Below are 144179 nucleotides of genomic sequence, written 5' to 3' on the forward strand. Positions count from 1 at the left end.
TGTAAACGAAAAATTCCATAAAAGCGGCGTCTCTGATAAGCATGTGCAGAATACACAGGCTAACCTGTAACCACACTCTACGAGAATGCATTAAACCCAGTTTTCCCAGAGCGTAGCGTAAAGTTTTCACGAGGTTCTTGACTTTGACCAAGTGTTGACTAAATTATACGCAGTTTTGGATGTTACATCGTGTTACAACATTTGTCGTTCAGGGATATTCTCACAGACCATAGCTTTGCCTTCTTATAAGATATTATCCAAATATTCTTGTCATATTCTTGCAAAATGTATATCATGAAGCCGCCGTTCAAATAAAAATTAAAATACAATTCGCTTCAAAATTGACTAAGGTGGTTTCCGGAGAAAACAAACAGTAATATGTTTAGAGAAGTCTGCGCTATTAAACACGTGAAACGATGAAAGAAGATTGCTAAGAACTATATGGACATGCTTAGTACGTATTTATTTAAACATCGGTCTGTGACAACTGAGCTAAATGCTTGTTCGTGTGCACAGGCAAATCAGATAAACTTTAAGTAGAGAATTCCTTTCAACGAAAATTACTATTTAAGCGGAAAGTGTCTTTCCTGAATAGCAATGTGCACACTTAACAGGCATATATGAGACGGCACTTTATGCACATGCATTAAACCTAGTTGTCAAAGAAAAAGGCTTATTTGAGGTGTGTAGATTGAGACATAATACAAACAGAATTGTTGCAACATGAGTATTAACTACCGGTAATTAATTCAGGGGTATAGATTTTAAGAAATAATCGACGTGTAAGCGTTGGTTAGTGTGGTTATTACCAACGGTTTGGAGTTCCGATGCGTAGTAATTAAACCAAGAGGGCGTAGCCCGAGTTGTTTGGAAACAAGCATCGGAACGACGAACCGTTGGTTATTACCGCAATAACCAACGCTTACACGTCGATTATTTTGATTCTAACACAATTTCATTAATAAGTTATACGCGATTTAAAGGTTATAAATGGTTATAAATGCGGATTATATTAACCGAACGTCCTCCACTTTTCCGCGAAAACGTGACGTCACCACAACGATGAAATCAAATGACGTCGTCTTCATTCATAAACAGTGCGCGGATAATCAAAGTGACGTCATACTAACAATCGTTGGTATATCGGGGTAATAGCCCACGGTAAGCTCCCTTCACATTCTTATATGCACGCGTGTTCGACTGTGGTAGAATATGCATTTAATGTACCGGTATATAAATAAATAAATTATTACAATCAGTTAACTTGTTCATTAATAACATCGACACTAACCAAACTCATAAGGTAAAGGGATTAGTATTCCTATGTTATGAATAATAAGCACTCCGCAATCGAAGGGTTTTAGATCTCGTATGAAAAGCAAATGTATACCCTGAATGTTAATCCTAATATACCCACAGAGATGAATTAATGTATGTTTTTGATCTCAGTGCATGTTTATCTTAGCTCGAAGAGAATACACGTTTATCTTTATTTAAATGAAGTCACATGCTGACCGTGTATAATTTGTCACACGGTTTCTTATTTACTCCGTATGTTTTGATATAAATCGATTGGTCATTGTAGGCTCAGGTATTACTTAAAAGTACCCCGGGTATAATCTTTAGTATACTACAAAGTACGGGGTACGGGAGATGTATACTAAAATACCCTGGGGTATAGTCAAATGGCTTTAAGCGTATTTCCGTACCCAGGGTTCATTTAGTAAACTACTTTTAAGGAGTAGCTTAGTCGATAACGACCAATTGAGCTTTAATATTGGTTAGTGATTAATATACGTGTGCTGTCCTGTATCACATCGTGCGGGCCAGTAAGAAGACGTATAACAAATTTATCTTACCGAGCACCATTCATTTTCAAGCAAACCGTAAAGACAGAGCAGATTATAATGTATCTAATGACGTCATTTTGACGTTTTCATTACTTCCAGGAGGTCATTTAATGATACTGACTGCATATAAAAAGCAACTTGCCTAATATAGATAAAAACATGTACATGTGACCTAGCTTTGCCAACCAAAACAACGAGTATACTGAAAGTTAGGATAATTGTCCATGTTAAATCATGTTGCTTTTGATATTCAATCAGAAACGTTAAATGACGCAACGGAAGTAAACACAATTACGTAATAAAACAGGGTATAGCTAACGTTTGTCATAATATTACGTCGATGGTTGGGAAAGCATGGTACTCTATAACATCTATTAATGTTACGGCTGATTACTTGCCTCGCACGATGTATGCGCAGCCTTAAATGTATATTGAGCTAAGTAAAAAGTCGTTGTTCTTACAATTCATCTGACAAAACCTGATACATGGCTTGCATTGACTATAACAGTATATATGTGCAGAATAAGAAAGGTATAGAAAAAGAGAACACCCCTCTATATAAACCGTCGAATAATGAAAGAATGCATACTTGTTTCAAAATGCTGTTTTGAAAGAAGTAATTGCAAACATTTTCACTTGTTGTTTACTGCATTAGTTTCAATGTAATCGTGCATTCTTCTCGTTAGTGTCTTTTAGTTTTAAGATTCAACAACTGCGGCGTGTTGTCCGTAACACAATATTCAACTCTCTTCTATCTGAAAGCCCCAATCCCACTTATGAACCTGGTTCTGGGACAACTGAGCTTAGGCCATGTGCGTTAAGTGTCGTCTTGGATTAGAGTGTGCAGTCCGCAGAGGCTAATCAGGGACGACAGTGTGTCCGCTTTTATGGAATAGTTTGTTTAAATGAAGTACATGTATCTTTAACGAAAACCCATTTTGGGCGGACATTTTTCTAGAACGCGGCTCCTTGGTATACGTGTATGTTATTCAAATACTTTTTTCATATACCGGCATCTAAGATTACTTTATTAAACCTTAATATAGTGTTCATGATGTTTTTAAAGTTTTTTTTTTCAGGAACACCTATCTTCAAATGTTAATTTCTAATATTCAATATTAAGGTAATGGTTTGCAAGATCATTGAACTTATTGCTTATGTTGGTCAGCACACAACTCATAATTCTGAACGAATAGGAGTTACGCAAGAAAGATTGCTCGCTCATAAGACGTATATTGAAGCGGCGTAACATTTTCCCTTATCGTCTGTGTTCTTCGAAAACTGCGTAAGCCATATTGGTTTTATTTTCGAAGACGGAAATATTTAAGATCATTAAACACTTTCCAATAGATTATGCTAAATAAAAACTCCCCACAACAAAAAGTGCCATACGAAGGTTTATGTAAAGGGCTTAGTAACTGCTATGAGCTTTATATCTCGTACGAACAGCTTATGTACACCATGAATGTAAATAATATACCCACAGATATGAATTAATGTTTATTTTATTTTCGTTGGCATTTTTATCGTATCGTGAAAACAGAATATACGTTTTCATTGGTTAAATGAGGTCACATGCGGTCTGTGAGTTCAGGACCGTTTGTCATATCCGGGAGATAGTGCCGTCAGATGCGAGACAGGACGCGATATCCGTTCGGAGTGCATACGAAAAGGACGACGGAACCATCTTGCTCGTCCGGGTACCCCAAAAGCGCCACCGGTAACAGAAGCACCGCACTTCCGTGTGCATTTGTCATACACAATCACCTTCTAAAAGTAATGGTCTTGACTGACAACGCATGTACATGTACCAACAGTTTAACAAGTACTAAATATAAGACTTAATACTTGGTTTTCCTCTTAATTGGCTTTAATCACAGATCGTTCAGACGGCAAAAAAAAACAATGTAGATTTAATTGAGAAAGCAGACATTATATTTAAACAAACAGATAAAGCTCTTAAACAAACAAAAATAGCACTTTTTATGATAATCAATCAATCAAGATAAATCTTTGAATCGTTTGTAGTTTTGCTGACAGCTTGGGAAAAGGCATTTATTACATGTATAACGACACCGGAACATTATCCAGTGGTAACCATGACGATTTGTTCATCCACATGACGCGGGTCCGAAATCAGGTGAAAGGAATATCTATATACTGCAATACATTGTAGTTATATGACGGAATTCCAAAAAATATAGCATTGTTTCTAAATAAAGTGAAATTTTGTTGTTTTGTTTTGTAAATAAAAACGAACATCTGTTAACTTGTCAATTGAAAAATAAACTGAATACAGATGCGAATTCTGTTCAAGTACGAAGATATTCAAACCTTTAACTTGTTATTTTGGATTTTAATTTTAAAGAAAAATATAACGATAAACATTGAGTGAATTTTTGTAGGAGCGGAGCAGTTATGAACCTCGTTCTGGGAAAACGGGGTTTAATGCATTTGTGTAAAGTGTCGTCACAGGTTAGCCTGAACAGGCTTATATGGGACGACGCTTTACGCACAAGCATTAATGCTTAAAGAAAATTGCAGTTTTAGAATAGTAAGTATTCGCTACTTAGTGAAATATTTTTTCTCTCGCTAATTTGCATTCGGTCTAAAAAAAGATCGAAATCCACGGGGTTATATATCGTCATGAAAACTGAGGTAAAGAACTAAAACAACTTTTTGTCGACTTGTGAATATTCATGAGACACAAGTGCATATAACAGTAAAAAGTAGTTTGTACCTAGAGATAGTTAAGTGCCTCCTCGTTTAGAAAGCAGAAAAGTAGCGAAAAAATAAGACCCTACAATATAACAAAGCCGCTTTTAGTTATCGGGGGGGGGGGGGGGGGGGGTCGGGTGGACTGAATAGATCCTGGAGGTGGTAAGAAAATAATGTTCTAAGGGTATCAATACGATAGACCAGCATATTTATCAAAATCCTCTCAAGGGTGACATATCATGTCTACCCAATGCCCCCTAAAAGGGGTGGGGCGTATATAGACGTCATAATGCTTGGTAACGAGCTATTTGTTGATTGATAACGCATATCTTCCGTTGTTCATATGCAATAAAGAGTTGCAAGCGTTTTTTTCTTCGATAAATCAATCTCTGACACATATATTGATATGGCAAAGCCGTCACTATTGACCTACTAAACACAAATCAACACATAAATACCGACCACCATATGTAATATGAAAGCTCTGTAATAAATGATTCTCATGATTTTTAACGGAATAAAAGTGTGACCGCGGACTGATATACTAACAGAATTCGTTTGTATCCCAGTTGAGTGTGCATTTTTAGGCGTTCAAGATATAAAATAACATGACTTCTATGGAAAGAAATAATTGACAACCTATCGTTAAATTGCACTGTGAGAACAAATACCGAAATAGAATAGTATCATGAGATAAGGAAAATTGTGTAATTATCTAATCACACGTGTGAGCTGTTCATATCTGATTAAACGAGTGCTTGATAAATATTTTATTTATTCAGTAAATAGACACAGTGACACTACTCTTAAATTATATAATCCAATATATATGTGAACACATCGCGATATATACCATAATAAATCGTATAAACTTTATAAACAGTGTATGCAATAAAAAAATACAGTTAACTAAATAATAGATTTACGACGGATACAAGATAAACATGTGGTGCACGTTGAGCATTATTTAGTTTTTAATTTAACTACGTCTAATTATATAAAATTGTCTGTTTTGAAATCGTATGTTTGCAATTAACGTCTTTTTATAGATATTCCTTGTACTTTATATCTGGAGCGCTCATGTCGTGTGGTTGACCAGGCGATTTATAAGTAGAGTGACACACCACATCTTTATCTCCAAGCTTGTTTTCACAAGTATCGGAGTAGGGTCTCTGATATTATTATATGTATGTTCGTCCTCATTTAAACTTATATGCATATCATCCGACTGAGAATTGTTCAGAAAAAAACATCCCTGACATGAGTCATAACTTGATCTTATTTTCATGACGATCCTTTAAAACCAACAAAAACAATTAACATCAACGTCGTATATCTTTGAAAAAGATATTTCTTGTTTAAAATAATGAAGTTATATAGAAGTCGGAAAACGAATTTGATTTTTTTTTAATTGTGATAGCAACACAGAGTCAAGGTACAATAATATGACAACTTCAGGGATAGATATATACCTTAGCAACATTGGAACAACAAACTTGGTTTATCAAGTACACAAATATACAAACACATGATTATATCCCTCTACAAATAAACCACTGATTATAGTAGTGGTTGACCCTAAACCATGATTCATATAATGTGATTTGGCTCAACAAAACACTATGGTAATTGAATGAACTACTATAGAAAATATTCAATTTAATTACAAAGACAGTTAAACATGTTTAAATAATTTTATCAAATATTCGGTTACACTTAACAGAAATACTTCAACATGTACTAGTAAAATACTCTTAACAATAAGGTCACAATTTAGAAAATATCAACGAAGGTCAAACTGGTGTGTAAAAAATCATGTAGTCAATTAAGAAATCCCTGATAAGTATGTGGTACACAAGCAATCAAAAAATGCCTTGGGGCTTTTTCGATAAAGTTCATTTTATGCAATAGAGCCTTTCCACTGCAAAAGGTCACTTTTGAGTAAGACGAACAAATGAAGACATGATTTTAAAATGGCATTTACTTTTACTTAACATACACACAAATTAATCAAAAAGGTTTATTTTGTTTTCTATGTTACAATCAATATGATATGATTGAAATATGACATGTAGTTTAAATATTAAAACCTATTTGAATTAATTAACAACAGAACAAAAACAGCCATTCAAACAACTTGAATAAAAAAAGCACATTTTTTGGAAAGTCTGACATTTGTTGCAGTTTTAAATCGAGAGATTTATTGAAACTTGCTTTTGTGATTGCACTCTTGGTTAATGTGGAGAGGTCAACGTGAAGAATACTGTAACTCAACTGGTAAACTATCACAATTAAATATCAGCCATATATCAAGCATAGAATAATAAGCAAGTATTATATCATAGTTATAGTATAAAATATATCTCAAAGTGACATTTTTTTCAGAACATGTGATAATAAAAGTAAGAATTACAAAAAAATCAACACTGTATTGTCATTAAATTTTATATTTTTTTAAAATAAATTTGATTACATATAAATTCTGTTACAACACATAAACAAGTGTTTGTGGTGCAATGAGAATTCAATTGTATCTAAAGTAATAATAAAACATTTATTAACAATTGCAGTAATTGAAAATTTAAACCACATCACATTGCTCTCCCTTGTATGTAATTGATTTCAAATTTTCCAGTATTAATATTTTTAATTAAATATTTTTTCAAGCATTTGCTTAAATTATTATTGGACAGATAAAAAGTATGGTATACAAGTGTTTTTATTTGTCATTTAGGTTCTTTCTATTGCCTTGCATCTAAAAGATGTACATCAAAATTATAACATAAAACAGTTAATTGATCAAATTGATTTTTTTTTTACAATTGACACCAGCAAATGATTTGTTTTGCTTAATATCCACAATGGCACAATGTAAATATATATTGACTTGGTCAAATTATTCACTCATTTACTCACTTGAAAATTTAATTTTTTATACGAGTATGCACAGTTTATACAAAGCATCATGAAGTATTGTGTCCCAATACAAAGATCAAAACTAACAATGAACATTAAACACTAACAAGTTACGTCATCTTGATGCATGCTTACTAAAAGAAAAATTAAAATCTTAAGTTTAAAAAAATTAAAAGCATTCCACTTAATTATAGATATTTTCTAATCATTAAACAAACCATTACAATTCAAATTAAGATAATCTTCCAAATTTCATTTAATTCAAATAATCTTCCATCAAATGATGATAATTTAGGTTTTGCGTCTATTATCAGCTTTTTGAAAATGCATACAGCTTTTATACAATTATTAAAAATTGTAACTAATTACCGGTTTTCAATACAAAAATTGACAATTTACGGAAGATAAAATAATTTTGTCCTTAATTTATTAATATTTTTCTTTTACAATTTTCTGACACTACATGTACTCAAGATTCTTGTTTAAAAAGTGACTATAATGCGCAAACTGATTGTATTGTATACAGACACAAAGACAGGCAAATCAAAATAGAAGCGTCCATGAATCTTTCTTAACCATTTCTTTTAACTGGCACGTCTTACTATATTACTGGAAAAAACAATACTGTAGTTTGTCTTATTTCATGAAAAAAGCCGATAAATGTTTGAAAATTTATTCAAGTTAACAATATTAGTTAAACAACTTTGCTTAAGTTTTAAATCAATGTAATAAAAAATATGTTTATGTTCTATGTTTTACCAACATCTGGATCAAACTTTCGAATACAGACAAAGTAGCAACACAGGCTTGCACTCTTTTGAACTTAAAATAATACTTTACATAATCACTTTAAACAAGTAATCTTCACTTGATTATAATTAACTATATATATCACAAAAACATATAATAGCAAATCACTTAAAGCGTCATAAATCCCACAAGACATGAACTATAGTTTTCTCTTTACACACAGCTTGGCTGGTCACATGACACAACATAGCTGGCCACATTAGTTTATTGCTGGTCACAGGCTTGTACTTCTTTGTCATTCTGCGATGTTAGTCTGCACCATGCCACTGGGTTTCGACCTATCCCAAAATTCTAAGGTGAGAGCTTCCATTTAAGTGTTCAGAATGGACAGCAAGGCTTTAAAACAGCCAATGCAGGCACTTAGGGACTAGCATGTGTTTATTTATGTTTATCACTAAGCATCCTAGGTTTGAATAACTGCTGCAACAGACTGTCTTTCTGATTGGACGGTTTGGATATTTTTCAATTGGCGTCTGAAAGAAAGGAAGACACGTTATTGCAAATTTCAGTTTATCTTTTTGTTTTGTTACCAATAAAAGCAGGAGATTATGAAAAGTTCTGCCATAGCGTGGTATCCCTTGTTATAAGGCTATAACTGGTAATAAATAACAAGAGCACCGCATAAAGGGTGCCACGCTCGGCTGCGGGTGCAGTTTTGAATAAATGAAAGCTTGTCAGATTATTTTTTTTAGGTCACAGTGACCTTGACCTTTGACGTAGTGACCCAAAAATGGGTGTGGCATGTAGAACTCCAGCGATTTTCCTCCTTCTTTATAAAGTACCGGTAAACGGTACTTTCCCAATCAAGCAAAAATTTCCAAATTCCCAATCGGCATCTGAAAAAATCCCAATCGGCGTCCGAATTTTTTCTCAAAATGATCGAAAGTTTCGTAACAAAACCCAACTTTCGGCGAGCGAACAAAGGAAATCGTATAGTTGTGTGTAACCACGCGCTCGATTAATATCTGGTTTTATTATTCAGCGCGTTCAATCAATAGAGTCGTTACTGTTTGCGGTTCTTTTGTCAGGCAGCCAGCGTACTGTTTGACGGCGGTTTGAAACCTTATCGTAGTTTGATATGCCCTCCAGCACTGCCTCTGTGGAAAGGTTGTTCAGTCTAATGAACAATCTTTGCACGACCAATCGGAACCATCTATCACAGGACACATTGACAGCTCTAATGATGCTGTGCAGAGAGGGATGCCAGCAACTGAGTGATGATCAAACATCAAAGATTGTTGAAATTTTCAAAACAAGATGTGTTTGTGAAACACAATGTCCCCCTATATGACGTTGGACCTTGTAGGATGACCTTGACCTTGTGAAGGATGACCTTGACCTTTCACCACTCAAAATGTGCAGCTCCATGAGATACACATGCATGCCAAATATCAAGTTGCTATATTCAATATTGCAAAAGTATTCATAAAATAAGCGATTTCGGCCACATTTATTTGACCTCTGACCTTGAAGGATGACCTTGACCTTTCACCACTCAAAATGTGCAGCTCCATGAGATGCACATGCATGCCAAATATCAAGTTGCTATCTTTAATATTGCAAAAGTATTCCTAAAATAAGCTATTTTGGCCACATATATTTGACCTCTGACCTTGAAGGATGACCTTGACCTTTCACCACTCAAAATGTGCAGCTTCATGAGATACACATGCATGCCAAATATCAAGTTGCTATCTTCAATATTGCAAAAGTATTCATAAAATGAGCGATTTTGGCCACATATATTTGACCTCTGACCTTGAAGGATGACCTTGACCTTTCACCACTCAAAATGTGCAGCTTCATGAGATACACATGCATGCCAAATATGAAGTTGCTATCTTCAATGTAGCAAAAGTTATTGCAAAATGTTAAAGTTGGCGCAAACAGACAGACAGACCAACGGACCAACAGACCAACAGGGCAAAAACAATATGTCCCCCACTACTATAGTGGGGGACATAAATATGAAAGCGAGAGACATTGCTTTATAAGCGATTAAAACAACTAGTAATTGATTTTGTGTCTTCTATATAATATTTTGTTATTTATATCAACTTTATTACTTTAAGAAATGGTCATTAAGGCATGCCTGCAAATGATTATTTTAATGGGTATGTTCAATTTAGTTTGAACTTTATGATGTATTCAATAAGACCCAAATTTCACGACGCGATTTTCCCAATTTAAGGATTTCACGACTCGATTTTTCCCAATTTTGAGGTTTTCACGACTCAATTTTTCCCAATTGGACCGGTACAGGTACTTTTCCCAATTGGACAAGGAAAATCGCTGAACTCATCAAGGTGCATCTACATATGAAGTTTCAAAGTTGTAGATTGAAGACTTTGATTTTAGAGCCAATGTTCAAAGATTGACAAAATGTCAAGGTTTTAGCACGACCTGAACGGCAGACGACACGACGGCGGACACAACGAGCTGGCTATGACAATACCTCGGATTCTCCGAAAACAGCCGAGCTAATAATACATAGTTTAGGAGAATAATAAGATTAAATTATAGATATTTAAATGTTTGTGTCTTTGTTTACCTCTTTATTCTAAATACATTAAAGTCAAACCATCAATTTGGCAATTTTGGATGGATTTTCGGAAAAAGATAATTTTTGCTGTAAGAAACAATATTACATATTATCAAAAGAATTTCTGAGAAAACTCTTACGTCCTAAATGAAGTAGGAACAAGGTTTTAAACCATGGTCACGAATGACCCAACATTCCACTTTTGTCTTGAAACTCCATTAACCTCAAAAGAAACAAAACACAAAGATCAAAGAGCGCAAGTTCAACAGCTGGTTTATATGTTTGGAGAGTTTTATCAACTGCAGAATTAGTATCCTTTTTTAAGTTAAGCTCGAGACAAAAATTAAGACAACAAGAATGACATATGGCGAAACAAAGGGAAATCTATATGACTCCACCCTCCTCTGTATGTTGGGCCATAACAATAGCCTGCGTTTGTCTTGCAAACTCACACAACGTTCATAGACTGTGGGTCCTGCACCATGGAGATACTGGATTCCTGTGAGAATGACCTTTGCTGGCTCGAGTTCTGCGATAGTAACTGCTTCCAAACCAAACTCAATGCCATGCAATCCATGTTTACTGGAAAAAAGTCAGTTGAGAAAAGGAACAAATAGTTTAAGAGAAAATACAATCATTTTTTGGACAAATGTACAGGGCCGATGTTATGGTTCCACCCAGTAAACAGACTCGAGTGTCTCAGAGATTCATAGGCTTTCACATACATGTAAGCGAGCTTAAATAAACAGATATCATCAAAACCAATCTTCTAGCAATTAAATTTGGAGTTGGAAAATTACTAGAAATTGTGTAGTCATTCCATGCAACCAAGCTTAAATAAACAATATTTGATGATTTTGGTGATAGAAAAAAACAAGTTCACGAGTTTCTAAAACTATGATTAACAACAAGTATTTAATCAATCATCAAAAGCAACAAACTTTCTTTTTATTTGAATACGCAAGCAAAGCTTAAACTTCTTAAACATGTGTATTGTGACATCATTAAAGTGTGTGTTCAAATGTCAAACATTTTTTTTCTCCATAAGTATGATTGGAATAAAGCGTCATCCAGCTTCATAATTTGTGCATCTTCATCACTAATTGAGTTTTGTTGATATTTTATGATGGCGCATGTGTAGATATTCTACACACATTTTCATTTGTCAAGGAAAGTAACTGACACTGTTTGGCTGACGATGTTGAACGAAAACCATTGCTTTTATTAATATATTTTTACTGCATTAAACATGCAAAGTCTCATATCTTTCACAGATATTGAGGTTTCTCTCAACAAAAACATTCTTCATTCAACTGAAAACTTTGTTAATAAGGTTTGAACTAAAAACACATATATACCAATTTTAAGTAAAGCTGTTAAAAATTTCTTTGTATTTCTTTGTCTCCTCCCTTTTCACTTCCTCATTGTAGTCATAGATGCAATGTTCAGATGTTACCTCGTTTACTATTAATGACAGAATAATATTTAAAGGTATATGTTCATTAATATTTTCGTGTTCCATAGGCAATTCAGTTACAGTGAACATATAAACAATATTTAAAAGGACATGTAAATTTTTTTCCTGATGTGATGTTGTGCAGTCATTTTGTAAGCTTCAAAAGATGAAACTGTAATTAAAAAGGAACTTGTTCATAATTGTTTAAATCAATTCTTTGAATATGTTATTGAAAAGCAAAACATTCAGTGTATGGAATAATAAAAACAAGAGCTGTCTCCATAGGATGACATATGCCCAGATAAACGCTTTGATAGAAGTTATGAGCATTTCTTCGAAACCTAAACGCATTTTTTGAAACCTAAATACGGATCCTAAGTACAAGGTCAACGTCAAAGGGGTAAACATGTGTGTGCCTATGGAAAGGCCTTGTTCATATACACATGCATACCAAATATGAATGTTACATAACAAGCAATATAGAAGTTATGAGCATTTTTCGAAACCTAAACGAAAATTGTGACGGACAGACAGACGGATGGACAGTGTGATCACTATATGCACTCCTTCGGGGGCATAGAAAAGTATTAAACAAGAGCACTGCATAACAGGTGCCAATGCTTGGCTGTGGGTGCAGTTTTGAATAAATGAAAGCTTGTCAGAATTTGTTTTTTAGAGGTCACATTAACTTTGACCTGGTGACCTCAAAATAAAGCCTGTAGAACTCATCAAAGAGCATCTACATATGAAGTTTCAAAGTTGTAGGTGGAAGCACTTTGATTTTAGAGCAAAATGTCAAGGTTTTAGCACGATGCCGGCGAACGGAAGACAATAAGCTGGCTATGACAATACCTCGGGTTTTCTCCGAAAACAGCTGAGCTAAAAAAGAACAAAAAAGAAAATCACAAAGCCTTCAAAGCTATTCAAAACTGGGATCTTAGAGATAAACAATCCCATGCATTAACATATCGGCTATTCAAACCTGTACAGTAGTTAACACATTGTTAATGTTAAACGTTAATTTAACAATTGTTAAAGTTTGGCCTTTTCTTTATTGTCATAACATTTCTTTCTCCTATGGAGGCTAGCATATGACTGCAAATGCAAGTAAGGTAATCTAAAATAAACATGTGTTTGGTGGTAAGGTAGAATGGACATGGTGCCTGCCTTGCAAGCAAGGTGTCCCTAGTTTGATCCCATGCTTTCAACATTTTATTTATAAATTTACTTTCAATCATTGGGCAACCTAAGCTAGATTTGCATACAAGCTACCAACACAAAATTTAAGCGCAACATCTCCTTCCAAACTGAGGAAGCTTAGCGCAAAATTTTTCTAGTTTCAGTAACAGTGACCTTGAAATTGACCCGACTAGCCCCAAATACAATATCACGCTAGGTCTCCATGCACGACTGCTAAGTCCTGCCTGTAATATCCCAATCTAGTAACCAGGATTTTTCAACTTCATTGAAAACATGCTTAACAAGACAACTGCCAAGCAATATATGTCCCCTACCGGCTCCACCATTGTCAGAATATTTTTTTGTGTTGTTGCCATAGCAACCAGAATTTTTGACGTAGGAACAAAATGACGTACATAGTGTCCATATTGCCATCTATCCATGTTTCAAGTTTCATAAAAAAAATATTAAGAACTTTAAACGTTATCGCAGGATCCAGAAAAGTGTGACAGACTCACGGACTGACGGACACACAGAGCGCTATCCATAAGTCCCCTCCGGTGAAACCGGTAGGAGACAATAAATGGGGTTAAACTACACTAAATATTGACTTTACAACAACTTACTTCTTTCATAAAGATCTTCTGAATTTCTAAAGTGACATCTAAATGGTCCATGGACGTAAGATCTTGTTGCTTCTGCTGTTGCTGATGAAGCTAAGCCATCATCTGTTACTGCTATTGTTGGTGCTGTGGCCATTGCTGCTGTGTCTGTCTATTATGCTGTTGCTATTTTCTTAACTGTTGTTGTTGCTGCAATGCGCAATCTTGCAAAAACAGCATTTAAAAAAATAAATAACTTTATCTCTATATCTCACAACAACAAAATTAGTGGTTAAACAAATGCATAACATAATGCGCCTTCCATTTTATATCCAGGTGTACATGATATTATACACATTGTTCCTATACGTTTTCACAGAGCTTTTATGATTGAATGTTTTCACCATTAACATACAAACAACTCGGATTTGTTGTTTGTTGAATTATGGGGACACAAAATACAATGGAATAACTAATTTTGTTTTTCATTACATTATATGCATATTGCAATACCATACAATATATATGTACTACAATATATTAGTATAATATTGAGTTATATAATTCTTTATTTGCATTTGCCGCTGTTTTAAACAGTATTTCAGTCATATAAATGCCATCAGTTAACATACTCACCCCCTTTTTTTTTGGGGGGGGGGGTATTCTGGTTATATTCTGGTTGACCTTAATAACTGATAACTGCCTTTCGCAAATCAGAGGTACGAGATGAATGACCGTGGCAATAATTTCATGACTAATCACAGCCGATGTTATATGGCTTGGCTAAAGGTCAAACCTGTCATTTTCAGTTGTTTAGTCCAGCACTTTACAAACTGAATTAGCTAGGCTGGTAACGTCCATCATTGCATAATGCAATCATAAAAGTTGTGCTACATTTATGCATTTTGCGATACAATATGATTTGCCATAAGTGAGGGTAAAAGCATAAAGCAACACAATATAACTAAAGCTCAGCATAACATAAGTAAAAAAGCATAAATACGCATTTGATTTAACAAAAAAAAAAACACAAAACATTTTGATTTCAAAATTCTTGAATAAAAACACGCATAAAAAGTAATCCAACTTTGATAATTTTGTCCCTTTACAAAAAGTACATGTAAAATACATCAATATTGGATAGTCTTCATCCAACACTTGTCCAACATGTCAGGTTTTGAAGTGGCCAGTCAATGGCTTTTTAAAGAATATAATATTTCGATGAACTTTTGACCTACGTCATTTTGACCTTTACTAAACCAATGTTTAAAAAAACTGTCAAAGTAATTTCGAATGAGGGAAACAGACTTTTGTGACCGTCAAATAATTGTTTAATCATACAAAAGTGTACTTTAATAATATGTTTCTCATTATATTGTAATAATTTCTAATAAAAATAAAGTATTACAATAACGAATTCCCAAAACCATAAACAATATTCTACAGAGGACAAAGGTTTGTTCTTGATAACGTATAACACAATATTCACGTTTTCAATAAGGGATTAAATTCAAAATAGAAAGTGCCTTAGTGACTCCATTTTTTCCCTATGTGTCTTGATGAGTAAGTAATCAGGTACAAGGACACTACAACATGTTAATGACTAAGACCTTCAAACATTGGTGTAAAATGTGCAATTGTAAAAACATGAATTGATGATTTTTTTTTAAGAACAGAAATTTAAATCAGGGAGTAAAATATGAATTGCCATTAAAATTATCTGATATAATGCCTTTTTTCCAATATATTTACGTAAGTGAAATATGAAAATATGAAACTTTAGGTTGATAATTAGCTGTGGAGGCCAAAACTTGTGCAAGTGAATTTATATCTGAGATCAATATCTATTTAGATCTATATCTCTGTTACTGCAATGGATTATAATAATTTTAATTTGATATTATGCTGCAATGGCTTACATTTTTGCAAGATTTGTTTTATGGGCGTTTATGTTTGTGTCTAGAGAAATAAATATAAATTAAATCAAATGTATAAAAAAAGTTTAGTATAAAAAAAGTTTATCTACTATTTGTATTGTGATATTTTACAATGTCATGCAACAACAAGTTATACAGGTCAACATCGTGTTTAATGGACCAAGGCAAACAGTTAATTTAATAATCATTGTGTTATTTAAATATTGAAGACAAAAAGTTTGCACCAAGATCTTAATTTAAACGGACCATGTGCCATCTTACCTGTCTAACATTCCCATCTTGCCCAGACCACCAAAGCCCATGAGGCCTTGAACCTGACCCTGACGCAAAAGCAAGTACTGGGCGAGTTGTAGGACTTCATCGTCATAGAAACGGCTCTGTACAGAGAACAGACCTGCTGTTGCGCCAGCAGTGGAATGGATCCAGATGAGATATTGTGCTGCGACATAAGTAGTGGATTGGCTAAGCAACACAGCAAGCCGACTGGCTCTGAGAGGAAACCTAGACAGAAGAGTGGGAGCTTTTTAGTTCCAATGTGTACATGTATTAATTTGAAGCATTTATTGACAAACTTCAATACATGCCAAAATCTGTGAAAAGGTCCCTTTAATGATTTTTTTCTGATTAAATTAAAGTTTTAAAGAATTCATATTTTTGTTGTTGCACTACTAATTTATTAGTTTTCAAGCATATGCATTAGTGTTTTCGATGCATTATGCAATACAATATATATATGATATATACTGCTTTATAAAATTTGCAATTATATGTTTTGTATATATTGTTTTCTTAGTAACTTTATCAATATATCGTTGTTTCTTAAATGAATGAAGAGAGGGATTACATTAGGCAGATACAACATTCAAAACAAGATGAGTTTGTGAAACACAATGTCCCCCTATATGACGTTTGACCTTGAAGGATGACCTTGACCTTGACATTTCACCACTCAAAATTTGCAGCTCCATGAGATACACATGCATGCCAAATATCAAGTTGCTATCTTCAATATTGCAAAAGTATTCATAAAATAAGCGATTTGGGCCACATATATTTGACCTTGAAGGATGACCTTGACCTTTCACCACTCAAAATGTGCAGCTCCATGAGATACACATGCATGCAAAATATCAAGTTGCTATCTTCAATATTGCAAAAGTATTAATAAAATGAGCGATTTTGGCCAAATATATTTGACCTCTGACCTTGAAGGATGACCTTGACCTTTCACCTCTCAAAATGTGCAGCTCCATGAGATACACATGCATGCCAAATATCAAGTTGCTATATTCAATATAGCAAAAGTTATTGCAAAATGTTAAAGTTGGCGCAAACAGACCAACCAACCAACAGACCAACCAACCAACAGACAGGGCAAAAACAATATGTCCCCCACTACTATAGTGGGGGACATAATTACAAGTAACGTTCTAAACTCCACTACACAATATTAAAACAAACCATACTGAGCAGACGTTGAAACGGCTAACTCCATCCCTGCTGCTGATTTATCTGTTGCTGAGTGATCAAGGTTTGGTTGCATGGATACTGCTGGTAGCTAAATATGAAGCGCTGGTTTGGGGCATCATGCTGTGAAAGAAAATAATCTACGTTTACATGGCTTCTTATGTATCACGTACGGTCAAAGAGTGTAGCGTAAACCAAATATATACTAGTATTCACTACTCTGTATCACATCGTTCAGATTCAGTATGAAGCCCTGAAACAAATTTATGTTACCCAGTACATGTTTCATTTAACAGTATCAAACTTATAGCAAGGCAAAATTAGCTACACTGCATGACGTCATCATGTTTATTTCCATGACGCCATTTAGTTTAAACCTATTTACTTTAGCTCGATTGCATCGAAAGCCTTAGGCTTATATAAACGCTCTCGAGTCCGTTTCCTGGGCCTAGAACCAGTACTTGGTGTCTTTTGGGGAGATCTAAAGAACACTTCCACAGTGGGGATCGAACCCGTGACCTCCCAGTTGCTAGGCGGACACCATATCTATTACACCACGGCGACCTTATGACGCCATTTAACAACTCTAGAAGATGTAAAACTTGAGTATTAGTACTATAAATTTAAAAAATGTTGTCATTAGCTACCGGTACTTTACAATAATCACATGCAAAGACAAAAAGCATCATATTAATTATTTGAATCATGTGCTTTAGTTCAAGGGCACATTACCTTGCAACAAGTAGTGTGACATAGACAAAATGTAAGTCTTGCACTTCCAGGTAGAATGAACAACATACAAAGAAAGTTTCATGTTGATATGAAAAAAACTAAATGATCAGTTCAGGACACGAGTACACATAAATTTACAAAGATGTTTCTGAACCAAGGTTTGTCTAAATTTAAGGGCACAAAACTAATAGAATATTACAACATATGAAAACAATGCCTTGAACTTTTACATGGTATAAACAACGTATAAATAAATATTCATGTTAAAAGGCGGAAAACTACGCGACACAAAGTACACATGTACAATGTGGCAGGCATACATACCGACCGACAGATTGATTCAAATATACCCTTGCAAACCAACCCACGCAAACTTACTTTGAGGAGTATATTGGTTTCAGAATATTAGTTATGCAGTTTCAAACTGCCACTCTTCGATATGATACAGGGTATGTTACTTTATATTGGGCACAAAGCATAGCTTGGCCAATCAAAACCTTTATCTGTGAGAACACCATCTACACTTTATGGTGATGAGACAAACTATTATAAATTTTAAAAAAATCCCCTGACCTACCAACCAACTGACAGAGTGACTCCAATATACCAAGGGTTGTCATTAGTAATTGGTTGCAAATCGAATTCTTTGTTTCAAATCATTATGGAACCTGACCTTACTTTCTTTATCTCTCATACCAATCACTATTACTAGTATTACTATGAACAGCAATGGGTTGTTTCACATACAAGCCTGCTAGACCCTAACCAAATTGCTAAGTTTTATATGATAATCGCTTGTTTCAAACGCTAATGACAATCTTGGATTGTGAGGGGTTAATAATTGTAAATTGACGTTCCCACCTGATATGCCATGTTGATCTACTGCTATTGGGAAGAGCCCAACAAGAGCTGTTGTCCAGGGGCATCATGACAACACCTTGGGGCTAACGAGGCTTGTGCTAGGGGGCGGCCGGTGGACATCTTCGCGAGATTGGAACCAGGTTGATATTGGGCCTAGGTTCCTATTCCTCTTAAAAATCATGTTCTACGCACTGGCTCTGTTCATTAGCTCTGCGAGGTATTCCTGGAATGGAACCATGTTGATTGCCGCGTTGTCAAATAATTGAAGAGCTACAAAGGAATACATTTGAGCATAGAGGTGAGATTTAAGACCAACCTCATAGGAAGAGTGCTTTAAATACTTTACCCAACTTACCATATTGAAAAAACTGAAATTTGCAAAAATGTAAATGTTCATAAATAGTTGTATCTTTGCATTACAAATTAAATACTTGCACATATTTGAAATAGGTAAAGTTTAATTTGAGGGTGGTACACAACATTTAAATTAAAATCAGAGGTAGATTTTCCCGTCCGTTTATCAAGTATATATGGTATAACATCATTATAAAGCATGTGAAAAGTTGTAATTAACCAGTCAATAAACAAATAATTCACCAAAGGTGTGTGTATCAATATAAGTATTAACAATTACTACACATTTCATTTAATCCAATTTATTAAGCACGATTCTAAAACAACCAAAGGTTTATGGAGACACTTTTGAGCCTGTTTTCTGGCTAGAAGGATTACTTTATGTCTTTGGAGGACTCCTTATAAGAATGCTTCAAGAGTGAGGATCCAAGCCTGACCTCCCAGTCGCTAGGAAGACAACATGTCTACTATGTCACAACAATATTACATTTGAAAGCCTTGTAATGGATAGGCTATTGATGCTGAAGCAGCTATTTGTTCTTATTGGGTCTTATCCTGTGGCTTTCTTTCTTCCTTGATCATGATCAAATTTTGGGCACTCTTGTTGTAAGCAAGACAACTAGACCTTTAAACATTGAAGCAAAAGTTTAGTATTTTTGTTAGTCAAATTCATTGCTTTACAAGTATTTAAAAAAAACTGTTTAATTATATATTCATTAAAAATGCAACAATGTTAAATATCAAAAAACAAAGTACATGTTTATGACATGATATTTTATGGATTTGTTAAATCAGAAATATTTGGTACATCCTAAATTACTGGATTAAATAATAATTAATATGATCCAGAATTCACTGTCCAGGAATTTCTGTTACATCTCAAAGAATCACATTTTACCTTAACTTCCTGCTGTTTGTGCATGTAGTTTCTTATTTCATGGATAAGTGCATTAAACTGGCGAATATCATCACTGGTAAATGTAATTACAGCTTTCCACGATCAGGGGAAAATCCACATAATGTGGTGAAAATGTGGACATTTTTTTAGATTTTTTTTGATAGTGCATAAATCGCGTCTAATGTTGCATCTTTATGCCGAGTTACGTCTTGAACAAAGTAAATAATCAATAAACAGATGGAACCCCTAAAGCATGCTTACAAAATAGAAGAGCCTCTGTAAACCATTTAAAAGAAAAATAGATTTTTAAATTGGTCCTTCGAGACGTAATTTTCGAGTCCAATTTGTTACGTCTTTAGAGATATAAGTTTTACACTTAAGTCTGTGTCTAATCAGTGCTTACAATGGTACGGTGTTGCCTTCAAAATACCTACAATCATCATCAGAATAAATCAATTTGGGGGGTAACGTTACATTTCCGCTATTTCTAAAAATAAAATCGGGCGACCTTTTGTGTCCAAAATGTTACGTCTCGAAAAATCATTTTTTTTACGATAACGCTGTTTACTTTCACATATCGGTTGCGCAAAGGCGCCGGAAAATAACTGCACACATAATTTGATGACGTAGAACGCATTCAACGAATTTGTGTACACAAAAGCTGACAACATGGCCGAATCTTCGACACGAGTTCGGTAAGTGAAGAGAGTTACGTCTGAAATAACCTAACCTAGCCTTAAACATCCGAGTTTTTTTGTGAAACGACATGCCTTAGGTATCGTTTTATTGTTTTAAAGTAATTCGAATAGAATTATGATTTGACTTTGGTACGAAAATAAAATGCAAATGAATAAAGGACGACAGAACTGCAAGATTCAATGGCGATGTTCAAAATAGACGTCGTGTCCAAGTTACATCTTAGGAATGAAAATGCATTTAGTCGTCTTTGTTGTCTGCTACGACTTATATTTTCCCACATACTTGTGCCTGGATGGAAACAAATTAGAGATTACCCTGTTCCATGTTTTAAATTGTTATGTTTAACCAAATACAGTGTTTGAACAAAAGATGTAACGTGGACTACATTTTCGACATAAAGGATGTAACTTGGACTACAATTAATTGGGAAACCCGTCGTGTCCTAGTTACATGCCATGTCTTATCAGAAGGCAATTTCTGATCATTTAATTGTTGGGAAGAAAATCATCATGACATTTTTAATCCATTCCATCCTGAGTTGTTTCCCTATTTATTTCATACAATAAATTAACTATACACTGTTCTAATTGAGTTTGCTTTCTAAGATGTAACATTGATGCAATGAGTTGTGTCTTTGTTACAGGGACTTTTTTGTTTTGGTGTCAAAATTACATCTTCAATGTGCACAAGTAATAGTTGTATGTGCATCAAAGTGTTATAAGTACTTTAAATGGTTGCAGTGCAGGTAAGTTCATACATTGATCAGCAATGCTTTTTCTTTTATCTGAATTTAACAAACACATGTTTTTCCTGATGTCTGTGCCAAGAGATGTAACTGGACACTAGTACCTGATGTACGTTTGTGGTCCTACCATACATACACATTGGTTCAAAACAAATAAACATAGACATATTCAGTGTTCATAAGTTTTATGTATGTATAAGTATGTGTTTTACGACAGGGAGCTCGAACAGTCTCTGTGTAAGCAGACCAAGAAGTCGGCCATTGACCAAACCGAGCAGCCATCCAGTGACCAGACAGCCAATGACCCGACCAAGCAGCCAGCCAGTGACCAGACAGAGCACATAGCCAGTGACCAGATGACTTCATTCAGGTACATCATTTTAATACTATTCTAATTAAGAAAATAGAATAGTGTTGTGACGAGTGATGGGGTTTACGTCGCTTTTTAACAGCTTCGGTCATATCATGGCGGTCAGTGCATCTACCATGCTTTCCTGGCTTTCTCACACCAGTACTTACACCACTTCTTTCCATATCGCTGACTTCATACTCACATAATCTAAGAATTGTAGGTGAGTGACATATTTTCATTGCCGGAAAGAAGTTCGACCCGACCGGATCTCGAACCGGATACTCAATAGTTAGTTTCACCAAAGCTACAATATTTAAGTTATGTTATTTAGGTTATGGTAGATATCATCTCGGGCTCTGACAGTGTGGGTTAGAGTCCAAGTCGGGGTAAGAACTTCTGTGTGGGATGCTTTCCACTTACCTGTGTTTGTGGTTCTACCATACATACACATTGGTTTAAAACATAAACATTCAAAAAGTTATTAGGTATGTATTTATAAGTATGTGTTATACCATAGGGAGCTTGAGCAGTCTCTGTGGAATTGGACTGAGCAGTCATCCAGCAACCAGTCAGAGCAGTCAGTCAGAAACCAGACAGAGCATTCTGATAGTGACCAACTCGAGCAGTTGGCGAGCAAGCAGACCAAGCAGTCAGCCAGTAACTATGTCGAGATGTTACCCAGTGATGAAACTGTAAAGAAGTTCAATGATGTGACCAGACAACCACCAAGCTCCAATACTGAACAGATAATCAGGTACATTTATATACTAGATTTATTATGCTTTAAGAAGTTTATTTTAATCTGATATATTTTTTCCCAGTTTTTAAATTCAAGACAACTTGCAGGTCTCTCTCTCTCTCTTCCCCTAATTTAAGCATTGTAGTAAGCAGTTACTATACACTCAATATTGGAATACCCTTACCCAGGAAATGTATGTTCATGTATAAATGATCACTGTGATACATGTAGAAACTAATGAGTGTTTGAAAAGGTACTTGTCTTAATAAAAAATAATAGACTAAGGTGATAGATATAAATATTGTATTAAATCATTACCATAGGATTTGTGCTGGAGATTACATATTGATCAAACATGGTAGAAGTTTTCTTCCTGGTGTAGTGAGTAATCATTTTGTTGGGGTTAATCGTTAGTCCAGTTTATTGTTTCTGTTCCATTGTTTTCAAGTACTTCAACCCTTTGCAGTATAAAATGAAATTGAAAATGCCATGTGTGGATAGCATGAATCAGCCGGCTGATCTTGTTTCATGCTATTCACTACTAATCTTTATACTGGTATAATCTATATAGTGGTATGCAAAACAAAATTTGTTATGTCTATGAAATGTGTACCATTGGAACTGTTTTTTTTAAATTGAGTAGTAACATAAAAGATGGGTATATGCTGCAAAGGGTTAATGTCATTCACAGTTATTTTTAAGAATTCATTTTCTTTCTAGTTTGAAACTATATTGAACTGTCTTTGAAATTTGAAATCAATGTCTGGCAAACTTTTAATATGTTTGTATACATGTATATATTTAATAAATTTATAATTTGATTTTTGGAGATAATTCAGAATTTCAAATAAAGGTGTTTTTTTAATGAGACAATTTCTTGTTCCAAACCATAAACGACACTTAAGTACTGAAGTGAGCATTTAATAGGAAGCAGCTAAACATGCCATTGAATCAAGCAAGCATTTGTTTTAAAGCTAGAAACACCTTACTTGTTATAAGTAACAATAGTATAGAAGCTTTTGTTTTACTATATAAGCAGCAACTTTAACTCAATAGTTAACAACTAAACATGTATTACATTTTAGGTGGATGAATGGCCGTGGGTCATATTCTTCAAGAAATATAAAGATAATGCATGGGTTATGAATGAAATAAGGCATACCATCCTTGAATCAGATATCCAGAGAAAGTTGGAACCACCTAAAGTGTCCAAGCTAGGTCGTCGGCTACTTTACAGATTTGAAAGTAAGTTGAAGTATTTAATGTTACATTAAGTATGCATCAACTGTGACATGTACATTGTAAATGTACTGTGGCCTAATGGTTAAGGTGTCCGCCTTGGGACCGGGAGGTTGAAGGTTCGAGCCCAAGAGGGAGCGTTTGTCCAGGAAATGTTTCTTTTGGGACTTATTATAAAATGGCCAGTTCCTGAGCCGCGAGCTAGTTAAATTAATGGTTAGTGACTGAAATCCGTCTGGCATCTTGCCTAGTGATAGAAGTTGGGAGGTACTTGGTATAATCAGTTGGAAGTGTCTCATAAGCCAGACTGACTTACCCTTTTAATAGGGGTGACACTATAATAAACAAAACCTTTACCTACATACATTTGTTTTCTCAGATTTTGAAGCATTTCCCCCGTCTTTGACTTTATTTTGACTTCTTGTTTTGAATTTTAAAAATATGTAACTCATCCTATATTTCCAGGTTACAAGGAAGACAAGTGAAGCAGAGAGAGAGGGAGAAATACCATGTTTGCAGTTTAGAGTTTGCTGTTGTTTTAGTCTGTGAAAATCTCAGAATAAATAATATGTTAATTACTATCTGTCTCCTTAAAAGCTATTATTTTTTTATTACCCTGCAAGTTAAAATCCGTTTATCTGATTAGTCAATATGCACTGAATATAGTTTAATATTCCTTGTCATTCATATATTGATATAAAATCAGATTTGTGGTTTAATTTTTGAAGGTGTTTAGCCCCTTTTAAGTTCTGTAATGTGCTTAGTTTTTTATTTTGAAAAGTGAACCAATTAACTAACCAATTAGCTAACCAATTAGTTAACATTGTTTAATGCAGGTTGGAATTAATGCTGAAATATAGGAGCTTTCAGCATTTCTTTCAATCAGCATTAAACTACATACATGAAAAGGTGAAAATAGGATAAACTTCGGTTATCTCTTCGCAATTTGTCTGATTTCTTTGACATCGAGATAACGAGAGTCATTTTGTCGTCCAATGTTAGTCTCTGATTTCTAAAAACATGTCAGAATTGTCATTTATAATCAAGAATTATGAACTGCTATCGTTTTAAATGTTTCTAAGTAACTAGTCTTTCATTTGGAATCAAAGAAAGGAAAAACTTTTGATTATTTTAATGTTTTTTATTGAATAAATGTTCAATTTTTGTGTCCAGTTACATCTTCGATTAAAATTGCACATATTTTAATGTCATGGCACTTTGGAGTGGAAAATCTATGCTAGGAACATGAAGTTGTTGGTAATTCAAGAAAGGAATGAATCTCATTAGAACTGTTCATCTATTTCCAAAATTAAAGGCATAAAATTCCATCGAGTCCATGTTACATCTCCAAATTCAGGGAAAACAAAACATCATAATATAAGGGTACACATCTTAAATATGAATTTGACAATTTCACAGTACAACCGTCTTATTTCAATACAAATATTCACATCATTTTATTTTAAGTATCATGTTGTGAAAATCCTGGACACCAAACATTTTGAGATGTAACAGAAATTCCTGGACAACGAATTCTGGATCATATAGGTTTTAGACATAATGTTTTTTGATAATTTTATTTCATTTTTGAGCAGATCTACAAATATCCACAAATATTACAGATCAAGAATCAATAATGGCTGTACAGTATCAATTTAAATACTCCCAGGGGGGTGATCGTATCCAGAACCTAATTGCTAAGTATACACCACATTATGCATGAGAAAAGACTCACCTGTTGAGATATAGGGCCACATTGGATTTGGGGAACATGGTCCTCTAAGCTTGAACTGGCAACGGTATGACCCCTAGAAACAAAACAAGACATCTATTTCAAAACATGTATTCCAAAACATGATACCAGTATATATCACCTTAACAAGAGCCGTCTCAAAGGCAGCAAAAGCTTCACTACATGTATTCTCCAGCTTTGATAGAATAATGTATGTTTTCTGTCAGTCAACTTATATAAAATTACAACAAGGGCTGTTTGTAAAACATGCATGCCCCCATATGGGATGTCAGTTGTAGTGGCAGCCATTGTGTGAATACGTTTTTTGTCACTGTGATCTTGACCTTTGACCTAGTGACCTGAAAATCAATAGGGGTCATTTGCCAGCCATGATCAATGTACCTATGAAGTTTCATGATCCTAGGCCTAATAATTCTTAAGTTATCATCAGGAAACCATTTTACTGTTTTGAGTCACTGTGACCTTGACCTTTGACCTAGTGACCTGAAAATTTATAGGGGTCATCTGCCAGTCATGATCAATGTACCTATGAAGTTTCATGATCCTAGGCGTTAGAAGTCTTGAGTTATCATCCGGAAACCATTTTACTATTTCGAGTCACTGTGACCTTAACCTTTGACCTAGTGACCTGAAAATCAATAGGGGTCATCTGCCAGTCATGAGCAATTGTAACGGTCAGGGTTACAGAAGCTGTGATAACCCAGCGCAATAACCCCTCCAGAACCAGATACAAATAAACGTGATCAATAAATCAATTTATTTACAACATTAAAATAAACTATTTACAGTATGATATGACTATGAAAAGAAATAAACAACAAAGTATGAACGTTAATGGCCAGTTAACGTAGTCACACTGTAGATGGTAGATGTAGTGGTGGAGCACTATTGAGTGTCATAACCTGAACCTATGTCCAGCCGTCAAATAAGTTTTATAAAAATGACATTGAATAAAAAAATGTGGCTGTTTGTTCCTTCTATTCAAGGGATATTTTTGTCATATATAAGGAATAAACAAAACAAACGTATGGCTTAAAGGCTTATTTTCAGCCAAAAAACCAGACACAACTTAATAATGATTTATGTCAACTGTTACCTATGGTATTTACCCAGTTTGACCAATTTCAAACAAGCAATTCCCAATGGATGCCTTTCCCCAAAAGGTCAGAAGAATTATTGAAAAACTGACGTTCATGCAGCCCGCAGAGGTTAATCACTGAAAACACTTCCCTCTTTTATGGATTTTTTTGCAAAAGTGATGTTTCTTCTCAACAAAAAAGAAATTTAAGCATATCTGGGAAGAAACTTAACGAACATGCATTAAACACCATTTTCCAAGACCATGAATCAATAATACCCAATAAGCGAGTATTTGTTTGAGAAAGTTGAGATTGTCATTAACATTCACTTAGACGATGTTTGTCTTGTTGGCTAATAATGTTTACTAAAACGGCAATGGAAAGTAAACTAAAACTAGAGTTATATTAGTGACAAGTGAATATGCCTTAAAGGTCATGTTGCTGTACTGTTGCTGTTGGGAAAGAGATGTTCAGAGAGCAATGAGACCACGGTTGCATCATGAACCTGCCCCCCACGGCTACGGCTGCTTTTTGGGCACAGATTGGTACTAGTTTGACATTTGGCCTGGAATCCCAAACGGTCATGTTTAACGCAGTCAAACTGTTTATTAGTTTGGTGAGGTTTTCAAGGAAGGGTGCCTTGTTCATTGACATGTTGTCCAATGAAATAGTCACCAATGACATACAATTAGACAAAGGAACAAAACACAACAAAGCACTACAAAGTTTATCCACGTGAGCAGTACACTCAAATGCATATGCACAGTCGAGAAAATTAAGCCTACTTGCAGAAATTCTGATTGCTTTTAAGCATAGAAAAGACCCAACTTTTCAGACAGTTTATACACCAATGAAACGAAGGACAAGAATGCCGACAAACTTCAACTGTTTAAAGGCTGTGTTACATTTAAGTGCAAAGGCAGACACGGTTGATTTGCCAATTTTACCTTCATTCCAGGACCATATTTTTGAGCTGCTACAGACAATCTGGCTGGTGACTATAAAACTTGTCATGATATGAGCCGCGTTATGGGAAAACTGGGCTTAATGCATGTGCTTAAAGTGTCATCCAAGATTAGCCTGTGGTTTCCACAAAAACATTTACATAAGGTCATCACAAAAGATGTTTGTTGGCAAAATATAAGGCTCATTCTGGGAAAAATGGGCTTAATGCATCTGAATAAAGTGTCATCCCAGATTAGCCTGTGCAGTCAACACAGGCTAATCAAGGACGACATATTCTGCATTTTTTGTATTTTAAGTTTAAAAGAAGGTTTTTCTTAGCAAAAATCCAGTCTATGCAGAAAGTTTCATCCATACATACCACCCATTCACAGGAAGTGACCCCATGCGTTCAGGCCTGGCTTAGGAGAGAGAGCCTGTTGTTCAGCTGTGCACCAATCTGTAATTGTACGGGGTCCTGTAGGAAACAGCTAAAAAGTACTGGAATTTTATCTTTTTTTTTAATTGATCCTACACACACAAAAATGCATTTTAGTCGTAGTAGTGTGGTCATTAAGTTAACCTTTTCCTGGCCTTACTGAGTACATATACTTATGCCAGTAACAGACAATTGCCGTACTAGAATCAGAGAGAGAATGGCCATAGAAATTATTTCATGACCATTAAATTATTAAATTAACAAGTTATGAGGCTGACTCAATCCGAAAGCAAAATATGGCTCTTTTTTTTAAAATACTTAGAAGAAAACAACATCTAGTCAAACAATAATTTGTAACCATTGTTACATAGAATATCCCCCAATGCCACAAGTCTATGAAGCATGAGGTTATATAATGTCTAAGTTTTGTAATTTTTAGAGTATTATGATACAAAATGTACATGCACAACCACGTATGAGATTAAACAATACCTGAAAGTTTGAATGCTTAACGTTGAATTGTAAGTGAACGCCCACAGACATATGAAAAGAGAGACAGACGTCTGTCCAAGGTGATTCCTATATACCCCAATTAGCCGGGGGCAATAATTAATTAATATCTTCACTTCATATTCTCACTCCAGGGGCATATTTGTAAACTGAAAACCTGGACAGGTGATTAATTTCAATTTATGTAAAAATATATTAAATTTTGTTACCTAATAATAAATGAAATGCAGATAATTTTTTTAAAATGTTGACTGCATTTCAATAATTGTTTTATTTAAATAAAACATCAGTATTTTGTATAATTTATGTAAGGGGTTTATATACAAGTGAAAACAAACAAAAAGGTATGAAAATATGCCCTTACCCCCATGGTTAAAACTGATATCAAATCAACTCTAATATGCATTTTATTAACTCAGTTTGAACAGTCAAAAACCGCAAAATTCCTGATTGGTAATAAGAACTTTTCTCCAAAAAGGTCAGTAAAGCTGATGTAATGTGAACTAAATGTGCAACTCTAAACTCTTTAAAAACTGGGCTAAATGCATAAGTGTAAAGAGTTGTTCCAGATTTGCATGTACAGTCTGCACAAGCTAATCAGCCACGACACTTTCAGCTTTTATGGAATTCTTTGTTTTAAGATACATTCGGAAAGTGTGGTCACAAATTAGCTTGGGCAGACTTAACACGCTTTCGTGGGTAAAACACTTTAGGCACATGCATTAAGCCCTGTTTTCCCAGAGTGCAGCTGAAATACTTCCTGTTTTTGTTGCTGCTGCGACAGGGCCATAGACAGAGGTTGTGTGAGTCTTGAAAATCATCAGCCATGACACTTTCCGCTTTTATGGAATTTTTCATTTAAAGGCTTATTCGGAAAGTGCGGTCACTGATAACAGCCGGCAGACTTAACACCTTTATCTGGGACAACACTTTAAACACATGCATTAAGCCCTGTTTTCCCAGAGTGCAGCTGAAATACTTCCTGTTTTTTTTGCTGCTGCTGCTGCGATAGGGCCATAGACAGAGATTGTGTGAGTCTTGACGCCAAAGTCACCGCCCTGAACAGGGAATGTAGGCCAACACTGCTCCTCAGGCACAATATTAGAGAGCAACATATGAAGGTCAGTCACGTTAACAGACGAGTCACTCAGCGTCTGCTCTATCTGTGGATCAGATTGTTTCACCTCGAGCGACTCATCGGGACAGGAGTGGAACTCACCAAGGCTCAGCTATTGGAAGTGCTGATGTAGCCGCCTTGCGAGAAGATGTTCATAAGTGACGTGCTGAATTTCTTAAGCGAGTTTTAGTATATGTGCGAAATGATTCAACGATGTTCGTCTTGTTGGCTTATAATTTTATCTGAAAAGGAAATGGAACGTTAACCATAAAAAGTGTTTTTAGTGACAAATGAATAAGCCTTGAATATGAATACTGCAACACCTTTCTTAACATCTACAATGTGTTTTTTCCGCAAATTAGCACTCACAATAGCATTGTAATAATGAATAACATGCACACACTTATTAAATTGAAATGTTTGGGGCTTAAAACAGCAAGGAATACAATACATGGAAAAGTACAGTATGTAGCAAGGTGTCATAATTATATATATATATTTTTTGAAACCGGCATAACTTCAGAAATTTAAATGTGAGACTATGCCACTTTAAATGTCACTGTGACACAATACAACTGTTTCTTAACAAATACTTAAAAAAATTATAATTAGTGCTATAAATATTAATTTCACTTATGACAATGTTAAACTTAAACGTGTTGGAACCTATTAAATATAAATAATTTTTTTCAAGCAAATCTTTAATTGGGAACTTAAGACAGTAATTATGGGAAAAATATGGAATAGACTTTTTGATATTAGGAATGGTGCTGAATTTTTGCCCCAACTTTTACAAAGTAAATAACACTGTAAGGTCTCACCTGAAGCTTAAGAAGCAGAGATGACCTTCGGGCCTCGCTGATAACGCTAAATGCTGAGTTTGCGTTCTAACTAACGTTGGGTTGAGAGTCGAAGAGCAAACTGGATGACACATCAAAACTGCTGTCATTTTTCAACGCCTTCTTTATCTTCGAATCAATGTGAGGCTGTTTGGTCTTGAAGTGGTTAGTAACACACTCTGATGGGTTCACCTTTAGCATCTTGTTGCAGATGGAATTCCCACCTGAGGCATGCCCCAGGGATGTACCATGCTTGACTCTTCACAACGAAGTTGGTACTGCCTTTCTTTGTTAGCATCTGCGTCAAAAATAAATGCATTCTCTTTGGACAGTTTGGACACCTGAGAGGACAAACCTGGACTGTCCCTTAAGTTAAGACCATCCAGGAGTATCCCCGGTGGAAAGCTTACGCTTCTGACTTAAACTCTTCAAACATTCCCATGATTTTCCCCTGTTCCTTGCTGCAGGTCTGTTTGTCCCAAAAAGAATGGAATGAGTTATCCATCTTTGTATTTTTTCGTAATATTCAATTTAATGTCAAACAGCGCCGCTTTGAAATAAAATTTATATTTATCATTTGGCAGGTATAGAAATCATCTCCCTTTAAAGCTTATTACTTCCCTTGGATTTTGTCCAATCCAACCAGGGGGGGGGGGGGGGGTCAGAAGACAGTCAAAATGACGAAGTCAGACATCAGTGACAACCAAGGTCTGTGGCTTATCAAAGAGATCATAGCCAGAGCTCATCATGTACCTATTGACATAAGTCCATCAACCCTTCCATTCACAAATTAGTACAGTGATTATGATGATGATGTATTCGAAGTTTATTTGAAGGTCCTTCCTCCTCCTTCACAGAGTGATTACAGTCCGACCTTTGACAATTAAAAGGACGCTCTTTCTCTTCACCACGCGCTGCACCGCCTTTATGGCCACTTCTTCCGCCATCAGCCGTCGCCCAGATCCCCGGAACGGTTTACCCAGCACGTTGAGCGTACTGATTACCGCCGCCCCGAGTCCCTCAATAAGGCCACCCCCTCGATGTTCTGGGACCGCCAGACCCAGGTCCGCCCCGTATGTTCTCCACACTGGTAAGCTCGCTGTCCCGCTCTCCCCCGTCCCTCTTCTGGAAGTCATAGTGTGAAAGCCACACTATCCTCTTTGACCCTTGCATACAGAGTGGCTTGGGCCCCCGATCTTCTAGATCCGGGAGACAGCAAACCCCCGTCGATTAACAGCAGTTGACTAGACTGCTGCATCTTCGGGGAGACAGCGAACATAGCAGTGTAGAAGACGTCCGGCTTGAGGGTGACAGACTCAGCTGGATTAGCAGAGCCACCCGCAGAAGTTCCCTCTATAAGGAAATATGTACAGTTGAGAAGATCTTCTGCGGGTGACTCTCGCCTCGGACGCGACGCGCATGCTCCAGCTGCTGACCGAGAAATTAGTACAGTAAAGAAATGATAACTATATCATTTAAAAAAAAAAACTTTAACAAATCATTCATTTATGGTATAAATAATCCAAATAATAAATCTGTACAGTAACTGTGAAAAGAAGTTAAATTCTTGGTAAGGAAATATATAATATGAGATTTATTATTATATAAATTACTTCCCTTGAAAATAATTGTATCTAACAAATCTCTATTTTTAGTAGCAAATAATTTAAAAGCCACTCTCTATTTTTAGTAGCAAATAATTAAAAGCCACTACCCTGACTGTAGATTCACAACTCAATGTGCAGCTCCATGAGATACACATGCATGCCAAATATCAAGTTGCTATGTTTAATATTAAATAATTATTTCCCTTTAAAGCTTATAACTTCCCTTTGATTAGTATCTTTTACCTTAGACCACGAAGGTCCTTCATGGTGAAAGGTCGAAGGATGACCTTGACCTTTCACCATGATTTGTTTGTCAGAAACACAGTGCTGCCTACTGCGCCACTTTAATTGAGTAAACAAAAATATATACGTTGGCAGGTCAGATAATTATATCCATTTAAAGTTTATTACTTCCCTTGGATTTGTTTTTTCGACTCTAGACCTTGAAGTATGATGTTCACCTTGAAATTTTAGCACTCAAAATCTTCAGCTTCATAAGATAAACATGCATGCTCAGTGTCCGACAAATTTCTTATTTTTCAGGTAGCCCACTGGGCTACCAATAAAAATATTTGGTAGCCCATACAATTTTCCTACAAAATGATAAGAGGCAGGTTTTCATCTTCATTTTATTTCTTCATTTACATATACATAATATGTATACAAACATATACATAATACAGCAATTAGTCTGATGTACATAGTCAATATCATTAATATATGTTACAGTACAGGCACCGTGTACTTAATTGTAAATGTACCAAAGAAAATCATATACTACATGTAGATATTACATGTATCAGCACATGTATGTGTACTTAAATTCGGACAGCACGTTAAGTTGGAAACGTAAATAAAGCATTTAGATGATCAAAACGATTGACTCGTATGGTGTTAATCAATGTAATTGCCCTTTTTAACAACAAAAACCGAGTTTCAAGAAATCAAGAGTATTAAATCATTTATTTACTTGTGTCCGACTTTAAGTACTGTCAGAATTTACGTATTACATCCGTATGTTACGACACTTGTGTGCAGTCAGTATACAATACAATAATTGTTTCAATAATGAAGGAACTGATACAGTGTAACGGTAACGATACAGCGTGTTTATATTATATTTTATTAAGAGGAAATGTCAATGCCAAATAATTCGTGAGATACCCCGGTACTTTAGTTGAAATTCACAACGAAACTTTTAATGGAAATTAAATGATCTCAATGTTGTACCCGCTACGAAATTTTTATTCACAAATAAAAACACCCATGCGAATTTGCGCGCTTTTTATCTGGACAAAGAAATTCATTTATTAAATGTAGAATTTTGTAACCTTAAATAGCTGTACACAACGCGTGCAAACCGTGGAAGGTGATTTACGCATGTTGCAATTGAACGGTCTGATTAGGAGCTTATTTCATCATATCTTTTAATAGAACAATGTGCCGAAATTCATATGACACTTTAGAAAATTTCAAACGTTTGTGTTTATGACTCTTATCGTCTATATTACCCACCCATAATTTGGTTTAAAAAATATAAATTGGGCATATATGTGATTATTGATTAACAGTCGATTAATCCAATTATTAATTGACAATGCAAACTAATTAGCAGGTGTTAATCGTGTTCACACCGTTGTTATTAATATTCATTTTCGGTTTTGTTACCGTTTTGAAGAATCGGCTATTGTTTTGATTTATTTAATGTTCGGCGTCCTTGGATATTTAACGACATCAAAAACATTGTTGCTATTACTCATTGTTGCGGTTAACAAAAAATTGCAAACTGCGAAATGATGTTGCATCCATGTGTGCCAACTATCCAACCGGCTCTCATTATATTATTAGCAGACGACAACTGTTGATTCTGATGGGATGATTAAAATACACTGTTACTGTTTACGACATTACCGCAAGTGATCGGTGACTGATTAGATAATTGATTGCACTTTGTTATTGGATTATAAGCAATACACAGTGTAGAAACACATGGTTAGCGTGTTTATTCTACGTATGTCTGTCATTAAAACGGGCTACCGCTCTTATAGATTTATAGTTGCCCGGCGGGCGTCAGCTGGAAAATTTCAGTAGCCCGATGAAAAATTTTGGTAGCCCCCGGGCTCCGGGCAATGGATTTGTCGGACACTGATGCTTAATATCAAGTTGCTATCTTCAATAGTAAAAAAGTTATGGCCAATGTTAAAGTTTTTTTCGGACAGACAGACTGACTGACATACTGACTGACTGACAGTTCAACTGCTATATGCCACCCTTCCGGGGGCATAAAAACCTCACAACTTTATAAAAACTCAAAGCATCAGGAGGAAGACAGAAATTCTAGAGGTGTTGTGTTACTGAGGTTTCTGTACCAGCTAGTTGGAAAGCATCAAGTTAAAGAAGGGTTTGAGTTATTGATACTCAAGTAAAAGAAGTCGTGCTGTAAACAAGATAAACACAAGAATAAATGCCATTTTACCTTATGTGAAATCATATCATTCTTGTCAACTTCATCTTCAGCATTATTAATACACAGGTACACTGTAAAATCATTATTATTAGTGGGACATTATATTTTATTGATTTTAAGGGTTGAGTGATCCACAAATTTCACACAAACACATGAGAAAATAACTGACATAAATTTCTCATTTATTTTTTCCAAACTGAGAAATCCACAAATAAAAATGATTTTACTGTATACAAGCAATTAATATTTTACCTTATGTTAATTCATACTGTTCTTTCCCACCTCACTTTATTTTCATTCATAATACATAGGAAATACACAAGCAGGCCTTTTCCTGGCATATTTATGGGTCTGTTAAACGGAACCATACCCAAACCGTTTTTCTTTTAGATTTTTTTTTTTTTTTTTTTTTAGATCAGTTTATTTTCAGGTCCTACCGGCCCCTTCATGAGGTCTTTATGGTCCGACCTGCCCCTGCACTGACCTTTCAGGGGAAAAAGATTAATTTTGAGCCAAAGTAGGTCAAATTTACCCCGGCTTCACGGGTATTCGCCAAAGATATAATTAAGATCCAAATATACCAGTGCACAGTGGCCAATGAGACCTTAATGTGCACTGGTAGTTGAAAATTCAAAGACAAATTCTTGTCTGTACGCAGCTCCACCAAAGGAGTGCAAGCAAGCAGCTCTGCCTTTATGGCCCCTCTCGCTGTCACCGGCTGTCGTCTTCATCCCCGAGACAGTTTCCCCAGTGCGTTGAGCGTACTAAGTACCGCTGTCCCGGGGTCCCTCTTTAAAGCCACCCCCTCGATGTTCTTGGGTGTATGTCAGACCCAGGTCCGTCCCGTATGTCCCCCACACTGGTGGTCTCGCTGTCCCGCCGTCCCCGGCCCTCTTCAGACAGGACCTCTGGTAGGTCCGGACCGGCGAACTCTCGACGATAAACAGCGGGTGACAAGTCTGCTGCATCTTGGAGAAGACAGCAATCCCAGCAGTGTGGAAGACGTCCGGCTCGAGGGTGACGGACTCAGCTGGATTTGCTGAGCCATCTGCAGAAGATCGAGCTGCGAGAATCAATCTTCTGCAGGGGGCTCCTGGCCTCGGTCGCGACGAGCACGCTCCAGCTGCTGACCGAGTTTTCTTTTAGATAAGCGCCTTATGATTATTATATCTCAATTATATTTCAATTAGACAAACACAGTATTGAACTATCACTATATGATTTTATTATTATAATTTGAAGTATAAGAAAGAGTAATGTAAAATTATTTGTTCCCAAATTAATTGATTTTTCATGCAAAAAAAATTGCAATTCAAAAAAGCATTTTCCCCCAAAATGGCCAAGAAAATGCCTGACAAATAAAGCATCTATGCTACCTTCTGCGTATTCAGGTTATTCTTGTCCACCACATCCTCAGCATCGTTGTCCTGACTCAGCAGCCACTGTAGCAGCAGAATAGCTTGATGTATGTCTTGTATGTATATTTAGGACTCACACACATTTATATACATGAAATAAAAAAGCAATAACAAATGTTCAACACCATAAAACAAAGTAAATTAATAAATCTCACATCATGTGTCAACTATCTGTTAACATTACTCAAAACATCAATATATATTCCTCCAAAGATTACTACAACTATTTCATATTTTATAAAAAGTATTCATCAATATACATTTCTTACATAACATGGTGCATATTAAAATGAAAGTCTAACAAGGGCTGTTTGTAAAACATGCATGCCCCCCATATGTGCTGTCTGTTGTAGTGGCAGCCATTGTGTGAATACGATTTTTGTCACTGTGACCTTGACCTTTGACCTAGTGACCTGAAAATCAATAGAGGTCATCTGCGAGTCACGATCAATGTATCTTTGAAGTGTCATGATCCTAGGCAAAAGCGTTCTTGGGTTATCATCCGAAAATCATTTTAGTATTTCGGGTCACCGTGACCTTGACCTTTGACCTTGTGACCACAAAATCAATAGGGGTCATCTGCAAGTCATGGTCAATCTACCTATGAAGTTTCATGATCCTAGGCGTATGCATTCTCGAGTTATCATCAAAACACCATTTTACTATTTCGGGTCATCATGACCTTGACCTTTGACCTAGTGACCTCAAAATCAATAGGGGTCATCTGCGAGTTATGATCAATCTACCCATGAAGTTTCATGATCCTCTAGGCATATGCATTCTTGAGTTATCATCCGGAAACCATTTTACTATTTTGGGTCACCGTGACCTTGACCTTTGACCTAGTGACCTCAAAATCAATAGGGGTCATCTGCGACTCATGATGAATGTACCTATAAAGTTTCATGATCCTAGGCCCAAGCGTTCTTGAGTTATCGTCTGACAACCACCTGGTGGACGGACCGACAGACCGACAGACGGACCGACAGACCGACATGAGCAAAGCAATATACCCCCTCTTCTTCGAAGGGGGGCATAAAAATAGCACCAGATGCCATGTACATAGGCATGTATGTGCAGAAAATAAAATGTACACTTAGGCTTTTGTTCATACACAGTAACAACTGATTACAACTTTTTAATTAAAAGACAATACTGAAACAATTGTTATAACAACATAACATAATACATAAAAGTTCTTTTACCGGTAAAAAACAATATGTGTGCACAAAATATTTGTATCTGCAACTGCACACACACCGTTGTATAATAGAAGAAGACACTTTAATGTTCTAATGCTCAGCAACACATTGTCATTAAAATAGTAATCACTAACTACAAAACCTAATACATACATGTACACACTATTCCACTCTGAACACCATGATGTTGTCCCCATTTCCCACAATGATGCATGATGTGGTGCTGCTGTAGCAGACTGACTTAGGATACCTCACTCCATCCCTCTCCTGTATATACAGAGTGGCAAGCTTCCTACTCCCCTCCCTGTCCACCTGTAGTAGAGTGTTGGACCAGCGTCCACAGACCAGCACCTGGCCTGCAGTGGTCACATGTAGACCATGTGGCCACCCTAGTGCTGGGTATGTGAATGTAGCCAGGAGTGTGCCATCCCTGGCCAGGGTGAGAAGCTTGTGCTTGTACTTGCTGGTGATGGTTATGTACAGCCTGTCTCCTGTGAGACTCACAGCACACTTGTCTACTGCAAAACAGAGTAACATCAAGATATTGAATTACTGTTAATGTTAAATAATCTTATTAAACATACTGCAGTGATATTGTATTACACATATGTTGCTATAAAGAGGCCTTTACACATCTAAAATATATGCATACATTTCAATGATTCAATAGTTAAGCGTGACATTAAACTTCAGTAGCAGAGCTATTTAGTTAACGTTTGACATGTTGAAATGCGACTGGTGAGTAAGATATGAATTAGAGCAAAATTACACAGATGGAAAGAATTACACATACTAAAACAATTGCTCAGTTCAATCAACAGGTAAACATATTGTACATGTACAATCATTTAACAACCACAAAATTAAGACAGGGTCAGAAAGTGTCTCTTTCCCAGGAACTCAGTTTCTATTTATAGACATGTCATGTAGTGACAGTCAAAATACTTCATTACTCATATTTATAAATCAATAATAGTGAATCTTGTTTTGGCTACAATGCACTGTAGCATTCAAAGGGCACATATGAATTATATAACAAATATTTTATAATACATCAGCGGGATTTCTGCTATTACATCTGAATTTTATTTTATTATCATCTCACAAAGTATATACCTATAATTTATAAGATTTTTTTTCAAAATAATAAGATAATGGCCTAATGGGTCAATATTTGTTGATTAAAACAAGATGTGTTTGTGAAACACAATGTCCCCCTATATGATGTTTGACCTTGTAGGATGACCTTGACCTTGTGAAGGATGACCTTGACCTTGACCTTTCACCGCTCAAAATGTGCAGCTCCATGAGATACACATGCATGCCAAATATCAAGTTTCTATCTTCAATATTGCAAAAGTATTAATAAAATAAGCGATTTGGGCCACATATATTTGACCTCTGACCTTAAAGGATGACCTTGACCTTGACCTTTCACCACTCAAAATGTGCAGCTCCATGAGATGCACATGCATGCCAAATATCAAGCCATTTGGGTCACATATATTTGACCTCTGACCTTGAAGGATGACCTTGACCTTTCACCACTCAAAATGTGCAGCTCCTTTGACCTAGTGACCTGAAACTCAATAGTGGTCATTTGCCAGTCATGATCGATGTACCTATGAAGTTTCATGATCCTTGGCATAAGCATTCTTGAGTTATCATCCGGAAACCATTTTACTATTTCAAGTCACTGTGATCATGATCTTTGACCTAGTGACCTGAAATCAATAGGGGTCATGTGCCAGTCATGATCAATGTACCTATGAAGTTTCATGATCCTAGGCCTAAGCATTCTTGAGTTATCATCCAGAAACCATCTGACAGACAGACCGACCAACATGTGCAAAACAATATACCCCCTCTTCTTCAAAGGGGGGCATAATAATATATGCAATCAAAATTAATTAATTATAGACCACGTATTTTTACTAAAACTTTTCATTAGAAAATAGTGCAAAAAACAACAACAGTTAAAAAATGTATGTTATATGACACTCAAATCATGCATATTCATACAAATATGTAGCACTATTATTCAATAACATTTCAAAACATCAAACCTATTTCTAGTTTATCACTTAGGCACTGATTATTTGAATTTGAGTATGAAGTACCTCCTTTGAATATAAATTGTATTGTTATTTGCATTTAATCAGTATATTTGTTTGTTGTTGTATTTATATAAAAGAAACATGCATTCATATCTTGCTATTACTTTTTTATAGGTGTTTGAAAGTGCTTATCAGTCATAATGACTCTTCAGGTCCAACGAGTTAGAGTAATTCCAGGGATCAGATTGAATGATTTCATGGGTAATAATATCAATATATATCGTCTCCAAAAATGGCTATTTATTCTTTATAAGGTTTGGCATTAATGTATATATTTATGTAGATATAATTTTAACTCAACAGTAACATGCCTCTAGTACAAAGATTCTTAAGATTAAAAAACACTTTTTTAATATGGACATGAATGGTTTTTGTGAGAACAAAACATAACATACTTTATGTGGTAGGACTAGGAAATTAATATTAACTTTATTGAAAACCATTCAAATAAACATTAAGATTAATGTATGTATAATAATAAACTTATTTATTTTAGCTAGACTGCATCCAAAGCCTTAGGCTTATTGAGATACTCTCAAGTCTGTTTCCTGGGAAGAACCAGTACATAGTGTTTTTGTAAATATCATGAGAACCCTCCCCAAGAAGAGATCAAACCTGTGGCCTCCCAATGGCTAGGCAGGCACCATATCTACAATGCCACAACAAGATTATTAAACAATACAATATATAAATAAATAAATAAATATACACTACAGATCCATTATATCGCGATTGACGGGGTCCAAAGATCGCGATCACGATATATCCGGAGCGCGATATAAATCAAGACATGTCTGACTTAGTTTTTAAGCAGTTGATGTGCAGTTAATGTGTCAAATTTCATCAGTGTTTTCATTTTATGTACGGCGCTGCTTTATCTTTGTATCGTAATAATTGCAAACCAATTTTACATGTACTTTTGTAAAACAACAACACAAAATTTATTTGTATAAAATAATATCGTAATTAAAGTTTTGATTACCATGGAAATTGTAATGCCATTATTAATTTTTATTTTCAGGTACGCTCAGCGTAATATACACCTACATTTGTGTAGTGTATTAAAGATATACACCTACATTTGTGTAGTGTAGAAACCTAGATTTACGCTACTCTCCTAGTTATTATTTTCACGTTTTAATTAGCGATATGGCACGTAATGCGCTTAAACAAATTATCGTTGCATTAATTACGCACAATGTTAATGTTTCGTTTGATTCTCAAATGAGCTTTACTAAATTTGTAATCCGAAACACGTTTCCGAATTTTAATGCTAATGCGACATTAACAAATTCTAGCGTCAAATAAACAGTGCTAAAATATCCTTTGTCTCCATAAAAAGCGCGCGAAAATTATGCAGACATGTAGAACGTCGCATGGAAAGTGAGAATGTATTTTGTGTTGTATAAAAAAATGAACATCACGTCAGGCGATTTACGCGTGTTCAGTGGGAAAAAAACGCCCCGATTGGACGTTATTTCATCACATCTTTAAATAGTAACAAATGCCAAAATGTATTTGATATTAAGAATAATTGCAAATGTGTGTGTGTACTGAGCACTTTTATCGTAAATATTTACCGGAGTTTGCTTTAAAACTGAAATATACGGGATTATCGGGTAATGATGAGCGATATCAACTGTATAATATAAACAAAATGAAACGACTGTAGATACGCATAGTCAAACAATAGTTATAATAAGCTGATAATTAACACGACAATTTAGTGTTTATTATTGATGTGGCTTCAAACTGCTAAATGTCTCAGCTAAAATATAATAGCAAAAACAACAAACTGACATTATTATCGAGAATGAGACACTAATAACTCAAGTGCTGCAAACAACTCAATCCGTGTTAAAGCAACACTGTCACTTAAGGTCTGTTTTCACGCTTCACTGCGTGTCAAGTATAAGCCGCGTAAAACGGGTGATCAATTACTAGCCAGAACCGGTTGTTATCGCAGTTTGCATATTGTCAGATTATAGCTTGTCAACGAATTTTAAAAAAAATGTGTTTTTGTGATCATTCTTGTCGGATTTTTGGGAGCCATAGCCGACTCGCGATATAATGGACAGCGCGATATAACGGATCGCGATGTAACGGAGTTGCAGTGTATACATATAAGAGTTATGTATTCCATTTATGCCAGGTCACATGCTGATGACACCGGTGTCGGTGATGGCAGCTCTGAAAGTGTCGGTGGGCAGGCATCTCCTGACGAGCATAAAATCTCCACAAATAACAAACAAGAGGGCCATGATAGCCCTGTATCACTCCACTGCTGAAGAAAAGGCTGAAACAAATATTCTTGGCATGTGCAAATACTTAAATATAGGCCCTAGTTAAGCACATGTACACTTTTGTGACACCCTGGTCTGGGTCAAATTTAACCTCAGGGGCATAATTTGAGCAAACGTTGTAGAGGACTACTATATCTCACTACATACAAAATGTGGTAGCCCTAGGTCCTATAGTTTAGGACAAGAATATTTTAAAACTTTTTACAAAATAAGCAAGATATGAGCGTATATAATGTTCAATTTTGTGACCCGCGGGTCAAATTTGACCCAAAGGGCATAATTTGAACAAACTTGGTATAAGAGGACTATAAGAATGATGTAACTGCATACCAAATTTGGTAGCAATAGTCCAAATGGTTTTTGACAAGAAGATTTTTTTTAAAGATTTTACAAAATAGGCGCTTTATACGCATTTATTCAATTTTGTGAATCCCCGGGGCAGGGTTAAAGTTGACCCAGAGGCATTATTTGAACAAATGTGGTAGAAGTTTATTAGATGTCTATTATATATGTAACATACCAAATTTGGTAGCCCTAGGCCCAATGGTTATGGACAAGAAGATTTTTAAAGTTTTCGCAAAAAAGGCCCCATTAGTGTAAGGTCAGTATTGTGACCCCCCGGGCATGGTAAAAATTGACCCAAGGGGCATAATTTGAACAAACTTGGTAGAGAACTATTAGATGTCACTACATACCGAATTTGGTAGCCCTATCATGCCTTGTAACACTTTTGTCCTAGTAAGCTGACTGAACTCAATTTGAACTATCATACATGTAGGGATGCTCTTAAGCCTTGGTTATTTGGCAGTCAGACTGATGTTAAAACGGTCACGAACTGCTTGTTTACTGGAGTTAGAATAAAATACTCCAATTAGACAGGGTGATGGAAAGTTTTGTTTACTTGCTGAGATCACGTTTTCTGGAACATGACCGTTTGTATAAGCACTTTACATAAGCATTAGTATAAAAGAGGGGTATTTTAAATTGAGCCATTATTGATAGCAACTCGCACAGTAAACATTATAATTTTACGGCTTTACGGTAAGTGCAGGAGAGAGGGACATTTACTTTCTTGATGGATTATATTTGTGTTTGAGTATCTTGTTTCTTTCTTGTTTTGATCTTGTTCAATTTCTTTATAAGAATTACATACATTTACAATACAAATAAGAATAATATACATTTACAATACAACATATACAAACATTTTAAACAAGAATAAAAGACTATATATGCTATAAAAAGACTTGTTGCATTCTTTCGCAAACTGATGAGTAGTTAAACGAACCTGGAACATTTTAGTAAAAACAAAAAATTACACAACGCGACTTAAACGAACCTTTGAACACTAATATATTCACATAAGGGTAGAAGTGCCACAGCCTTATGGTTAAAGGACAGGAAGATTTTGTAAGTGTTCACAAAATAGGCACTATATAAGCATATAATCAATTTTGTGGCCCCAAGGGCAGGGTCAAATTTGACCCCTGGGGCATAATTTTAACAAACTAAATAAAGGACTATACAATGTCACTACATACCAAATTGTGTAGCCCTAGGCATAATTGTTATGGACAATATTTTTTTTTTAGTTTTCACAAAATAGGCATTATATAAGCATATGTTCAATTTTGTGACTCCCGGGGCAGGATCAAATTTGACCCCTAGGTATGATGGATAAAATTTGAACAGATTTGGAAGAGGACTATTAGATGTCACTACATACCAAATTTGACAGCCCTAGACCGAATGGTTATGGACAAGAAGATTTTTTAAGTTTTCACAAAATAGACCTTATATACAGTACAGCCAAAGCGGCACAAACATAATCCGCGGCTACGCCACGGCCAGATTATTAGTCTGCGGCGGCCGAATCGTGTGTTCACGCGGCGTATCGCCGTGGCACTCGGCATCGATCCGCGCAACGACGCAGAGTCTGTATTAACCACGCGTACTTTCGCGGAGTAAATCCGCCGCATACGTACGCGGCGGATCGAGTGAAAAGATATCCACCTACATGTACATACATGTATGTGTAGCGTAGAATTAATTACGCGCAACTGTTTATGTTTCGTTCGATTATCATTATTAAATTTGTAATCTGAAACACACTTCCGAATTTTAATGCTAACGCGTCCTTTGGCAAATTCTGGCGTCAAATAAACAGTGCTAAAATATCCTTTGTTTCATAAAAAGCGCGAGAAAATTATGCAGACATGTAGAACGTCGTTTGGAAAGTTTGGGTGTATTTTGTGTTGTATAAATACATGAACATCACGTCAGGTGTAAATCGCGTGTTCAGTGGAGAAAAAAAATGCCCTGATTAGACGTTATTTCATCATCTCTATAAATAGTAACAAATGCCAAAATGTATTTGATACTTAAGGAAATATCGAGAATGTTTGTGTATCGTAAATATTTACCAGCATTTGCTTTAAACCTGGAATATACGGGATTATCGGGTAATTAGTAGCGATATTAACTGTATAATATGAACAAAATAAAACGTGTTTATATATGCATATTCAAACAAAAGTTATAATAAGCTGATAATTAACAAAACTACAAATACGTTGTCACCGTCTTGATTATTGATGTGGCTTCAAACTGCTAATTTTCTCAGCTAAAATATAATAGCGGAATCAACATGCAATTAATTTATAAATCCACCATATGCTGGAGCCTTGACCACTTGTATGTGCGGAAACATAATTACGTGACCTTGTTTATGTGTGAAATACATACGCTACGGGCGGGCAACAAACTTAATAATTGGCCAGACACATTAGCTATGCTTACATGTATATGCTAATACAATCCGCGCACAATAAATTTATTATGATTTTAATTATTATTATAATTGTTCTTTCAAAATTTGTTAACTACATGTAACTAATAATTAAAAAAAAAAATATTTCATGATCGCATCGACTCGGCATCATGTCGCGGACCGCGGCATGCCTTGGCGGAGAGATGCGAAGTTTCGCGGCGAAATGCGACTTGCCGCCGCATACTGACGCGGCTTCAACGACGCAGCATCGACTCGAAATAAGTTTGTTCCGCTTTGGCTGTACTGTAAGCATGTGTTCAACTTTGTGACCCCGAGGCAGGGTCAAATTTGACCCAAGGGATAAAATTTGAACAAACTTGGTAGACAACTATAAGATGTCACTACATACCAAATTTGATAGCCCTAGGCCCGATGTTTATGGACAATTTTTTTTAAAGTTTTCACAAAATAGGCTCCATATAAGCGTATGTTCAATTTTGTGACCCCCACGGCAGGGTCAAATTTGACCCCAGGGGCATAATATAAACACACTTAGTAGAGGACTATAAGATGTCACTACATACCAAATTTGGTAGCCCTAGGCCCAATGGTTATGGACAAGCCATTTATAAGCATATATTCAATTTTGTGACCCCCGGGCAGTTTTAAATTTGACCCAGGGGCATATTGAACAAACTAAGAAGAGAACTATTAAATGTCACTACATGCCAAATTTGGTAGCCCTATGCCATACGGTTATGGACAAGAAGATTAAAAAAAAAATCCCACAATAGGCCTTATATAAGCATATGTTCAATTTTGTGACCCTCGGAGCAGGGTCAAACTTGAACCCAGGGGCATAATTTGAACAAACTTGGTAGAGTACTTTAAGATGCTACTACATACCGAATTTGGTAGCCCTATAGGCCCAATGGTTATGGCCGAGAAGATTTGTAAAGTTTTCACAAAATAGACCCTATATAAGCAAATGTTCAATGTCGTGACCCCTGGGGAAGGGTCAAATTTGTCCCCAGGGGCATAATTTGAACAAATTTGGTAGAGGACTATAAGATGTCTTTACATACTTAATTTGATAGCCCTATGCCCAATAGTTATGGACGAGAAGATTTTGAAAGTTTTTACAAAATAGGCCTTATATAAGATTTTTTTTTTATTTTGTGACCCCTGGGGCAGGGTCAAATTTTACCCCAGGGGCATAATTTGAACAAATTTGAAAAAAGTTTACCTCAGGAACATTCCTGAGAAATTTCATCAGAATTGGACCAGTTGTTTAGGAGAATAAGATGCTTAAAGGAAAAGTTAGCGCACGGATGGACGCACGACGGACACAGGACCATGATATAAGCCCCGCTAGCCTTTGACCAATGGAGGCAAAAATCAGAAATAACCATCAAATATGTTAATGCCTCAGACGATAAAATCATGTTTTATACTGGCTTGCCAACTTTCGTTTTTTTTTTTAATTCTTTGTTTTTGACATCGATTGAATTTGGTGCCTATGAGTTATGTTCTGAAAAACTGAAAACTGTTAAGATTGCGAAGGGCGTAAAAAAAGTTGACCTGTTGATGAATGTCAATGACATAAAATAAATAAACAAATTATTTGAATTGTGATTCAACAAAATGAAAAAAAACCCTCTTCATTGCAAGTACTGTATTGATAAATAAAACATTTGTTAATTTTTAATGAGTTGTATCTTTTCATTGTATTGTTGTTCTTTGAGTGCTATGTACAGTCACATGTGACAGTAACATATACTTTTAAATCACATATATCACAGGCCATATAAGTATAGATTGATATATTTATCACAACAGTCCATATTTATTTCCCAATTGATTAAAACTAAACAATTGGCCATGTGTTTATATAATGAACCAACAAAGACTTGAAGAATAATATGAAAATAGTTTTTATTGTTACTGTGCCCATATGAATTTATAAATGTATTTCTTTGATGTCAAAATGAAACACTTCAGGTATCTGTAAAAAAAACTGTTGGAAACTTTCTTGGTTCATTATAAATGAGCATATATCTAATTACATAATTTTGCAGACATTTCTAAAAATTATGGGATACAGAGATATTGCTCATTTTTAGAATTTTCCACTTTTACCACAATTATTCCTAATTTTAATTGTATCTCTATTGATGGTTTTACTATATATATGAAGAACAAAAATTAAGGAGACACTCATCAAAAATATTCATAATCCAAGCAATTTAATTTCACGTGATTAAATCATTATCAGTAAAAAGCATTAATATTAACCGACTGGAAATTAAATCAGAATCTTAAAGCAAGCAGACGAATAAGGCACTTACTTAATAAATTAACTCTTTTTGGGAGGCACAAAACATTTGATCTAGAAAGACATTCTCCTAGCAGAGTTGTTGTTTGTGCCTCAACATACAACATCTCTATAGCGGGCTCAATTCCAGAAATCTTGGCGAAACACATCAATGTAATTTTACGCTCTTTCATGGAAATATCTAGGACACCAAGCATAATATTTTAAGTAATTACCTTTAAAAACTCCATATATTGTTAATTTATTGAGATATTTAATAACAATTATGAGAACAACTTTCATGCCCATTTACGCAGATGACATCACTCCGCTAAAATGTAAACAAAGGCCAAAATGGTGATGAAAAGCAAGTGTTAATCTACAAACACATTGAAAGTTTTGTGTATGTTTATGTTAAATGTGTAATCAAATGAAATAGCTAATTATGGGAACATATCGTAAGTTTGCAATTTGGATAGATAGATAATATTTATTTTGATAATTAATAGTGTATCATTGTATGAAGATAATGATCAATGTTTTTGTTTTGTTTTGTTCTGCTTATTTGGCTAGGCTGGTCTTGGTTATTGCTCTGTCATATATTTGTATACTACCAGGTGCTAAATAACCACTTTGCCATGCTTATTTTATGTCTTTAATTGTCTTCATTAATTTGTAAGCTTACGGTTTAGATTAGCGCAAATGTCTCAGTTATTATTTATTACTATTAGGTGCTTATCATTTTGCTTTATCTTTTGCTTTGTGTTGCTTATTTGGCTAGGCTGGTCTTGGTTATTGCTCTACCTCATATATATATATATATATATATATATATATATATATATATATATATAATAAAAGTAAAAACACGTGTCTGGGATTTTAAATAATAGTGCCCTGATGAGCTATGCGAAACGCGTTGGCTAAATCAATATATATTTAAAATCCCAGACACGTGTTTTTACTTTTATTATATAATATTCACAATCTGGATTATTACATTTTACTTATATAACTATATATATATATATATATATATATATATATATATATATATATATATATATATATATACTACTATGTGCTTCTAGCATTTTTTTTAATTATTTGTTTTACGGGAGCGCCCGACCCTATTTTTCGACAAATAGAAATAAAAATAAAAGTCACTTTCGTTTTTTTAAATTTATATTTCACCCGCCGACCTGGTATTTTATCCAAAACTAGAATTTGCGGAGATTGCCGAAAGTGTTGTTCAAAATGTGTTTATAATACGGGTTGTTTCGTTGTGCCAAGTCGACTTGTAAAGCGTCAGCGATTTTCATTGGCTATTGCAGCCAATACCACACGCTATTAGCCAATAGGTGAGTATTTAACAAATGATTTTCAAATTACATTTCAGAAATGACGGACATTTACAACAACGAGACGAATGTAGCATATTGTAAAATCAAATTAATTAAAAACGGAGCAGAAACAATTTCAATTAGAAAAGTTAATCTTCAGAACACCATTGTTGATATCATGTCTATATTATGTGATACGAAATTAAAAATAATTAGAGTTTTTGCAGAGGTGTCACCATCGATTCCTTTCAGTGTGTTTAAACGATTTGGGTAGGTTTAATAAATAAGCATATTTATTAAAATGTAGATCCTGTAATATTTTTATAAAACATTTCTTTTTAGATAAAAATCAACATCCCGAAAATGTCCAAGAAGTACTAATTCATGTTTCTTTATAATGAACATGAGGACTGAACCGCAGGTACTTGCATCAATAATCCCATTCTCCACCCACCTATATATATTGTTTATTTAGAAAAAAAAGTATTCAATACAGCTTCTGAAGAAAATTAGATTGGGTCCAGATGTCCGTATGTCCGTCAAAGTCACAAGAAAGTTTTAATTATTTTTACTAAGCAAATAAACATGCTTATTATTCTTCATTAACTTAAAACAAAACATTTTTTCCATATATTAAACTGTATAACTATTTTTATATCAACATTTTAACCATTTTTCCGGTACCTTTACCAAGTTAGGTCAGTTTAAATCAGTTCATTTAATTGAATTACTACAGACGAAACCAAAGTTTTCACTTTCAAAATGTCATGAAAAAGCAAATGGAATTTATTTTTTAAATATTTGATCAGTTTTGTAAATCAGAAATACATCTTTAATGTATTTTTCAAAAATGAGTTATTATTTAGCCGAAATATGATGTTCTATCAACTGTACATAATGTTTTCATACTGCAGGATTTGTTCTGCAAGGAATACAAGTAAATTTATCACACCTCAGGCTCTGTTGATAAAATGTGCTCAATTGGTTCTATGTATTTGTTCCAAGGGTTATTATTATCTTCACTTTTATATAGCTCTCTCTGTTTATTATATATCCAAAACATGTTATTGCTGTTTCTCCTTAAAATAATACAGACAACACATTCCATAGAAATTTTCATTTGAACTTAAACTGTGAATAAGAGAGGAACAAAATAATATGTGCAAAAGTTTACACCATTTTATTTTTTACTCCAGGACTCCGGGGTCACTGGTTCGAGCCCTGCTGCGGGCTACCTTTTTTTCCCTTTTTATATTATTCTATATTTTTTACTGGAGCTTTTTAGATCCAATATGTTTACATTTATCAATATAAAGCTTTAATTGACAAACTTCAAAACATGCCAAAATCTGTGAAAAGGCCCCTTTAATACTTACCAAGCACTATTAATTACTTTAGAAATGTTACTTCTGTGCTTGTTCAATATTTTGCTTTTAATGCTTTTTCAGTAAAAATCACAGGAGTTTGAAATTCTATCCATGAAGCTAATAATCTAATGGCTAAATAATAAAAACTAGACCCCTATATACTAATATAGTATATAGACTTACTATATAGGGGTCTATTTTTATTATTTTGCCACAAGATTAGCTTCATGTATAGAATTTCAAACTCCTGTGGAAAAAATTATACACATAATTAATGCTCAAGCATAATACATACTGGGCATTGTAAATATACTATGGTATTTTATGTTTTGATGACACAGGATGAGAAAATTGTGCAGCCAGTCCGGGATTTTAACCAGGGACCCCTTGCTTTTCTGATTGAGCTAATGATATGCCAAAAAACATCTTCTGTTTAGTGACAATCACTAAGTTCGTGCACTAACATTTTCTTCTGCCAAGCTGGAGTTTTTTCGAGAATTCGAGTCACGGGATCATTGTAAACTGGATCCATTCAAACCATGAACAGGTTTTGTTGAGAATAGATTGTGCCATGGTCCCACATTGGGCACCAAATGTTGCAGGATGGGACAACTGTACAGCCAATCCGGAACTCGAATCTTTTACCCCTGGCTATCAGGGCCAGTGTCTAGGATTATGCTGTTTACATGTGTACAATTAATAAACATGTAGTTAATTTCTTGATCACTATTTATGGTAACCTGTAACCTGCTAATTTGGAACTGCCACCATTGTGCGATCATACTATTGGACCTTTATATCAAGTTATGAGTAAATTGACTACCGTAACCTACATGTACATGTAGAATAGTAAATGATTGTTTGTTTGTTATAATGCTTAAAACTATAAATGTATAAACTGCAGTTCTAGGTCTTTATTGCCACTTACAGATATAATAAATTATGATAAATGAAATGCTTAACGTTGCTGAATTCGTAATTCCTGCCCTTGCTTTTCAAGAGAGAATACTTTCCAGTCAACCCATTTGAAAAGAGGTCAAATTTTCTTACACTTTCCTTTAAACAGGTTTACTAGGATATATGTGCTATCTTTAATTTTGATACATGACTAAGATTACATTCAGAACCATTCTTAATGTAATGTACATGTATCATGAAATTTGTTTAAAGTTTTATAATTCCAAGCATATTCTGAAACAGCTTGTGGTACAATAGGCCCCATATACAAATTATTCACAATATAAATAATATATTTTTTAAACAAAAATACTATAAACATTTATTATCTTAATAAGTTAATTGTAATTATTACAATATAATAGTAATTAGTAAATTATCACAGTTATTGTTTAATGAATAAACTTCACTCCAATCAATGTTTACATTTATCAGTGCAATATTATGTACCCATTCATAATAATAGAATTCATGATTATGAATAGCATTCATATAGATAAAATGGTTAGATCAAATTTTAATGCTAGAATATTTTTATCTTGAAGTGCTTGCATGTGCATGTATATTTATTGTTGTTTAGATTGAAAAGAGACTCAAAAATATGCTATTGGTAGGGTACTGTATGTTGAAAAATAAATAAAGCTGAACATGAGGGATTAAACATTAAAAGTCAAGTTGTGTTTTCCTTTTTATTTTAATCATTTATTATTTATGGAAAAGTATTCAAGTGTATGAAAGAAACAAGAGATGTGTTCATCAGAAACACAATGCCCCCTAGTGCACCGCTTTGAATTAAAAAAAATAAAATTTTACCTTTGACCTTGAAGGATGACCTTGACCTTGAAACTTCCACCACTCAAAAAGTGCAGCTTCATGAGAACGCCGCTTTGAAATATATTTTTTTACCTTTGACCTCGAAGAATGACCTTGAAGGATGACCTTGACCTTAAACTTCCACCACTCAAAATGTGCAGCTTCATGATAACGCTGCTTTGAATAAAAAAAAATGACATTTGACCTTGAAGGATGACCTTGACCTTGAAGGATGACCTTGACCTTGAACTTCCATCACTCAAAATGTGCAGTTTCATGAGAATGCCCCTTTGATTTTTGTTTTGTTTTTTTTACCTTGAAGGATGACCTTGACCTTGAACTTCCACTACTCAAAATGTGCAGCTTCATGAGATACACATGCATGCAAAATATCAATGCTATCTTCAATATTAAAAAAATTATGACCGATGTTAAAGTTTTCGGACGGACAGACCCCAATATATTTGACATTTTACCTTAAAGGATGACCTTCACCTTCACCTTTCACCACTCAAAATGTTCAGCTCCATGAGATACACATGCATGCCAAATATCAAGTTGCTATCTTCAATATTGAAAAAGTTATGACCAATGGAAAAGTTTTCAGACGAACAGACGCCATAAATTTGACATTTGACCTTAAAGGATGACCTTGACCTTTCATCACTCAATGTGCAGCTCCATGAGATACACATGCATGCCATATATCAAGTTGCTATCTTCAATAGTGAAAAAGTTAATTTTTTACCTTTGACCTTGAAGGATGACCTTGACCTTTCATCACTCAAAATGTGCAACTCCATGAGATACACATGCATGCCAAATATGAAGTTGCTATGTTCAATATTTCAAAAGTTATTGCAAAACTTAACTATCTTAAAGTTTGAAATTTTTTACCTTTGACCTTAAAGGATGACCTTGACCTTTCACCACTCAAAATGTGCAGCTCCATGAGATACACATGCATGCCTAATATCAAGTTGCTTTGTTCAATATTTCAAAAGTTATTGCAAAACTTTACTATATTAAATTTTTAAATTTTTGACCTTTGACCTTGAAGGATGACCTTGACCTTTCACCACTCAAAATGTGCAGCTCCATGAGATACACTTGCATGCCAAATACCAAGTTGCTATGTTCAATATTTCAAAAGTTATTGCAAAACTTTACAATGTAAAGTTTTAAATTTTTGACCTTTGACCTTGAAGGATGACCTTGACCATGACCTTTTACCACTCAAAATGTGCAGCTCAATGAGATACACGTGCATGCCAAATATCAAGTTGCTATGTTCAATATTTCAAAAGTTATTGCAAAACTTTACTATGTAATGTTTTAAAATTTTTACCTTTGACCTTGAATGATGACCTTTACATTTCACCACTCAAAATGTGCAGCCCAATGAGATACACATGCATGCCAAATATCAAGTTGCTATGTTCAATATTTCAAAAGTTATTGCAAAACTTTACAAATAAAAGTTTGAAATATTTGACCTTTGACCTTGAAGGATGACCTTGACCTTTCATCACTCAAAATGTGCAGCTCCATGAGATACACATACATGCCAAATATCAAGTTGCTATGTTCAATATTTCAAAAGTTATTACAAAACTTGACTGTAAGGTTAAAGTTTTGGAACAGAATGACAGACAGAAAGACAGACAGACAGGCCAAAAGCAATATACCCCAGATCATTCGATCCGGGGGCATAAAAAGTATTAATTAAGGACATTCAAATTTACACCCCACCATCCCTTTTTCTCGTATTGCTTTCTATTATTAAACTCATCCTCTACACTTGCGAAGAATACCTAAAAAATCCTGTTATATGTAATCATATTTGTTTAAATGTGTGTACTTTGATGCATTGCTGAACCTTCTGAATATCCTGAATAATGATATTGACATTGAACAAAACAAGGACATGGACTACTGTATCAGCAATGCAGATCTTTTTCCAGAAATTTGCACAGGAGAAAATATGTGATTTACAGTGTACTGGGTTACTCCTTTGAATTAATTTCATGTTAGGCACTGTACTTAAGAAAGTGCAATAATTGAACAAATATAAGTAAACTAATAAGCCTTTAAAAACCTGATGAATCTTTAATGTCTTTCATGATATTGAAGAATTACAGCAACACAAATTGGTGAGATAAAGTAATAAATTAAAGATTCAGGCACTAAGGTGCTTAAAGAGCCGGGGAAAAGGCATGAGTATTACAAGTATTGCAATTCATTATTTAGTTAAAAGATCATGTAAAGAATTGAATTAATGTTATAGCAGCATAATTTGATTCTGTGAAGTTTTGATACTATTCTTCTTTGACAGATTGTCATATTTCTCTTATATAATTTTGTATTTGTAAACATATTCCTGAATGAACTTGTAAGTGTATGATAGATGCTTCCAGTTGTCCCCTTTCAGGATAAGCATGGGACAATGAAATGTATGTTGTTAAAACAACAATAACAAAACAACTGTACTGATGTTGGCCTGCAATTTATTTTAAGATGTGTATTTTACCATAGAATTAGTTTGTGTAAACATCTTCAGGGTCTATGTGTACCAAACTGGCATTGCATTGGTAAAACATCAACAGACTGTTTACTTTGGTCAATATTTATATTCAACATTTCTCATTCACTCAAAATCTTGTCAAAGCAGCAACTAATTATTGATGCTTCTGTATATTATTTTCTAATACAGATATACAGCTTTGACTCATTGTTAATATTGCAATATATTCATTTAGTTAAATATGTGCATAAATAAAATTTAATAGCACGCGCCCAGTTGTAAACTTCAAATACTATCAGATAAAGCAAATCCGATGGGCGTGGCCATTTTGAATATGCGACTATAATCATGTGACTAAAAGTCACGTGCGGTAGAAAGTAGTCCGTGAGCCCACGACAGAGGTGAATGTAATGAACCGTAGTGCAAGAGAGTGCTAGAAGGAGTGCTGTATTCGAAGAAGAACCCGGTCAATTAATTTTGTCAGTGGACATTCAAAATAAACAACACAACACTGAACTATGACCAAACACAACACTCTCACACAGTATTATCAAGAAGATATTTAAAACAAAAATTCAGTTAAAAAACATCATAATGTATTTATCGTAAAATCAAGAAAATAAAGTTAACTGGTATGAAACTGCTGTTAAAACAATTTTTCTTTCAGAAACTGATAGTCAAGTGTGACAGTGACAGAAGAATATCAATCAATATTTAAAATAAACCCACATTAGTGAGGTGAATGAATCAATGAAAAACTTGACAGGAACGTAATAAATGTTGGGAATCAATTGAATAATGCAACAGGCACCGTTTTAAAAGCAGAAAGCTAAATTATCAGTGGTGCTTAACTTTTACTGATGAAGAGCTTTTGGTTGCAAAGTTATATGGCAATACAGCATTAAAATACTAATGCACACAAACTAGTATATAAGTATATCAATCAATAAAGAAATAACTGTATATGTAAATTGAAATGAGCAGTAAATATTACGATTTCAGAGATCCGAGATGCATAACTTGTTTTCGTTTGGTTCGTTTACTTGTTACCCGATACCTACTTGAATGCGAGACAACTCTTGTTTGCCCTTAGTTTGGAAAAGACCGAATATTTGTTGTTAGAAAAAAATCGGTCCATTTAGTCAATAACAAAATTCCCCAATGTGCCATTTTATTGATTTTAAAAATATCAATTTGACCAGACTCTTTTTCCTCAAATACCTAGAAAATCTCTGTACATATCACACATGTTATTAGGATGAATCCACCATGATTCTTACCTGTTACATTAGCTGATGTATCTTGATAGAGTCTGCAGACCAGTTTGCCACTCGATTTGTACTTGTACAGAGCATTACCAGAGCAGGTATATAGGTCACCCTGGTGGTGTGCAATACCACAACATCTATGTTGTAAGTTAAGCTTCCTGCCTTTGGCGAGTTGGCTCTGGCTTACTGTGATAAACTGGACCTCGTGCACAGCCACTGCAACCTCAGTGGGTGTGATAAGACACATGTCCTGTATGAGTCCACCCCTGAAATCCAAGTGGCTCACCACCTGGTACTGCTGGTTTAGAAGCTTGACTTTATTATTGTCAGAGTCTGAAACCAGGACCTGTCCATTTGGGAGAGCACATACTGCTGTGATCCGGCATGTGTTTGAATCACTTGGCATTTTCACATTGTGCACGGACTTCCCATTCAAAGTGAAAACATGGTTTGGAAAGTTCTCTTTTATTAAAATATCAGACTGTTGTATATTTTCCAGACATTTTTTACTGGCAATAAAAGAGAGTTCAGGTTTACCCAGTACTTTCGGTATGGCTACATGGAGATGGAACAATTCATAGTGAAGCCTGATGCAGCTGTTTCTCACAACCTTGATAGGAGCTTGTTTCAGGTTTAGCTCTTTTTTCTTCTCCTTAATAGTGCTTTTCTCAAAATCTGCTAATAAATATTTGATTTCCTCACGCATTTCACTTATAGGGTATTGCATATGTTCATGTGTTGTATTAACTGTGCTGGTTTCACATTCGCGTAAATACGATACTATATTCACACGCAAACCATCCACAATAAGCCTCTCATGTTCTTTGTATGAAACCTTAAGAGACATCATTATGTTCTCCTGGTACGCCTGACATTGTTTCATTTGTGAAAGAGTATTTTCCGTTCTGACAGACAGGTTCTTAAAGTTGGTTGACTTCCCTCTGGCAGCCTGAGGTAATGGAGTTACTTGTAAGCATAGTCTGAAAAACAACCACATAGGAGACAGTAAGTGATTGAATAGAAATCAAATGACCAATAACCAACTGTTTACCCCGAAACAATATTAATTATAATATAAATTTAAAGGGGCATTTTAACAAAGGCAAAAGCGTTCTTAAGTTATCATCTGGAAACAATTTTACTGTTTCGGGTCACCATGACCTTGACCTTTGACATAGTGACCTGAAAATCAATAGGGGTCATCTGTGAGTCATGATCAATGTACCTATGAAGTTTCATGATCCTAGGCGTAAGCGTTCTTGAATTATCATCCGGAAACCATTTAACTATTTCGGGTCACCGTGACCTTGACCTTTGACCTAGTGACCTCAAAATCAATAGGGGTCATCTGCAAGTCATGTTCAATCTACCAATGAAGTTTCGTGATCCTAGGCATATGAGTTCTTGAGTTATCATCCGCAAACCATTTTACTATTTCGGGTCACCGAGACCTTGACCTTTGACCTAGTGACCTGAAAATCAACAGGGGTCATCTGCGAGTCATGATCTAGCTACCTATGAAGTTTCATAATCCTAGGCATATGCGTTCTTCAGTTATCATCCGGAAACCATTTTACTATTTCGGGTCACCGTGACCTTGAACTTTGACCTACTGACCTAAAAATAAATAGGGGTCATTTGCAAGTCATGATCTATCTACCTATGAAGTTTCATGATCCTAGGCATATGCGTTCTTGAGTTATCATCCGGAAACCATTTTACTATTTTGAGTCACCGTGACCTTGACCTAGTGACCTCAAAATCAATAGGGGTCATCTGCGAGTCATGATCAATGTACCTATGAAGTTTTATGATCCTAGGCCCAAGCGTTCTTGAGTTATCATCCGGAAACCACCTGGTGGACGGACCGACCGACAGACCGACCGACAGACATGTGCAAAGCAATATACCCCCTCTTCTTCAAAGGGGGGCATAAAAATGTATCTATCTACTGTGTGTTTGGGAAATAATGCAAACCGCATTGAACAACAAATTGTGCATTTATTCATTATACTGATATTACAACTCTTTAATAATGTCATTACTAGAATGCATGTGTATAACATAAAGTTATGTATATTTAACTCATCATTATTATACTGATTAAAGTGCCACAGGACAAAGTGTGTTTATATTAAGACATTCAGTCTTTTCAGTGTTTCAAATTGAAATAATTCTTATGAAATGGCAATCTAAGTATAAAATAAAATATGTGTTTGCAAAAGCAGTTAATATGTGTTTTTTTCTATAATATTTTTCTTTCTTTTAAGGTTATAAATTATGAGAACTTAATTCCTCTTTACTAATTGCTTTCTTGCATAAATTGGCATCAGCTTCATTAATAAATAGATGAAGAATGATGTGGTAATTCATACTTATTGTTAAATACTGTAAAAATTAACAATGGACTAGCACATACACACATACACTCAACCATTTCAACACAAATCACAAGTATATTGACAAATATTGAAACTCCATTATTTTTAATCAAGAGATAAATTCTTATTACAGTCTAATGTAAAGCAATGGACAAATTTCAAGTGATTATTCAGAGTATAATTTGCCCCCTTGGTGCAAAAAGGTATCATATGACATTGAAATGAGAAGGCACATAGCAATCTTTGCACCAACAATTGATCTTGCATATAAACATGTTATCATTTATGAAACCATTTCTTTGAATATAATAGTTTCAAAATGTTTAGCTCCCATCATAATTGGTTGCATAATAGCCCACACTTGACTTTCTTCTGTTTATAAAGAATGTAGGCCTCATGTCATATAAGAATTAAAGATCAACATAGCATGAATAAAGAGGGCCATCATGGCCCTTAAGGGATAATCTGAGGTCCTGGACATGAATTGTGGAAGACTTCAACTGGTGGTCTTTTGTTTGACCCCACTAGAGTGTTAAGAATTTAGTTTGAGATTTGACTTGGTGACATTGTTTCTAGAGGCATGTTATAAACGGTCATACTCATACCAAGTTTCAATGAAATCGGCCAAAGCACTTCCAAGATATGGGTCCGGACACAAAAGTGCTGGACGGACAGACAGACGGACAACGCCAAAACAATATCCCTCCACCTATGGCGAGGGATAAAAAAAAATGTGCAATTAATGTTATCTACAAAGATGTCAACAAACCTTTACTTCAATTTTACCTAGTGATCTAGTTTTATATCCAACATGACCAGTTTTGAACTCCACTGATATCATTTAAACAAAATTTAATGTTATTACCAAGTTGCATAAAGATGGACTATACAAGTGTGTAATGTACTTCGTTCAAATGAATGATTTGTTTTTTACCAAAAACATGCATAATTATTGGCTGTTTGTATATACTTGTATTAAATATTTGTATAATTTTATGTCGCTTGATATGGTCTAAAATAAAAAAAGTATGTTTGCTCTGATAGACCATGAATATGTTTAAGTGATTACATATTTATATTGTATTGGTCTGTAAAATATGGTTGCTCAGGGCTCAATGTCTGATACTCTTCTTGAGCTTTCAGGAAGAATGCAATCTGGCTAAGATTTTAATTGGATAATGTTACTAAGTTTCATTAGACAATAAATGTGGTCTTTAAGTGTTCACATGCTTTTTTTATTTTATCTAACAAACTATTTGTTTAAACCATACACAACCCAGTTTAAAATGCATCGGGTATATCATTCTGACAAAAAGTTTCATAAAAAAAACTGGGCAATTTTTTGGTCCTCTAGAGTGTTCACAAGATTGTTCTTTCATGTAACCTAGTTTTTACCTCACATGGCCAGACTTGAAATGTGGCTGACATATCATTAGGACAAAATGTTTTGAATGAATTTTATGAAGATTTTCCACTAAATTCCGTCCTTGGGTGTTCAAAAGGCAAATGTTGATAATGGACAAAGGATGACAAAGGACGACACAATTTTATCAAAATAGTTCACCATGGGAATGTTGTGCTCAGGTGAGCTTTTAATGTGACGTGTAGAGCATTTGCAAGGTATCACCATCAGCATGTAAGAAACATGTCCCTCTGTCCGGCATGTATTTAAAAAGCTGGAACTAGTTTTTAACTTAGTGGCTATATGAATAGAAAAAACTCTGAAAAAGTTTAATGAAGATCGGACAAACCAGACATTCCCAAAAGTATTTTAAGGTCACAGGATATGGGTCAAAGACATATATTTCCCGGTCTGGAAATTACATGAAAACTCAGATTTAAACTACAAATGTCAACAAACCGGCCACAAAATTATAATCAAAGCGCTGAAGGCAATAAAGTTGTTCTCTGTTGTCGTCCTTGATTAGCTTGTGTGCATTGCACAGGCTAATCAGTGTGCACATGCTAATCAGTATGCACAGGCTAATCAGTGTGCGCAGGCTAATCAGTATGCACAGGCTAATCAGTGTGCACAGGCTAATCAGTGTGCACAGGCTAATCAGAGTGCACAGGCTAATCAGTGTGCACATGCTAATCAGTGTGCACATGCTAATCAGTGTGCACATGCTAATCAGTGTGCACAGGCTAATCAGTGTGCACAGGCTAATCAGTGTGCACAGACTAATCAGTGTGCACATGCTAATCATTGTGCACATGCTAATCAGTGTGCACAGACTAATCAGTGTGCACATGCTAATCAGTGTGCACAGGCTAATCAGTGTGCACAGGCTAATCAGTGTGCACAGGCTAATCAGTGTGCACAGGCTAATCAGTGCACACAGGCTAATCAGTGCACACAGGCTAATCAGTGTACACAGGCTAATCAGTATGCACAGGGTAATCAGTGTGTACAGGCTAATCAGTGTGCACAGGCTAATCAGTGTAAAAATGCTAATCAGTGTGCACATGCTAATCAGTGTGCACAGGCTAATCAGTGTGCACAGGCTAATCAGTGTGTACAGGCTAATCAGTGTGCACAGGCTAATCAGTGTGCACAGGCTAATCAGTGTGCACAGGCTAATCAGTGTGCACAGGCTAATCAGTGAACATAGGCTAATCAGTGCACACAGGCTAATCAGTGTGTACAGGCTAATCAGTGCACACAGGCTAATCAGTGTACACAGGCTAATCTTATTTGACATGCATTTAACCCTGTTTTCTATGCAAGCAGCCAATATGTAAAAACAGATTTAAATGATAAACACTAGACAGGCCAATGTTGTCTTACAACCTGGTAAATACACTCACTGAGTAGTAGAGCAGACGCTCCTATTGCTTCGTCGTCTGCAGTGCAGACGGGCAGCGGTAATCGTTCCTAGCATAGAGAGTTACGGTTCTTATCATAGCTAAGGCTTCTAAGCACATACAGATTTGCAAAACAAGGTCTGTAAATGACTCGACCAATCTAACGCGACCAACTAAAAATCGATGAAAAGGCACTATTGACGTATATTTAATGTACACAAACTGTTAATACAAAGTTCCATGAATATTGGGCAAGACATGTGGCGCCTCTATAGTGTTCATATGCAAATTGTTGATAACAGACAACAAACAACCATCATAAAGAAACAAAACTGAGAAAAGGTCACGATGAGAAGGTTAAAAATGCAGGCTAAAACAAGCAAACATCAAGTGTGAACTATCCTCCATAAATAGAGTAAAGGAACATATGCATGAGACATTATACAGGCAAGTTGATTAAAGCCTTAAGGTATTGCTATACTATATACTACATTTGTTGCTGAAATGTTGCCAATGTCTTGTAATCCATATGCTTGAACTTTAAAATGTTATTTCAAACAAACACAAATTAACAAATTAAAGCTCAAGAAAAAATTGCACACAAGAAATGATTTTGAAAACCTTATATAACTTACTAATAGAATAATCCAAACAAATTAACATGGATGATGGTAATTGCACAATCGTGATACATCGGCTATCTCGGATTCCTCCGTAAGATAGGCCTCGTGGCTAACGGTCGCCATCTTGCCTTGTATTACTACTTTACTACCCAAAAGGTTATCAGTCTATTGTTATGAGGCTTTAAACGATGCGCGTTGAACTAGCGCCAAACTTTTTATCGAAACTTTGATATTAAGAGCCCTATTAAAGTTCATTTGTGTTGCATTTTGACCTATTATCCAAATGATTTACTTTTCTATTATTATTTAATCAACATATTTTCCATTTTTTAAGATGCAATTACAAAACCAACCAAACCCGAAAGTGAAACTGTATGCATTACGTTACGCTATGTAAACATTAAATATATGTTCAGTTTGAGGAAGCGAATCGATCAGAGACGATAGAATATGCATGCAATACAGACTAGACTATCATTGCCGATTGTAGTACTGGCTAAAAAATACCTTTGATGACAGGTCATGTATGAAACGTTAATCAAAATAGTGACCATAAATCACTACAAATGTCTGGGTTGGTCATTAATATAATTAATGCACGTTTCTGATATAATTAGCTGCATCTGGTTGTAAATACCATGAAATTGATAAATTAAAACGTTTTTTCATAAATTAACATTTCATGTGTTATTATTATCATTTAGGTAATTTAGAATCATATCATTATCATCATTTACTATTCTTAAAATTGAAAAAAGCTTATATTATCATTATTACTTTAAATTAGAATTTTTAAATTTTACTCATTATTTTAATAAATTTCCACATTTGCTTGATTCAAAATAAAATGTATGAATAAGGGTTTCAGTTTTTATTTTTAACCTATTTTTAGTTCCATTAAATTTAAAGTACTAACTACGTACATGTATTTGAAATGCTCTTGAGTTCGTTTCCTGGGCCTAGAACCAGTACTTTGGTGTCTCTTGGAGATTTCTTAATGCTCCCACACTGGGGATCAAACCAGTGACCTCCAAATCATTAGGTGGACACCACATCCGTTACACATCAGCGACCTTTAATTATTTTAGTATTGAAGCATTACATAATATAATGTTGCTACATAATTTTGGAAAATGATTTATGTGCAGTACTAAATAAATCTAAATGCATACAATTTTAATTGTGTATATTGTGTGATTATTAGTTACAAATTCACTTTTAACAGGTATACTGGTATACAGGGAAAAGTCTCGATTTTTTACTATATTCTATATATACTAACGTTAGTATATATAGTATATAGTAACAAGAGCTGTCACAATATGATGACTTATGCCCCATATAAACGCTTGATAGAAGTTATGAGCTTTTTTCGAAACCTAAACGCAGATTTCGAAACCTAAACGCGGACCCTAAGTTCAAGGTCAAGGTCACAGGGGTCAAAATTTGTGTGCGTTTGGAAAGGCCTTGTCCATAGACACATGCATACCAAATATGACCGTTATATCTCATGGGACATAGAAGTATTGAGCATTTTTCAAAACCTAAACGCAGATTTCAAAACCTAAACGCGGACCCTAACTTCAAGGTCAAGGTCACAGGGGTAAAAAATTGTGTGCGTATGGAAAGGCCTTGTCCATATACACATGCATACCAAATATGAAGGTTATATCTCAAGGGAAATAGAAGTTATAACATTTTTAGAAATCTAAACGCAGATTTCAAAACCTAAACGCGGACCCTAAGTTCAAGGTCAAGGTCACAGGGGTAAAATTTGTGAACGTATGGAAAGGCCTTGTCCATATACACATGCATACCAAATATGAAGGTTATATCTCAAGGGACATAGAAGTTATGAGCATATTTCGAAACCTAAACGCAAAGTGTGACGGAAAGACGGACAGACAGACAGACGGACAGTCCGATCACTATATGCCCCCTTTAATTCGAAGGAGGGCATAAAAAATCGAGACTTTCCCTGTGTACTGGATTATGAAAGACTGATAAGCATAAAATTGACAACTCATCTCCCCAATGATACATGTACTTTGGTGTGGCTCATTCTCAGAACAAACCCACAGTCAGTGAGAAAACTACAGTGTAAAAAGACCACTAAAGTGTTACAATTATGGCTGACCAAGCAAATGTTATCATATAAAACAAAGAAAACTTCCAGTTCAATATAGATGTTATACCAATTATGGCATTGACCAACACAGAACATAATTCTAAGGGTGAATTTCCCAAAATTGACTGTTACAATTGGATACTGTTTTAATCTTCACTCTACTTTGTCTGAAAATAAAAGTCTTAAATGATGTAATAGAAACATACATATTTAATTTTCAGTTTACCAGTATATATATACATATATTATAATATATTTTATCAATGGTCAATAAATTTTAGTTTAACTAATATACATGTATATACACATGTTTATGCTTTGATTTGTTTCTATTGAAGCCAAATTAATATCCCATTTCATAAATTAATATCACAGCAGTATTCCTTGTTTGTCTGCAAGTACTGCAGAAATTAGGGATAATTAGTTTACTGACTCAGCCTTAATCTTAATATATTATAATTGTTAAAACAGATTTGGATGTTTATAATACAATTGAAGATGCATCAAGATTAAAAAATGATACATGTATAAATTAATGAAGAATCAATAAAAATCATAAACTGTGCAATTTTTTTTCATTGTGTGAAAGGATATGAAGTAACTATGTGTTTTTGAAATATGATTTATGTGAATTTTAATAAATATATAAATATTTTGTGAATTTTTCAGATAAAACAGTTAATTACATATTAAGAATGTATTATATTAATATTCATTCGATTTTTTAGTACAAAAAGCACTTATCTGGCATTTGTATTTATAGTAATTGCATATTTTATCATTCTGACAGCATTTATAAACTGTGTTCATGCAAGCATGGACACGGTTTCATTGTTTGAGTATTTAAAAAATCAAATTAAAAATTTAGTTTTGATGTAAAATCAGTTTTCATATGCAAGTGTCTATTTCACTTATAAATTAAAACAGCATATTATACATTATTGAAAATATTATTTCAAGCTTGATGTCATATTCCAACTTTGCATAGTGTAGTTAATCGAACATTGTATTGAACTGTATGGGACGCTATATTTTTTAAGAAATGTATGTTGTATTTACTAGTATACACAATGCATTATTTCTACCACAAGTAGACCATATAAGGCCTACTGCTACTAAATAGGCACTGGTATGAATTTGACACTGTATTTGATGCACATACAAAACTTCAAATATTAATACACAGTATTTTTCCAAGGTTTTGTACGACGTTTTTTGCAAAAGAGTGTCTTAATGCATTTGAAAATATACTTAAAACAAACTTAAAATGATTTTAACATACCTTTTTCCTGGTAAAGTGTATTTTGGATGATAAAAATACACTTGAAGAGTATTAATGCTGGAAAAATGCAGAAAAAAACAACATTTTTTCTGTTAGAAGTGTATCTTGTCTGCATTTTTAAGTGTATTAAATGCACATTAAATGCAGATAAATAAAAAAGCCAATACTGTTACATGTAATGGACATTAAATACACTTTTTTCATGTAATTAAATGCTTTAGTGAATTGAAATAATCTTTTAATAGCGTTTTAACAATTTATAATACCTTTTTATATAAATTTTATTTTGAAATGTGACACTTAAATGATTTTTGCACCACTATTTAGATATATAATTTGTGCTCATATGCTTTATCATTACACTATATAATATAATTTGTTGTATGAAAATTACCCATACAATTCATGTGAAAGCTTATGAGATAAATAGCAGAGTTCTACACCCTGCTCCTTTTTACATGACTTGATGGTATTTAGTCCCCAATTTTACATGGCCAAGGGCAAATGTGCAGATTTGACAAAACAGGCTTAACTGGGATCCCATAGGCAGACTTTCATCTTACTTGTATTTTAAGGGGCCTTTTCACGTTTTGGTACATTGACCAAATTTTAAACAGTTGTTTCAGATTCGCAAATTTTCGATTTAGTTATGATATTTATGAGGAAACAGTAATACTTAACATTTACCATGCTCTAATATAGCTATTACATGCATCTTTTGACAATTTAAAAACTTGAAAATTATAAAGCGTTGCAACGCGAAACAATTGAATAATTTGGAGAGTTCTGTTTTGTGTTATATTTTGTGAAACTACGAGGATTACTTTTATATAGTAATAAAATACATGGTGCATTGTATGCGGAAGGTTGGGCGAGGGGTCTAAGTACGTGACATTTTACGCCAGAACTCCAGGGGTCAGTGGTTCAAGCCCTGTTGAGGGTTACTTTTTTTTCTTTTTTGAATTTTATTCTTAATTTTTTACTGGAGCTTTTTAGAGCAAATGTTTACATTTATCAATAGAAAGCATTTGATGACAAACTACAAAACATGCCAAAATCTGTGAAAAGGCTCCTTTAATTTAATTCATGATCGGAATTGCTATTTGGAAAATCTTCAGTGGTCACAGTATTCAACTGAATTTTTTCACTTTGTAGTGATTATATTTTCATTATTTACCAGACAACATCTCTCTTCAAAAGTTTAACATGATTGCTTTGTTAATTTAGAAACAAGATCAATAACATAAATAACATAAAATTAAAAAATGTGTAATAGTAAAAATGGCAGCAAAAAAGCACTAGATTATGTGCCTTTAATCTGAGATGATATGGTGATGTATTGGAATTTCTCATAAATAATGTGTCCCATAGTTGTAACTTGTATAATTGTATAGTCGCATGCATGAGTGGTGTCAATGTCACAATACCAATTAAAGCCTATAATTTACTAAAATAATGTGAAGTTTGATGTGTGGTTTTTTTGTCAAGATTTGTTATATATAACATATATATATATATATATTGTTGAAAAGTTAACATGCAATAAAGTTACTGTAATTAAGTGACAGTAAGTTTTACTGATTTGATTGGATGCATATGCAGATATATCATGGTTTGTGCAGAGGACAGTAGCAAAAAAACAATTAAGTGCTTTATCCATAGGATGACATATGCCAGCGATAAACGCTTTGATAGAAGTTATGAGCATTTTTCGAAACCTAAACGCATTTTTCAAAACCTAAACGCGGACCCTAAGTTTAAGATCAAGGTCAAAGGGGTCAACATTTGTGTGCGTATGGAAAGGCCTTGTCCATATACACATGCATACCAAATATGAATATTTCATCTGAAGCGACATAGAAGTTATGAGCATTTTTGGAAACCAAAACGCTAAGTGTGACGGACAGACAGACAGACAGACGGACAGTGCGATCATTATATGCCCTCCTTCGGGGGCATAAACATGTGTTTCACATTGTTTTGGTAAATTAGAAATGTAGTTATTAAAAAAAACAGAATCATCAATTATTATTGTTATTGATTATAAAGTGTTGCTGGCATATTGGATGTGTTCATCTAGCTATTAGAACGTCCCTTTTTTATTCCCACTGGCACTAAGTGAGGGTTCTCAAAATCTTTAAACAAAATGAATAAGTACAGATAGGATCGAGAAAACCTTGTTGATAGGGGGGCTAAACACCTGAAATCAAAGCGAACCAGGTTAAAGGCAGAGGTCAAATAAATCAGAGGCAGCATGAGCCTGCTATAATCTGAACAAGTATTACTCAGGAAACTGGCTTTAGTGTCTTACTAAGCTTTAGAATTTAAGTTTCAGTGCAATCTATCTAAAATAAATTGGTTAAAATATATGATAATTTGTAAAAAAATAAACATTCTGCACAAATTCAATTATTTACTTTACCTGTGTGCAGGAATTATTTCAGTGTTGATGGTTTGTGAACTATGTCAAAAGCACCATAGCTATGAAACACGTGTATTTGTAATATTGCAATGTTCCACAGAAATGATGCTGATGATAATTCTACACGATGATGAATTATTAGATATATTTCTAAATTCCATTTCCACCAACAATTCCACTACCAGTTCAAATGCGTTCGTAGATCTACACAGTTGAACATAACACTATTCCATTCAACAACCGTGACACATGTACTCAATTTTTCAAATTTTCGCAATTAAAATTGACTTCTACTGTTTATATTGTTGTTGTTGTACTTTTGAAAGTAGTTCGTAAGATGGCGACCATTAACCCAGAGATTGATTTATGGAATAAATCGTCTGCTGATCCAGAGTGGGTAATTGCACAGAGGCGTCGAAGCTGGGGCGGCTGGGGCAGCGACCGCCGCCCCAATAGTTTCCGCAAAAATGAAAATATATCAAAGACATTTTTTAAAAATCATTTCAATACACATATATTTGAAAATATCTTTTCCACAAAACAAGGTAATCATGCTTTCGCGGTTATGACACGTGTATTGTTGATTGTCATCACCCGCCCGCGGAAATGTACGTGTCAATTATGTTGTTACCGGGGGTAATTAATAGGTCTCTTTTATAACAATAATCCCTTAATTATTGAGTAATTAAACCTGGGAATCATAATTGTTGGTATGATCTAAGCCTTTGCTTCTTTCCATTAATATAAAGGAAAGTATGACATGAAACAAATGTGCCGATATTCAATAGTCCTTAATAATCACAAAATTAAAGATACCTCAAGATACCTAAATTAATTGTAATAACTCAAAGTAATTCTTTAATTTTTAAAACTTATTTAATGTTTTTTACCACTTTTTGTGTCATTTCAATATGTGTATTCCAAACCAACAAACGAATTTCTAATTTCTAAAACGGAATTTCGGCACAAAAAAATCCTGAAGAACAGTCTTTCAACCCACATGATACCTATTGTTGTGTTGCCTGCTACAAAGTACAAACTGCGACATATAGTGATCACTTCTCCATCGTGTGTCTGTCTGTCACAAATTTTGTCACTGAGAAAATGCCTGCAATAGATGTGTATAAGGTCAGGTATCAGGCATAGCAACGCACCAAAATGCGCCATTTGATGCTAAAATTTGAAAAAAATTCCGGGGTACGCCAGACCCCCACCAACGGGAGGGGGATACCCTCGCCCATACCCACCCCATCCGCTGCCCCAAATTGTTAATGTGCTTCCGACGCCCCTGTTGCATACAGGTAATACAATGCAATAATTTATACTGATATAAAATAAGTAATAATAAGCTACCTGTGATTAAGCTCAAAACATTTAGAGCAGCACAGCTGACTGTGGTCTGCGCAGTACATTGTTATTTGTTCACTCTTGTGTATGACGCATGTTAAAAGAGAAGTCTCCATCTTCTTAGAAAGTGGCCACTTCATTATTTTATCCTTTCCATAAGGAGATTTTTTGAAAAACAACCAACCATGCTGTCTGTGGGAGTTTATACATCTTCTGCAGAAGTATTTAAGACATGTTTTACAGTAAAAATCTGCATCTATTTCTACAGATCGTTCTTTCTCGCAGATTGTACAACAATAATATTTAACAAAATCATAATTTCTTGAAATTCCAGATGTCGCCATTTTGATAATTCACTTTCAACAAACAAGATTTTACAAACTAAAATCAATTGACATATTTATGTCCAAGCGTGTGTACACTAAATATCCCAGAAAACACACACACACAATGTTATTAAACACAGACAAGTTTTAATAAATTTCGAACTGAACAGCAACCAAGTTAACCGTCAAATGGCGATTGTATTATAGGAGTAAACAGTGTAACTATGTATACTGTCACCTGACTATTGGGTACTGAGTGTATTGATTACTTTAAACTGCAAAAAACAAGCTTTGTAGATAAACACTTTAAACCAGATTGTTTAACACACCACATTTTTAATTGCTCTAATACCTGCCATGTTATGATAATATAATTATAATGATAATACAGAAGCTTGTTACATAAACAAATTTTATGACAATATATTAGATACTTTTCCTCAAACAGCATTTAAAACTAACAAGTAATACTTGGCCATTTAAATGCAATTGCACTAATTGACTAGTGTGAATATTGCAAAAGCCTGAGTGATACATCTTCTGTTTTAAACACATGAATGAATACCGTAAAACGTTGTGTATAACGCGCATTTATGTATAACGCGCATCTACTTTTTAAAGCTAAAAAATCGGGAAAAAAAGTTTTTGAAGCAAAAAAATCGGGGGAAAAATTCCGTACCGCAGGCTAACTGAAAATCGTTATATTTACATTGCCGATCTTACGTATTCTTTTATTGCTTCAATTATAAATTATTTTAAGACGATAACGATACAACTAGTTGGTGTTTTTTTTTTAAATCATATTATGCGTAAAAATAAATGTTTGGATTTAAATGAATTATGCATGAAATGCACACTTTCCACGAGGATACCATCAAGGTTTTCATCATATGTCTCCGAAGTAACTGTCCACGATTTTATCGTGGAGTACACATAACGGATGGATAACTAAGAAACTGACATTATTGATTGGTATTGTCATCTGGTTATTCATGCATGACTAATTCACAACCGCGCGTTTTATTTACAATGCCGATATCATGCGTTCTTTTCGAGTGTCTAAAATTGATAGGGGACTTTAACGACTCAAACTTCTCAACACCATCACGACTTTACCGGCGATAAACAAACAATGGAGGTGTGAAGCCGTTTGCCGGTTCGCATGTTTTGATAATAGCCCAGCTACACAAAACTTGACAGGTGACGCAAATTGCTCAATAATCACATCCTCAATCTTGACAAGACGTATGAAAACGTGTAAACAAACACAGCATCAATTTTATTAACACATTTGAAAAGCAAGAAAAATAATCTTAAATATATCGGGAAATACCTTGCCAACATACTATTGTAAATCGACAAGTGCCCCCAAATAAATTGTGTAACCCTAGTACAGTAGGGTATAATATTGTGGGAAAAGTAAACAATAACATTTAAATAAAAATGGCTTCCTCGTTTTTCATTCTCTTCTTCAAATTTATTTGATTTCAATGCTCTGTACGTACCTGAAAAAGATAGAAAATATATATGTTAACTTTATAATGTTTGTTCATCTTATTCAGATCGTCAATATAACACTATTATCAACATAGTTACAGTTAAAACACCGGAAAACAGAATGATGCGAATTACCGCTACTGGGTAACTGACAGCGAAAAAATGTCTTGGCATGGCTGTAGTTGTGCATAACGCGCATCAAGTTTTTAAAATGAAATTTTGGGGTAAAAAAGTGCGCCTTATACACAACTTTTTACGGTAACATTGACAACAAATGTGTTGGATGCATTCATTATTAGTTTTGGATGGGTCGTTGAGCCTGAGCTACTGAGAAAGTTGTGACCTTAATATTTTGTTAAACAATTAACATACTTGAAAGCTTTTCATAAATATGTCCAACTGTTGTGTTTTTATTTTATTTTATTATATGGTTCCACTGATTAAGTCATTTAAAATATGGTACAGACAATAACTACCATTTAATAAAAATCTTGAAGCAGTCAATTACTTACTACAAACATTCATTATTATAGCTTGGGTGAACCCAATTCTCTTAAATCTATATACATTTTGTTGATGTGAATGTCAACTTACATTGGCAAAATGTTGAGTAGCAATCTTCAAATTAGTTACAGTCCCAATCTAGGAGTGGATTAACAATGTCATTAAGGTACGCGTGACGTTTATACTAAATTAATTAATTTATAAACTTTTGTTAAAGCTGCAATTGTGTTATCAACTTATCCTACAAAACAGTTTCAGTTGCAATGTCTATTTTAATATCCCAATTGTGTGCCTTGTTAAATTACAATTGTGTTTGATCATTTTGTTTATTTCTTAGTCACTTTATGATGCTAATTATGTGTTGCTCATGGCAAGCCTCGCCATGTAATCCTTTCTTTAACGCATCGGACAAATTCCAGTACTCAATGATACTTACAGTGTACATAGTATTCTGTATTTTGAAAAACCACACACTGCATAAAATGCAGGCATTTGTATTGATGGTATTTAAAGTCACTATTACGCTCACCAATACATACGGCTACTGTATTATGCTATATAAAAAATATTCGACAACAAGTAGTACCATACGATGGTTAATTACAATAGGAAGACCCTAAAAACAAGTAACATTGATGTAAAAACGTTATATTACAAGCATTTGGCAAGTTTTAAGCATCTAAATATCGTTCCACGATGTAATCTACTTTCGCTTTCGAGTCAGGATCGGATTCATTCGTGTTGCGTTCATTTGCATAATTTATACAAGCCATTTTCGCATTCGCTAAGCTCCAGTTACCCAGAATTTATTTTGATTTCACAAAATGATTTTTCATGAGAGCTACGTCATGCTTCCGACGCTTACCGTATCCAATCTCGTGTTCGCCCGTAATTGTTCGGATATTTCACGGGAGATATAAATGGAATTATTTGTGACCACAAAAAAATAAAAACAAGCATTTTGTATCTCGTTAAATCAATTCTACCAGACAACATCTAACGTTGAAATTTTGCATTTTGCTAAAAGGAACATTGATTTTTTTATGGGTTAGCTTTATTTAACGAAATATTCGATATTTTTGAGCGTGATTGTTACTTTAAACAGAATAAATTTGTCCTAGTTCATTGTCACAGTCTGACAAGAAACTAACAAAAAGCTTAAATAGAGATAATATTTTAATTAAATTTCAACATTTCACGAAGTTGTTGTTTAGAATAAAGTATAGTCATTTGTAGCCGTTTCTTTAGCTCCTATTTTCCTTAGGTCAATTTTCTAACATTTCAACCAATCAAATGCCCCAAAATTATAAACATCGGAACTACAGTGCTAAATTGACGTCATCGAACGGGGAACTCCCGGGATGAAAACAACTGTTTTACACGAAGAATGCTGATGCGTTGTTCGAAATATAGTCACAATTAATACAGAGAAGAATTTTAGAATATTTAAAAGCCGTAAATTTGATCATTTTTATATATTGTATCATTATGAACAATCAGCAGACGCTGGTTATTTACTTTGAAAATTTCCAGTTCCGGTTTCCGGTTCAGATATTGCACGCGCAGATAAAGAACAACCTGTAGATCAACCGTCAAATATATGTGTTAACGTACATGTAATGCTCGCTTCTAGACAGTCTACGGATCAACCGAAGGACCTACCAACGAAAATAAAAAAAAACTCTTATAAAATTGGGAGCCCTAAGGACCTTAGAATCAACCAAAAGCAAAAGAACTCTTCTAAAATTGGGAGCACACTCTTTTTGGTTTGTTGATTTTGTGCAATAATAGTTCAGTCATGTTCAGTGTTAAGACCTACACTCGCACTTTCCTGGGATGAGCTGGTTTACCATTGAACAGTTTACCAGTGCCAAGTTCACATACCAATGCCAGTATCTGACAACTGTTATGGTTGCATCAGAGCTTGGGTTAGAATGACTATAGAACAATATGGGCTGGCAATACTTAACGGATCTGTAGACAGTAAGGCAGATGCGCAGGCTGGAATGCAGCTTTGCTGGTCGCTTCTGTTCAAAGACACATTTCGCACGACACCGCTAATAAACATCACAAACTCACATTTTTGTAGTTCAAAAGGTTTCAGATTACGGTGCCAGGATGATTTCCTGTTACAAGCCCAGAGCTGTACCGTGTATAACTGACCTCATTACCCCTAGATCAATAAGTATCCACTGTTCTTTCTCTCAAAAACCAATATACATGTATACCTTTGCATGGTAACGATAATGGGTCAAAGAATTCTCAAGATATGTAGAAACAAATATACTGTGACAAACTCTTGTGACCTTGACCTTTGACCTGTAACCCTCAAAATTAATAGGTGCATTTTTGTTCTCACAAAATAATGTCATACCAATTTGCGTGGTTTTAGACAGACCACCTGACGGTCATGTGCAAAGCCATTCCTCAAAGCGACAATATTTTAGGCAATTAACAGGATTGATTTTAAACATTTTATGATATGAATTTCAATAAGAAGCAATTCAAGATTTATTTTGTAAAAAATACAATTTCACAAAAATGCCTTGAAAATCGTTCATAAAGGAATATTAATATGTTGATAAGGGTCAAATTCTTATTGGAGTGGATTACGAAGACAATAGGCAAATTACTTATTGAAAATACTTTAACTACAGTTTCTACAGTGAACTAAATGCAAAACCTTGTATACCAAATTTTACAGTAATTTGAACATTTCTTTTTTCATAAAAGGAATATGCAGGAGAGGACAATCTAATTTGCTAAGCTATTAAAATCTTGTCATGTGTATTGACTTGTTTTCAAACATTATTAAAACTTGTTGGGCCATAGAACATGTATTTTCTTTCCTATAATGTTATATCCATGTTTGTGTCAACTGAAAGGATCAGGCCCGTATCCAGGCCATGGGCCCAGGGGCCCAGGCCCCCCCCCCCAGCTGGCTGTATAACTACGATTTTTTTTTAAATAATCGGCCCACTGCAATTTTTTCTCTCGTGCAAGGGCTCACAGAACACTTTCCCTCAAAACAAAAGAGCAGCTATGTTTTATTGTCCCTGATAAACAAGGGGATTAAAGCTCGCCAATCAAGATAAGCCTCTAGGCAATGTTTTCTTATCGCCGTGTACACACATCCCCGATCAGTCCCCCATTGTGATCATGAATGCTTCATCTATCGATGGTTGATGTAACATGTATTTTGATAAGTGCAGAGAATGAAGGCAACTGCTACAGGAGGTCGTAGACTATGGTCTGATAATTGCTGACGCAGGTTTTTTTCCTTCTTTGAGAAGGCCTTAGACGTATTTTTCCCTTCTAAAAGTTTAATTGGTTTTTTTTTTGGAAACCTTTTATTGGGAATTTTTAGGTCCCAATATATACTTTTTGCATTGAGAATAGGGCCCTGAATTTCAACCGGAACAAAAACACTGACAAAGGTATTAAAACTGAGTATTTATAATTTTTGACAGGAAATCACTGAAAAAGACTACGAGAAGATAGTTAACATGTTTGTTTAAAAGAAAAACAGATTCATAAATTTGCCGAGCAACAGATAAGAATTTGGCAGAATTCAGTATTTAATATAATTGGGTACCGAGAATTGAATAATATCAACCTATTAATGGATCATTGGTTAAGAAATGAAAATTGAAACAACAAATCGATCTCATTATATAAGTTAACCTGATCTAGTGTAGAAAAATATTGTTAAATTGATTATTTAAGACTTTCATTATTTCCCCCAAAAATTAGGCGTTTCGCACAATTTTTTTCCTAAAAAATGGCAAGGTCTTTCGCAAAAAATCAGATTAAAAAAAACCTGTGAAGTTATTGATTTGTGAAAAAAATGGTGGAAGCAATACGAGAGTTGATGTGGATAATCGTCAGTTTTAACCTGTAAGTTTCTGAAATCTAAAGCTTTTAATATTGTTGTGAATTCACCCCAATGTTTAAAGCTTAAGACTTCCGAAATGTGCTGATTTACTTGTTATATTCCATTAATTCATATCACAAAATACGGTTTTTATAAGCATTTAAATTCACCTTTTAAAGTGCCAAATTAAAAAAAAGTATATAAATCACAGGTGTTGGGTGCGTGGCCAAGTCACTTTAACATAATCAATTTGTCATAAAACAACATTTTTTATCATATTGACCGAAAAAAAATTATTTTTTTTCGGATATGTTATATATGAACGTTCATATATATTACATATCAGAATTTTTTTATGTTTTTTTGGTCAATATGATAAAAAATGTTGTTTTATGACAAATTGATAGTGTTAAAGTGACTTGACCACGCGCCCAACACCTGTAATATATAAAGGGAGGGGGGACCCCTCCCAAACCCTCCTGGGTTAATAAATGGGCCCCCCAGTAAAAAAATCCTGTGATCGGCCCTGAGGATTACAGTAACTTAAAGCAGCATAAGGATAGACTTTCCTCTAAATATAGGCACTATTTAAGCACTGCATTTATAATCATTAATATCGTGTATTCCTCTTTTCAAGCTGAAATTTATCATTGAAAACAATGTTCTATTGATTAAATGGTTGAGACAAGAGAACCAAGAATGCCCTTGATCACTTACCTGTATAATAGGGTCAACTGTTTCATACAATCTCTATAGAGGACAAACATACCACATACATGTATCAAAGCTGTGTAGTTTGTGTGTGTTTTTTAAGTTGTTAAGCTATGCAATTCATTTTTAAAATATTTAAGTTCCCACATCAACAAGCATGGCCAATTTTCATCCAAGATAATTATTTTAACAAACTTGGTAGATGACCACTAAATGATGTTGCATGCCATATATAACTACTCTGACTTGGCCTTTAAAGATGAGTTGTAATCTTAGTCAAATATGTACATCTATATCGCTTATTTGTCACTTGATCATGGTCAGTTTTGAAACCTGGGGTTGTAACTGTAACATTTGCAAAAGTCTCTTTAATTGATGATCACCAGTGATTTTTGTATAGACAATTTTAAGTATGGTTCTCATATTACAGCCATTAAAACTATATAGTCTAAGGCCTAAATTGATTTGGCAGGTATGAAAGCAATTCAATCTATAAAAAATCTTATTCAAATTGCCTGACACTACACTCACACAAAGAGATTTGCAGAGCGATTATATCTAATAAATATATTACAATGTTCAGGTATTCACGGGTAGGGTAATCTGATTGTAGGAGCTATTGAAGCATGGGTACTGAAGAATTTTTTAAAGTTATAATTTGACCATAGAGGTATGATATTTCCACTATAATTATTCAAGTGTGTTATCAATTCAAATGATCAAATAAGCAATGTCAATTTTGTGTCATTAGTATAGTCAAGAGAAACATGCAAATAGATCTGTTATTCAGCTTTTAAAAATTGCTTTCACATTCCAACAGACCTAAGTTAAATTAATATACTCTATGGGCATTTCTTTTTTGCAAAATTCTTTTAAAGCTTTTGAGTTGGCCACAATTTATACATTATCTTATGCAACTACATTTCTTAATTTTATAATCAAACTTCAAAAATTTAAGATGTGTTTGTCAGAAACTCAATGCCCGCACCGCTTAGAAGCCATATATTTGACCTTTGACCTTAAATAATGACCTTGACCTGTCACCACTCAAAATGTGCAGCTCCATGAGATACACATGCATGCCAAATATCAAGTTGCTATCTTCAATATTGCAAAAGTTATGGGCAATGTTTAAGTTTTCGGACGGACCAACTGACTGACGGACTGATTGACGGACAGTTCAACTGCTATATGTCCACCCTATGGGGGGCCATAAAAACCATTTACTGCTACTGACATTAAATGATTGCGTTAACAATGATTTATTCATGTTAAGTTTTTTTATTTTCTAAAAAACAGCAAACTCAATCTTGAATGGCCTTGTAACAATGTTCACCGAGCAAGGACATACATAACAAGTAAATTTGTTAAATTGATATCCCCGCTAAATAAAGTTTGTTTATGGATGGGTGCTAATCTCTTGATATACAGTATAATCCTTAAACAAAATAATTAAGTGTAACGTTATTGTTTATAAGCAGTTTAATTTTCCTAATTTATATAAATAAACCCATGAGTTTCATGTTGAAATCTTGTAACATATCTGATATAAAGCCTTGACATGTTACTTGATACATGTACAACAACAACAAGGGGTCATAACTCTTATTTGAGAAAGTGTAAGGTTATGGTTCTCGTGCAAAACAATTCTCCTTATTGATTTATATATCCATGAACTTTCATGTCGAAATCTGTATCGTATCAAATGTTTTGACCTGAAAAAATGCATCATTAAAAAAGCAAGGGTCAATAACTCTTATTTAAGAAAGTGTAGGGTTATGGTTCTTATGCATAGCACTTCTCATTGATATCTACACACCCATGACGTATGATGCAAAATGTTGTACCATATTTGACATATAGTCCTGAACAATAACATCATTCATAAATAACAATGGGCAATAACTCTAGTTTAAGACAGTGAAGGGTTATGGTTATTGAACAAGGCATTTCTCCTTATTTATATATATACACCCATGAAAATTCATGTTGAAATCTTGAATTGTATGTGATCTATAACCATGAACATTTGCATCATACAAAAAGAAAAAACTTAAGGGCATTAACTTTTGTTCAAAAAGTGGAGGGCTATGGTTCTTGTACAAGGCATTTCTCCTGATCAATATATATCAGGGCCCTCTCTTGCTGCCAGGGGAAGCCACCCACATCCCTCATGAGAGGGAATTTTGCGTCATTTTTGGCGAAAAGGGGAATTTTAGAAGATCTTTTCACCAACCATTCAACACCTAAAATTGCTATATTTTAATGTGATTTATATAAATATACATTAAATCAAAGGTAAGTAGCATTATACCAGCTGGCAACATAGGTATAAACATTTGGAGAGGGAATTTTTAGCTGAAAAAGGGGAAAAAAGTATACTTTTTTCATGGGGGAAGCCACGGATATTCGGCGGTAAAAAGTGCAAAACGAGGGCCCTGTATATACACAAATGAAGTTTCATGTTGGACTATTGTACAGTACAGCCAAAGCGGCACAAACATAATCCGCGGCTAAGCCACGGCCAGATTATTAGTACGCAGCGGCCGAATCGTGTGTTGACGCGGCGTATCACCGTGGCACTCGGCTTCGATCCGCGCAACGACGCCGCGTCTGTAGTTAACCTAGTGTACTTTTGCGGAGTAAATCCGCCGCATACGTACGTGGCAGATTGAGTGCAAAGATATCCACCTACATGTACATACATGTATGTGTAGCGTAGAATTAATTTACTCGCAACTGTTAATGTTTCGTTCGATTATCATTATTAAATTTGTAATCCAAAACACACTTCCAAATTTTAATGCTAACGCGACATTTGGCAATTTCTAGCATCAAATAAACAGTGCTTAAATATCCTTTGTTTCATAAAAAGTGCGCGCGAAATTTATGCAGACATGTAGAACATCGTTTGGAAAGTTTGGGCGTATTTTGTGTTGTATAAATACATGAACATCACGTCATGCGTAAATTGTGTGTTCAGTGGAAAAAAAAACGCCCCGATTAGACTTTATTTCATCATCTCTATAAATAGTAAAAAATGCCAAAATGTATTTGATACTATAGGAAATATCGAGAATGTTTGTGTATCGTAAATATTTACCAGCATTTGCTTCAAAACTGGAATATACAGGATTATCGGGTAATTAGTAGCGATATTAACTATATAATATGAACAAAATAAAACGTGTTTATATACGCATATTCAAACAATAGTTATAATAAGCTGATAATTAACAAAACAACAAATACGAAGTCACCGTCTTGATTATTGATGAGGCTTCAAGCTGCTAATTTTCTCAGCTTAAATATAATAGCAAAATCAACATGCAATTAATTTATAAATCCACCATATGCAGGAGCCTTGACCACTAATGTATGTGCGAAAACATAATTACGTGACCTTGTTTATGTGTGAAATACATACACTACGGGCGGGAACAAACTTAATTGGCCAGACACATTAACTATGCTTACATGTATATGCTAATACAATCCGCGCACAATAAATGTATTATGATTTTAATTATTATTATAGTTGTTCTTTCAAAGTTTGTTAACTACATGTAACTAATAATTTTTAAAAGATTTTTTATTTCATGTTGCGCATCGACTCGGCATCATGTCGCGGATCGCGGCATGCCTTGGCGGACAGATGCGAAGTTTCGCGGCGAAATGCGACTTGCCGCCGCATACTGACGCGGCTTCAACGACTGACGCGGCATCAACTCGTTTCAGCTTGCCGCCGCGGATCGCAAAATACGTTTGTTCCGCTTTGGCTGTACTGTATGTAAGATATAGCCCTGATAAAACACATCATAAAAAAGGGCAATAACTCTTATTTAAGATAATGTAGGGTAATGGTTCTTGTGCATGACACTTCTTCTCATTGATATCTATACACACATGAAGTTTCATGTTGATATCTTGTTTTAAATTTCTGAGATTTACCCCTGAAAAGTTATTGACAGACGGACAGACTCACAGACTGAGGCACAAGCTTATTCTATATCCTTCCGCCATTTTTGGGGAATAATAAGTGAGTAATGACAAGTAACAAGAAGGAGTTGATTGTTTCAGAACAGATAAATACACTGTTTTGAGGTGGTGAAGTACAAAGGTTTAAACACATGTTAAAGTTCTACATGATAATAAGAATGTTAACCACAGACAAAAGTTTCTAAAATAGCATACAGATATTTCTCTAGAGTATTTAAAAAGGGTATTTTTCCAAAAGTATTCATACTTTATTAGTACATTTTATTTTAACCCAAATTATTAGTGTTCTTTCTCAGGTTACCATAATGGTGGAATTGCAGGGGAAGGGCTGGTTTATGTTGTTATGTGTGACGGATGTTTTTAAGCATTTTTTTTCTTTATTTTATAACTTTTCATATTACAAATGTTTTTGCTTATGAATAAATAAAAAGACGGCATTATTGCCAGATATTTCTCCTGCATAAAAGCCACTTTTAGTGTATTTTTGTTTTTAATTTGTAAACACTGTAACATACTGTAGATGTATTTTTACTGCTATAATATTTCCTTTAGTTCAATATATAGTGAACAACCTGTTAGTGTAGCTGTTTTTACAAATCAAGACTACCAGATCCGAGACATGTATAAGAATACATACATGTAAATAGGAGATTGTCAAAGTATTGATAAAAACCCTCAATGTTGCAAGTAAAAACAACTTAAAATAAATAAAAATCATCAAAATAAATTGCTACAAACCAAGAATTGCCCAAGGGTCATGATTTATTGAAACATAGTAGACAGCCGCTAAACAATGTTACATACGCCCCAGGGTCATGATTTATTGAAACATAGTAGACAGCCACTAAACCATGTTACATACGCCCCAGGATCATGATTTATTGAAACATAGGAGACAGCTACTAATACATGTTACATACGCCCCAGGGTCATGATTTATTGAAACATAGGAGACAGCCACTAATACATGTTACATACGCCCCAGGGTCATTATTTATTGAAACATTGGAGACAGCCACTAAACCATGTTACATATGCCCCAAGCAGGGTCATGATTTATTGAAACATAGGAGACAGCCACTAAACAATGTTACATATGCCCACTGGTCATGATTTATTGAAACATAGTAGACAGCCACTAAATAATGTTACATAAGCCCCAGGGTCATGATTTATTGAAACATTATAGACAGCCACTAAATCATGTTAAATAAGCCACAGGGGCATTATTTATTGAAGCATTATGCAGGGGTTTCACTGGTCCCAAAAACGTTGGCGCACTTGTTCAGGACGAGAACACCTTCTGTTAATCTGACCTTATCTTCAATGACATTGATTTAAAAAAATCTATAATTACCTATAATTACCTAAATTACAAGAAGGAACTTTATTAAGTCTTAATACCCTTTCTTTGTATATATATATGATAAACATCACAGGTGACCAAAATAATCAAATAATGTTATGTTTAGACAAGCTTAACTTTTAATTGACTTAAACGCAATAGTTTGCACTGACTATGAAGTCCTTTAAACACCACGGAGTGGTCCACAGCAACAGCAACGGTCTTCATTTTCTCCAGACATGTGATGAGCATGAACTTATGATCACAAACACTTTCTTGCCCCTTCACGCCCATTACCGAACGTCATGGATGCATCCTGGCTCAAAACACTGGCATCTTATTGACTACGTTATCTTGATAAAGAGTTACAGGCGCGATGCACGGGTGACCAATTCAATCTTGGTTGCCAAATACTGGACAGATCCCTGCCTCACCAAACCCAATATACAAAGTCAGCCCAAACAAAGTTGGCAAAGAAAGAAGACCCCTTAACCCTTGAACATGGCAAATTTAAAGACTGCCAGCTGCAAGCTGTCCTTTGTGAATGTTCTGGAACAGCGTTTGATTGGGCATCACTCAAAAAGCTGATTTATGCTCCAGTCAAAGACACCCTTGGGACAAGAAAAACAAGGACTGGTTTGATGAGAAGACATTGAGCAGTTATTGGATGAGAAATACCACCCTCACAAAGCCTACCTCACAAACCACAAGTCTATAGCCTGAGGAATGATGCATTTTACAACATAAGCATAAACTTTTTTAAGATACAAGATGCTTAGATCAGAAAAAAAGCTGTCAAGAGCTATGCCGATAGGAACAATTATAAGACATTTTACAACACGTTGAAAGAAGTATAAAGACCCACTTTGTTTGCTATCAAGCTTGCATAGACATGCGCATGGGATCAACACTTAATTATCCTTTGTTAGTGAATAGTGTGACTGTTGTATGATATATAACAAAAACTCATGTATTTCAGACCAATGGACGGACATATTGACTAAGTGATTTTAGTTTCTCACAATACACACCTATTCCAAGTAGGTATATATGTTAATTGTCTTTTGAGGCAAACTTATAAGTTGGAAATTTTTAAACAAAACAAAGTTGATTTGTCACGATAAAGTTATTTCCATTTTAGTAACATGTTAATAGTAACTAAATATCTTCTACTGAGCTTGAATACATAACAATTTAGCTGAACGTAATTCACTTGAGGGGGATATCATATCTAATGTATTCAAGCCTATAAACTCTTCCAAAATTTGTTTCAGTCTTTATCAATGACAGGAACAAAGAAGCAGTCTGATTGCTTTGTATTTACAACAATGTGCTTATACACTAATAGCTGCCTTTTGTATGCCTACATTTCCTTTACAATTGGAATTTTAATAGCAAAGTCATTTAGAGTGACATACTGTTTAACCTTCAATTAACATGTGAAGCAATACTTGTTAAACAATAAATACAATTTTGAACCAAAAATGCATCAATGATAGACTGATCCCGGAAAAGCACGAGTTTAGAAAAGCTCACTTATCACCCCGGTACAAACATTGCTGGTCCATTATATCAACCTTTAAATAATAACTGTTGATACGGTGTGTGATTTTGAAAGGATTACAAATGGGTCATGTTTATTTGTACCAGCAGATTAGTGGGTTTTTCAAAAAAAGTTGCTTTCTCTGGGATACATATATTCAGATAGACAATATACTTTAATGTTTAAAGCTATTGAGCAGAAACCATATTTTCACTGCAGTTAGAATTTTGAATTGCAAAACCCACACCATGCGCAATGCAAACTGCCATTATAGTAGCATAAATCAATTTCAATTTATTGGACAAAAACATGTGTGTATTATTAATTATACTTATAACATAGACCTTGAATCCAGCCATCAAACCCATATTAATTAATTATATTCACCATGATATAAGGTTTCACAATTTCAATGATGACTAGCTTTTCAATAAATTAGCTCATTTTTTGATGGCCTACGGCTCTCATATAGAAGCATATCACTCTAGTGACCCACAAAATAGTCGCACTTTAAAGGTCAACAAATGACCTTACACCACGTGACCAATCATACATATAAGCTCAAGATCCACATGCAAATCTCATAGTCATTTTAGCGACCCGGTAACAGGTTCGTTAACACAGCTGAACATTGAAAGCTTGGTAAGTGACCACATGGCATGCTCATGAATTGTTTGAAATTCGAACGCGAATTGTTAATTGTGTTGTTGTTTGTTAAATGTAGTATAGTATTTATTCAACGTTGTTGAATTGTAGGCTTTCTTTAAAGCCCACATTTTTTCTTGACGATGTCAAGACGCAAGAGAAGTGGTAAGCAAGACGATGTCTTGTCTCTCTCTGACCACAGTGAACACAATTCAGTTCATTACGAATCTAACACAATTAATTTCAATGATTAAGGGTCGAATGACGTTTACAAGATAACGAATAAATCCCCGCAGAGAGCCCCACTGCAGTCAGTTGTACGCAAGGTAACGCGTAACGATAAAGACCGAGGAATCAGCCTCGTATTGAAAAAAAAAAAAAACAATGGCGGACACGATGTGGTCTCGGATAATATTGTTGATTTAAATAAGCTCACTCCCGATACTGTGGACAAATTAAGGGCAGTTTTGAGGTTACAGGAACAAACTGCTTCGATTCCTTTTCATGGTATGTTGAATAGCTCAAGCAGAAAGCGATAGTTATGAGGCAGAAATGTCTGATAAAGATTCATTTTTGGATAATCAAAGCAAGTCAAAATCAAAATTGTTCGTTTTTGAACAGATTTGAGATTTCTCTTGTTGATGATTTTGATGATGAAAATCCTGATGATGATTTATGGCCACAGGCAAAATTGAAGTGTCTGAGTCCTTGGCCAAATTAATCAATGATCAATGATGTGTGCACTCATATGTGTAATTTGAATGAAACGGTAGACAAATACAAAATACCGTCCAATTGCCAATTTATGTCGGCACTAAAAGTTAATCAGGAAATTTGGGGTGATCTAGCACGTCACCGTAGGGTTCAAACCACTGACCGTTTATTACGGGATACTCAGAATCAGGTTACTGCGGGTATGATACCCATTTTAACATTGGCTAAACTCTTAAAGCCACATATTGGAAAAGCTCCAGAAATAAAAACACTTATTGCAGATTCATTGACAATGCTTGGCCAAGTCCAATTTAATATGAGTGTCCGGCGTACGTATTTGTTGAGACCTTTCCTTAAACAAAAGTATTCTAGTATTTGCAATATCAATACACCTATTACAAGTTACTTGTTTGGTGATGATGTGAGTTAAGAACTGAAAAAGTGTGCAACTAGTGTAAGAGTTGGGAAATATTCCAAGATAAAACCCACTTCTGTTGGTCATATTAGCGGCCGACGGGGCAGATAGAGGGCTCGCACATATGGCCGTGAAACAAATGGCTCCAGCAGACAGGCGGCCGTGACTGACTATGGGCAGTTGGGCCATAAACATGACTTCAAAAGCCAGAAGAAGTCCAGCACAACTGCGCCTCAAGCCCTAAACTAAGCAAGGTCTTCAAAATAAAGGTAATTGAAAGCAATTCTGATAAATTGAAGGCTTGTTACAATGAATGGTTGACAATAACATCAGATAAATGGGTACTTAAAACCATACAAGGATACAAAATTGTATTTGATAATCCTCCACATCAAAAGAAACCTCCAAATACAATTTAATTAAATGATTATGAAAAATTAGTAATTAATAATGAAATTGAAAATATGTTGAAGGATGGGGCTATTATTCCAACTGTTCATGAAAGTAATGAATTTATTTCAAATAGTTTTCTTGTACCAAAACCAAATGGAGAATTTAGACCTATAATAAATTTACGAAGTCTAAATGAATTTGTTCATTATGAAAAATTTAAACAAGAGGCATTTCCATTTGTTTTGGAATTAGTACAACCAAATGATTTTTTCACAAATTTGGATTTAAAGAAGATGTGTTTGTGAAACACAATGTCCCCCTATATTACGTTTGACCTTGTTGGATGAACTTGACCTTGACCCTTCACCACTCAAAATGTGCAGCTTCATGAGATACACATGCATTTCAAATATAAAATTGCTAGCTTCAATATTGCAGAAGTGACATTACATGAGCAATTTTGACCCATATATTTGACCTTGAAGGATGACCTTGACCTTTCACCACTAAAAATATGCAGCTCCATGAGATACACATGCATGCCAAATATCAAGTTGCTATCTTCAATATTGCAAAAGTATTCATAAAATTAGCGATTTGGGACACATATATTTGACCTCTGACCTTGAACGATGACCTTTACCTTGACCTTTCACCACTCAAAATGTGCAGCTCCATGAGATACACATGCATGCCAAATATCAAGTTGCTATCTTCAATATTGCAAAAGTACTCATAAAATGAGCGATTGTGGCCACATATATTTGACATCTGACCTTGAAAGATGACCTTGACCTTGACCTTTCACCATTCAAAATGTGCATCTCTATGAGATACACATGCATGCTAAATATCAAGTTGCTATCTTGAATATTGAAATACTGCAAAAGTGTACATTAAATGAGCGATTTTGACCCATATATTTGACCTTTGACCTTGAAGGATGACCTTGACCTTGACCTTTCACCACTCAAAATGTGCAGCTCCATGAGATACATATGCATGCCAAATATCAAGTTGCTATCTTCAATATTGCAAAAGTTATTGCAAATGTTAAACTTGGCACAAACCAACCAACCAACCAACAGACCAACCAACCAACCAACAGACAGGGCAAAAACAATATATCCCCCACTACTATAGTGGGGGACATAAAAAGGCATATTGGTCAATACCCATTGACAAACAATATTTTAAATATCTAAAATTTGAGTGGAGGAATAAATTATATAATTTTGTGTGTCTCTGTTTTGGTTTAAGTTCAGCCCCTTATTGTTTTACCGAGGTATTAAAGCCAGTGTATGCTTTTTTCTGAAAAATGGGCATTAGATGTTCATACTATATTGATGATAGCATCAATATGCATGGAAAAAAGGAAATATGTAAAACCAACATGGACATGATGAGTAAAAAATTAAAATCTTTAGGATTTATCATAAATGATGAAAAGTAAGTAAAAATTCCTAATCAAAGAATAACCTATTTTGGTTACATAATTGATTCGGTCTTGTTCGTGGTTTTTCTGCCTGAAAATAAAATTTGTAAAGTTAAACTAAAAAGTTTTGGTGAACATTTATTAACAAAGAAACTGGTTAAGATCAGAGATCTAGCATCCTTTATTGGTTTGATAATTAGTACATTTTTTGCAATATTTGAAGGACCACTCCATTATAGAACTTTAGAAAGATGTAAAGTTCAGGCATTGAAAGTTTCAACAGATTTTGAGTCAATTATGACACTGGATGAAAAAGCACAAAAACAAATCCATTGGTGGGTCATGAACATTGATTCAAAAAATGGCAGGAAAATAAGACCAGACCGTATATCTTTCACTATACAAACTGATGCTTCTTGTGAAGGTTATGGCTCAGTTTTTGTTGACACGAACCAAGCTTCTGGTGGGCGTTGGTCAAGCAAAGAATCATTTTTTCATATTAATTATTTAGAGTTGCTAACAATTTTCTTTGCATTGAAGACCTGGCTTTGCAATAACACATGTATTCATGTAGCCATACAGAGTGACAGTACCACAGCTATATCATATCTTAATAATATGGGTGGTATGAATTCTAAAGAAATGGATAGATTAACGAAATATATGGAAATGGTGCATTAAAAGAGATATATATCTTTCTGCTTTTCATTTGCCAGGCATCTCCAATATTCAGGCAGATTATTTTTCTAGAAATTTGTCAGATATCTCTGAATGGAAATTAAAAACATCAGTTACTGAAAGATTGTTTTCACAGTTGATGAATCCAAATATAGATGTTTTTGCATCTCAATTGAATAAACAATTGGCAAACTATGTGTCATGGATCCCAGATCCTGAAGCCTTATATACAGATGCTTTCTCTTTAGACTGGTCAAAATGGAAACCCTATATCTTCCCGCCATTTCGCTTACTCGGCATGGTGTTGAATAAAATAAAGGAGGATCAGGTTAAAGCAGCATTGTTAATATGTCCATTATGGCCTAATCAATTGTTTTTGGACTCACTTGTTTCTATTCCTGTCAGGTTGCCGTGACACAAGGACCTACTTACCCTTCCTCACAACAACGAGTTGCATCCAATGAAAAAACATCTGCAGATGGTTGGAGCGATTGTGTCAGGAGAGAATGCAAAATTGTGGCATTCCGCAAACGGCTATCGACTCAGTCTTCCAAAGCTGGCAGCCAGCACAAGAAAACAGTACTCATCTGCATGGACACGATGGCATATGTGGTGTAATCTCCAGATGTGCAATTCCATTTCACCGCTGTGACACTGACATAATATCATATTTGCTTTATTTAAAACAGTTGAAAAAATCGTATAGTGTTATATGTTGTCACAAGTCAGTGATTTTAGAGACGGTCAAGATTGTAAATCCTAACATTGTTTTGAATTTTAATAAACTTAATAGATTTTTGAAGGGTCTAAATAGAGAGATTCCTCCCAAACCTAGGTATGTTGACACTTGGGATGTAGGAAAGGTACTAAATGTTATTGCAAAATGGATGCCTTTACAATCCCTTTTATTGAAACTTATAACATTTAAACTTAATGTTTTGTGTCTTTAGTGGCTTTTTGTATACTGCAGCAAGAGCGCAGTCTCTGATGGCTTTGAATATTGATCATTTGTGTATAAATGAAGATGTTGCAATTGGTGATCAGTTGAAAACAACTAAACCAGGAAAACAATTTGTTCTAAAATTATGTTCGTATGAGGAACATGAGTTATGTCCAGTATTGACATTGAAGTATTATTTGAAATGTACACAGTTTTTGAGAAGAGATTCTCAATTGTTTGTTTCTTTTAAAAATTATAAAGCAGTCTCTACAAGCACTTTAGCTCGTTGGTTAAAAAATGTACTTCTATTAGCAGGAATAGACATTGTTAAATATAAAGCTCATTCGTATCGGGCAGCTTCATCATCAGCAGCTTCTAGGGCTGGGTGTAAAATGGTCGAAATTCTCATAACCGCTAATTTGTCTTCAGCAAAAAAAAATAAGGCATTTTATCTTAGAGATGTGCAAAACAATGATATTCAAAGTAACTACCAGAATTGTGTATTGAGTTCATGGTAGTTGGATTTAAAAAATATTAAATTCAAGATGTTTCATATTGTTATGAATTGTTTTAAGCAGAATTGTTTTTTGATTTATCTCTTTTCTGCATAATATTAGTCAACTTTGCAATATTGAATCTGATGTTATGTTCAGATGATGATAAAGTATACGAAGCAAAGTAATATAAACTGTATGTGGCATCTAAAGTGAACTAAATGTAGTTGGCTATATTTATGTTGTCTTCACTTTAAACATGCTTGTATATGAGAGCCATAGGTAATCGAAAATAATGAACCCCCCATCCAAGCATTTTTTGCTGGATGGTGGGGCATTATTGGAGAATGGCCTGAAGGCCGAAATATACAAGCACCCTCCGTTTTACTCCCACCCTGTTTTAATTGATAAATTTTTACTAGTGGTTGGAATTTTGTGTAACAATACTTACACAATGATAAAGTTTAAATAAGGATTTAACAAATGCTTTTTCCTAATAATATAATATGCATATGTTTATCATTTGGTTTTTTCTAAGAAGCCAACATAAATTTCTTTAAAACTATGAGATTTGCATGTGGATCTCGAGCTTATATGTATGATTGGTCACGTGGTGTAAGGTCATTTTTTGACCTTTAAAGTGCGACTATTTTGCAGGTCACTAGAGTGATATGCTTGTATATTTTGGCCTCCGGCCATTCTCCAATAATGCCCCACCATTCAGCACAAAATGCTTGGATGGGGGGTTCATTTACCAATAACAAAAGTTGCGAATACCGAAAACACCTGAATACTATGTGTATACATATAAGTGTGTAAACACGTTCAGTTCAAAATAAAATTGTAAAATTAAAACAGCTTAACACTTAAAACAAATGTTTACCACACATTTGTTCAATTTTGTAATTTTTAAATGATGGCTTATAGGATATGGAGCGACCACACAAGCTTTATGGACAAACGACACACTTACTTCCTGAAAGATGGACGAAGGGTATTCCTATAATCTGTCATACCGTTTGCAGCGGGGTAATTATTATCATTTGCACATAAAGGGCATATGTCCTGTAATGTGTATATTTCACTATTTTCTATTTGCGGATAATAATATTCATGTTCATCTCAGATATAGAAGTTTTAAGTGTTATACAGTGTTGAAAGCCTCATTCATCTGACCTTTCAAGTAAGGTATAAATACAAGTTATATAACCACATAGAGAGCACTTGCTTGAAATACAAGACATTAATCGTATTGGATGGTGAATATGGTGTCTGCCTAGAAACCTGGATGTCTTGAGTTTGATAGCTATTGCGTTCGAAGGATCTTCCTCAAAGGCACCATGCAAGTCTGATTCAACTCTGGAAACATACTAGAGAGCCTCAAAATAAATATTAGGCTTTTGATGAAATCAAGCTAAAACAAGGGCTGTTTGTAAAACATGCATGCCCCCATATGGATTCTCCGTTGTAGTGACAGCTATTGTGTGAATATGTTTTTTGTCACTGTGACCTTGATCTTTGACCTAGTGATCTGAAAATCAATAGGGGTCATCTGCCAGTCATGATCAATGTACCTATGAAGTTTCATGATCCTAGCCATAAGCGTTCTTGAGTTATCATCCGGAAACCATTTTACTATTTCGGGTCACCGTGACCTTGACCTTTGACCTAGTGACCTCAAAATCAATAGGAGTCATCTGCCAGTCATGATCAATCTACCTATCAAGTTTCATGATCCTAGGAATAAGCGTTCTTCAGTTATCATCCGGGAAACCATTTTACTATTTCGGGTCACCATGAACTTGACATTTGACCTAGTTACCTCAAAATCGATAGGGGTCATCTGCGAGTCATGATCAATGTACCTATGAAGTTTCATGATCGTAGCCATTAGCGTTCTTGAGTTATCATCCGGAAACCATTTTACTAGTTCAGGTCACTGTGACCTTGACCTTTGATATAGTGACCTGAAAATCAATAGGGGTCAACTGCGAGTCATGATCAATGTACCTATCAAGTTTCATGATCTTAGGCATAAGTGTTCTTGAGTTAGTCATGATCAATCTACCTATCAAGTTTCATGATCTTAGGCATAAGTGTTCTTGAGTTATCATCCAGAAACCATTTTACTATTTCGGGTCACTGTGACCTTGACCTTTGACCTAGTGACCTCAAAATCAATAGGGGTCATCTGCAAGTCATGATCAATGAAGTTTCATGATCCTAGGCCCAAGCGTTTTTGAGTTATCATCCATAAACCACCTGGTGGACGGACCGACCAAAAGACCGACCGACAGACCGACATGTGCAAAACAATATACCCCCTCTTCTTCGAAGGGGGGCATAATAAATATATTTTAAATTAACTTAAATTAGTTATGCTATAAAAATAAATTGTGTTACCTATTCAGTAAAAAAAACTATTTAAACTACTGTCAAAGTCAGATCTCTCTTTAAAGAAGTTATTTTTGAAATGGTCAGTAAATATTTATCCAATCCGATTATTAAGACCATATATATTGTATTGTTATGTATAGAATGTATTTAAATAGAAGTCATTACTCAAAATTGTTTTGATCAGGAAATCAGGATTGTCACAGGGTGCAACATAATATACTCCCAAAGAAAAAGCTTGTCTTATCAGTTACAGAATACAAACTATGCAGAACAGAATACAAGTTTTGGAGTGTACATGAAAATTCATGACATTTAATTTTGTAACTTTGACCATCGATAGAGTTGTATGGGCCACAATTGGACTTGTCATTGTGAAATAAGTGAGAATACTAACACACAGATACTTTTGGAATCATTACACTTTACAAATAATAAATCAGTCAATTGTAAATAAATCTGATGTTTGTTTGTAACTGCAATTATGTTCATACTGTGAACATTTCAATAGGTATTATATATCTTCTTTTGTACTTCCACTACCGATAAGCTAAAAGGAATACACTGGGGAGGGGTGTTACACTGAATGTTATCAAGGTGTATTATCTCTTCCCAAGTTATTTGCTTTGTTTTTCATTGACAGGATCAAAGTAGCACTGATTGCTTTGTGTATAAGAACTATTAAAGAACAATGTGTTTATATGCTTGAGTGCCGTTTGTTCACTGACACTTCTTTTAGGCTAAAATTTAAAACTGTAGTCATTTGAAAGCGACATACTTTTCATTACAATTGTAATTGAAATAATTTTTTAAACAAGAGTTACTTATCAAGATAATGGAGAAATAATGAAACAACAATGCAGATAAACAATTGAATTGGATACCTGATTAATGTCAATGAAACATTACTTATTATTGTTAAGTGCTTGATTATAATGAACTGGCTTTTTGAAGTTAAAAATAACAAAAGGTCCCTGTAGATCAAGTTTTTTACCACACTTGACTCACGATAGAAATTGTCAGAAATTTTCAATGTCAACAATATGTCCATATTTTATCATTATTGTGTCATTAATTTGTATTCTCTAGTGGAAATATGGTTGTCCTAAGATATGACCTTGTGACCAATTTGATATGCAAACTTGGCCTAATATTGTCAAGTCAATATTTCTGACTACGTTTTATCAAGAATAACACAAAACTTTGGCATCCAGAGAATAACACAAAACTTTGGCATCCAGAGAAGTAAAAGGTTTTATCAGATTTGATCTTTTAAAACTCTATTAACCTAGATTTGCCATTGGCATAGATATTGTGAAAATAAACATTCTGATAATGTTTGATCAAGATTAAAGCATAAATGACATTAATGTGGTAGTTTATACAATATTTTTATAAGATTTGACCTGGTGACCTTGTTTGGGACGCATATGGCTCAGATTCAAACTTGATCTATTTATTATAAAGTTTTACATTCATGCCAAGTTTAATGAAGATTGTGCAACCCATGTAGCTTCAACAATTTAACAATCTTATTTTAAGATTTAAACCAGTGACCTAGTTTCTGGATGCCTATTACCCAGTTTAAAACTAAGCCAACATAGCGAAACGATTAAGTTCTGACAAAGTGTCATAAAAACAAATGTAGGCTCTATAGCTGTAACGAGCTAAAAGGCGTTCACTGCACAATGAACAGAACACAACATGCTCAGGTGAGCTAAAAGTATTACCAACATTAGGATAGACCCCGGACTCCTGACATCATTATGATAGACCCCAGACTCCTGACAACATTATGATAAACCCCAGACTTCTGACAACATTATGATATACTCCAGACTCCTGAAAACATTATGATAAAACCCAGACTTCTGACAACATTATGGCAGACCCCAGACTTCTGACAATATTTTGGCAGATGCCAGACTCCTGACAACATTATGATAATCCCCAGACTTCTGACAACATTATTGCAGACCCAAGACTTCTGACAACATTATGGCAGACCCCAGACTCCTGACAACATTATGATAAACCCCAGACTCCTGACAACATTATGTTAAACCCCAGACTCCTGACAACATTATGACAGACCCCAGACTTCTGACAACATTATGCTAAACCACAGACTCCTGACATCATTATGATAAGCCCCAGACTTCTGACAACATTATGATAAACCCCAGACTCCTTACACCATTATGATAAACCCCAGACTCCTGACACCATTATGATAAACCCCAGACTCCTGACACCATTATGATAAACCCCAGACTCCTGACACCATTATGATAAACCCCAGACTCCTGACAACATTATGATAAACCCCAGACTCCTGACAACATTATGATAAACCCCAGACTGCTGACAACTTTATGGCAGACCCAATACTCCTGACAACATTATGGCAGACCTCAGACTTCTGACAACATTATGATAAACCCCATACTTCTGACAACATTATGGCAGACCCCAGACTTCTGACAACATTATGGCAGACCCCAGACTTTTGACAACATACAATGACTGACCACAGTAAAATCATACCTTAGCACTTCTATCTTAGGTCAGCTTAGATAGGTTCAATTAAAAAATATGAACTACACAAAAGAGGCAGAGACTGTTGGGGAAATAAATGTCATCTAAAATGGGCTAGACAAAGTCCTTGCATGTACAAAGCTCCCAAACTTCCTTTCAACCATGTTTACACAGTTATAAATACAGGTCCAATGGATTACCCAAGTTCACAATCCCATATTCTTATAGTGTATTAAAAATAAACAATACTATTTCCAAGCAATGAAAGTCCCCGACCTACGCAAGATCCACCATTTTCAGCAATATTTGTAGTTTATTTGTTGTCAAAGCAACCATAATTCTTGACGTAGGCACACAATTAAATGACGTGCATAATCTCCAAATTGCCATCTATCCATGTTTCAAGTTTCATGAACAAATATGAAGAACTTTTAAAGTTATCGTAGATTCTACCATTTTCAGCAATATTTCTAGTCTACGTGTTGCCATAGCAACAATAATTCTTGACGTAGGAACAAAATGAAATGACGTGCATACTCTCCATATTGCCATCTGTCCATGTGTCAAGTTTCATGAAAAAATATTAAGAACTTTTAAAGTTTCCCCAGGATCCAGAAAAGTGTGACAGACTGACAAACACACAGAAAACAGGATTATTTGCAACAAATCTGACTAAGATTTTATCTTATCATATGGGTGTGATTTAGTCACTGATAAGCTTTTAGTTGACACAGAATTATACACTTCAATAAAATAATTATTACAGTTAATTGTTTGAGAATATTATAGTATTATAACAAGTGACGTCACAGTGATCGGTCAATTTGTTGACAAGGTATTGATCTAAAACGATTTTCACACTTATTGTGACAATGACCTTAACCTTTGACCAAGTGACCCCAATTTCAACAGGGGTCATCTACTGTCCAACGCCAATGCACATGGTAAGTATCAAGCCATTGGGTGAATCAGTTGACTAGGTATTGATCAGACACGATTTCACACTTAGTGTGATTGTGACCTTTGACCTCGTGACCCCAATTTAGATATGGTAATCTACTGGAAAAGGCCAGTGCATATGGAAAGTATCAGGCCAATTGGTCAATCTGTTAACATGTCATTGAACTGGTCCTCCGACAGACCGACAAACTTCCAGCAAAACAATATACCCCCTCTTTTTCGAAAGGGGGCATGTATATTAAAACAATTACATGAGGAAAACCTTGTCCCAGATAGGACATAAGAGATGGACAAATTTGTGAATGTAATGTTGTTGCATATTTGGAGAAGTTGTAAATTTCATCATACGGCTGAATTGACAATATGAGATTGGATTCAACTGGTTAATAGCCCTTCTTGAAAACTATGTTTGGCTCGTTGGTACCTCAAATCACCTCATTACATCAAAACACGCATGACCTTGTCCCTATTTGGGACAAGGTTTTCCTCAGGTGTCTGTTTTCTATTGAGCGTTTATGCATATCTGGCACATGAACAATAATTTCATATTAACAAGAGCTCCGCATAACAGTTGCCAATGCTCGGCTGCGGGTGCAGTTTTGAATAAATGAAACCTTGTCAAATTTTTCATTATTTTTTTAAGGATCACAGTGACCTTGACCTTTGACCTAGTGACCCAAAAATGAGTGTGGCAAGTAGCAGTCATCAAGGTGCATCTACATATGAAGTTTCACAGTTGTATCTGGAAGCACTTTGATTTAAGAGCCAATGTTAAGGTTTAAGCACGGCGGACTGCAGATGCCACACAGCAGACGCCGGACGGCAGAGGCCGGACGGCGAACAACAAGCTGACGATGACAATAATTTGGGTTTTCTCCGAAAACAGCCGAGCTTTAAATACTATTTGGTCTTAGTTCTTGTAAAGTTGTATTATATGTTACCAAACTGTAATATAATTATGTGTTTCCTTAAAAGCTTAACAAGGGACAAAATTGTCACAAAACCAGGTTTTCATTGTGAAAAAAAAATCTGATAAAGGGAGAAAACTCAAACTGAACTTTTGAAATGACCAAAAAAAATTAACCCCCTTTGTAAGTTTTTTTTTTTTTTTAAATCTATTTTTAGTCGTGGCGACCTTGACATTGGAGATATTGACGTGATTCTTTCGTGGGACACACCGTCCCATGATGGTGAACAAATGTGCCAAATGATTTTAAAATCTCACAATGAATGACATAGTTATGGCCAGGACAAGCTCATTTATGGCCATTTTTGACCTTTGAACTCAAAGTGTGACCTTGACCTTGGAGATATCGACGTAATTATTTCGCGCGACACACCGTCCAATGATGGTGAACAAATGTGCCGAATGATTTTAAAATCTGACGATGAACGACATAGTTATGGCCCGGACAAGCTCATTTATGGCCATTTTTGACCTTTGAACTCAAAGTGTGACCTTGACCTTGGAGATATCGACGTAATTATTTCGCGCGACACACCGTCCAATGATGGTGAACAAATGTGCTAAATGATTTTAAAATCTGACAATGAACGACATAGTTATGGCCCGGACAAGCTTATTCCGCCAGCCCGCCAGCCAGCCAGCCCGCCAGCCAGCCAGCCAGCCAGCCCGCCCGCATTCGCCAATCTAATAACCAGTTTTTTCCTTCGGAAAACCTGGTTAAAAATACAGAGTTATATATCTATGTGTTCTATCTTTAAAAGCTTTAAAATACACAGATAGTAAATAAGGTGTCTGTTTTCTAATGTTAATGTATATCGGGCACATGAACAATAATTTATTTTTGAAAACAGCTTAGAGGCTATAATACATCTGTAAAGTGTGATGCGCACATATTGTAATGATATGCAATCTTTGTTTTAAATTGTATTTAATATATTATATATACTACATATTGCAATATGGGTTTTACTGTATTGTTGTACCTCTACACATTATCAATCAGTTAATTTTAACCAAATACAATTATTTGTTACTTGAAAGTTATATTCAATAGGTTTAATATATCTTCTATTGAGATTGCATGACTATTTAGTTGAACGGAATTCACTGGGGAGGGATATCATGTTTAATGTATTTAAGGTATATCAACTCTAAGTGGGTTTCTTTGTGTCTCACTGACAAGATCAAATAAGCACTGATTTCTTTGTGTCCACGACTTATTGAAGAACAATGTGTTTATACACTTATGACTTAATGCCTTTTGTATGCTAACATTTATTGTTCAATTAGTATTTAAAACTGCAAAGTCATTTGAAAGAGACATACCTTCAAGTACTATGTAAAGCTATATCTGTTAAACAATACATACAAATTAATGGAACAAACATGAATTAACCATTGATATAGATAATTTTACAAGAGCACCGCATAACGGGTGCCAACGCTCGGCTGTGGGTGCAGTTTTGAATAAATGAAAGCTTTTAAGAAGAATATTAGACGTCAAAGTGACCTTAACCTTTGACCTAGTGAACCAAACTTGGTGTGGCGTGTAGAACCCATCAAGGTGCAGCTACATGTGAAGTTTCAAAGTTGTAGGTGGAAGCACTTTGATTTTAGAGCCAATATTAAGGTTTAAGCACAACGGACACCGGACAACGAACTAGCTATGAAAATACCTCAGGTTTCTCTGAAAACAGCTGAGCTAAAAATGAGTTTCACATTGTTTTAGTTAATTAGCAATGAAGTTAGAAGAACAGAATAATTAATTATTACATGTATTGATTATAAAAAAGTGCTACTGGCATATTGGATGTGTACATCTAGCTATAAGAAGGTCCCTGTTTGATCCCCACTGGCACGGAGTGAGGGTTCACAAAATCTTTAAATAAAATAAATAAGTAAAGACAGGGCTGAGTAAGCCTTGTTGATTCGGGGGCTAAAAAAACTGAAATCTAATCGACCCAGGTTAAAGGCCGAGGCAAAATAAACCCAAGGCCGCATGAGCCTGCTATACTCTGAACAAGTATTGTGTCTACCCAGGAAATGGGCTTGAGTGTCTTAATTAGCTTCAGACTTTCAGTGCTATCTATCGAAAAGAAATTGGTAAAAAATATTATTTTTAAAGAAACATTCTATAAAAAGTCAATTATTTACCTGTGTACATGAATCATTTCAGTCTTGATGGTTAGTGAACTAGTCTTGATGGTTAGTAAACTATGTAAAAGCACTACAACTATGAAACACTAGCATTTTTAATATTGCAATGTTCCACAGAAATGATGCTGATGATAATTCTACACGATGATGCATTAATTTATTAGATATTTCTAAATTCCATTTACACCAAAAATTCCACTACAAATTCAATTGCTCAACTGCACATTTACTCAATTTCTCAGCTTCTAAAAACCGTCTTCCACTGTGTGTTTTTTCGAGCATCCTCATGATTTAATCAGCGTTTAATAGTATTTCACCCAGGAAAATTTATGTTCAAAACATTTCTCACAATGTAAAAATCTATATGTTTGCTTGATATAAAAGAAAACATGTCCCTCTCTAGTTTGAAGCACAAATCACATTCGGGCATGTGTGCCGACATTTTTCTGCCATTTTGAATATCAAAAGTAGTCCGAAAACAAAATGGCGCCCACGTTAGTCCAGAGGCTACTTGATGCAAAACGGTTGGGTCCAGAGTGACTCAGGTTAAACATCTGTAAATTGTTTTTAACCTTTGATCTGTAACTCTCAACTTCGCTTCATATTTTCCTCAAGCCTTACTAACATACTAATTTATATGATCCTACCCTTAAGTGTTTTCTAGAAAGTGTTTTCATGCCGGTGACCTCAACCTCTGATTGGTGAATCTTTAACTGAAAAGCTACTCCTTTCCTCTAAAAAACTCAGATAACTTACTTTCATGATGGTAGATGAAGCCATTCTCTGCATATACCGGTATATCCTGCTGACAAAAACTGGTCTAAGGTGAGCATTATTTTCAAGTTACAAGCAACTGTGACCTTGAACCATCTGACCAGTGTCGTCAAAATTGATAGGTGTTTGCTTCATCAGGACTAACCAGCATTTCAATGAAGTTTATCAGAGTTAACAGGGTTTTCGAGATGTCGTGTATAAACACATTTGATGTTACAAGTCTCTGTGACATTCACATTCGACCTAAAAATAAATAGGCATATTTTTGTCAAGCAAATAGCATACCAACATTAGTTATCCTAGGTCAAATTGTCTTCTTAATTATGCACGGAAATTAAACAGTCTACGGACCTACCAACGAAAAGCAAAACAAAAAAAAACATCTAAAATTGGGAGCACACTCTTTTTTGCTTGTTTATTGTATTCAATAATATTTCAGTCATGTTCAGTGTTAAGTTAACCTACACTCGCACTTTTCCTGGATGAGCCGGTTTACCAGTGCCAAGTTCACATACCAATGCCAGTATATGACAACTTTTATGGTTTTATACCCTTTAAAAACTTGTATTATTTTTTTTAATCCGCCCACTTTCCAGCCACAACAGCAAGACAGTTACTGACATTTATTTCATTGTAATATTCGCTCTATATCTCGACTTTACTCGGTGGGAAATTTCTTAGTGGGATGAACTTATTATGGCTCCACTAAGAAAATTTGCGGGAAGTAAAGTCGAGATACAAAGCGAATTTAAATAGGAAATAAACGCTTAACACTTTTTAACTGATATGGCTGAAAAGTGAGCGTCGTTTAAAAATTAAACAAGAGTAATATAGGGTATAAAACAGCGATCAATAACTGTCTCGGCGTGGACGTCGCCATCTTAACGATCACATGATTACCCCCTCTGTTTAGGCAATACATATTACATTTTTTCAAGCAGAAATTTATCTTTGAAAACAATGTTCAATTGATTAAATGGTTGAGACAAGAGAAGAATGCCCTTGATCATTCACCTGTGTGATGGGATGTGTCAAAATTTGGCAATTTAACAACTGCAACATGGAGTAATAACTGTAACAATATCTTTAGAGGATTCCTATCTGATGTCATATACCAAATGTCAAAGCAATAGACATTGCAATTTCAAAGAAGGTTTTGAAAATTATTATGCTTAATAAGCCTATACAAAATGAAATCATGCGATACTAACCGTTTTTATAGTTGTCTAGATGAATTACTTTTTCTTTTTTCGAGCTACAAACTCGATACTTTAATATAACTTTAAATACAATTAAACAGCTCGTGTTTTTCATGATCTCTTTAATTAAAATACGCTGCTGTCATTAAGGCTGGTTTGGGAGTAAAAAAACTAATTAATTAATTATCCCCTTTCAATTTCATTCTGCAATTGGCAGACAGGTGTAATAGACTCTATTAGCATCATAAAACTAATTATTTAATTACCACTCTTTACTTCAGATATGGTAAATATGCGGTAGAAAGATAAATAGTGGTCAGCTAAGAAATATTTATTTACGGGTATTGTCAGCTGTTTTTTTTTTCATTTGCTAATCTCTTTATACGACTTAGCGTCCAGTCGCTATTTTGTAGGATGATGACGATATTATCTGTGTATTCAAAGTATACAGTATATTTTCCCCAAAATCCTGCGTTTCGTGCGATTTCTATTTCCTAAAAAAAGGCCAGGCCCTTTCCCCAAAATCAGATAAAAACCCTGCACTTATCACATATTTTCATAATATTTTGTAAAATTTTAATAAAATGTTTTCAAAATAGTTGTTATTTACCAGTTAATGGCTTCTTTGAAATATAAGAAACACTATTTTCATGCGATAATTTTTCCCAATTAAGCCAGTTTTGCGTTTAATTTTTTTCCCAAAATGGGATTTTTGATGATGTGAAATTCCCAAAATTCCAGTGTGGCGTTTTCCCAAAATGGAGCGGAAAAGGCCTGATGATATATAAAAAGGGCCATAAAAATATTCGAGGTGATATGCACACTTTAACATTCCAACGCTCACGCTCATGTCGACGCCGGGTTGAGTAGGTTAGCTCAACTATATATATTTCATATATATTAGTCGAGCTAAAAACAAATACAAGTATATAATGTTTTGTATCGCCATATTTGTGTACTTTTCTGTCATTCCCAGTGCTACAACTTGCCATTTTCATATGTCCTCATTTAACAACTTGGTATCATTATGTCAACATGTTGACATATTTATACTAAGTAATCTTATTAATTCAACTTTGGACTGTAACTGTGACTATTTGAATAGTTATAAATTGAAGGAATGGATACACTAACAAGTGATTTGGACAAATATGTTTTTGCCTTTTGGTGAATATTTGAAAAATAAATTTATTAGATATGATTCTTCGAGTCTGCACTAACTGAGACCTGGCTTTGAACCAAGATTTTGTTATAATACATGTGTTCGACAGATGGGATTGTTTTACTGTGCTCTTGTTTTATCTTTCATTCAAATCAGACATTATTAACAATGACAAGGACATCAGCTATGAATTGACTTTTTGTTGAGTATTTCACACAATGGTTAATGTGATGTGCTACTCTGATAGCAATCTCGAAAAAACACACAGTCAGAGAATTCATTTTTATTCAAAAATAATACATGTACATCGAAAACAGGGATGTTGTGTTTTGTTTTGTGATTTAACAAACACTCAAACAGGAAGTTTTGTAGGCGTGTTTTGCAAAGTTTCAAATGATTGAGATCTAGACACCCAATCTGAATATTTCAATATGGACTAGCTAACCACATGAAACAAAAACAGCATATCCCTGCACTAAAATGACACCTTTTGCACTATGATATCTGAAGCATAAGGAAGTAAACATTAATTTCTTCAGTTATTTGTTTTACAATTTGTAGCTATGTTCATCAAAAGAACAAGCAAACACCAATAACTCTAATAACGGTGCATACAGAGTTATGGTTCTTGTACCCTGCCCCTGGGTTCAATTTATGTGCATTTTTTTAAATACTTGTGACCTATTGACTATGAAATCAAAAGTTATCTTCCTTCTCTCCCAACAACATACCAATCAGGGTTTTTTTGGCCCAATTTTATAGCCGAAATTCGGCTATGTTCCCAATCCCAAAAAGTATACTTTTTTCCCAAAATGTGGCAAAAAATTCCTAATTTCCAATTAAAAAAAAAAATCTTTTTTTTTTTTTTTTAAAGAAGTCTAATGCGTATTTTATCTCAATTTCAATTCAATTACATCTAACAAAGTATTATATGATTTTGTTCTTTCTTTTAATTTGAATGATTATAAAGAGTTATATCAAATTTAGTATTTCCCTAATCAGTGGACTTTTCATGTGGAAAAAAAGGCTAATGAATTTATTTTCCCAATTTCATGAAAATGCCAATAAAATTCCCAATTCCAAAGCCATGGGCTATCTTCCCAAAAAGTGGGAAAAAGACCTGCCAATGGTCATGATTTTAAGTACAAGTGTTCTGTAAATATTTCTTTATTACAAATAACACCTGCTATGCAATTATTTAACAATTTTTGGCAAAACACCAATCAAATGAACCACTATGATTGCTTGTTTCAGTCGCCGCGAAACATGGCATGTACAATTTTGTGAGGTACAACCTGTCGAAAACGAATTTGTTGTTGATTTGTTTTATTGCTTAAAAACTTTTACGCGTTTTTAAAATAATGACAATGTCTTTAAACCAGTGATTTTCAGCATCAACACTCTTTCAGCTGGCAAACATGATTTTTAGATAGAAGACAATAAACAAGAAATAACGCTATTCAGCGAAAATTAATAAAAACAACAATCCAATGAATGACAGAAATCATAAAATGGATGTATGAATGAAAAGCGTGTGTCACGGAGAATACCTTTTGGATACAACATATTTTTTTGAATGTCATAGAACGAGTGTTTTTTAAAGGGATTCAACTTGCAAATAATTCTTTGTTAGTTATTTATGAAAGAAAATTGAGATATAATAATCATTAGACAATCATTGTTTTTGGGATCTGGTCCGTTTTACGTTTTTTTTTAATAGTAGAAAACTCAGGAGTATTAAATTTTTTTTTTCAATGTGGTTATATAAACTGACCTCTAATGCCAGGTGACAGTGTAATTCAAGCTACCGCTAAGTCAGGTTGGACTGAACATAAAATACAATACTTTAACATGTTTCAAAGTATCTACATATAATATGTATACATAATTGTCATAAGTGCATGACAGCTGAGACCAATGCTCAACAAAAGATAATGTATAATAAGAAGTAGTTCAATGTAGTAAATCTAGTAAGTACAACAGTATAATATCAAACATATTAGTGCATCAAATGAAACAAGAAACTGTTGTTTAATAGGAGAACACATCCTCTAAGAGTAAAGGCTCAGGTTCATGGACAATTGTGTACACATAAACTGGAACACTAAAAGTGCATTGATTTTGATAGTTGAGCATGAACCGCAGTTTTCACTTAATAATTATATTCAAGATACAATAGTCTTGCATTAAACCCTTCCTTTACAAACTAGTTCACAAAGTGTTTATGACATTTATGTGCAAGTATTTGAAATTGTAATTGACTTGAATTTCCTCACCACATGTGAATTGATGACAGTTAAATGACATCCCACTGGACAAATATGTACAATGACCTACATCACTGGATATCTAGTCATCACACTAGACATACAATGACATCTTGGACATACAGTCATCACACCAGATATACAATGGCATACTGGACATACAGTCATCACACTGGGCATACAATGGCATACTGGACATACAGTCATCACACAAGACATACAATGGCATACTGGACATACAGTCATCACACTAGACATACAATGGCATACTGGACATACAGTTATCACACTAGACATACAATGACATCCTGGGCATACAGTCATCACACTAGACATACAATGGCATACTGGACATACAGTCATCACACTGGACAAACATTGACATACTGGACATACATTCATCACACTAGACATACAATGGCATACTGGACTACAGTCATCACACTGGACAAACAAAGACATACTGGAAATACAGTCATCAAACTAAGCACACAATAACATCTTGGACATACAGTCATCACACTGGACATACAGTGACAAACTGGACATACAGTCATCACACAAGACATACATTGACATACTGGACATACAGTCATCACACTAGACATACAATGACATACTGGATATACAGTCATCACACTAGACATACAACGAAGACATACTGGAAATACAGTCTGCATCATACATTATTCACTGACATTACTTGATTTTTCTTGAAGTCTGCTGGCAGTGAGTTTCATGACCTGGCTATACTGTAGCTAAACAGTGACTTAAGAGAGGATAACTCAAAATTCAAGCTAAAGTCATTCAGTTCAAGACCTGGCTAAACTGTAGCTATACAGTGACTTCAGAGTGGACAACTCAAAATTCAAGCTAAAGTCATTCAGTTCAAGACCTGGCTATACTGTAGCTATACAGTGACTTTAGAGTGGACAACTAAAAATTCAAGCTAAAGTCATTCAGTTCAAGACCTGGCTAAACTGTAGCTATACAGTGACTTCAGAGTGGACAACTCAAAATTCAAGCTAAAGTCATTCAGTTCAAGACCTGGCTATACTGTAGCTATACAGTGACTTTAGAGTGGACAACTAAAAATTCAAGCTAAAGTCATTCAGTTCAAGACCTGGCTATACTGTAGCTATTCAGTGACTGTAGAGTGGACAACTCAAAATTCAAGCTTAAGTCATTCAGTTCAAGACTGAAGCTATACAGTGACTTCAGAGTGGACAACTCAAAATTCAAGCTTAAGTCATTCAGTTCAAGACCTGGCTATACTGTAGCTATACAGTGACTTCAGAGCGGACAACTCAAAATTCAAGCTAAAGTCATTCAGTTCAAGACCTGGCTATACTATCGCTATAAAGTGACTTCAGAGTGGACAACTCAAAATTCAAGCTAAATTCATTCAGTTCAAGACCTGTCTATACTGTAGCTCTACAGTGACTTCAGAGTGGACAACTCAAAATTCAAGCTAAAGTCATTCAGTTCAAGACCTGGCTATACTGTAGCTATACAGTGACCTCAGAGTGGACAACTCAAAATTCAAGCTTAAGTCATTCAGTTCAAGACCTGGCTATACTGTAGCTATACAGTGACTTCAGAGTGGACAACTCAAAATTCAAGCTAAAGTGATTCAGTTCAAGACCTGGCTATACTGTCGCTATACAGTGACTTCAGAGTGGACAACTCAAAATTCAAGCTAAAGTCATTCAGTTCATGACTGTAGCTATACAGTGACTTCAGAGTGGACAACTCAAAATTCAAGCTAAAGTGATTCAGTTCAAGACCTGGCTTTACTGTAGCTATACAGTGACTTCAGAGTGGACAACTCAAAATTCAAGCTAAAGTCATTCAGTTCATGATCTGGCTTTACTGTAGCTATACAGTGACTTCAGAGTGGACAACTCAAAATTTCAGTTCCTTAAAGTGACTATTGGAATTTATTTTACAGTGTGTGTTATCAGCCCAAAGTAGTCATATTTTCATGAGTAAAGGAATAAATATGCATTTAAAATACCAAACAATAATTAAGATTAAACAAGAGCATCTCATAACGGGTGCCACGCTCAGCTGCTGGAGCAGTTTTGAATAAATGAAAGCTTGTCAGAATTTTTGTTTTTTTAAGAGGTCACAGTGACCTTGACCTTTGACCTAGTGACCAAAAACTGGGTGTAGCATGTAGAACTCATCAAGGTGCAGCTACATTTGAAGTGTCAAAGTTGTAGGTTGCAGCACTTTGATTTTAGAGACAATGTTCCAAACCTTAACAAAATGTTAAGGTTTTAGAACAATGCAGATGGCGGACAACAAGCTGGCTATGACAATACCTCAGGTTTCTCCAAAAAAAGCCGAGCTACAAAATTGAAAGTATGGATTTTCATTGCAAAACTATTCTATTAGAATTACCATTTTGCATTTGTGAGTTCCATAACAAAATACAAATCAAGAACTGACATTTCTGACTCGTTAGGCGATCACTTAATTTTATAGTGAAATCAAGTTTGGTACGTGCTATGACACAAAAACCCTTTCAAGAATACTGATATAAAGGAGGGCTGTTTGTAAAACATTCATGCCCCCCATATGAGCTGTCAGTTGTAGTGGCAGCCATTGTGTGAATACGTGTTTTGGCACTGTGACCTTGACCTTTGACGTAGTGACCTGAAATTCAATAGGGGTCATCTGCCAGTCATGATTAATGTACCTATGAAGTTTCATGATCCTAGGCCTAAGCGTTCTTGAGTTATCATCTGAAAACCATTTTAATGTGTCAAGTCACCGTGACCTTGACCTTTGACCTAGTGACCTGAAAGTCAATAGGGGTCATCTGCGTTTCATGATCCTAGGCGCAAGCTATCATCTGGAAACCATTTTTCTGAGTTGAGTCACTGTGACCTTGACATTTGACCTAGTGACATGAAATCAATAGGGATAGCCTGCGAGTCATGATCAATGTACCTATGAAGTTTCATGATCCTTGTGGTAAGCTTTCTTGAGTTATCATCCGGAAACCATTGTGTCAATCACCGTGACCTTTGACTACTGACCTGAAAATCAATAGGGGTCCCCTACAAGTCATGATCAATGTACCTATGATGTTTCATGATCCTAGGTGTATGCGTTCTTGAGTTATCATCCAGAAACCATTTTACTGGTTCAAGTCACCGTGACCTTGACCTTTGACCTAGTGACCTGAAAATCAATAGGGGTCATATGCGATTCATGATCAATGTACCTATGATGTTTCTTGATCCTAGGCCTAAGCGTTCTTGAGTTATTATCCAGAAACCATCTGGTGGACGAACATACATGATCATTCGGAAACCATTTTACTGTGTCCGAGTCACAGTGACCTTGACCTTGTGACCTGAAAGTCAATAGGGGTCATTTGCGAGTCATAATCACTAAGTTGAGTCACTGTGACCTTGACCTGTGACCTGAAAATCAAAAGGGGTCATCTGCGAGTAATGATCAATCTACCTATGAAGTTTTATGATCCTAGCCATTAGCGTTCTTGAGTTATCATCCGGAAACCATTATACTTCTTCAAGTCACCGTGACCTTGACCTTTGACCTAGTGACCTGAAAATCAATAGGGGTCATCTGTGAGTCATGATCAATGTACCTGTCAAGTTTCGTGATCCTAGGCGTAAGCATTCTTGACTTATCATCCGGAAACCATTTTACTGTTTCAGGTCACCGTGACCTTGACCTTTGACCTAGTGACCTGAAAATCAATAGGGGTCATCTGCGAGTCATGATCAATGTACCTTTCAAGTTTCATGATGCTAGGCCTAAGCATTCTTGAGTTACCATCCGGAAACCATTTTACTATTTCGGGTCACCGTGACCTTGACCTTTGACCTAGTGACATGAAAATCAATAGGGGTCATCTGCAAGTCATGATCAATGTACCTATGAAGTTTCATGATCCTAGGCGTAAGCATTCTTGAGTTATCATTCGGAAACAATTTTACTATTTCAGGTCACCGTGACCTTGACCTTAGACCTAGTGACCTGAAAATCAATAGGGGTCATCTGCGAGTCATGATCAATGTACCTATGAAGTTTCATGATCCTAGGCCTAAGCGTTCTTGAGTTATTATCTGGAAACCATCTGGTGGACGAACATACATACGGACGGACTGACATGAGCAAAACAATATACCCCCTCTTCTTCGAAGGGGGGCATAATAAGCTCTCCACCTATGTAGAATTAAAGGTTTTGTTCAGTGGTGTTTGAAAATTATCCCAATACAGTCGATGAATGATATTTCCTTTAAATTAGATCTCTAAACAAAGAAACCAGATGATCAACATTTAGTTTACTGTTTTTAAAAAAACACTTTCCGAAGACATTATAAGAAAGATATGCTTTAAGTGTTAAACATGCAAAATTGTACTTATTAACAAACAATATAACAATATAACAATATAAAATTACCAGACATTTTCAATGATAGCCCATCCCATTCTTGACAAAATAAAGATATCGTTACAAACACCGTGTACTGAAAAAAACACCACTCGCCGCGGTGTTCATCTCACTGAGTTCGCTCACTAATATGAATCATTACTGTACATAGATAATGCCGCACTTCGGTGCACCATCATATTTTAGCAATGAACAAGCAAAATGAGGCCTATGATTTTTGGTAATAAGCCATTAGTGGAAACAATAGATTTTGTTTAAGAGGAACCCATTTACTTTAACGTTGAATAAAAATATGTTCACAGTTATTTGTTTTAATTATTACAATTGCAGCCACATTATCAATCATGAAAAGTGCCACCAAACTAATTGCTTCACGTATAGCACTGAAAGTGTCACTCACGAATTGCTTCATGTATAGCACTGAAAGTGCCACCAAACTAATTGATTCCAAATAGCACTGAAAGTGCCACCAAACTAATTGATTCACGTATAGCACTGAAAGTGCCACCAAACTAATTGATTCACGTATAGCACTGAAAGTGCCACCAAACTAATCAATTGTAGACACATTATCAATCACGTATAGCACTAAAGGTGCCACCAAAGTAATCAATTGCAGACACATTATCAATCACGTACAGCACTAAAAGTGCCACCAAACTAATCAATTGCAGTCACATTATCAATCACATATAGCACTGAAAGTGCCACCAAACTTATCAATTGCAGACACATTATCAATCACATATAGCACTGAAAGTGCCGCCAAACTAATCAAGTGCAGACACATTATCAATCACGCATAGCACTGAAAGTGCCACCAAACTAATTGGAACCTAGCTACTACAAGATGAAGTGAACCATTCACTGAAAGTGCTGTATACCTTGGCTCTAGGAGAAGTGCCCCCCCGGAGAACTGCCCCCCCAAAGATTTTTCACTGGGCGGAGAACTGCCCCCTCACTGTTTTTGTATAGGGCGGAGAACTGCCCCCCTGCTGATTAATAAGGGGCGGAGAACTGCCCCCCTGTCAGAATTGATGACCCGGAGAAGTGCCCCCTAATTAAAGAAATAGCGGTGATATATAAAGCGAGTATTATAATGACAATAACGCCAGTAACTTTCTTGCTATTATGTATGGAAATTGAGTGAAATTTCAAAAGTAATATAAAGTTGTGCAAGTAATAAAAGTTTTAAAACGGCATAAAATACCTACCTCGGCATGGACGTCGTCACGTCGCCAACTTTATAATCACGTGATTTTCGTCAATGTGAACAAAGAAAAACAAATAACTTTTTGCTAATAAAAAGTTTTCGCGGCTGAATTATTTGATATTTTCCCCGTAATAAAAACAAACAATTAGCATGCAATTTAATCCATCCTTATGCCAGCTGAAAACAATAATTTATTTGTTTGTTTTCGCCAATTACGGATTTGGACGGTTCAATATAATAAACCCGTATGCGGCTTTATTCAAAGCTAACAAGTTCTTAACAATTAAGGTCGGTCCGGTCTACCAATTAAAAGATAAAAAGATCGCGGTACTTATCGTTAACGGTAACAAGTTCTCTGCCTGCCTTATTAGCTGCTAATTAAAGCAACTGTTACCGATTTTGTTTGTTTGGCATGTCGACATGATCTGCTCAAAATGCAAACTGCGGACGACTCGACGGTCTGGCGATGCTACCGACGGATAAGGTGCTAGAAGACATGAATTAACTAAACAACATAAATAAATTGCTTATAAATTCAACTTCACTTCATTTTTTTCTTCAAGTCAGCTAAATTATTGCCTTTGCCTTGCCTATTAATTTACTTTTTTATATGTCAATTAACTTTTTTTCCATGGGTCAATACTATCTTTATAATGTAAATTAATTCCGATGTAACTTTTCCTCCATAAGTACCGAGTTGCACGTCTATATTTAGTTGCAACACATTGCCAGTATTAACACGCACGCGTTTCCTGTGTGGATCTCGACTATGTTTCGCGCTCTTATTAAAACACGACTTTTACAAGGCATTCATGTATAGTGAGTGGTGCAGATGCGTACCAAGGGCCTTAAACAGTATTATCACATACCTCTAGACAATTTGTGTTATTCAGTTCGATAAATGGTAATATACTTGTACTGAAATTAAATTGTTACCGGATAAAATGTGTACGGCGATAACGTAAAATTACCCGTAAGTATTGTTTTCACTACGTAACTAATAACTAATATGACACCGGGGGGCAGTTCTCCGCCCCTACAGATTTGATGGGGGGGCAGATATCCGCCTACTAAATTCTGACAGGGGGGCAGTTCTCCGCCCCTACCGATTTGATGGGGGGGCACCTCTCCGCCACCTTTAAAATAAGGGGGCAGTTCTCCGGGGGGCAGTTCTCCGGGGGGGCACTTCTCCGGATACCGTATACCTTGTATACACAAATGCCTAGGCTTTTACATAAGTGCTGTTTTTGACTTGATGATCAAATATGACTTTTAATACAATGATAATTATGGTTCCTGTGCACAACAATAGTGTTAAGGTCTCAACATATTTTTTATGCAAGATATACTTAAACAGTGGTCTAGCCCTATTTATTTGACCTCTCATAATGACATTGACCTTTAAGATAGCCATTTTGGTTTTCTGTGCACCATACCAGTCTTCGAAATTAGCTTTGAAAAGTTACATGCCAGTCGGGCCAGTTACTTAAGAATTTTTACATGCCCAACATATTTTTTACATGCCCAAACTTTTTTAACCAAAATTATAACAAATCACAACATTTTAACACTTACATGCTACACATAGTAAAGCAGAACATTTGTTTCAATAGTAGTGAATACAATTACATCTAATCATCACTAGAATTAAGACGGTCGATCGTTACACCAGTGCTCTTGAAAAGAGCGTTCTCTGGTGTCCTCGTACCATTTTTTGGCTTCCTTTTTCTCTAAATCATTGTCAATTTTCTATTTTGGAAGTGCTTTATCGGGCTTAGCCCCATCAACATACCTAAGATACTGCCTCTATGTCAACAATGACATTTGTTTACATTGACAAAAACGGAAGCGTATTACTTGATTGAAATGATCGATTCAAAAAGCATCTTCTCGATTAATGTCTAGAGTTACCGTCGATAAGAACCGAATGTGACCGAACTGCATCGGTCAAAAATAATAACGATGACAGGGCAAGCAGGTGCGTGTTGTTAAACCAATCGAATTTCATAGGAGGTTTTTGTGTGACGATTGGCCGTCAACTTCTCGATCGCGGCCAATTACATTGTATCAGAGTAAAGGTCGTCGGAAGACTTAATATTTACAATTTCACAAAACAAAACTATAAGCACCCGTATTCTGTTTTAAGGAAGACTTTAATAAATGATATTTCACAAATTATAAAACATATAATAATTTGAATATTATTATAAGTGGTGTGGATGCGATAGTGTTATTTTTCATCAGAGATTGGAATTTAGTGTAAGGGGTGTATTGAATCAGTTATAAAACAAAGCCCTTAAATAGCTAAATACATTTCAATCTTGAAATGTAGTTTGAATTTTCTTTTACATTGAATGAATTTTCGTTTCGTAAATTTACATTGAATGAAAATATTAATAAATTTAAGCATTCCAACTGAAAAAACACCTGCATATTTTGCAAATTGAACTGGGTTTGCATGTACATGTATATTGAAAACTCTTCTCTAGTGATAATGAGCGATACAAATCAAGCATTTTATGATACCATAAATCTACACATTTAATTTATTTTACGCAAGTATTTTATATCCCTATAATGACCAAACGCGATTGCTTGTTTTCATGATGATGTTTCGAACACTGCAGTATCGCACGATCTTTACACATTATAGCAGAGTTTACATTTGCAGGTACCCGTTAAATACGTTAATTGTGTAGCAGTAAATTTGAAAAATATTTTAAATGTTTAGTTATTAAACACTTTATTGTTATGTTTAAACTGGCTAATATATATACTTAATAGTTCCTATCTGTTAATCCATTTTGGACAAATGTCTATTTTTTAAATATGTTCAAATATTTTATTAAAGCAACTGTTAAGTTTTTTACTTAATATGCGAAGAGATGACATGGAGGTATCATAAATTGTGTTTAATAACCAGACACATGTGGTTTATGCAGAGACCCCATACAGAGTCATACATGTATAGGTCCCTGGGTTTATTACACACTGTTTTCTTAGTAATTGTCTGGACAGTATCCGATCATATCGAGATAATCGGTTTGTGATAAACAAAGGGGCAATTAAACACTGGGTTAAAAATGCTGAAACAAAGAGTGTCAAAACTGGTGTGAACAATTTAATAAAAGCATTTACATTTATCAAGAGGATTTAGTTAATCTGTAACAAGGCAAGTTTTTATAGACAAATAGGTTCAAATCAGTTTCTATATGTTGATTACATAAATTCAATCAATTTGTTTGTTTTCGTCCTTATTTGTGTTCGTTCATTGGGTTCAATTTAATCTGAAAGAATTTCAATTTCTGAGTATTTTTTGTTCAAAAGGGTCGCGAATATTATTGTAACCATATCACGATGCGGTTCATCACATGCGAACAATAGCAGAATGACCGCAGTTTTGATGGCCAAAATTTGAGCATGCGCAAACGTGACGTCATTATCGGAATCCCCAAAACCTCCTATTGTTTTACAACTTACGGCAAGGTGTTTGTTCGCAAAATTGAAAAATAGATCTGCAAATATCAAGAACCGCTTACGATTTTTTTTTATAAACTGTCAATTGGCTTCAATAATTTACATGCCCGGTGGGCCACAAACGTGAATTTTTGTATGGGCCCGGCGGTAATTTTACTCGCCACAGGCGATCGGGCGTGTCCTAATTTCGAAGACTGCCATACACCCTCTTATACTTACACTATTCATTAATCTTAAAGGCATGTTATAGAACAGCACAGGTGCTTCATTTGATTTCTTACTACCAACAATTTGACCTAGACCTTGAATATAACCATATGGAATCAAAACCTGCATGTTGACCTAGCATGTCACTGTGATTATTTGAATAGTTATGAGTTTATGGAATGGAATCCCCGGGAAGTGCTAAAGACAAATGTATCCGTCTTATGATTGAATAAGCTCGACTAATCAAACAGGGTTTTCAAAAAAAAGATTCATAAGATATGATTCTACAAGTCTGAATTAACTGAGTCCGGGTTTTGACCAAGATTATGTTATTGTAGAACTGTATCAGTAACCAAATCCCCTCAAATGCTATTTCTTCTGTGATCTTCTTTTATCTTTTATTCAAATCAGACATTACAAACATTAAATCAAGTCATTCAGTAAACACCCATCGAGAGTTGGGTTTTTTTTCCTTCAAAACTGATGAACAAAATACAAATGCAGGGAAGTTATGTATCTTATCATGAGTAAACAAACACCAAAGCAGGACGATTTATTTCAAAGCTTCACACATGATACAGATCTAAACACGCACTAGGAATATTTCAAAATAGGCTAGCAAACCACATGAAACAAAACCTGCCTATCCATCAACTCAAAAGACAACTTATGCAAGCTTTTATCTGAAGCATCAAGAAGTTAATCTAAATTCGTATCGTTGAATGTTTTGGGACCAAACACACTTAGATGATCGCTTGCTTACGCGGAAAGCTTGAAATAATTGATCTTCAAAGAAAGTGAAAACATACATGTATTTATTGGAGAAAAAAACAACAAAAATATTTTTAAATATTGAAGGTAGTTTTTTTTAAACTTTGCATTTTGTTGTTGTCGTTATATTTTTTCATACTACGATGATTGCTTATACATATAAAAGATTAAATACTGTAATTTCATTCTAGATTATTTAATGGATCATTTAAAATCCAATATTTGCATTTCTCAATATTAGAAATTTAAACGACAAACTGTGAAAAGATTAGATATTTACTAAAAATGCCACAAGGTAAACATTTACAACTCATTGGTTATTTATTTGATATAAAAGTGATTTTGTTTATTTGCCTTGTCAGCAGAGTAACTTTAAAGTTATTATCACTTTTATCTTTTTTTCAAATCATTATTAACAGAGATAATTTAAGCTTCATTTTGTGAAAACAGGGCTTAATGAAAATGCATTAATTGTCATCCCAGTACCAGAGACCCTTTAAATGAAAAACACCATAAAATCAGAAAGTGTTGTCCTTGATTAGCTTGTGCGCATTGCACAGGCTAATCAGTGTGCACAGGTTTATCTGATTTGACATGCATTAAGCACCGTTATCCCTGAAAGCAGCCAATATGTACATATTTCAATGATTAACTGGCTAATGTCATCGCACAAGCTGTTAAACACTAGACTGGTCAATGTCGTCACACAAGCTGTTAAACACTAGACTGGTCAATGTCGTCACACAAGCTGTTAAACACTAGACTGGTCAATGTCATCACACAAGCTGTTAAACACTGTTGATTACATACACACAGTAAGCCACTGTCTGCAGTGAACCAGTGAGAAGTATAAACAGGAAGATGCGGTGGTTATTGTTCCTAGCGTAATTAAGAGCAGACTGACTTGCAAGCGCAAACAACTAAAAACTAGATTCAGATGATATTAAGGTCTGCACCAACTGAGCTTTGAGCCACGATTTTGTTATTACAGAAGAGTATTGTTACACGCTTCAACTTAAGGAGGATTTATTGTGATCTTGATTTATCTTCTATTTAAATCAGACATTATAAACAATGGCAAGGTTTTCAGCTATGTACTTTTAGTAACCCACACAATGGTTAATGTCATTTGCAACTCTGATCACAACCTAGTAAACAACCATCTAGGGAAGTTAATTTGTCTTCAAAATTAATTGCATACACCAAAAACAAATACAGGGAAGTTATGTATCATTATCGTGTAACAAACACCAAAACAGGAAGTTGTGTATGCATCTTTTGCTAAGCTTCACACGATATAGATCTAAACACGCAATCTAAATCATTCAATCTGAACTAGCATACCACATCTGCAAAGTGTAAAAAAATGTTATCCCTCCAAACCCACATGAGCGTTTGGCAAGATATTCGAGTTATTCAAAACATCAGGAAGTTAATATGACACACTGCCAGACATAGGGTGGTTACAATAAAGGACAACGCACCTTTGACACTTCACACAGCCAGACATAGGGTGATTACAATAAAGAGCAACGCTAATTTGACACTTCACACCACCAGACATAGAGTGGTTACAATACAGGACACCACACATTTGACACTTCACACTGCCAGACATAGGGTGCTTACAATACAGGACACCGCACCTTTGACACTTCACACTGCCAGACATAGGGTGGTTAAAATAAAGGACACCGCACATTTGACACTTCACACAGCCAGACATAGGGTGATTACAATAAAGGGCACAGATAATTTGACATTTCACACCGCCAGACAAAGGGTGGTTACAATACAGGACACTGCACCTTTGACACTTCACACAGCCAGACATAGGGTGGTTACAATACAGGGCACCGCACCTTTGACACTTCACACAGCCAGACATAGGGTGGTTACAATACAGGGCACCGCACCTTTGACACTTCACACTGCCAGACATAGGGTGCTTACAATATAGGACACCGCACCTTTGACACTTCACACAGCCAGACATAGGGTGGTTACAATACAGGGCATCGCTAATTTGACACTTCACACCGCCATACATAGGGTGGTTACAATACAGGACACTGCACATTTGACACTTCACACAGCCAGACATAGGGTGGTTACAATACAGGACACTGCTAATTTGACATTTCACACTGCCAGACATGGGTTGGTTACAATAAAGAATACCACTAATATGACACTTCACACTGCCAGACATAGGGTGGTTACAATACAGTACACCGCACATTTGACACTCTACACTGCCAGACATAGGGTGATTACAATACAATAAGTTCAAAGTAATATAGTCATATTCTAAGTGGAAGAGAGGACCATATTTGAAACATATTGATCGCTTATGTTTTAAGGAAGTTGTACTTAATAGACAATTCTGAGTTCAGGACATAAAACAAACAATTAAGATTTTATTTCAATTTTGATCCCAATAGCTTGGGTGGGATGGTTTGAAGGTCCTTCAAAAATAAAAATAATTAAAATATTTGTTTTGTTTTTTACCATGTTTAAAAAAAATCTTTTTGTTTGGGGGGGTGGGGGCAGTGTAGAGGGGGGTGTAATGTGGGGGTGTAGTTATTTATTAGATGATCTTTCAGAATATAAATTTATATATATAGACATAGCTATATCAATAATATGCATATTCTAAGTGGAACATGAGATGTGTTTGTCAGAAACACAATACCCTCTATTGCGCCGCTTAGAAGTATAAATTTGACCTTTGACCTTGAAGGATGACCTTAACCTTTCACCACTCAAAATGTGCAGCTCTGTGAGATACACATGTATGCCAAATATAAAGTTTCAATCTTCAATATTGCAAAATTGATGACCAAGGTTAGAGTTTTGACTCTGCCTTGAAGCCATACATTTGACCTTTTACCTTGAAGGATGACCTTGACCTTTCCACCCTTAAAGTGCACGGATCCATGAGATACACATGCATGCCAAATATCAAGTTGCTATCTTCAATATTGCAAAAGTTATTTCCATGGTTAAAGTTTCGATGCCGCTTTGAAGCCATTTATTTGACATTTGACCTTGAAGGATGACCTTGACCTTTCACCACTCAAAATGTGCAGCTCCATGAGATACACTACGCAACCCGTGATTTTTGCCTAATTTGCGAAGTCAAGATGGACATTTTGCTTTTTGGGTGGAAAATCACCGCGATTTCACGTGACTCGTCACTCCGACGTCGCGCGAGAGCAAGATAATCTTCGCGATAAATCCCCTCAATGTTTTGGTGATTCGCTGCGCTTCGCCGCAATTCGCCGTGATCGCAGTGACACCGATGACTCGCCAATTCATGCATAGAAACTGAATCGTATCGATAACTTTATACATGTACATAACGCTTCTAATGTTCACAATTATCTGATAATACAACATCAAAAAAATAATCTTGAACATTTATGTCGGTAAATATGTTTGAGAATTTCATTAAAACAACCATATGACTACGGCATTTTTTAGAAATGTAAAGAGTACAGCGCATAATGTGGGACACAGCTTTCATTGGACGAGCGTATTTAAATTAAGATTGATACAATACGATCTTACAAAATAATGTTTTATTGCATCATACGCCTTCATGTAAAAAACGTTTTCCTTCTGGAAATTGTGCTATTAATGCATAATATTATTTTTTTTTAAATTCACACGTAAAGCATTGTAACAACTTAATATACAATTCAAAACAAATATACCATAAGTATAAATGTTCCGTTAAATTCCCAAATGAGAATAAAAATTTATAATCCGAAACACACTTCCGATGTTTTAATGTTAACACGACGTTAACAAATGCTTTCAATATAGTCATCATGTATATTTCCCGACAAAAGAGCGCGAAAATTATGCGGCAATGTACAAGGTCAAGGTATACGAGTGTGCAAGTATCGATTTTTTATACAAACTGCGTAGCGCAGAGATAATCGAATTCTGTTGATTTCTGTTAAATGTTTCTTTGGTATTTTTAAAACAGTTATATCGCCAACAATTTGATATTTCTTTTAAAGTCAATTCAAATCAAACACGCCGTATCCGTATCGTTACTGATAGAAGTAAAACATAATACCTTGACTTGTATAGTTTTTTTGTTGTGAGAGACCATCTGAGTAAACGCCGAAAAATATACCCTAACTGTTATTTTTTGTCAATGCCCTTTGATCCATTATCGCACTTAATTGGCAGCGCCATCCTGTTGTTTCTGTGATTGTCACATCTTTTCACAGTTTGAACACATACAAAGAGTGCCAATTAGACACTTGAACAAACAGTCAAACACTATCACCCGTTGGCGTGAAAACCCAGAGAAATGCATGTACATTATACATCATCATAAATTTATTGAACTCTGCAAACGCTAAGTGCTACGTTGATATACTCGTGTTTTTTTTTCAGCAAAACAAACACAATGTTTAACGGCTTTAATATATAGGCAATGATGTAATAACAACAAATTATTTACCACAATGTCATAATAACATGTACTTAAAAATAGAACAGTAATGTATTTCCGATTTCCGGCTTATCAAGCATTGAAACTTGAAACTTGAAACTTTCTAATTTGATGAAACGCCTATTTATATAATTATATTCAATGGCGTTGTACAAAACATATATATGTACATAAAATTGATAAAAGATAAGAGGTATTGATAATATTATGCAGCATTAGTTAAAGGATTAATGATCTTAAAATGTGTGATATAAATAAGAATGCTATAAGGAACTTAAGCAATAAAACAATACCGGCTACACTATTAAAACACAGCAAAAGTAAAATATTATGTAACAAGGGACAAAATTGTCACAAAACCAGGTTTTCATTGTGAAAAAAAAATCTGATAAAGGGAGAAAACTCAAACTGAACTTTTGAAATGACCAAAAAAAATTAACCCCCTTTGTAATTTTTTTTTTTTTTTAAAATCTATTTTTAGTCGTGGCGACCTTGACTTTGGAGATATTGACGTGATTCTTTTGGGGACACACCGTCCCATGATGGTGAACAAATGTGCCAAATGATTTTAAAATCTCACAATGAATGACATAGTTATGGCCAGGACAAGCTCATTCATGGCCATTTTTGACCTTTGAACTCAAAGTGTGACCTTGACCTTGGAGATATCGACGTAATTATTTCGCGCGACACACCGTCCAATGATGGTGAACAAATGTGCCAAATGATTTTAAAATCTGACGATGAACGACATAGTTATGGCTCGGACAAGCTCATTTATGGCCATTTTTGACCTTTGAACTCAAAGTGTGACCTTGACCTTGGAGATATCGACGTAATTATTTCGCGCGACACACCGTCCAATGATGGTGAACAAATGTGCCAAATGATTTTAAAATCTGACAATGAACGACATAGTTATGGCCCGGACAAGCTTATTCCGCCAGCCCGCCAGCCAGCCAGCCCGCCCGCATTCGCCAATCTAATAACCAGTTTTTTCCTTCGGAAAACCTGGTTAATAAATTGATATAACTAGAGTTAAGACAATAATTATAATGATAATATGAGCAAATATTTGGCAACATAAAGACAGTGTTTTTCATTAACTAAAAGGATACGTAAAAGGATATTTCTGCACTCTGGCTGTCGGATCCCACAGCTACCGGTCACCTGTCATACTTAAGGACACTTCTTTTGGGTTTTAACCTTATTTGAACTATCGTGACTACAAGTCACAAATAGACTGACCAAGTGTGACTACAAGACACAACTTGAAGGTTAGAATAACAGTGTGACTATAAGACACAACTAGAAGGCCTAAGCATGACTAAAAGGCAGCTGGTTGATGTAATTCAATCATTGAGCAAAGAAGCCCTAATGATTCTTGGTTACCAGTCACTTGTACAATAAATATCCTTTTCGACCAAAGAAGCCCGCACAATTCTTTAATTGCTTGGTCCTATGAGTCCTAGTGAACAATAAGCCCGTACAACTGAGTCTAGATAATTTTTTTAAATCACAGGTATTCCAATTAAAATAGGTTGTAAAAGTCTCTGAAGAGAAATGTTTTCAAATTCCTTTTGAAAATGTTTATTGATGCGGAAGTCCGACCAACAACTCCGAAACTCCTATCCATGAAAGTTTTTCTCTTTGTGCGGTTCACATCATAACATCCGTCATACGAGAAGGTAGATCATAGGTTACGTGCTGGTACTTTTTCTTTTAAAAGTTCTGTAAGGTGTTTCAGCGCGTTACCAACAGAACAATTATACATGAAGTTCAGTAATTTGAATGTTATCCTAGCCTTTACTGGAAGCCAGTGTAGTTCATACAAGGCATCATTTGAACTGTCATATTTCTGTCGGCCGAGTACCAATTTGGCACACATGTTTTGGATACGTTGCATTTTGTTTATTTCGCATTGAGCTGTTCCATACAAGATGAGATTACAATAATCTAGATGGGATATTACCAAAGACAAAACGAGTATTTCTGTTGCTTCTTTTGTTAAGTATTTCCTTATGTTTTTGATTTTAAGGTAGTTGTACATGGCTGTACGGCACTTAATTTTGATGTGTTCTTTAAAATTTAGTGTTTCGTCTAAATATGCACCCAAATACCGTTTGTGAATGTATGTACAACGCTCGGAAAGTAACGCGAGTAACACGAGTTATCCGCATTGGAGCCTGAATCAGAAAATAAATAAGTATAGCATATTTTAGTCCAAATAATTAGATGTAATCTACCGATTACATTTAACATTTAAATAAAAGTGTTACTTAAACAATTTCCCGTGTCTTAAGGCGTGAATATTTTGCTAAACACTGTTAACAAAAGGGCTAGATCTCAGGGGTTTTTTTAGAGAAAGGGGAAGACGCTGGACGCTGGGTGAAAGGGACATATTAGGGGAAAAAATAAAAACTGTTCATTTCAATGTCTATAACTCATCAAAAGAGGCTCCTTTTTGTTCTTAAACACATTTAACACGTATTAAAGTCAAAGTCCTTAATTAAGTTGCAGGTGTAGATCTATTTATGGGAAATGTTTTCAACTATATTTATGTACTGGGGCCGGGGGACGATGTCAATTTTGTGATTTCAATTTCATGATGAATGGGTTGACGATCTTGATCTGCTACAGTATTGGAAGGGAAAGGAGCGGCAGCTGTCGATTGTCTACTTTCACTGTCACAATGTTCGATGTTGATTACCTCAGAATCCTGCTGGGTTATAACGGTTTTCGATGATTCTTTCTTAAAAAATGCCTCGATGCGTTCAGTATCTACCGAGTCCGAATGTTTTTTTTGTTTGTGTAAGAACGCCAATTGTGAGACATTTTTTTCTGTTTTCACGTTTATATCTTGGCTTGCACATAGCCAGGATGAAAATTCGACTGGTTTCCGGTAATTTATTGACGAAACACCCTTTTCTCGCAAGAGCAGTATCCAGTAATATAGTCACATGATTATTTGTGTTCTTCTGGAGAGAGAGAGAGAGAAAGATCGTTGTACATGGTGCAAATTGGATAATTGTCGAATGCTCAAAGGAAAAATGAACATTTCTTTGAGAGAAAATATTATATTTTGGTGAAAAATGATATTTTTGGTGGGGAAATTGTATTTTGAGGGGAAAAATTCTGGTAGGGGAAGACGCCGAATATCGGCGTCACTTTCTTAGTAAAAAAAACCCCTGGATCTACACGTTATAATTCTTAAAGAAATGCAAAACTAAGTATTAACATAATTAATAACGTCAATTAACACACACGGTAAGATCAAAGTTTAAATGGAAAACTTATATCATATTTCTCGTAAATTACTAAATTATTAGTTTCCTCGAAATCAAATACCATGTAGAGAAACAAGGTATTTATAACCGAACAATGACGAAACACTATGCAACTTTCAATTTACACAGTGCTACGCTACATGTATTTTGCAACAATATGGAATTTGAACAGTGGTAGTGTATTCGGGCCTGGAATATAATTGATTGTAAGTTTTAATAAAGATTCTGCTAATGCAATTAGTTAAATAATGTTTACATGTTATGTTAAATAATTATTGCATGATCATTCTTCTGCGCTGTTATATGAATTTGGAGACGTTAAAGCTTCCGACATTACTTCATCACTTTCACGTCGGAACGGGAGTATTTTAGCTAATACGCCCATTGCATACAACAACAACAAAAGCTTTATTATTGCAATGTATAATGTAAGTAACCCTTAATGTAAATCTCTTAAAAAGGAGAACCACGGCGGTTCGCGGTGATTTACGGTGATTCGCGCTGATTGCGTAACAGCGAGATACATCGCGCAACGGTCGCCGAGACATCACCGAAATTTTCTTGTCGCTCGGAATCACCGCAATTTGTCAGGTTGCATCGATTGCGGTGGTGCGAGAATAGCGGCAAAAATCACGGGTCGCGTAGTGTACACATGCATGCAAAATATCAAGTTGCTATCTTCACTATTGCAAATATCATTCAATATTGCAAAACTTTAACCAAGGTTAAAGTTTTCCACACAATGACAAAAAGACAGACAGACAGACAGACAGACAGGCCAAAAACATTATACCCCCAATTATTCAATCAGGAGGCATAAAAAGGGACATAATTCTTACAAAATGCTTGAAACAGTTGTCTGCTCTTGTTTATAGATTGGGGTCATGTTGGTAAATAAGTATGCAAAATATGAAAGCAATATGTTCAATGGAGAGAGAAAATATTTGATTTAGCAATAATATGTATATTCTAAGTGGAACAAGATGCGTTTGCGAAACACAATGTCCACCTATATGATGTTTGACCTTGAAGGATGACCTTTACCTTGACCCTTCACCACTCAAAATGTGCAGCTCTATGAGATACACATGCATGCCAAATATCAAGTTGCTATCTTCAATATTGCAAAAGTATTCATAAAATAAGCGATTTTGGCCACATATATTTGACCTCTGACCTTGAAGGATGACCTTGACCTTTCACCACTCAAAATGTGCAGCTCCATGAGATACACATGCATGCCAAATATCAAGTTGCTATATTCAATATAGCAAAAGTTATTGCAAAATGTTAAAGTTGGCGCAAACAGACCAACCTTCCAACCAACAGACAGGGCAAAAACAATATGTCCCCCACTACTATAGTGGGGGACATAAAAAGGGCTTTAATTCTTACAAAATGCTTGATACAGTTGTCTGCTCTTGTTTATACTTATAGCTAGTTTGGGGTCATGTTGGTAAAGAAGTATGCAAAATATGACAGCAATATGTCAAGGGACATAGAAAATATTTGAGGTGGTACGCAAACTTTAACATAGATTAATCAATAATATACATATTTTAAGTGGCAAAAGGGCAATAATTCTTACAAAATGCTTGATACAGTTGTCTGCTCTTGCTTATCTATTGGGGTCATGTTGGTCAAGAAGTATGCAAAATATGAAAGCCATATGTCAATGGACATAGTAAATAGTTGAGGTGGTACGCAAACTTTAACATAGATTTATCAATAATATGCATATTCTACGTAGAAAAAGGGCCATAATTCCTACAAAATGCTTGATACAGTTGTCTGCTCTTGTTTATAGATTGGGGTCATGTTGGTTACGAAGTTTGCAAAATATGAGAGCAAATATATGTCAAGGGACATAGAAAATATTTGAGGTGGTATGCAAACTTTAACAATCTAACGCTAATGCTCACGCTGACGCAGGGGTGAGGATAGCTCCACTATATATATTTCATATATAATAGTCGAGCTCAAAATTGTCGCCACAGGAATTTAAGTATGCATTGGACAATTGGAAGTAGTAATAATTAGAGCTGCAACAATACGCAAAAACGTTTTGCAATATAGTGTCAGTTCAAAAACACGTATGGCAATATATTGCAATATATTGCTAACTTGTGCCAGTATTATAACTTACCAGCTAATCACCAAAACCAACTTTATTACATGAATATAACCTTTGTATTGTATGTTTAGAATCTAGTTATATCCTATTGGCAATTCTAGCCTTTTTTACAAAATGCTTTATAAACACAATTAACTCTTTTTCTGGCTTTACAAAGCATTTTGTTATGAAAGATTAGTATTGTCATTTTGTCCATTGGATATTCCCATTAAACATTAAGTGTAATAACCTGAAAGAAAATTGTGGATGTTTAAAAGCCAGTTGTGTAACTTATCAGAATGCTGTTACATAACAATGTTTTTGATCATTATTACTTCTGTTTATAATACATCAATTTACAGTTTTACAATGTATTATGGTTTTTTTCTGTCTTTCCACAAGGTTCATCTTATATTTAACAGTATGACATGCAAAATCAGATCTTGCGGACTCCCATGTATCAACGCTACTCCGTATATTAGACTTTTTAGAATGCTATTTTTACGTAACAATTTATTTTTACTAAACACCGATTTGTTTTGTTTTTGTAACCTTGATATAATTATTTCGGATGGCTTTACTGGACGAAATGTGGATGAACTTTTGTAGAATTTTGTACCGGTATGGTGGAAATTGTACTGCAATACAATATGCGGATTGCAATATATACAGAGATACCGGTATATTGTTGCAGCACTAGTAATAATATATAATGAAATGCACATTAAGTTCCACTATACACATGCACACTATTAATAAGGGGACTTTAGTGAGGTTAAAATGTCATGGAAGTAGGTTTTGTGTTGGCATAAGTTCGAATCCCACTAAAGGCATGTATGTAAAACAAAAAATAAAACATCTTTTTTAGATAAATACCTTTTTGAAAACAAAGAATTTGCATTGTCATGGGGAAATACTATGCATATGTCCCTTTAAACATTTTGGATTTTCTGATACGATACTTCACTCAATTAACAAACTTTGATTGAAAGAGGAGAGGTTTTGAGGAGCCTTAAATCTTCTTGTGCCCACTGATGTCTACTGATTCTTTTCAAACCTTTTGAATCTGTACATATTATCATAGAACAATAGAACATTTATAAAGACGTATTTGTCACTGCTTAAATTGTTTTCAATAGAGAGGGTCAAAGACACTAAAGATAAATCAATGACCAGAATGATAATAGACCAGTGTTGGTAGTGCTTTTGTTATTTAATTATGGCTATAACATTCAATCAGATTAAAGAGATATATGTTCCATTGTTTAAATATGCTTTGTAACTGAAGGATCTCAAAGCCCAAATTACAGCAATCATGTTAGAGGTCAATTTGTTATTATGTTGCAAAAAATATCACTGATCAAGGAATTTTAAACAGTTAAACATTAGGCTTTTTTTAAATATTAAGATTTTGAGATATTCTTTATAATTTTTTAGGGCTGGAAGGAGGACATTATAGTTTTTAAAACATTTATCCAATACTTAAGCAGTGTCTTTTCCGTTAACAATCCAGTCCGGTATTTGGCCCCATTCTGAATGGAACAAGACCTGTGTTTGTGAAACACAATGCCCACTACTGCCCTTTGAAGCCGCAAGGCAGCTATTTTAGAAAAAAAAAAAACTTTGACCTTGAAAGATGACTTTGACCTTTCACAACTCAAACTGTCCAGCTCCATGAGATACACATGCATGCCAAATATCAAGTTGCTATCTTCAATATTGCAAAAGTTATGAACAACCTTAAAGTTTTGGGACAGACACACACATACAATGACAGACAGACAGGCTAAAAACAATATACCCCCAATCATTCGATCCGGGTCATACAAAATATACATTTTTCCCAAAAAGGGGACCTAAAAATTCCCAAATGAAGGTTTCGAAAAGACATTTTTTTTTTTCAACATCTTGTTCATCTCCCATCCAGCCAAATTATAAGTCATTAGTACCTTAGTAAAATAATACTGAAAACACTTCTATCCCTAATTTGAAGCATTGTTTTTATTTTATAGCTAAGCAATCACAAGAGGGCCAAGATGGCGCTAGTTCGCTCACCTGAGGAGTCGTTTCATTCAATCGTTACCAAACGTTAAACTTGACCTAGATATTGTCCAGACAAACATCCTGGTCAAGTTTCATCATTTTTTAACCAAAACTCTGGCGTATAGAGTCTTTTTGTTTTTGTAAGATTTGACCTGGTGACCCATATTTTGAGTTGACCCCCTTACCAAACATCAAACTTTGCTTACAAAAAAAATATTATGACAAAGATTCATAAAATCTGAAACAAAATTGTGAACTCTAGAGTGTTTTCAAGGATGTTGTATAATATAATGAAAATTTGGACACTCTAAGGGCAATAATTATGGCATTAATTATGTGATTTTGCTCATTATCAAACTTGACCGAGATCTTTCAGCAACTTTGATAAAGAATGCTTGACAAATGTGAATGCTGGAGTGTTTACAAACCAAATGTGGACAAGTGGACGGGCGGATAGCGGACAAAGACCAATCCTAAAATCTCACCTGAGCAATCAGGTGAGCTAAAAAGTGTGTTTCACCGATCTGAGCCATTTTCCAACTTGTCCGAGAAATCAATAAAACCAATGTATTTAGTAAGTTTCACGATGATTAGGCAAAAAATGTGACCTCTATAGTGTTCGATCACAAGGTTTCTCTCTAGTCAAATAAGAAAAACTACCCCACCCCTGGCAGCTATGTTTTTTGACCGATTAGGACCATTTGCGAACTCATCTGAGATATATATAAAACCAATCTTTTCACCAAGTTTCATGATGATTGGGCAAAAAATGTGACTTCTAGAGTGTTCACAAGCTTTTTTTACTATATAAATATAAGAAAACTGCCCCCCCCCCCCCGGCAGCCATGTTATTCAACTGACCGGAACCATTTTCGAAGTCAACTCTCATATCAAGGAAACAAATGTTCTGACCAAATTTAATGAAAATTGGGTCAAAAATGTGACTTCTAGAGTGTTCACATGTTTTTACTATATACATATAGAGAAAAATGCCCCGCCCACTGGCGGCCATGTTTTTTCACCGATCTAGACCATTTTTGAACTCGAGATATCAATAAAAACCATGGCAGTGTTTTGACCAACTTTCATGATGATTGGTAAAAAATTGTGACTTCTAGAGTGTTTACAAGGTTTCTCTATAGCCAAATAAGGAAAACTGCCCCGCCCACTGGCGGCCATGTTTTTTAACGGACTGGAACCACTTTTAAACTCAACCAACATATCATTAAGACAAACATTTTGACAAAGTAACAAAAAGATTGGGCATGAAATGTGACTTCTACAGTGTTTACAAGGTTGTTTTTTTGTTTTTTTTACCTAGTGACCTAGTTTTTAACCCGGCACGACCCAGTTTCGAACTCAACCGAGATTTCATTTGGAAAAAGCTTTTGACCAAGTTTCATGAAGATCGGACAAAAAATGTGGCCTCTAGAGTGTTTACGAACAAATGTGAACAGACAGACAGACGATGGACAAAGACCGGTCACACAAGCTCACCTGAGCAATTAGGTGAGCTAAAAAAAGAACAACAGTATGAATATAAGCTGACCATTATTCAATCCTTGGATTAGGCATGTTTATTTATTAATAAATAAAGTCCATGGGCAACGTGGTTAGGGCGTTTGCTTACAATGTCACTGGATGAAGCTGTAAAGTAACAAATATTTCAGGCACATAGTTGTATACAAAAAAAACAATTCAATTTTAGAAAATAATTAATATATCTTTTATCATAATTATATAAATAGGATACTTGAATTTTAGAAATGTTTAATTATGAAGAATAAAATACAGGTTGCAGGATCATGTGACTGTGTGGGGTTCACAACTGAACGTTAATGGATGTAAACGCACCATGCAGTAAGTTGTGCTTTTTCAAATAACTTTATACAATTATTTATCTTAAGAATTCCAACTTGTTCATAAAAATACAGTTTTTTATGCTGCTTATCACAATGAGAAATACAGTAGAATCACTTTATTAAATAAGCCTGCGTTCTTGGTCAAAAATTTGAGGTGTACATCATTCATTTACACAGGTATGCAGCACGCAGCTTGAAATTGTGTCACCGATTGCAGATGTATTAAAAAATGTATTCTTAAATCGTAAGATATCGGCACAAACTAAAAGAAAAACTGTCTTTTATGCACTAAAGATTTTTACAACTGCATTTTAATAACTTGTGATAGTCTTAATGGTGTGCTTACATTCTGTCCAGCCCGTGTGTTAACCCCTGAAAAACCCCGTTGATCAAACACCTTGTACAGTATAAATACAACAATAAATTTTGATTAAAATATTTTGTAAAACATAAGAAAAGAAGCGTACAAATGTATCCTTTAATGTGCATATGTTATTGCCTTTTGTACCAACAATGTGACTTGTAGGTAAAAAAAACATTTTCCATAAGGCTGTTACACAAACAAGGGCTGTTTGTAAAACATGCATGCCCCCCCATATGGGCTGTCAGTTGTAGTGGCAGCAATTGTGTGAATACGTTTTTTGTCATTGTGACCTTGACCTTTGACCTAGTGACCTGAAAATTAATAGGGGTCATCTGCCAGTCATGATCAATGTACCTATGAAGTTTCATGATCCTAAGCGTAAGCATTCTTGAGTTATCATCCGGAAACCATTTTACTATTTCCAATCACTGTGACCTTAACCTTTGACCTAGTGACCTGCAAATCAATAGGGGTCATCTGCCAGTCATGATCAATGTACCTATGAAGTTTCATGATCCTAGGCCAAAGCGTTCTTGAGTTATCATCCGGAAACCATCTGGTGGACGGACCAAGGGACGGATGGACGGACGGACCGCCCGACCGACATGTGCAAAACAATATACCCACTCTTGTTCGAAGGGGGGCATAAATATCAGAGTACCACTTCTCACCGGGAATAATACTCGAATAAACCGTTAATACAACAAACAGGTCAAATAAAAACAGCATAAAAGATGGGAATTGGTAGTAAATATGCTACAGGTTAAGATGTCTCAAAGGTAAAAACTGGCTGACCCTTATTTGAGATGGATGACATTTAAATAAACAAATACTTAACTTTTAATTACATGTTATCTCTATTCTTTGATTCTCCTTGATGTAAACTACTTACCAGCTTAAAATAAGTAATGTTTAGAAATTACTTCATTTGATAGGGGGGGGGGGGGGCATCTTTTGTACCAATAAGAGTGTCTACAATATTGTTATCTTTAATTTTACAACACATGACTCAAACTTCAAACTTGATCACAACAAAGAAAGAAGAACAATTATATATTATCAATAGAGTATAGAGTTGTTAATAAACAAGAAATTTGTCCACACAACACGAATGCCCCCAACTGTAACTTTGTCACTACATAAAAGCATAAGTGTATAAAAAAAAAAAAGATATACATAGCCTTTCTTTATTTTATTTAACTATTAGTTTGCTGCATAACAGGTGTTTAATATTTAAATTTTGTTGTTTGATACATATCAATGCAAAATGCAAAACAGTGATAAGTCCATATTTCCAAATTTTACAGGAAAGTTAAAAAAAACTGATGTTATAAAAGATTGAGCTTTGATTGTAACACTGTGACCATTTTTATACAGTTTTAAAACAAACAAGAGCTGTCTCCATCGGAAGACATATGCCCCCAAAAAATGCTTTTTCGAAACCTAAATGCAGATTTTGAAACCTAAAGGCGGACCCTTAGTTCAAGGTCAAGGTCAAAGGGGTCAAAATTTGTGTGCGTAATGAAAGGCCTTGTCCATATACACATGCATACCAAATATGAAAGTTACATCTGAAGCGACATAGAAGTTATGAGCATTTTTCGAGCGGAAACGCAATTTGTTGATGATTCAAGAGCCATAACTCAGAAGTGCCTGGGTAAATTTGTCTGATTATCGAACTTAACCAACATTGTATTGCCTTACACATTTTTATGAAGTTTGGTGAAGATCCGATGACAATTGCTTGAGTTATTGAGCGGAAACGAGAACAAACTCAATTTTTCGATGATTCAAGAGCCGTAACTCAGGAGTGTCTTAGTCAATTTTGCGGATTATCGAACTTAACCTAGATTGTATTGCTTTACTAATTTTTATGAAGTTTGGTGAAGATCCGATGACAATTGCTTGAGTTATTGAGCGGAAACGAGAAAAAAAAACAATTTTACGATAATTCGAGGGCCGTAACTCAGGAGTATCAAGGTCAATTTTGCCCAGCGATTTTCCTCCTTCTTTATAAAGTACCGGTAAACGGCACTTTCCGTATTACGAAAAAAATACAAATTTCCCAATTGCTGTCCTTAAATTCCCAATTAAAGGTAAAAAAAAAAAAAAAAAATTTTTTTTTTTTTAAGCAACATTTAGTTAGTTTCCCTTTGCAGCTCTATAGCTTGAACCTAGGTTTATATAATATTGACAGCTTGAAAACACTTGGTTATCAATTTTAAAGTATTTGGGAGCAAAAAATCAAATACACCAATTTCCCAATTTGAGGTTTTCACGACTCGATTTTTCCCAATTTTGAGGTTTTCACGACTCAATTTTTCCCAATTGGACCGGTACGGGTACTTATCCCAATTGGACAAGGAAAATCGCGGTTGCCCATTATCGAACTTGACCTAGATGTTATAGCCTTTCACATATTCATGAAGTTTGGTGAAGATCTGATGACAATTACTTGACTTATTGAGCGGAAACTAATCCGGACGGACTAACTGACTAACTGACTGACTGACTCACTGACGGACGGTGCGATTTTAATATGCCCCCAGAACCTATGTTCTGGGGGCATAAAAATATATTAGATAAAATGTATTTCAGTATGTCGCTATCATATTAATTGATCAATTTGCACATAACTTCATTTGACACTGAAATAATTTTAGTGCGATACTGTAACACATGCACTTATTACTATATTGCACTGGACGTTCATTGTGCAATAACTGAATAAGGTAAGTAATTTTGGTTTTACTTTAACAATTTACTGATTTTGTTGTAAAACCAAGATTAAAATGTGTAAGGATAATGAATACAAAATAATGTTTACAACAATTTTGATGTTGGAAGCAAAATTGTGAGTACTTGGGTTCTGCCATGCCTAGCATTATGAATCTTTTCAAGATGAAATGAATAAATTTTCATTTTTAAAGAAACATCTTGCATATTAATGAAAAAACACATGTATTGCTTGATAATTGATAATCAACTTTAAACAATATTATTACACTGGTACATGTATTTCATTTAACATAATTATATGGTCCCCTACTGGTGAAACTCCACTATTGTCAATTTTTTTGTATTTATTTGCTGCCATAGCAACCAGAATTCTTGATGTAGGAACAAAATGAAATGACATGCATAATCTCCATATTGCCATCAATCCATGTTTAAAGTTTCGTGAGAACATATGAAGAACTTATCACAGTTCCAGAAAAGTGTGACGGACAGACTGACTGACTGACTGACACACAGAGCGCAAACCATACGTCCCCTCCAGTTTCAGCGGTAGGGAACAATAATTTCATTGGAACAGGCACAAATTGAGGAGTATGACAACATCACCATACATTGATACAGTATACTTTGGCTAATATTATTTAATGTGAGTTAAATACAATTTGTCATATTTGAATGGCAAAAAGTTAAACAAATGAGACAAACAAGACATCTTTTACTACATGGCTTTTTCTTCTGTATTGATGAATCCTTACAATTCAATGGCTTCACCTTGGCTGTCAAGTTGACAGTACTATCATCTTGAATTTTACAGTTACACTCCCAGTATTTAAGTATTGATATATAAAAGAGGCTACTGATAAGCCCACATACACTTTTAATAAAACTGGAGAATTTCGTTGCACTTTTTCAACTTAAAGTAGATATAATGTCAAGTTTTCTTTTTAAAGTTTGTTGCAAAATACCATGATATCTTACAAAACACTTCAGGAAAAAATATCAAGCGCAGTTTAATTATCCTGAGAGATATAAAATAATAATAAATCTCTGATTATACTCCTTTTAATTTACGTTTGGGCATAATGCCTTTATCAAAATAATGGAAATTATATGTTAACTACATTTAACATCTTTTGACCGCACAATTTAAATAACAATATATAATCGTTAAATGACCTTGTACATGATGATGTCATAAATGACGTTATATAAAATGGTGCCAAAATTTTTAAAAATTCACCAAAAATGAAAAGACTAAATACTTTCATAATATGTTCATATGGTTATTATGACGCTGCAATGATTTTCGACTATTGCATGTATTTATAATCATTTATATATTATTTTATCGATTCAAAACCAATAAATACCAGGTTTTCGTGTTAGCCTCGATCAAAAGTATATTTCAATGAATTTATGTAAAGTTTATTTCTCGCTATACGATTTGTATGCAAAACCTCGATCTATTCCACGAATGGAGAATTAAATTCATCCCTTGCACAATTAGGATTTCATTTTAACTTTACTACACAACTAGCAATTAATTTATCTTATAAAGTAAAGGTGTGCATGTTTTGCACCTGGCTCGTGCAGTGTTGGTGTGTTTTGTTTTTTTCTTCACAAATATAAGAATTTCGTTAATTCATTCGGTTTCATTGGCGAAAATTTTTCTCAAGCCTTTATTGGACACTAACAAAGGTCTTTTCACCTTAAATGATTTTTTACATACCACCAGCAGAACCGAATTAATGCACTTCATTTATTCTCGTGGCTGATTTGAGCATATTCCCCCAGAACATTGACAACATCACCGCGTCTTTGTAGGATAGGATGTAACACTGTTAAGTGTATGGAGATGCAGCCTACTCTCTTCATGTTCAAACGAATCGTAGACACACGTTTTGACCCAGTTACTATTATGCATAGCCAGACTTTCCGCGTCAGTGCTGGATCAATAAATCGTCAGGGGAAGACGGAATGTACAATCAATAAATGCCGTATGTTGACACAGTATTGGTTGTAATATATCAACTAACACGAAATTGAAAGAAATGAATGAAAACCTATTGGTTAATGCCATGTGTCTTGTATTGTGAGACAACACTGCCGAAATAGTATAGGGTACATGATAGCAGGGAAATAAGACGTATGCAAGCCAAACAGGCTACCGTCATTGCCAGTTTGCTTAAAATAACAATGTATGACTTCAATTTTCAAAACAGGCTACCGTCATTGCCAGTTTGCTTAAAATAACACTGTTTGACTTCAATTTTCTATCGGAAAGTATCGTGGTTTGATGTTGGCAAAAATGGGTCTTATGCAATATGCTGCCTGCGTAGCTCCAGTCCAGCCTGTGCATCCGCGCAGTCTTGTCAGGACATGCATACTGACTTGACTACTTCAGAGATACCACAAAACATTGCATGCTTTTTAAAAGCGGAAAGCGTAGACCCTCACCAGACTGCACAAGTGCACTACTTGACATGAGCTATGCTGGCTGCTTATGCCATACGACCAAATTTCGCTTGACAATGATGTAACAGTGTTATTTGAATGTATGAAAATAAAACGAGTCTTAATCAAATATCATCATACCATATGTTTTGATTACAAAGAAATATATTTATAATTAACCGTGTGAGGACACACATGATGTGATCTCGTGTTGTAAAATCTCTATCTACCAACACTATTTTCTGATGTAATATACCTGCACTTCAAACATTTCATGCGGTGGATATGCCACTTTAAAGTGAAAAGAAAACACAAACAAGGGCTGTTTGTAAAACATGCAAGCCCCCCATATGGGCTGTCCGTTGTAGTGGCAGCCATTGTGTGAATACGATTTTTGTCACTGTGACCTTGACCTTTGACCTAGTGACCTGAAAATCAATAGGGGTCATCTGCGGGTCACGATCAATGTACCTATGAAGTGTCATGACCCTAGTCAAAAGCGTTCTTGAGTTATCATCCGAAAATCATTTTACTATTTCCGGTCACCGTGACCTTGACCTTTGACCTTGTGACCTCAAAATCAATAGGGGTCATCTGCAAGTCATGATCAATCTACCCATGAAGTTTCATGATCCTAGGCGTATGCGTTCGTGAGTTATCATTCAAAAACCATTTTACTATTTCTGGTCACCGTGGCCTCGACCTTTGACCTAGTGACCTCAAAATCAATAGGGGTCATCTGCGAGTCATGATCAATGTACCTATGAAGTTTCATGATCCTAGGCCCAAGCGTTCTTGAGTTATCGTCTGACAACCACCTGGTGGACGGACCGACAGACCGACCGACCGACATGAGTAAAGCAATATACCCCTCTTCTTCGAAGGGGGGCATAAAAACATAAACCTTTGTTTTTAATTAAATAACACAGAAACGTCAATTTTCTACATTTTTTCAAAGTCGGGATATAAGCCAAATTTCTTTTTAAAAGATATTTCTTGTTTATCGATATAGTCTAAATGTTCTTTTAAGTTTTGTTATAGACGTGTATTAAGCTAAAATTCCTATTCATAAAACTGTGTCTTTCAATAAATGGTGTTGATTGCTTTAGAGAAAAGAAATTGCAAAACTAAAATATTGATTATACTGTAACTTCTACGAAACTGTAACTTCTACGGACAAAACACTGGTAATAGAAATAGTGGACCAAAACAAACATGAGTAGTGGAAAGTGCTTTGTTTTTATCACAACAACCACAATTCGACACTTTACACAATATTAAATTTAATAAGCCTGACAATATAAAGGCATCGCAATAAATTAACCAGACACCCGGTTACAATTTAGAGGAACATTTACACTTTAACTATAAAATACCCTTAGAGCTATTCCAGTTAAACATATATCCCACCCCAGGACGGCAAAGTAAAGAAATTCTATTGGGGATGGGTTTCTTCATATTTTGCTTCTGAAGGGGGGTGTTATAACTTAAATTTTAATTCTGTTCGGGGCATCATTTCTATTTTGCTTTTAACCCTATTTGCCAACTTAAAATGGACTACATTACAGCTTACACGAAACCAACAAAGTCCGCCGCTATGCCGCAGAAGGATTCATTTGTTTTCGAATTTTCTCTGCATCCACAACGAGTATTCACTCCGCATCATGCCCCGGCACTCGCGCCTTTTAACCAGTCACAGTTATAATAGATGTCTTAACATTATGGAGAAGTAACCAAAGTTTCAATACACAATTTTAATCAGATCGGTTGCTTGATAAAAGCACTCATCAAATACACGACAAACAGTGTTTTTTTTCACTTATAGGGGAATGGTGGCGGGGCCCGTCCAAAGGGGAAAAAATGCGTCGTTTTTTAGGAAAAGGGGAAAATAAAAAATTTACTCTTTTATATGTAATATTTATTATATGAATACACATGTTTGTATGAATATAATATTCACAGCAGAATGTCTGTCCTTTTTCTGAAATATACATCAATGATTTTTTCAACATTAGTTTCAGACAGTATAGCCTTCATGCATAGTCTCAGTTTTCTTAGCCATTTTGAGTCGAAATTGAGTTTTTTTTAAATCGATTAAATGGCAAGTTTGAGCATTTTTTATCAATAAAATGGACCAAATTGAAATGTTTTTATCAACAAATATTGACACAATATAGATACATCAGGCCTTTTCCTGGCCATTTTGGGAGAAAAATGCAATTCAAGTGAAAAGTCCACTGATTTGGAAAAAACTAATCTAATTTAATATAACACTTTATAATAATTAAAAATCATATGAATTTTAGTTATATACTTTGTTAGTTATTTATGAAATAAATTTGAGATATATTTGTCATGATAATGAAACAGTTCTTTCTAAAAAAATTTTTTTTTTTTACTTCTGGAGGGGATTTTTTTTACAAAATAGGGGAAAAATATATACTCTTTTTTGAGGGCAATGGGGCCGAATATCGGCCCCGAAATTGCCATAAAAAAAACACTGACAAATATCGGTTAACAAGTCAAAACAAACCGTATTACGACCGACTTGGCTGCACACAGTATATCGGTTTACCTAGTCAAAACAAACCGTATTACGACCGACTTGGCTGCGCATAGTTTATCGGTTTACCAAGTCAAAACAAACCGTATTATGACCGACTAGGCTACCCATACATAGTATATCGGTTTACAAAGTCAAAACAAACCGTATTACGACCGACTTGGCTACACATAGTTATATTTGCACGTAACTATAGTTAAGTAATTAGTGCGAACATTGCACGATCATAGTTACACATCGTATCAATAAACTTGTATTGAAAGGATATCTTATATCTTCAGAAGATTTACAATATTGAACATTGCACGATCAAAGTTACACATCGTATCAATAAACTTGTATCGAAAGGATATCTTTTATCTTCAGAAGATTTACAATATTGAACATTGCACGATCATAGTTGCACATCGTATCAATAAACTTGTATCGAAAGGATATCTTATATCTTCAGAAGATTTACAATATTGAACATTGCACGATCATAGTAACACATCGTATCAATAAACTTGTAGCAAAAGGATATCTTATATCTTCAGAAGATTTACAATATTGAACATTCACTATCATAGTTACACATCATATCAATAAACTTGTATCGAAAGGATATCTTATATCTTCAGAAGATTTACAATATTGAACATTGCACGATCATAGTTACACATCGTATCAATAAACTTGTATCGAAAGGATATCTTATATCTTCAGAAGATTTACAATATTGAACATTGCACGATCATAGTTACACATCGTTACAATAATCTTGTATCGAAATGATTTTCAAAAGTTATTGCAAAACTTTACTGTAAGGTTAAAGTTTTGGGACAGAATGACAGACAGGCCAAAAACAATCAGGGCCCTCAATCTGTCAAATCCACGGCCGAAATTCGGCCGCATTCCTCCCCCCCCCCCCTGAAAAGTATACTTTCCCCTTTTTGGGGGAAAAATTCCCCGTAAAATAAAAATTAAACAAGAGTTCCGCGGTCGGAGATGACCGCATTGAAGCCGGATTTTTTATTTAAATGACAGGAAAGTACCTTTCGTGTTTTTGTCAATGCAATACTTAAATTACTGAAATATTGTTCAAAGGTCAAAATGAAATGTAAGTACTTTTCAAGGCATGAGCAAACCTTGTGTTATGTTTTGAATGCATGCATATACATGAACAACAATAACATTTAAGGTCACAAATATGAACTTGAATTGACAATTAGGAAAGTTTGATCTCAATTTTTTTATTAGCAAATGAATGACCTTGAAATGACCAGTGGTCATCTAAGTGTGCTTGCAAACCTTTACGTCAAGTTTGAGATTCTAGGTCCAAGCATACCAAAGTTACAACAATTTTAACATTTTAACATTTAAGTTCACAGTGACCTTGACCTTCAAATGAATGACATTGAAATGAATGACCTTGAAATGACCAGTGGTCATCTAAGTGTGCTTGCAAACCTTTACGTCAAGTTTGAGATTCTAGGTCCAAGCATACCAAAGTTATAACAATTTTAACATTTTAACATTGAAGGTCACAGTGACCTTGACCTTCAAATGAATGACATTGAAATGAGCAGTGGTGATCTTCTAGTACTGGCCAACCTTTATGTCAAGTTTGAAGACTCTAGGTACAAGCATACCAAAGTTATAACATGGAATAAGAACTTTAACATTTTTACCTACCAAAGTTATAAGAACTTTAACATTTTAACATTCAAGGTCAAAGTGACCTTGACCTTAGAATGAATGACCTTGAAATGACCAGTGGTCATCTAAGTGTGCTTGCAAACCTTCATGTCAAGTTTGAAGACTCTATGTCCAAGCATACCAAAGTTATAACAATTTTAACATTTTAACATTTAAGGTCACAGTGACCTTGACCTTCAAATGAATGACATTGAAATGACCAGTGGTCATCTTCTAGTACTGGCCAATCTTTATTTCAAGTTTGAAGACTCTAGGTACAAGCATACCAAAGTTATAACATGAAATAAGAACTTTAACATTTTTACATTCAAGGTCACAGTGACCTTGACCTTCAAATGAATGACCTTGAAATGTCCAGTGGTTACTTACTAGTTCTGGCCAACCTTCATGTCAAGTTTCAAGACTCTAGGTCCAAGCATACCAAAGTTATAACAACTTTAACATTTTTACATTCAAGGTCACAGTGACCTTGACCTTTAAATGAATGACCATGAAATGTCCAGTGGTTACTTACTAGTTCTGGCCAACCTTCATGTCAAGTTTCAAGACTCTAGGTCCAAGCATACCAAAGTTATAACAACTTTAACATTTTTATAGTGAAGGTCACAGTGACCTTCACCTCCAAATGAATGACCTTGAAATGACCAGTGGTCATCTGTTAATCCTGGCCAACCTTCATGTCAAGTTTGAAGACTCTAGGTCCAAGCATACCAAAGTTATACCATGAAATAAGAACTTTAACATTTTCGAGCACGCCGCCACCCTGCCCGCCCGCCCGCCCCTCCGCCCGCCCGACAACATCAATCTATAAGCCGAGATTTTTTCGAAAAAAATCCGGCTAAAAAATCATAAAAAATTAATTTTTTTATAGATAGATGTGTCTCATGATTATTATATCTCAATTCTATTTTAATTTTATCTTGTCAAACATACTAAATTATGAAAAAAGGAATGAATATAGTGCAAACATGTACAAATGTTATAATAAGAGAGTAAGTAAAAAATCCCCCCAAAAAGAGAAACGCCGCGAAAATTCCCCCTGCTATTAGCAGCGACCCACTTCCCCTAAAATGGATTGAGGGCCCTGACAATATACCCCCGATGTATCATGTATGGATCCGGGGGCATAAAAAGGCATGCAATGTTTTATGGTCATACTTGGACATGTTTCTATTTCATCCCTAGTGCTACAACTGATACTGTGGTTATGTTTAAAAAGACACTAAAAGTCACCTTGTAATATGTCCTGATTTAAAACCAAATTAACATATGTCAACATATTGAACATTTAATTATCTTATTAACTCAAACTTTGACTGTAACTGTGATTATAAGAATTGTTAAAAATTTAAGGATACCCTAATAAGGGATTATGATGGACAAATACATTTGCTTTAAGGGGGGAATGTGCTAGATTCATACAATAATTCAGATGGTATTGATAATCCATTGTTGTCCATGAAAATAAGCTTGAAAATAATAATTACTCGGTTTTGAAAAATATATTTATTAGATATGATTCTACAAGTCCGCATAACAGAGTCCCGGCTTTGATCCAAGAATTTGGTACAATAGAAGTGTATTGTTAAAATGTTCGACACAAGGGCTTTAGTTATACTGTGATCTAGTTGTATCTCTAATTCAAATCAGACGTTATAAACAATGACAAGGAAATAAGCATTGTTGAGTATCTCACACAATGGTTCATGTGATATGCTACTCTGATAGCAATCTCGAAAACACCCAGTCAGGGAATTTATTATTTCTTTAAAAATATAGGAATGTGTTGTTTTGTTATTGTGATGAAACAACCACCCAAAGAGGACGTTTTTTATGCGTGTTTTGCAAAGCTTCAAATGATAGATATCTAGACACACAATCTGCATAATTCAATATGGACTAGCATACCACATGAAACAAAAGCTGCCTATCCCTGCACCAACATGACACCTTTTGCACAATTCTATCTGAAGCATCAGGAAGTAAACATTAATTTCTTTAGTTATTTTTTTACAGTTTGTAGTTATGCTCAGCAAAAGAAGCAAAGGGCAATAACCCGAATAACAGTACCGTACATTCGCGGCCATAAGTCTACCTCGGCCATAAGTCGAGGGGTATAATGTGGCTAGAAAAACTTGGTTTTTTGCCTTGACTAGACTGCCATAAGTCGGGGGGGTAAATTTCCTCAATATCTCGGACATGTTTAAGTGACGTTTTAGTCATGGTTCTGAGGGCTCCTGTAACGGCAGTTGACATTTTTTTGGGATATTAATAATAAGAATATATTTTAAACGAAACATTCAGCGTTTCAATGATTTATTATCACGAAAAATATATTTTATCGTTCAAAATCATAATTACATATCATTGATTATTTAGAACTTAATATATATTTCACAAATCAAAATTAGTATCCCATTTAACGTAATAACTTTCAGTGTTTATATTATGAGCAGATATTTTTGTATTCAAATGTTAGTATGTGAAAATTCGGTAAAATCTTGAACGCAGAAATTCGTTATATGGTCAAAATAATTGTAACTTGCTCTCAAATAGTCAACAACGCTTTCGCCATTATGCGTGAAACGCGTGAATTTACCAACACTCGCATCGCTCGCTATTTGACTGTTATATACATATTCGTAAATCACGAGATACCCGAGGATTATTTTCTGCATTCTGGAACAACGTCTTATCTGATAATGCTAAGCAGATGATCCAAAGCAATTGTGTATTTGATATGTCCAATTACACTTTTTAATAATCCAGGGTGAGTGCGTAATATTATTATAATCAAACAATGAATGAAATCTTCACTCAGATAAGATCTATTTATTTACGAAACGATTATGCATTAACTGTGGGACAGTTGTGAATAAATCAACGAAACCACACCTTCATCCAATCAAAAAATATATCATGTGAAGTTGAACAATAGCGATTGGTTAAAGGCGTATCCAACGATCAAGTAATTATTTTTGATTGGTCAGAAGTAGTTTGTAGCAGAACCGTTGTGCATATCATTAACGGATAACTATTTTAGGCGTGACGCAATAAAGACAAATGATCGAAAGGATGCCAACACTACACTTTACACTTTGATCTTAGTCAAAGGCCGAGAAGCGATAATTGGTGGCATAAAGACACCTGCAATTGTTGACAGTTTGTATTTACACGGATTAACTTTAAATGGGAACAAGTGTCAGCAGTCGATTTACTATTGTTCTTAGCAGACAACGGGCAATGTATCAATAGACAAATTGCTATGTATAATTTTCACCACTTTACCGTATGTCACAAATGTTTAATATTTTCGAAGTTATTTAAACATGTTTTTATTTGGAATTATTACGAAGATTAATGAATTGAAAACCAATGTAAATATGAGTATTTTGTTATCGGCGGAAATTTAAGTAAAAGACGAGTCGGCCTTACCGTAAACAGTCATCATTCCTCCGCTTCAGAGATTTATTACTTAAAAATAAACGGCACAGAAATATGTTTTTTATTTAGTACCTCATCCATAAGTCGACTTGACTTTTAAAGTCAATTTTGGCAGCGTTTTTAGGTCGACTTATGGCTGCAAATTTACGGTACTTAAAGAGTTATGGTTCTTGTAACCTGTCCCTGGTCTCAATTTATTGGTATTTGTTTTTAATACTTAAGACCGAATGACCCTGAAATTAATAGTTATCTTCCTTCTCTCCCAACAGCATACCAATAGAAATGATTTTAAGTACAAGTGTTCTGTATATATTACTTTATTACAAATAACACCAACTATGCAATTATTTAACAATGTTTGGCAAAACGCCAATCAAATGAACCACTATGATTGCTTGTTTCAGTCACAGCGAAAAAATGCCTGTACAATTTTGTAAGGTCCAGCCTGTTGATAACGAATTTGTTGCTGATGTTTGTTTATTGCTTAAAATCTTGTACGCATTGTAAAAATAATGACAATGTCTTTAAACCAGCGTTTTACAGCACCAACATATTTTTCTTGGAAATGTATGTAATGAATGTCATAGAACAAGTGTTTGTTAAAGGGATTAAACTTGCAAATAATACTTTGCTTGATATTTATGAAATAAGATTGAGATATAATGATCATTTGACACTCTTTGCTTTTGGGATCATGTCCGTTAAACAGACTTTTTTAAATTGCAGAAAAAAAACTTGACCATTAGACTCTGGTGTAATAAAAAACAATTCAAGGTTGTTATATTAACTGACCTCTAATGCCAGGAGATCGCTTAATTCAAGTTACCGCTAAGTCAGGTTGGACTGAACATAAAATACAATACTTTAAAATGATTCAATTAATCTACATATAATATGTATACATAATTGTAATTATGTACATGACAGCTGAGACGAATGCTCAACAGAAAATAATGTAGAAGTAACAGAAACTTAATCTTGTAAATCTAGTGCAGGGGTTCTGAAATAAGCTGTCCGAGTTGTCCGAGTCGTCAATTTCCCCTTCCGGACAAGCAGTTTTTCAAAGCTGGCTTGTCCAGTGACAAGTAAAATTTCAGTGGTAATCATTTTTCGAGAACGAAACTACTCCATTTTTCGAAAATCAAAAACGAAATATTATATATAAATAGCTTATGATTAATCTGTCGACTGGCACACGTTTTCATCTGCAAGGTACATGTAGGTGTAATTTTCCAATAATAATTATTAAATTTAGTAAACTAGTCCACGCGTATATAGCAACAGCCAATCACGCATAACATTTTCAGTAGAGAAACCAGCGCACATGTGTATAGTACCAGCCAATCACGCATAAGATAACATTTTATGTACATTGCAAATGGCCGCATGCATGTTCTATAGACATGCAGTTAACATAAGATGTTGTTTTTTTTAAATAAAACCACTTCAACGTCAAGCCATGACGCGAAACAGACCAATGATAAAATCAGTTCGGCGTCGGAGAAGAGAAAAACCAAGTATGAATATGATAAAGCCTATGGTGCCAAGCAGAAACGAGAATTTGTTGAGTCTTGGCTAATTGATTTCCCTTGGCTTGAAAACGTTGCCGGTGTGTGTGAATGTAAACTTTGTAAGGAGTTTCCTTTATTAGCGGATAAAAGTGGTGGTTTATTAAATGGTCAGCCTGTGTGCAGGAGAGACCCTTTGACATCTCATCAGAAAAGCAGTTGCCACATGCAATGCAAAATAAAATATGATGATGAACTTCATAAAAAGAAAAATGAAATAAAAGTAGGTAAATTTGATGAAGCCTTGAAAAGTGAATTTTCTAGTCATGTTGAGATTATTCAATATCCGAAATGGTATCATGTGTGACCTTAGTGTTCTTATTATATGCACATCTTTCTTGTATTTTTTGTTCATGTGAATTTTCTATAGTTAATTTTGTTTATAAGTTAAAATAAAAGTTAACAAAAGTGTATGTTTTGTATTATTTGCTTAATTTGTAATGATCGTTTCTTTTATCAATCTTAAAAAAACGGACTAGTACTTCTTTGGTACGGACAAGTGAATTTGTGTGTCCAACTTGTCCGTGGACAAGTAGACTCTTAAAATATTTCAGAACCCCTGTAGTGAGTACTACAATATGATATTGCGCATGGTAGTGCTTGAAATGAAACAAGAAACTGTTGTTTAAAAAGAGTAAAGGCTCAGGTTTATTAACAATTGTGTACACATAAACTGGAACACTAAAAGTGTATTGATTTTGAAAGCTGAGTTTGAAACGTTGTTTTCATTTAATTTTTATGTTCCAGATACAATAGTCTTGCATTAAACCCTTCGTTTACATTAGTTCAGGACAGTGTATGACAATTATTTGATATGGCAATTGATTTGAATATCCTCATTACTTATGTTTTGCTGACAGTGAACTGACATCACACTGTATATGAAATGAAATAATGGACATACAGTCATCACACTAGACATACAATGAAATACTGGACATACAGTAATCACACTAGACAGACACTGACATACTGGACATACAGTGATCACACTAGACATACACTGACATACTGGACATACAGTCATCACACTAGACATACAATGACATACTGGACATACAGTCGTAACACAGAACAATCAATGGCACACTGGACATACAGTCATCACACTGGACATACAATAACATACTGAACATACAGTCATCACACTAGACATACAATGGCATACTGGACATACAGTGATCACACTAGACATACACTGATATACTGGATATACAGTCATCACACTAGACATACACTGACATACTGGACATACAGTCATCACACTAGACATACTATGACATACTGGACATACAGATATCACACTAGACATACAATGACAAACTGGACATACAGTCATCAAACTAGACATACAATGGCATACTGGACATACAGTCATCACACTAGACATACAATGGCATACTGGACATACAGTAATCACACTAGACATACAATGTCATACTTGATATGCAGTCATCACACTAGACATACAATGACATACTGGACATACAGTCATCACACTAGACATACAATGACATACTGGACATACAGTTGTAACACAGAACAATCAATGGCACACTGGACATACAGTCATCACACTAGACATACAATGATACTCAAAATTCAAGCTAAAGTCATTCAGTTCAAGATCTGGCTATACTGTCGCTATACAGTGACTTCAGAGTGGACAACTCAAAATTCAAGCTAAAGTCATTCAGTTTAAGACTGTAGCTATACAGTAACTTCAGAGTGGACAACTCATTATTCAAGCTAAAGTCATTCAGTTCAAGACCTGGCTATACTTAAGCTATACAGTAACTTCAGAGTGGACAACTCATTATTCAAGCTAAAGTCATTCAGTTCAAGATCTGGTTATACTGTAGCTATACAGTGACTTCAGAGAGGACAACTCAAAATTTAAGTTTCTTAAAGTGACTATTGGAATTTATTTTACAGTGTGTGTTTTCAGCCTAAAGTAGTCATATTTTCATGAGTAAAGGAATAAATATGCATTTAAAATACCAAACTAAGATTAAACAAGAGCATCACATAACGGGTGCCACGCTCAGCTGCTGGAGCAGTTTTGAATAAATGAAAGCTTGTCAGAATTTTTTTTTAAGAGGTCACAGTGACCTTGACCTTTGACCTAGTGACCAAAAACTGGGTGTAGCATGTAGAACTCATCAAGGTGCAGCTAAATATGAAGTGTCAAAGTTGTAGGTTGCAGCACTTTGATTTTAGAGACAATGTTCCAAACCTTAACAAAATGTTAAGGTTTTAGAACAATGCAGATGGCGGACGACAAGCTGGCTATGACGATACCTCAAGTTTCTCCAAAAAAAGCCGAGCTAAAAAATTGAAAGTATGGATTTTCATTGCAAAACTATTATATTAGAATTACCATTTTGCATTTGTGAGTTCCATTACAAAATACAAATCAAGAACTGACATTTCTGACTCGTCTAGGCGATCACTTAATTTTATAGTGAAATCAAGTTTGGAACGTGCTATGACACAAAAACCCTTTCAAGAATACTGATATAAAGAAGGGCTGTTTGTAAAACATTCATGCCCCCATATGAGCTGTCAGTTGTAGCGGCAGCCATTGTGTGAATACGTGTTTTGGCACTGTGACCTTGACCTTTGACGTAGTGACCTGAAAATCAATAGGGGTCATCTGCGAGTCATGATTAATGTACCTATGAAGTTTCATGATCCTAGGCCTAAGCGTTTTTGAGTTATCATCTGGAAACCATTTTAATGTGTCAAGTCACCGTGACCTTGACCTTTGACCTAGTGACCTCAAAGTCAATAGGGGTCATCTGCGAGTCATGATCAATGTACCTATGAAAATTCATGATCCTAGGCGCAAGCGTTTTTTTAGTTATCATCTGGAAACCATTTTTCTAAGTTGAGTCACCATGACCTTGACCTTTGCCCTAGTGACATGAAATCAATAGGGATAGCCTGCGAGTCATGATCAATGTACCTATGAAGTTTCATGATCCTTGGGGTAAGCTTTCTTGAGTTATCATCCGGAGACCATTGTGTCAATCACCGTGACCTTTGACTACTGACCTGAAAATCAATAGGGGTCACCTACAAGACGTGATTAATGTACCTATGAAGTTTCATGATCCTAGGTGTACGCGTTCTTGAGTTATCATCCAGAAACCATTTTATTGGTTCAAGTCACCATGACCTTGACCTTTGACCTAGTGACCTGAAAATCAGTAGGGGTCATATGTGATTCATGATCAATGTACCTATGATGTTTCATGATTCTAGGCGTAAGCTTTCTTTAGTTATCATTCGGAAACCATT

At 35.0% G+C, this 144179-nt stretch overlaps 3 protein-coding genes and 1 long non-coding RNA gene across 12 annotated transcripts; 1 reads left to right on the forward strand and 3 right to left on the reverse strand.

Annotated features, from left to right (window-relative positions):
* Window positions 1–7934: 7934 nt before the first annotated feature.
* On the reverse strand, window positions 7935–37858 carry LOC127864952 (uncharacterized). Of its 9 annotated transcripts, none has more exons than XR_008042347.1 (10): window positions 37623–37858; window positions 36226–36291; window positions 28253–28330; window positions 25832–25904; window positions 19071–19293; window positions 17477–17600; window positions 16272–16511; window positions 14098–14283; window positions 12195–12300; window positions 11288–11418 (listed from the first exon to the last, which is right to left on the reverse strand). XR_008042347.1 is itself a non-coding variant. In XM_052404845.1 (4 exons), the coding sequence occupies exons 2-4, from the start codon at window positions 17551–17553 to the stop codon at window positions 8698–8700; spliced, it is 387 nt and encodes a 128-aa protein (XP_052260805.1). In that variant the 5' UTR covers window positions 17554–17600; window positions 19071–19309; the 3' UTR covers window positions 7938–8697. The 9 variants fall into 9 exon arrangements, 1 of the variants encoding a protein (XP_052260805.1); XR_008042346.1 differs by lacking the exons at window positions 36226–36291; window positions 37623–37858 and adding exons at window positions 30039–30178; window positions 30758–31315; XR_008042348.1 differs by lacking the exons at window positions 36226–36291; window positions 37623–37858 and adding an exon at window positions 30758–31559 and having other exon boundaries at window positions 14098–14271; window positions 28253–30178.
* On the forward strand, window positions 20957–24675 carry LOC127864945 (uncharacterized). The gene is made up of 6 exons (XM_052404836.1): window positions 20957–21017; window positions 21984–22136; window positions 22636–22872; window positions 23181–23238; window positions 23943–24102; window positions 24562–24675. The coding sequence occupies exons 1-6, from the start codon at window positions 20992–20994 to the stop codon at window positions 24579–24581; spliced, it is 654 nt and encodes a 217-aa protein (XP_052260796.1). The 5' UTR covers window positions 20957–20991; the 3' UTR covers window positions 24582–24675.
* Window positions 37859–55198: 17340 nt separating the features above from the next.
* On the reverse strand, window positions 55199–68790 carry LOC127857617 (uncharacterized). The gene is made up of 2 exons (XM_052394501.1): window positions 68240–68790; window positions 55199–56225 (listed from the first exon to the last, which is right to left on the reverse strand). Exons 1-2 carry the CDS (start codon window positions 68575–68577, stop codon window positions 55199–55201), a joined length of 1365 nt encoding a protein of 454 aa, XP_052250461.1. The 5' UTR covers window positions 68578–68790.
* A 26139-nt stretch (window positions 68791–94929) lies between these two features.
* Window positions 94930–117769, reverse strand: LOC127864976 (uncharacterized). The gene is made up of 2 exons (XR_008042412.1): window positions 117374–117769; window positions 94930–95077 (listed from the first exon to the last, which is right to left on the reverse strand). It is a non-coding gene; the product is annotated as an uncharacterized LOC127864976 (long non-coding RNA).
* Between the last annotated feature and the right edge of the window lie 26410 nt (window positions 117770–144179).

The sequence above is a fragment of the Dreissena polymorpha genome, chromosome 1 (assembly GCF_020536995.1).
Source record: "Dreissena polymorpha isolate Duluth1 chromosome 1, UMN_Dpol_1.0, whole genome shotgun sequence".
In the NCBI taxonomy this organism is placed as follows: Eukaryota; Metazoa; Mollusca; class Bivalvia; order Myida; family Dreissenidae; genus Dreissena; species Dreissena polymorpha.

Excerpts from the sequence above, each read along its gene's own strand:
- LOC127864952 (XM_052404845.1), bottom strand. The coding sequence starts at position 17,553 with ATGCAACCAAACCTTGATCACTCAGCAACAGATAAATCAGCAGCAGGG. Across the intron at positions 16,512-17,476 it reads GCCGTTTCAACGTCTGCTCA|GTTTCCTCTCAGAGCCAGTC; the intron begins GTATGGTTTGTT and ends TCTTCTGTCTAG. Across the intron at positions 8,768-16,271 it reads AAGATGGGAATGTTAGACAG|ACGCCAATTGAAAAATATCC; the intron begins GTAAGATGGCAC and ends CCTTTCTTTCAG.
- LOC127864945 (XM_052404836.1), top strand. The coding sequence starts at position 20,992 with ATGGCCGAATCTTCGACACGAGTTCG. Across the intron at positions 21,018-21,983 it reads GAATCTTCGACACGAGTTCG|GGAGCTCGAACAGTCTCTGT; the intron begins GTAAGTGAAGAG and ends GTTTTACGACAG. Across the intron at positions 22,137-22,635 it reads GACCAGATGACTTCATTCAG|GGAGCTTGAGCAGTCTCTGT; the intron begins GTACATCATTTT and ends GTTATACCATAG.
- LOC127857617 (XM_052394501.1), bottom strand. The coding sequence starts at position 68,577 with ATGGCGACATCTGGAATTTCAAGAAATTATGATTTTGTTAAATATTAT. Across the intron at positions 56,226-68,239 it reads TGTTTTGAGCTTAATCACAG|ACTATGCTTACAAGTAACTC; the intron begins GTAGCTTATTAT and ends GTTGTTTTTCAG.